Source organism: Antedon bifida, chromosome 3 (assembly GCF_963402885.1).
Source record: "Antedon bifida chromosome 3, ecAntBifi1.1, whole genome shotgun sequence".
Classification (NCBI taxonomy): Eukaryota; Metazoa; Echinodermata; class Crinoidea; order Comatulida; family Antedonidae; genus Antedon; species Antedon bifida.
Window position 1 is genome coordinate 23,192,782 of NC_136228.1, and position 144,179 is coordinate 23,336,960.

General features: G+C 34.0%; 4 protein-coding genes and 2 pseudogenes across 10 annotated transcripts; 4 read left to right on the forward strand and 2 right to left on the reverse strand.

Moving 5' to 3' along the window:
• Positions 1-41,311: 41,311 nt before the first annotated feature.
• On the reverse strand, positions 41,312-85,633 carry LOC144838024 (uncharacterized). Of its 5 annotated transcripts, XR_013611606.1 has the most exons (18): positions 85,495-85,633; positions 79,296-79,347; positions 78,839-79,162; positions 76,882-76,968; positions 75,916-76,170; positions 75,545-75,587; positions 75,027-75,180; positions 68,298-68,376; positions 67,914-67,932; positions 66,904-66,923; positions 65,113-65,241; positions 64,657-64,971; positions 62,378-62,698; positions 60,997-61,326; positions 53,891-54,220; positions 50,384-50,713; positions 47,810-49,607; positions 47,109-47,122 (listed from the first exon to the last, which is right to left on the reverse strand). XR_013611606.1 is itself a non-coding variant. In XM_078693366.1 (17 exons), the coding sequence occupies exons 1-17, from the start codon at positions 85,570-85,572 to the stop codon at positions 41,913-41,915; spliced, it is 2,904 nt and encodes a 967-aa protein (XP_078549492.1). In that variant the 5' UTR covers positions 85,573-85,633; the 3' UTR covers positions 41,312-41,912. The 5 variants fall into 5 exon arrangements, 4 of the variants coding, with proteins under 4 accessions (XP_078549492.1, XP_078549491.1, XP_078549490.1 ...); XM_078693366.1 differs by lacking the exons at positions 47,109-47,122; positions 47,810-49,607 and adding an exon at positions 41,312-41,950; XM_078693365.1 differs by lacking the exons at positions 47,109-47,122; positions 47,810-49,607 and adding an exon at positions 42,378-42,584.
• A 6,017-nt stretch (positions 85,634-91,650) lies between these two features.
• Positions 91,651-93,905, forward strand: LOC144838299 (uncharacterized). Its single transcript, XM_078693640.1, has 4 exons — positions 91,651-92,702; positions 92,807-93,081; positions 93,217-93,441; positions 93,661-93,905. Exons 2-4 carry the CDS (start codon positions 93,036-93,038, stop codon positions 93,903-93,905), a joined length of 516 nt encoding a protein of 171 aa, XP_078549766.1. The 5' UTR covers positions 91,651-92,702; positions 92,807-93,035.
• Positions 93,906-94,000: 95 nt separating this feature from the next.
• Positions 94,001-95,390, forward strand: LOC144838300 (uncharacterized; annotated as a pseudogene).
• Positions 95,391-98,639: 3,249 nt separating this feature from the next.
• On the reverse strand, positions 98,640-99,962 carry LOC144838301 (uncharacterized; annotated as a pseudogene). The gene is made up of 3 exons (XR_013611626.1): positions 99,793-99,962; positions 99,377-99,695; positions 98,640-99,262 (listed from the first exon to the last, which is right to left on the reverse strand). The product of XR_013611626.1 is annotated as an uncharacterized LOC144838301 (transcript).
• Positions 99,963-115,113: 15,151 nt separating this feature from the next.
• LOC144838513 (uncharacterized) lies at positions 115,114-117,621 on the forward strand. 2 transcript variants are annotated; one of them, XM_078693910.1, is made up of 6 exons: positions 115,114-115,391; positions 115,773-115,866; positions 116,327-116,441; positions 116,620-116,754; positions 117,202-117,355; positions 117,522-117,621. In XM_078693910.1, the coding sequence occupies exons 1-6, from the start codon at positions 115,366-115,368 to the stop codon at positions 117,550-117,552; spliced, it is 555 nt and encodes a 184-aa protein (XP_078550036.1). In that variant the 5' UTR covers positions 115,114-115,365; the 3' UTR covers positions 117,553-117,621. The 2 variants fall into 2 exon arrangements, with proteins under 2 accessions (XP_078550036.1, XP_078550037.1); XM_078693911.1 differs by lacking the exons at positions 117,202-117,355; positions 117,522-117,621 and adding an exon at positions 117,145-117,199.
• A 4,285-nt stretch (positions 117,622-121,906) lies between these two features.
• LOC144838302 (uncharacterized) lies at positions 121,907-122,883 on the forward strand. Its single transcript, XM_078693641.1, has 3 exons — positions 121,907-122,027; positions 122,176-122,381; positions 122,724-122,883. The coding sequence occupies exons 1-3, from the start codon at positions 121,941-121,943 to the stop codon at positions 122,881-122,883; spliced, it is 453 nt and encodes a 150-aa protein (XP_078549767.1). The 5' UTR covers positions 121,907-121,940.
• Positions 122,884-144,179: the final 21,296 nt, after the last annotated feature.

The following is a 144,179-nucleotide window of genomic DNA, read 5'->3' on the forward strand; positions in this document are numbered from 1 at the left end:
GCCTTCTCTCCTACGCTGACACAAAACCAAATTAGAAAGATAAAAGTTAAAACGATTCTGCAACTAAACAACTCCCACGCCTCTGCTCCCGTTCTGCTGGTATTATCAATTATAATTCTTCCTATTTTCTGACATATAAATAAATCAAATATAACGTTAAAATGTTTCTTGATGTCGTTCTGCACTGCAATCCGCTCCCCGACCAATTATTTCTTTCTCCTTTTCCACGTAAAATAATATCAGTATCAATCCAGTTACTCTTCAATATTTCCAAACAATTCTTTACATGCAACAACTTCTGCTGTTTCCAACAGTTATTTCTTCCGTCAATTTACATTCACAATTTCAATTAATCCTCAGTAATCTCAACAATTAACAGTTCTACATTTAAGTACAGCCTTATAGTATTACTTCCAACTCACAATTTATTAACTTCATGTATATCACTTTATGTCCTTTCTGCTTCAGCTCTATATCACCATAATTATCTCCAACTCACAATTTATTAACTTCATGTATATCTCTTTATTTCCTTTCTGCTTCAGCTCTATTTCACCATAATTCAATTACTTCTTCTCCTGCACGTCTTAGTTTCTCATATCAATATTCACCTATCCCGTTCTGGCTTAACATAACATAGCCCTCCTTCTCTGTCTCCTCTCAATTTCCATCTACCTCAAAATTCCCTCAATTTTCCACATATCACCACCTTATCCTTCTCCACCAATCAGCAACTCACACACTAACTTACTCTTATACCTCTCCTCCAATCAGCAAACACCACACAATCCTTCTCTGCAACACAAAAACTCTGCTCCACTGGCTTCACACAATAGCTTCCTAAAACAAAAGAAAGGTTCAAATAGTGAAAACAAAAGGAAAAGTAAGAATGACTTGCAAAATATATACACAACTTTATGTCACTTGTGACATTTACTCCCCTCTAAAAGAATAATGTATCAACATTTTCTCCATACCGTGACGGGTCCTATTTACACTCGACTTAAATAATCAGCTCCTACATTTTCACTGCCTTTAATCGCCTCTATTCGGAACTTGTACGGTTGTAGAGCCAGGGCCCATCTCATAATTCGCCCATTGGACAATTTCGCTCTGTGCATAAACACAAGCGGCTGGTGATCAGTTTCCAACGTGAAGTTTCGTCCATATAAATAAGACTCAAATTTTCGTACACTCCATACAATGGCTAAGCATTCTTTTTCCATCACTGAATATGCTTTTTCTCGAGGAAGCAGTTTCTTGCTAGCGTACGCCACGGGAAACTTCACGTCACCATACTGCTGCATTAGAACCGCTCCCACTCCATATTCGGACGCATCTGTTCTCAAAATAAAATCTTTGTTTAAATTAGGAAGGCATAAAATTGGAGTACTGTTTAATTTTTCCTTAAGTTTAACAAACGCACTTTCCTGGGCCTTCTCCCAACATATTCGGTTAGGTTCCCGATTCTTCGTTTTGTCGGTTAATGGACAAGCAATCACAGAGTAATTAGGAATGAACTTTCTATAGTAGTTGGTCATCCCAAGGAATGACCGGAGTTGTTTCTTTGTTTCTGGTTGTTTGGCTGACAAGATGCTTTGTATCTTCTCCACTCGAGGTTGAACATGTCCTTTCCCTACCACATGGCCAAGAAACTCGATTGTTTCATAACCAATGAAACATTTGCTTGGTCGAGCAGTTAGATTGGCCCTGCGGAGACGTCCAAACAATTCAGACAAACATTTCATATGTTGATCCCAAGAAGCTGTGTGAATTAGAATGTCATCAATATAATTAAGTGTATAATCCATTCCTTTGAGTAATTTTCTCATGATACGACTGAAAGTAGCCGGTGCATTGACTAAGCCGAACGGCATGACATTAAATTGAAACAAACCATCTGGTGTTAGAAAGGCTGTTAAAGGTTTTGACGCTTCATCCATGGGAACTTGCCAATACCCTTTACTTAAATCTATCTTAGTAAAATAATGATCATGGGCCAACTTTGTGAACAGTTCCTCTTGGTCCGGAATCGGTTCGGCGTCAAAAACTGTAACCTGATTAAGTTTTCGAAAGTCCACGCAGAATCGATTTGACCCATCCGGTTTCTTTACCAATACTATTGGAGAGGCAAACGGTGCCCCTGAAGGCTCCACTACACCCAGATTTAACATCATATTTACCTCATCCTTAATGGTACCTCGCAACGCATGTGGAAGTGGATAGGGCTTGGAACGGATTGTATCATCAGTTTCCAGCTTGATTTCATGCTGCCCAAGTGTAGTCTTACCCGGTAAATCCGTCAGTACATCTTTGTAGTTTCCGATAAGTCGGTGCACCTCATGCTTTAGTGTATCATCCAGGCTTTCGTTGATGTGGATGTCGGCTGTTGTTTCTTTTGCTAGTAGAGGGTAGAGCTGTAAAAGATTCTCATTAGATAGATGATAATTTTGGTTATTTGTAAATGTTTCATTAGGTTCGCATTCAATAACAGCGGTGCTAGCTTGAGACCGGGTAACAACAGAACATCCTTGAAGGTTTCGCTCTGTCCACGTGGGGTCTGGATTTCCTGGTGCTCGTACTCCTGCAATATTACCTAATATCAAGTCATAAATAGGGTTATTCATACATAGTGCATACGTCTTTCCTGAAAAAAATGGAGTATTAACATGTATTAATGCAACCGGTAAGTTGCGGACCGTGCCATCAATCAGCACACAGGTTTTCTCCTTACCAGTAAGTTGTTCGGCTGATACAAGATCTTTCTTCACAACCACCCCACTACAGCCACTGTCACGAAGAACAGAGACGCAGCGTGACCCAACACAACCTGTATAAACGGGCATTTTACTAATTGAACTATTTAGAGCCGCTGTCATAATTGGAAGACAGTGCCCACATTGAAGAGTGACCTTATCACCATCATTATTGATACAACATTGATTTAAAGACTCTGACATTTTCGTAACCATACTGGCACCCAAATCGGGAATTTCTTCTTTGGCTTTACATTCGTGTTGTTTTGTACATTTCTGGCAATCAGACTCTTTTTGTGGTGAAGTAGACAACCCAGCGCAACTGTTGGCGTCCTGTCTACAATTTCTGGCAATATGTCCTGTTTTTAAGCATCGGTAACATTTTGGAGGAGAGTTTGGCTTATGCATAGTTGAGGCTCTGCAATTTCTAGCTAGGTGACCTACACGATGACATATAAAACAAGTTGGACTACGGAAATTAGAAGGGCTTTGTGATGAGGATGTACTGGGAACATTATTAGAGGAGAGTTGAGGAGAATTTGGCTCTTTTTGTTTAAACTCTATTGGTTTACCAAATAATCCCCCACGAGCTTCCAAATATTGCTCCGCAATTTCAGCCATCGCTTGTATCGTTTTCGGTTGACGTTCCCTTAGGAACAGAGCTAGGTCCTTCCCACACCCATCGGTAAACTGCTCTCGCAGCAATAAATCTTTTAACCCCTGAAAGGTTTTTTCCCCCTCTGCTAGGTCAATCCACCTATCAAGATAATTGCTTATCCTCGCAGCAAATTGCGGGCCGCTTTCTCCGTATTCGGGCTTAGCTGTTCGTAACTTATGTCGAAATCCATCGGCGGTTAACTGAAACCGTTTTAGAAGAGCCAATTTCAACAGTTTGTAATCGTTAGCTTCAGCTGACGACAACCTGGAATAAACCTCGAGAGCCTTCCCAGTTAGTAGGGCACTTAAGTTAACCGGCCACTCAATTTCTTTCCACTCCTGACTAGTCGCATACCGTTCAAACCTTTTCAGATAGGCATCTAGGTCATCTGTTCGATCATGGAAAGGGGGTAATTTAGGTTTACTGGCCTTAACCCGTGACTCAGAATTGGGTAATACTCTACCACCCGGCCGTGCCCGATTCTTTTCTTGTTCTAATTGGATTTCTAACCTTCGCATTTCTATAAGATAGGCCTGATTCTCAGCTTCTTTCGCCCTTTCGTTTTCTCTCTCTTTTTCTTCACTCGCTCTTTTTCTCTCTGCTTCGTCCCTCTCTAGTACCTCTCTTCTCTCTCTCTCTTCCTTCTCTAGTGCCTCTCTTCTCTCTCTCTCTTCCTTCTCTAGTGCCTCTCTTCTCTCTCTCTCTTCCCTGTCTCTGTTTCGCTCCATTTCTTCTCTCTCCCTGTCCCTGTTTCGCTGTTTTTCTTCTCTCTCCTTGTTTCTCTCTTCTCTCTCTAGTGCTCTCTCTTCTCTCTCTCGTGCTCTCTCTTCTCTCTCTCTGGCAGCTTCCTCTCTCTTTTCCACAAACTCTCTTAATTCCACTCCATCTAACCCCAACGCTTTTCCTGCGTCAACAATTTTAGTGAGATCCATTTCTTAAGAAAAAAAAAAAAATATATATATATATATATAAGTATCCAATATAAGTATACAGTATGCCAATAATATGGCAAATCGACAATCCAAGAATCACGTACAATTGTTTCATCTACCAATGTTCACGCTAGGTTACAAAGTCTCCCGGACGAGCCCCCATAAATGTCACACAGCCGCAATTACGGCTCTTTCGGACATGTAATTGCTGGTAACCAACGATGAACAACGGTAAATAGCCACAACTGTACACATATAAATGTAAAAAGTAAAATTTAATAATAATCTTTGACAACCAATTCTTTCTTTTATAATTCAAACCCCCCAAAAAAAAAACCCACAAAAAAAAACCCAACCAATTCTCAAACAATGATACCGTATTCCTATTCCCCACAACCTTTATGCAATTCCCCAAATTTCCCAATCCTTCCAAACAAAATATCAACAATCTTCTTATTTTTTAAATAAATCCCCGAAACCCCCCTTTCACATACAATAATATCACAAGATGAATAATTAAACAATAATAAATGTCCACAATATCGTTCCTTCTTGCCTTCTCTCCTACGCTGACACAAAACCAAATTAGAAAGATAAAAGTTAAAACGATTCTGCAACTAAACAACTCCCACGCCTCTGCTCCCGTTCTGCTGGTATTATCAATTATAATTCTTCCTATTTTCTGACATATAAATAAATCAAATATAACGTTAAAATGTTTCTTGATGTCGTTCTGCACTGCAATCCGCTCCCCGACCAATTATTTCTTTCTCCTTTTCCACGTAAAATAATATCAGTATCAATCCAGTTACTCTTCAATATTTCCAAACAATTCTTTACATGCAACAACTTCTGCTGTTTCCAACAGTTATTTCTTCCGTCAATTTACATTCACAATTTCAATTAATCCTCAGTAATCTCAACAATTAACAGTTCTACATTTAAGTACAGCCTTATAGTATTACTTCCAACTCACAATTTATTAACTTCATGTATATCACTTTATGTCCTTTCTGCTTCAGCTCTATATCACCATAATTATCTCCAACTCACAATTTATTAACTTCATGTATATCTCTTTATTTCCTTTCTGCTTCAGCTCTATTTCACCATAATTCAATTACTTCTTCTCCTGCACGTCTTAGTTTCTCATATCAATATTCACCTATCCCGTTCTGGCTTAACATAACATAGCCCTCCTTCTCTGTCTCCTCTCAATTTCCATCTACCTCAAAATTCCCTCAATTTTCCACATATCACCACCTTATCCTTCTCCACCAATCAGCAACTCACACACTAACTTACTCTTATACCTCTCCTCCAATCAGCAAACACCACACAATCCTTCTCTGCAACACAAAAACTCTGCTCCACTGGCTTCACACAATAGCTTCCTAAAACAAAAGAAAGGTTCAAATAGTGAAAACAAAAGGAAAAGTAAGAATGACTTGCAAAATATATACACAACTTTATGTCACTTGTGACAAGGTGTACTTGCGTGTGTTAGTTTGACAGACACTACGCTTGCGTGTGTTAGTTTGACAGACGAAGCTGTGGGTGTGGGTGTGTGTGTTGTCTGGAAAACACTATTGTGCATGTAGTTTGAGAAAAAAAATGATAGAGTACACTTGAGGTGTGAAGGTTGGCTATTTATTAAAATTACCAATATTTTAAGGCAAAAAAACAATTTTGGAAAGTATTTAATAAAATCCAAATACCGTTATGTAATCTCCGACATACAGTAATTTTCACTTGGCAAATTCAACTATACAATACTTGCAGGTATGAAAACACAACTGAACATGTCAATAAATAAGAAGTTCATCAAAATGGTTTGAAATATTTAAATTGAAAATCAATCTGAAACAATTATCTTAATTGCCTAATTATTCTACAGTCAACATGAAAACGTGCATGATGCATAAATAGAATAATTATTGTGTTAATTGAGTTAAGTTAACAAATTTACAAGTTGGGAAATATTCCTTAAAATATGGTTTTCTACCACATCAGTAAATTCATCAAAATGGTGGCATTTTAGATTTCAAATTATCTTGCTTGCCTTATTCAAACTATCACATGTCAACATTACCATACATGTTCTATTTATTTTAACAAATTTAATACTGTAATTATGATAAATTTTAAACACACATTTAATTTTTATTTTTGTATACATACAATAATAAAATTAAAGACTTCATATTGAAAATGAATCCATTATTTTTTATTCAGATAACAAACAAACATGTCAATCCACAAAAACCTTTGTAATGCTTCGGCGGCATAGCTAGCGCGCGACCAATACACAATGCGCCAAGCCATCGCTCTACGCGCTACTGTGATGTGATTTCGACAGGTACCATTTTGACAGTCGTTCGTAACCAGATTAGTTACTTTCAAATAGTAAAATATTGACGAAGATCTTCGTGTTTGGCAGTCAAAGTGTTAAAAGAATTTTGTAACAAAAAAGTATTTTACAGTATGTATTGCAATGTTTGGCAAAATAAGTTTGCCAAAACACAAATACTGACAAAAAATACTCAATATATTTTATACTCCCTCTAGTCTGCCAAAAGTGTCTGCTTACAAGAGGTACCAAACACACTAATTAAATCGATAGGAAATACAAAAAGCTTTGTGTTAGTGTCCATTATGGGTGAAAAAAGGACAAAAAGGTGCAATTGTATCTAACACTTAAAGTTACGCCTGAAAACTTGGAAACTCTTGTCTACATCTGCTATATTGATAGTAAAAAGACCATGTCCATTTAGCGTCAAACGCTTGCCAAAGATCCAATAAGCTGAAACACATGCAATGTCATCTTTGTTTGGCCAGAAGTACGTCTTTGATAGTGCATCTTGCCGTAAGAATTTAATTTTGAAGTGGGGCCCAACTACAGCTTCACATGCACAATCACTCAAAATACGGCCGATGTAGTATTTTGGCGGATCCTCATAGAAGATGCTATGGTAATTGTCTTTTGAAATATGAGGTTGATCTGAAACAGGCAAATGCGTTAAACACCAATTCATGGATTGTTTGGCATTACAGTTTAATTTTTAATATACAAGTTTGAGTAAATAGTTACAAATATTTATTTTTCAAAATTGAAATAAATTTAAGTATATATATAGCAATTTAATAATAATAATAAGAAGAAGAATACTGTACATACAATAGAATAGAATGTGAATTAAACATAGGTAAGTAAATTTCATTTTTCTTTTACTAAATGGTTCTGTGTAAAAAAAGTTATTATTATTATTATTATTATATTATTATCATAATATTCAATGCATGTTAACATACTTTGAAGCTTTTTGAACAGGTCATCAATATCATCATCATCAGGTACATTGTCTTCAATGGAAAAAGCAGCACTTTCATCAGTGGCTGGCACATTGGCAGATAACGGTGATGGTACATCCACAGACTCCTCATTTGAAGACCCAGGTATATCTGAAGGCTCATTAGCCATCTTCATTTTCTGCCTTTGCCATGAACAGACGTATGTAGTATTAGCACAAAGGCATCTGTTCCAGCATGGTTGCCTATTTGACAGTCTTTCATATTGATTAAGGTCCACGTCTTCAGTAGGAGGAAGTCTTCTACTTCTGTCAGACGTTTTCTTAATAAAGTTATGCAGCACACATGTTGCTTTGATTACTTTATCAACGTTTTTCGGATGCATATTTATGACGCGAAAATAAATTCGGAACTTCGCAGCTAGTTGGCCAAAAACGTTTTCTGATATTCTGCAGCCTCTTGAAAGTCTGTAATTGAATACTCTCTTACTTTCGTTGAGTTCCTTTCCAGGATATGGCCTGAGGATGTTTGTTTAGGGGAATGCCTCATCCCCTAGAATTACATGTGGCACCTGGCAATTGTGTATCGTCTGGTACACCCAGGGTTTTATTTGACATCGCTTTGTTCAACTCTGATTTGGCGAAGATTCCACCGTCACTGTTTGAACCATAATTTCCGACGTCGATAAATAAAAAGCAGTAATCAGCATCGACTAGAGCCAGTAAAACCACAGAATGTGTTGATTTGTAGTTGTAAAATAGACCCTGCTTTATCTGGCGCCACAATCTGTACATGCTTTCCATCTATTGCCCCAATGCAATTCGGAAAATTCCATCGTTTGTAGAATTCCTCTGCAATTTTTTTCCACTCAGGTTGTGATGGTATAGCTATGTACTTGTTCTTCAAATTATCCCAGATCGCCTGGCAAACCTCTGGAATTATTTTGCATATTGTGAACTTTCCAACACGATATGCAAAGTACACAGTTGGATATGAATCCCCCGTAGCAAGATACCTAAAACAAAAAGTCATACAATTATTACTAGCCTTAAATTACACAAATTTATTAATGAATTTACTAATTAGGCCTATAAGATACTATTGCTATCAGCATCGACTAGCGCTAGTAATACCACATAGTGTGTTGACTTGTTTCACTAAGTTTATACATATTCATGAATTTTGAATTGGAGTTAAGATTACTAAAGCTAAATTAATTTATGTTTGTTAAAATGAATAACTTTATATTCATAGGCCCCATTCATATGCCTACTATAAAAGGTGGCCTATTTAGGTTTGAATAAATTATGCTTAGGGCGAATGTAATTTCAATACTGGCTAATAAAACTGAGCTTTACCGCCGTACCATAAACAGATGGAGAGACGTTCTTCCGGAGAGATACTCTCTCTGAATCTGGTATTACATTTTGTAATATCATCTTTTATCAAGTCGACCAGATAACCGTATTGGTGAGGCGTCATTCGAAATTAATTAAAGAACTCGTCTTCATTGGTCGCCAGATTATGTTTTACCAACGTTTCAAACTGACCCAATTTCTTTCTTTTGGAACAGACCTCGTTCATCCATTTTCTTTTCCTTCTTTTGGCTAAAATTATAGCGGAAAGAATAATTTCTTCCTCACTATCATCCGATGACCATCCAGAAACGACTGCCATTTTAACGTTTGCCCGTTGTCACGGAATACGAATACAGATGTGAATGTTTAAAACGGAACGGTGAACGGGCGCGTCACGTTGAAAGAAACGGCGCTGTCTTCCGTTCCGCGAAACGGAACAGGTGTGAATGCCCCTTAAATGTGTGGGGACAATGAAAACAATAATGCAATGGTAGCCACGGAATGCCCCTTAAATTAAATTAGAGTAGAATAATATGAAGAAGAAATGAGCAGGGAAGCATTAAGCCTACCTTTAACTGCATTATACTTTGTTGGTGTGAGAGCTGGTTTTGGCTCTCTTCCCTCCTTCTTCAACCGTGGACATGCCTTCCCTTCCACAGATTTGTTTTTTAAAACCTCTGTTCCCCACGTTGCTACCATTAAGGATTTAACAAACATGGAAGGCTTCTTTTGCCCACAGATATACTTCCACTTGTCTTGAGACAATTGAATACTAGCACCTAGGTTAATCTGAAAATAAGAGTTGAAATTGTAACACCTTGGCATGAGTCTTGGGTCATAGGATTGATACCATTAAATAAATTATAGAATAATATACATAATATGCATATGCCCATTCAGTTGGAGGCAAATTATTTACCCTTAACATTGTGTGATGCAACTGGTAAGTGAAATGTACAATGTGGGATCTTAAATGAGATGATAACTTTTTTTCCTATAAATTTATTTGAATATATACCATGTATAAAGTAAAATCTTTCAACATTCTGAATCATTATGCATGGTAATGGTATGTGCTATTAATGTTGTGACAGACCTGATGAAGCAAGATCAAATACAGTAATGTCATTTCAGGTCAAGATTTAGATATAAAATATCCTTACCTGTCCATCAACATCAGGTTCAGGGATGGAATAATTTTGTTGAACTGGTTTCATTTCCTCTGCTGTAGACACATGATTGGTCTCGGTTTCTTTTGCAATAATAGGCCTCTTTGCAGTACCTTAAATTTTAAAAACTATACTTTAGTCTTTATAGCAAATTTATAGCTTACAGAAAAAAAGCCATGGAGTTTATTACATATGCAACTACAGTAATACTGTATTTAAAAGTTGCACTGTAAATAATTTGCAATGTATTTAAAAAAACAAAATATGAAGATTCAATATTTACTTACCTAAGTTATGCAATTTCATTTGCAGCTCTCTATTTAACAGTCTATATTCTTTCACTTCCACTGCAAGAGAATCTTTTTCTTTTTTAAGTTTATCAGCTTCTTCTCTATATTTTGCTGCAAGTTTGATTGATTTCATGTACTCAACACTTTCGGTTTTTCTTTCAATGGTAGAGGAAAACAGCGGATGTGCGCTTTTCACCACCAGTTTCTCTTTCAAGATATCTTGCATCATTTTCTTGCTAGTGGCTGCCTTGGTTTGCTTTTGCTGTTTCTGTAAAAATTCATATTATACATAAAAAGATGATTATAGTATTTCTTAAAATGCCATGAATATTTGTTTGACACAATGTACTGCTAATGCACATATTAAATTACTTACTCGTTCATTCCGGATTGCTATTAAACTAGGTAGAGTACGCTCCTCATCCTTGGTTGGTTTGGTTTCCTCTACAAACTGTTTTAAAAAAGGAGACATGTTTGGTTCAGTTTTACCATACCAAATTCCTGCTAAAATTAAATTACTTTGTTGTCCATTTATTATCAGATAAATTGGCCAACGTATAAGAAAAATTATTTTTCTGGCTGAGACCTTTGTTTATATAATTCACCATCATATATGTCTTCTAAATTGGAAAGATTCTGCTTCTCTCTACTGAATTGATATCCAATATTATTAATAATTTCTGCTCTCTGAAAAAGTGATTGCACTTGTGGTATTAGCTCAGCAGTTACAAAATAGTTTCCAAAAGAAAAAGTTTTGATATCACAAAGTCTATCACAAGAAGGGCATGGAATAGGTTCAACAACATTTTTTTCAACCAATGGTCACGTCATACGCACAGAAAAACGATTATGCCATTGTGACCTGAAAAAAATAAAACAAGCGTTTGTCCAACTCTTCGCAAATGGGACCTGTTCTCTTAAAAAAAGTCGGAGTCGGTGGCGTGGCTTCAATGTGTTCATTCTACAAAATAATCATGAAATTCGCATAGTTTTCTCTTTCAATTTGCTTTGTTCAATAATAAAAACAATAAAATATTTCTACTTAGATGAGCATTTAATTCCTCCATTTTCTGATTATTCTGTGTAAAATCAGTTCTATTGTGCAATCATCATTTCCATGACCAAGTAAATTAAAAACATTAAAATAATCAGTCAAGTCGCTTATCTCCCATTCCAACTTTTCCTTTTCGTTTAAATTGTACCGCACACATTCATTATGTTCCACTACCTGAAAAATAGGGTTGAAAGGGTCATTTAAAGTAACATGGAATGCTCTGTATATACAGTATGTACCAACAAATGAATTTATAATGTACCTTAATGTACTCTTCACGAGCAATGTTTGCTTTGATGCCCTCAGCTTGTTAGGCCATCTTTGTATCAAGTTGGTGACATGCATCTAAACTTTGATAATGATATGCAGTCCAGGTGGACAAACCTAAATGTAATAAAACATTCTTTATTTAAAACTGATGATGGTATATTTATTCAAAAATTAATCATACAAGGCAGAAATTATATATATAATTTTTCAGATATAAAAACCTAAACTTTCAACTCTTATGAAATCAAACAAGGCTAAAATATTGATTAATAAGCTACAGTAATCTCAGTTTGATCAATCTATGAGCTTTACAGTACTTACATGATCAATGTCGAGTATTGGTGAATTTATTACATTTTGCATTCTTCATCATGCTTTCATTACTTGTAAAACTCTCTAAATCTTTCTTCATGGATTCTTGGGTTCTTTCTGTTGAATCAACTTTAGCCTTTGAACTCAGGCAATATAAGCAAAAGTGTCGTACTATAAAAAATATATTTTTTTAGTAAACTAGTGTGTTATTTATGAGATATTGCCTAATACTAGGTTCCAGTGTACGAATTACAGTACCTACCACTGCTTGCTCCGGATAATCCGTAAACACGGCATTCATATTCATAATCTCCGAAAGCAAACAATTCAATTTGTTTTCCACTTACTTACACACCAATGAGGTCTTCAACTTGGTTACTGATTCTCTCCATCCCTGTTTTTAAATTGTAGGTGCAATCGCCTGCTTCCCATATCAAGATTGTTACGGTATTTTTCAAGGAATTGGGCCGGTCAACATTGCCAATTCCCTGCATAAATTTGTAGGTTTCTCCTCCTTTATCGCCTCCTAGTTTGATCCATATTTTTATTTCTGTTAGTGCCAAGTAAGCATATCAAGACTAAAAGCAATAATAAAACAATATTGTGTTCATATTTTAAATGTTTTGGAAAAAAATCTAATGAAAAAAAGAAAGAAAATGAGATAAACATGTGTGTATTTATACCTTTGTAGCTCATCTAACAATTGTGTTACTTTCACTTTCAAGCTCTTTACTACAACCAATCTGCGAGCAACATCTCATCTGTCTTTGTATCTTTAACAAGCAATGGTACATACTCAGAGGTATTAATGATTTCTGACACTAAATATTGGTTAAATGTTGGATACAGTGCATGCATAAGATGTGTTTCAAATTGTTTTATTATTTTATTTCAATAGTTTTAGTGTCCAGTGTTCTGCTTGAACTTCATCTTGCTAGATACAAGCATAATTTTCAGCAAAATCCAGTATCATAGTTGCAATGCCATCTGATTGGTTGTCCAATAAGGACTGGTATTGTATGTGTTTCCTACTCCAATTAAACAAATGTTCTGAAAAAGGATGCAATTCATTCAACAGTTCACCAACCAGATCACACTCAACCAACATGATTTTTGACACTTTTCGTTCTCTCCAGATCTTTTTATAGTCAGATCTACTTTGACATACTTCCACTTTCTCCAGGAAACTGAAACTTCGCTAGTATCTGCCAATAGGCTTTTTGAGTGTGCACTTAACGGATGGATTCCACATTCTTTGCAGAGTCTTCGTACACAATTTATGTTATGGTATTTTAACCCCTCTAATTTGTCACATAATGGTAACTCATTGGCTTTGAAGCAGCTTTCAATCTTGCAGTCTTGACGAATTTATTGTGTACACTGCTTATTCAGTACCTCAAGCTTTAGAGTTATGTTTACACAGTACTCGCACAAACATCCCCGTAGCTTTTGTGCCCTCATCAGTATGATTGATATGCTTTGGTCGATGCTTAAAAATGAAGACTTGCAGAGATTAATATTTGGGTATTGGGACTTAAATTTTGTGTAGGCCGTAGAAATTGAAAAATTTAGGTTTGCAGTTTTTTTAAAGGTTTTCCTGCTAATTTTTGTCTTTTTCGTTTTAAAATCCATCATGATATCTTTCTACGAGAAAAATATGGAACAATTTTGTAAATGCTGAAATGTTGTAGAATATACCTATCGCGTTACACATGGAACAGCTAGGTTGAGTAACCGACACGGAGTTGGTGACACGCGTTTAACATTGTGTCTACCTATTCAAGAAATAAGCATAATTTATATATAGATACCGAAGTAACATTTGACTCGGGCTGAACTACCATTAAAATTTAATTTTAAATCTTACCGATCTGTCATTATTTCGAATTTCAATTGGAATTACCAGAAGGGAAGCTTATTATAATGTATAATATTTATAAAATAAATCATTTTAAATTGTGGGCTTTTAAAAACGGGAAATAAACCTAATGGCCTACCGATGTAACATTGGACACCAAAGAGGTTTGCCACCATTTGGTGTCTTGTTAATCCTATTGGCATTTTCGTTTATAGAGTCAACCACAAAACCTGAATTTCACTTTAAAAACACAAATATAGTAATTATAGATATTTTAATACTAATATTAAATAAATGTAATGTAAGAGTACCGTAAAATTAATTTTACTTACATGGACATGTTGAATGAACAAATTCACAGCTTCTGATTTGGTCCATACATAAGCTTGAAACATAATAGTCTATAGGCCTCATAAAATAGCATAACAAGACGACCTAGGCCTAGTGCACAAAATAAATTATAAAACATTAGCAGTTACCGCTTTTTCTGCCTTAAATGTGATTATTATACTAATTCGCATGGGATGAGTAAGTATAATAAAAGTGCACTCTTTCCTGATAAAAGTACTCTGACAAATTGTATTGAGCATAAAAGTCTGAACTATTTACAGACATTGATTTTGTTATACACGAAGTATTCCTTCACTTTGAAATATCTGTAAGCTAAAAAACTTAGACTTTATGAAAATAATAGACGCTAAAGACAAATTGTGAATATTTCTCATCTAATTTGCTCATCAGAAAATGTGCATGTACATAATTTTATCAATACATTTTTATTTAAATTGTATGAACGCCTAGATAGCAAATATAATTTTGCACTGACAGCTTTTGTTACAGTTGTAATATGGTGCTTCCAGGATAGCTTGTCATCAATTCCAAGTCTTATGTACCTGATATGTGAAACATTTTCAATACACTGGTTTCCTAAAAGAACTTTACAATATGGAATATTTTTATTTTTAATTAACATGTATTTAGTGTTATCTGTATCTATTTTAAATTTATTCTTTGTGTACCATATTTGAATTTCATCAACTGTCCTTTGTTGGTTATCATCCATTGTTTTTTCCGAAACATGTTTAACAACATCATCAGCATATATATATAGCAAGAAGCGTTTGTTACAGATTGTGATATGTCGTTAATGAAGATCAAAAAGAGAACTGTGTGGTATTCCGATTTCAATGTTTCTTTTTTCTGATATCTTATTATCATATTTAACTACCTGTTTTCTTTCACTGAGGTAATTTTCAAACCATTTAATCTCATTATTCATAATACCATAGTTACGTAATTTTTCCAATAGAAGAGCGTGATCAAACAGTATGGAAGCATTTGAAGATATCTAAAAAACATGTTCCGCCGCATTTCATGCTCATTTAAAGATTCAATCCATTCATCAATCACCCTATGCAAGCAAGTAATTGTTGAGTGATCTTTTCTAAATGCATATTGGTCTATATTTATTAAGTTGAATTTGTTTAAATAATCTGTTAATTGATTCTGTATGATTCTTTCCAGAATTCTGGAAACATGACAAACTACTGAAATTCGTCTATAGTTACTTAACATTTTTTGTCACCTTTTCCTTTATATATTGGGGTGGTTTTTGCAATTTACCAATCCTCTGGAATCTAACCTGACTGTAAGTAGTAGGCCACTAGGCCCCTAGTATCTTACTACGCCACATAAAATGCCTATTTTGGTTACTACCCTGCGCCACAGATGACTGACCCATATAGAAAGTGTGGACACAAAACAAATGCTAAGTTTGGTTATTACTTGTTGAAATGATGTACGATCTTGTATGCTTGGGTTTTTAGGATTTTCCTTGGCTTTAAACTATTGATTTTGCCCTAATATGAGTGGCTGACAAAAAACAGTTTTTTTATTGTTTATAATTTTTACTGTGGTCCATCAATGAATGTACTGTTTAGTGGGACGGTTGCCGATGCAGCTAAGCAAACGCTACAAAACATCATTTCCTTCTTATCTCCTTCTCGTACTTCCTCTGGGTTATCCAATCTTTTCACTTCCAACTGCTATTGGAGAAGGATCAACTTTTCATTGTTCTAATTTCTCTACTGCATTCAAGAATAGCTGATTGGTTTCAAGATGTATTTTCCTACTATACCTATACTAGTGCCCGGCAGCCTATTTGAAATTTGCTACCCTTGCTATCAGCTGATACTGTATCATTCATTGGCAGCCTTTCTTTGGTTAGAAATTCCTGCAAATAATATATAGCACCAGCTTTTGTATAAAGAATGTGAAATCTATTGCCAATCACCAGTGATAGTATCTTGCTAAGTTTGATTCTTGTCTTTGAGGTAACAATGTATTTCACTCGGCAAACCACTTCCATTGTTATCAGGGAAATTTTTACTTTAATTAACTCTCCCTCCACAAATGGTTTGCCTTTCTCTCTTTATTTTTCGTATCTGGCATTTTAAAGAATTGATTGTGTTCTTTTTTCTTTTGATAATTTGATTTAATCTTTGATGCTTCATTTTCTTCATTACTACTTAGCTTTTTTTCCAGTCTTCAGGCATTTTCTTCTGCTAATTTCTTGTTGACAAACTGTTGTGTCTTGTGCACACGAAGGGATGTTTAATCTTCGTTTGATTTCTTTCCTCGTTTGCGTAAATGGTTTTCACACAACCAAGGTCCCTGTCTGACTTCCCACGGCGGTTGCCTCTTTGTAGATTCTGTGGGTGTTTCCACTTCGGGAATCTTGATATGTTTACTTTGATGTCCTTTCGTAGACCGACACTGGATTTGTCCACCCAACTGGTTATAACCAGTCTATTTTAAATTAACTGACTGGTTTATGGCTTGAACTGTTGCCCTAAGCCAGCAACCAGATTTCCGACAATGTCTATTAAAAAAAATTCTTCATTTAGCATGTAATAAAATAATAAAAACCTGTTATTTAAAAAAAAAAAGATTATCACCCTCTCTTTTTGGTGGGTTCGGGTTTATTTCCCTGGCGGGGCGGGGACCACCGCTATCCCTGTTCTCTACAGGTTGGCACTGACTTCCTTTCTTTGATGATGATGATTTTGATCCTTGTGCATATGAGAAAAACTTTCGACTGCAAAAATGACACCAAAAAAATCTCTTTGGATGTCGTTCCTTCCAGTGCCATCTTAACAAAGTAGTGGTCCTGAACTGTTGATTACATTTGGTTGCACTTCAACATTTTCTGTAAATTGAAAGATAAGAAAGTATTATTTAATTAAGCTTGTCCTGTAACACCATGGATTTAGCCGTTCACGGCAGACAGAGATATCTGATTTCTGGTACAACTGGTTTGAATTGTTATTTTATTTTTGGTGTTGCACACCAAGGATAGCCCACAAAGTCTGTAGACTTGTTTCTGGTCTGGTGGTGAATTGGGCAGTACATCTGGAGACACTTCAACTTTAAGAAATCTTTCCATAATAAAATACCATCCTAACTTCATGGACATTCCCAGGTTTGTCAATTGGCAGGACACTTAAGTGAATGCTGCTTTATCCAATTTCCATTGTTCTATGATATTAATTGCAAATATAAACAATTATGTAAAGTATCAGTAGGTGGTTGGCTTTTCTTCTGAAATGATGAATAATAATAAAAAAAAATGAACATTTATAAACACTCTTTTTTTGAGTTTTCAGGAGTGATTTGAATTGAAAAGGGGTTGGAGTGTAATGGATGAAACAAGGAAGTTGGTTGCAGAGCTCTGGTGCCTGAGCAAAGAAGCCCTTTAAACCCGAGTGTGCTATTTCACATGTAAATGTACTATTATGTACGAAACTTCGGTGCTCACAATGAATTGTTCCTACGTCCACTGTTCCAGTGTTGCAATAATCACTATAAGAATTTATCTTCAACAAATAATTTTATACAAGATCAGCTCCTCCGACCATCTATAGTAACATAATAGAACATACATTTTCTAATATTTAAGCGGCGAGAGTAGGCCTACAGATTCAATAGGACGAACACAATTATACCTAATAAATTAACTGATATTATGACTACTCTTAGTAGTACTAGTAGTACTAATACTCGATAGTATTACTCACGGTCGTTATTTCCCCACTTGGGCTTATTTGAATGCACAACTTTAATACCTGTAGCATTAGCTACCGTTTATTTACGTACTGTACTCAGAGTAACAAGTGATACCGTGTGTGCAAGTGAGCATCCAATCAGAGACTGCCACTTGCTACATACATAAAGATAAAGAATGTTCTGCATTTCATCATACTAATTAACTTCTATTGTACTGAACATATTGTAACGTAAGTGATAACATAAATTTAACTTATCTCATGACATCGTCCTCATCTGTTTTGATGTACGGTCGTAGTTATTTGAATTTAATCAAATCAATCTTGCCTTGCCAAGGTTTTGAAACAACTTCCTTCATTCTGAAGTACTGTATGTTCTCCATTTAACTTATTGTAATCTGTGAATCCTGGTAGGTTATATTTTTCTTTGTTATGCTTTATAACATAATTGTGCAACATGGTTGAAGTGCCTTTATATGGCCTTCGGAATATGCATCATCCCGCAGCAAGTAGCGCAAATGCATTTTAGATCACCCTTCTGGCACGTGACAGTTGAATACTCGGTGCTGTATGCTCAGCCCAATTATGTTTTAAGTGCAAAAAAGTCACCGACGATAATGTAATAGTAGTGTGCTATTTCTGACTTTCGTTGGTGGAGGAAGAGGCAGTGTTTTCTTCCAAGTTATTGTTAATGGCTGTTCTCTAAATATCGCAGCATCATTCCATGTTCTTGAAGTTTTAGAACTTGAAGCCACAATTTAATGGGCATTCAATATTGACACCTACAGCACCAGTAACTGTGTAATATGGGACATGTTCCACTTTTCCTCAAATTATATTTGTGTATTCTGAACACAAAACTGTCCACAGGGCAGTGCATGTTTCTATAATAATCTTGCTAATGGTTGGATTGACCAACTAGATTTAATTTAAAAGACTGGGAAATTTGTGAATCGCCATTTAATATTGTAGGTATCGTAGAGTAATTATAAGCCTTTGTTCAGCAGAAGAAGAAGAAATTGTTAAAATGAGCAACAACCAATATGCAACACAAGGCTAGACTGTTTACTGGTTCGAAACTCCTCAAAATCTCTTTAATGTAGCATTGTTTTCCTTCTCTCACTCTGCTACGTCACCAGCCTGTCCTGCCTTGCAGACTGTAATCATTCTTAAATCTGTCCACCCATCACATCTTGATTTCTTCTTCATGACTCAATTCTCTAGAAAATTCTTTGGCCTTAGTGCAGTAAGTAGCAAATCTGCTATTCTTAAACTCGGCAAAGTTCAAATCTATGGTTGGTTCAACCAACTCTTTATTTTATTCTATATTTACTTTATTTTAGTCTTGTAACCAACAAGATGCTGGCTGGCTTGTTGATATCTACTGATGATATTCTGATCTGCTGGAGTCTTTCTCGTCAATAATTTTGTCCAAATCATATTCATCGATACATTTAAACCTAGGTTTTCTGTGAGTATTGATCAAATAAAAACTGTCTTTCGTCGCCATTTTATTATTAACAGTTGACTGTTTATGATCATAAAATCAACTGGAAAAACTCTGTGCACAATTATTTCACAGTTATCTCAAACTTTACATTTCATTCCGTCTACTATCATTGGTTGGAACAAACCAGTAGCAAACAACCAACCGGGTTATATATAGCAAAGAACTATACAAAAATATACTATAACAGGAAATATTTAATTTAATAATAAATTATTGGATTAAAAATTCAGAAAATTGTTTTTAAACAATTTTCAGAAATTTTTAATCCAGTAATTTAAAAATATATTTAAAAATATTTAATTCAACTGTTGATTGATTGATTTAATAAGTGAAATATTTTAAAAGAATATCAGGACACATTAAGTATGCATAACAGTGGCTGACCTATTTTCAATGAGGTCCATATATTAAATTATATCAGAAAGTAAAAAACTAGAAAAATGACTTACTTAAAGACTTATAGTATCTACCCAGTTCATAAATCCATCTTGCTCATTATTCTTATATGAATTCTATGGCTTATAATACCTCAATTATCTTCAGTGGCTAAGAGCACCCTTAATCCACTGAAAATTAAACTATCTATCTATTTTCAATACATTAACGATGGCCACTAGTTCCTGATTATTCGGTACCACCTGATCTACCTTAATACCAGATAAGAGAAGAGAAGGCACTGGCTTCTCATAAGGTCCGGGCAACTGTGAAAACAGACAATTCAAAACTACAACAGAATCACTTCACAAAGACCGAAGGACCCAACCACATACAGCACAAACTACTTTATAGGTATGCCAGAGAGTGTATTTGTGCAACTTCAGAAAATGGAATGTGGAGATGTGAAGGATATTCCACTGTCTATCAAAGCCATTAAAAGGGATAAACAAAAATGAAAGGAAGAAAGACTTAATTATTAAGAGACATAAGAGACAATAATATTTGAGAACAAATACATACCTCTGAAGAGTTATGATGGTCATGAAACCACATACGAGGAATCATTACCACAAAGGAAGCAAAGATGAGCCTTCAGTGTCTGCAAATGCTTACACAATCAATTCCACTGTAGTTATTTGAAAGTGGTGAAATATGGAGTGACATGTGTCATACATTTTTCATTTAGTGAGTGCAACACAACAATTATGCATTTTTGTTCACAACATTTCTCAATGTATTTCTGACCCAGAGAAGATCATTTGATACAGATGTAACTTTTTGTATGCTGTTTCTATGATAACCACTAATAACATGACCAATTTATAGAGAGATATAAGTTTGGCTGTTGATCTTAAGTTATGATAGAGTAGACAAGAATCTCCTTTCGTCTGGCTTCTCCAACATAACATATTAGGGTCACACTGAGGAGAGCAAATTATCAAGCGCTTATTGTGCTATGTCAGATCAGGTGGTAACAGATATTCAGCTACCAGATGGCTATGGTTGGTGTATTCAAACTGGAAACAGGAGATAATGGGATGATGAACAAGATGAATATTATGAACTGGGCAGACATATTTGACTTTGATGACTTTATATTATAACTAATAACAGTTACATTTTCTATAAATATTATTATTTATATAACTGGTTGCTTGCCCCTGCATTGTTTCAAACCATGATTAGTACACTACTAATATTACCAAATACTTAATGTAAATGCTGTTTCAATGAGAAATCTTCTATATATGTTTTTTTAAAATAACTTTCCAAACATAGATTTTACATTATGTAGGATTTGGAACTTTTAGGTTCAAAATTTGATTTTCAGCAGTATACATCTGTAATGGTATTGAGAAAAACACACCTAATGATTCTATTGCAGTTTGAAATCTGTATATCCTATCTCAGCCACATCGCTTGTTAATGTACTTGCATTGAATTTAAATAAACCTTGCCTCACCCCTCTACAAACTTTGAACTATTGTAATCAGTGTGATAAATGGATACAGTACATTTTGGTTTCACTTTATTCATTCTATCAATAAAGTACAACTATTGAGATTGTTTTAAGGAATATGTAGTCATCGTTATGAATGTTCCCTGCTCCAGGCAAGTATTTGTTGTAGTTTTTGTACTGTCATTGATGTTTACCATTTCAGAAGTTGTTCACGATTCAACCTTTCAAATGTTTTGAATCCTCCCCTACAGATTCAAAGATTCATTTTTGTTAAATCCAAGTCACGATGTTCAAAAGTGATTTATAGGTATATCAATGTATAAAATGATTTCGACCACTTTGTCCAAGTAAATGTTCTCTGCTTTTTGTTCCATGTTTTGATTGATTTATTTTCGAATTTATTATGCCAACTTTTGTCCTCACCCAAAACTGCTTTATCTTGAAAGATGAGGTAATTTGAGAACTCGTCAACATCCATCTAAAGTATAAAAATAAAAAAGTAATGCAAATAATATAGTAAAAATCACTATACAGCATCACCTCAGCACAATTTGCCAGTATATTCTTGTGAAAAGCGACTTCTTGATTGACAATTAAACTGCACATTGTTAGAAAAATTTGGAAGGAACTTGGTCCTGAACCATTGTTGTTTGATTCATTTAATTTTTCTGAGAGACGGAGATTCATTCTATATTTTTCTACGTTTTTTTTGGCCTTGTCAACATGTTTTATACTGGTTTTCGATTTGTGGCTAAAAACATACTCAATGTTTCTTTCTGCCAAACCTTCAGAATTTAAAACGGGAATTATTGTAAATTATTTAGTGCAAATTATGAGAGACGCCTTTCAAGAAATTTAATATATTTATATCTCCGTACCCTCCTACTAATCATAGGAGACATTAATATGTTAGGCTATACACTTGTTGTGCCGATGTTGCCAAGCTTAAGGCAATCAAGAAACACCCAGAAGGTAGGATGGTCAGCTCCAACACAAATTTGGAAGCGGTGGTGGTGTCGCTGTATGTAAATTCCATATTCTGGAATACACAAAACTTTTAGTCCTCCATGTAATGATTGTTGAGGCCTTCTTGCTTAACCTGAAAAGTTAAACATTAAATAAATAATTTACTAAAAATGCAAATCAATGTTGTCTGCTTTGTCACTATTTTTATTACTGCATATCATTTTTGGGAATAATTAGTTAACCTCCCCATCTTTCAACAATTTATCAGCAAGCTCTTTTCTTAGTTTCTCTTTGACTTGGCATTTAACTGCCACTGTGGTATATTGCTCTGTTTATTGTACACTGGACAGTAATAAGTTTGTTCTCTTCCTATTTGACCCTCATATCATGCATGGTCCTGAGCTGTGTCGATGCTTTGGTGCATATTTATATACTAGTGGGAGTAGAATAAATAAATGATTTAAGTTTGGTTTTTTTAATAGAAAATGGTATTACTGTGTCAGTCATACCTTTACAAAAATGCCAGCAATCAAGCTGTGATATTTTCAAGTATTCATCCCTCAAACGTTTTTGGATTGATGCTGATCTGTTGGTTGTAATGGTCTTGATAGTGATACCATGGCCCACCAAAAACTCCAAACTTCTAATGAACACGTCCTTTCCCAGAGCTGGAACATTCTCTTACCTGTATAAGTTGAGCATCTATAATTTTTTCGCTACAGTCTACAATGAAAGAATATGTGGAATATTGGCTGAATACCCTGGTGAGTCTGATCGTGCGTCTCTCAAAATTGAGATAGGCTCATTATTTAAACTTCTCAAAATTAGTTTTTTCAACTTGTTGGTACTTGTATGCTTCATTTACCACAGGCAGATCAAAAATGCATATCCAGATTTATGCAAAATCTGCAGCCACATAGTAGTCACTATCATCTTTGGCATATATTGCTTCTTTTAACAGTAATACTTCTTGAATATAATTTTCTGTTCATTATGTTCTTCATCATTAGTAAATGTAAATCATTAGTTTGTCATTTTCCTGATAGTTGACTTGACCATTCTCATAATTTTTAAACCAATAAAAATCATCTGTATTTGCATTTTATCAATAATGCTGAAGTCGGATTCATTATAATTAGCTTCACTGTAGAACCAGGTATAATGATTAATATCTTAATTTTTTTGGATTTGCTCTTTTTTTCTCTAATACTTTCTTATTCCTGTATAATGATCTCCTTTTACGGCCTCATTATCTGCACTTGACAACAGAGGGCTACTTTTCTAAAAATTATACATAAAACATTTTTTTTAAACAAAATTTCTCTCAAATATAGAATTCTCTTTTAGAAATAGATATCTTAAACCAAAAAATTATATTTCATTTCTTTTTAAAATTAGGTTTTTGTTAAAAAACTTAAATCATCTGAGATATCATTCCACAGCTTTGCACCGGAATGCCTGGTAGAAAGTTGTCCTATATTTTGGTATAGACAAATTTTCTCTTGTCTGTAACCTTTTTGAATAATAAAAATTAATGTATGAGAATTATTGAGAAGTTGTTTCCGGAAATTGAAATTGTCACGAACTCCTTACGTATGTTTCCGAGTGGTTAAAAATACTTTAGGACTCCCTTTTGAGATAAAAGTATACACACAAAATCCACAAAGTTGTAAAACAACTCTAAACTAGAATTTAATTTGTCACTTTGACAAATTATAGGTGATCTTTCTTCAGGTCATAATGGTATAATCTTTTCTGTGCGCAATATTCTAAAGTATGATGTGCAAGTATTTTTACATTTCTTAAGTATCGCATGCGCAACTATGTGTTTTTTCACAGTAATATTTTGAAGCTAGTAAATGACCTAAATCATGTTCTAAATTGATCAAAATAATGGGATTTTAAAAATATATAAAAATCATGTTTTTTATTTAAATAACAATATCATGATACCACAATGGTTTGTAGATCTTAATGATGTATGAAATCAGAACTATACTTTATACTCTACCCGATAATAAAAAAAAAGAATTGTTGTTTAATAGGCTCTTCGATAGTGAACACCCCCATAATTAATGTACTCTACCAAATTATTGTTGTTTCTACAAAACAACGAACGGACGCAACGCCGGCCGGATGGATCATCTGTGATGGTGGAGAGCATGGCACTGTTCCTAACAATGTAACATGCTTTTCAATATTTTTTGTATCATAGCGTCCGGGAAACGATGTCAAACGTTGGCTCAATTCTGCGAATGGTCTAAATCTAAAATAAACAAAAATGGCCGCAAACGTTGAAAAATAATGTGTTCAAACGTGTGTGAACATAACTTTAAATTCTTGCAACTGTATTTCTGTTAAAAGTCATAGTATTAATCTTCGATTTCATCATCTGAAATTGGCTCTTGGTTGATGTTTTCACAGTTATCATTTTAACAAGGTCCACAAGCGGTGGTGCATTCGAGTGCATTTTTTCTGCAGGTACACTTCAATGTGCTGCATCCTATAGAGCAGTTGCATCGAATAATCTTGAGCAGTGAGTCTGGTGCTGGATTAATGTCCATCATGAGTTGAACAGATCTCTCCTTCTTTCACTCCAACCCCATTCAGTTGGATCCATGAAGTGACCCTTGCCGATCCACTGCATAACTTGCAAGTAGGTCCTCCGAGAATGTTGATTTGTAGCAGAACTTGTAGGAGATAGTCTTTCAGATGTTACAAAAGTCTTTGATGAGGCCACCTTCTTACACAGATAACTGTACTGTAAAGATTCAAGCGACTAAACAAGGAGATCATTGCTTTAGACCCAGTTTCTTCTATAGTCACTGGATCTACTGAATACTGAATACTGAAATGCTTTATTTGTCCATCATCATCATAAAATAACAACAGAAATTCTTCTTGAAGATTGACAATTATTAGTAAAATAATAAATAGATATGCAATAAAATATATTATGTACACACACATAATTGAATAGGATTCAGGAGATTAAAATAGTTTAAAACAGCTTTAAAAGGATTAAAAACAGCTTTAAAAGGATTCAAACCATTAGAATGTTCCTAAAACCTTACAATTTATAAATTGCTAAAATTCAAATAGGCTAAAAATGTAAAAACGTTTAAAAATATTAAAAATATAAAAACATTTTATAAAGTTTCATTGTTTACATAGTCTTGTATTACATAACATTTTATCGATGGTGACGTGAATTAATTTTGTGAATAGCATTTGCAACAAAGGCATATCTCGATCTGTTTGTCTTAGTTATTGGAACATGTATTCTACCATTGCGTTTGATAATAAAGTATTTGCTAAGGGGATGATCAACATCCTTAATCATTTTATGAGCTGCCTTCACTATCTATCTTTGGTGTACAAAAAATGTTTGCACAAGCATGTAATGTAGAATCCCTTTGAGTACTTTTTGAATAAAGATCTCTTGCCAACCCCAAAGATTCTTGAAGTAGTGTCACAGCCTGAGAATGCATGGACAAACAGCAGATCAGAGCATACATCATCATCATTCTTTTTCAGAACTTTGATGTTGTAGACGTAAGATTTCTCTTTGTCAATCTTTTACTGCATGATGTAATAGCAAGACCAACAAATCTGTGTCCTCTCCAAAGTTGTTGACTTGTAAGATGACATGGTAATGGCTGCTCTCACTATATCTACATTTGCGTCACCTTCAGCATGGATGACTTGACAGCCTTGGTGACGCAAGCAGTTTGCAGTAAGGTAAATGAGAGCCTGCTTGTTAAAATCATTCCATAAGAAATCAAATGTGGTTGCATCTGATATGTTGACGTTACAAGCTGAGTTTTACGATGAAGGCGAGTGCTGTCCTTTGTGTTAGAAAACTACAACCACCTTTATTGTACCCATCAAAGACAACAGTGGCCCTGCCATATAGACGATATGTCAAAGATACATAGGTGTTGAGCTGTATGTATTTCCTTCCTTCCATTTCAATCGTTGTAAAAGTGATCATGTTGATCTGTCAATGAAGAACAGCAGAATGTGATGAAATAAAATGAAAAATTTGATTTATAAAAGCAGTCTTATTTACCAGGTGTGTAGAGCTCTAACTAGTTTTTACATTAACGTAAAAAAAAATTTAAAAAATTATTAGTCCATTTGCGGTGAAGCGACTACAGTCAACAGATATCAGATGATGAGAGTACAATCTGAACATGCTTTCGATACAACCAAATTCGTGCTTGAATACCAACTCAATTACTGCAACATAGCTGCTGCCCCATCATATCCCTGCACTTTTAAATTGGTAATTTGTTATCCTTCATCACATATGCAATTGGAGAAGGAAACAAATTAATCTTGCCGATATGTAGGCCTACTAAATACCAATAACTTTATTATATCATTAACATAGCATAACTATTACCGTATCTTCAAGAATTTGTCTGAATCCGTCAGTTCATTCTGTTACAAGGGCGACATGTATGTTGGTTATTAGGCTTATGGTTAGTGGTAGTTCTTAGGGGTAATTCTACATGGTACTTTAGCAGCGGTTCGTAAAAGGGACAATACATCTTTAATTATTGCATTTCAAATATTTGTTTTCAATCAATGCGAGTAATCTTTATTTTTTTTGATATGTCAATATATGTTTTACCTAACAAAATTTTCGCCAATCGAAACATTAGAATAGTAATGATACATGGTGAGTAATAACAACAATATAATAATAACATCAAGAGTGTTTTATTTATATTTTCTAAAAGCCACATAATAGATAATGTATAAATCACCCTAGCTAATCTATGCCTACCGTACCTGGCTAGGTTTTAGGCCTATATTCAGGGTTAGACACACAGTATGTGGTAGAAATAGCTATATTGAGATAAATATAACTAATTTATAAATTTTCTTTATTTACACTGTCATAAGCTAAGTCAGATTCTTCTGCATTCACTGCACATAGTGTGTAAAACTTAGACCACAAGTAAAGTGAAAAATCGTCTGGATGTGTTTTATAACAATTTGCCATTGCTATTTGTTTCAGAACTTGTCGGTCTTTATTGCTAAACGTACGATACCACTCTAGATAATATAATTGAAAAAAATACAGTATTTTATTTTTATTAATTTTATAGGCTAAACCAACTATACAATTTAACATATAATAAATGTTTGTGAATTTAATGTGGAGAATATATAAAATTAAAAGGAACAGATAGTCTTTTGTGAAAGTACTGAAGTTTACAATTAATTATCAACACTATGCTCCATGTGTAAAATATTCTAAAGCTAATACTGTACCTCAGTCTTGTTGGGAATATCAATAATTCTTTCTCAACCACTTCTATTCCTCCATTAAGGTGTGAATTAATATATATTTTGTTACGTTTCCGGCCTAAATCTGCCACAGCCTTCTTGAACAGAGCAGAATTCAATTAAACACTACTTATTCAATCAATTTATTCATTACATTTTTATACAGCAATTTGCAGCAATTGTTATTTACTGTAAACTACAGTCTGTACATTAGTATATTCCTATAATATTAATATATTTCAACTCCAATAATGAAATTTCATTATATGAATGTTGTGAAATATGCATACACTGCAGATAGACGTTACAACTTGTGAGGTATAGTTTCTTTACTTTTATACCGGCTTCAGATTGAGCTACATGCCACCCGGAAAACATTAATGACACAGAGTCCTTTCATGTGTATGATTTTTTTCATGTCATAATGGCATAATCTTTTCTGTGCGCAATATTCTAACGTATGACGTGCACGTGCGGATAACTAACGTCACAGTGACATGTTCAAATCTAGTACTTTACTTGCTGTTTTCATTATACGGTCAAGTTACTTTTTATTAGTATTTGGGCTATTGTACCAGACAACACAATTTAAAGTTAAAACACTAAGAATAACACTCATAATAATAATATTATAACAACAACTTTATTTCTATGCTCATCTTCACAGTTATGTGGAATTAAACCCGTAAAGGCCAGGTCATAGGAATAAAATAGATTCTAAATTTTTATTGCAGTTACCGCTCGTCAGTGTAAATCAGCTTTAACAACAGAATCATCTGCGTACTTAACTATACTAACGTTATTACTTTCAATTTTAAAGTCATTTGTGTACAGAGAGAAGAGAACAGGAAAAAGAACACAGCCTTGAGGAACGCCAGAGTTAGAGTACTAGAAGAACGTCTGCCTATCCTATCAAATATATTCTATATAAAGTCCTTTCATGAGTTACAGGTTCTCTTCCCTTGTTGCAGATCTACACACGTTTTTAATAATTTTGTCTTTTTACTATCAATACTACCAGCCTCGTGTTCCTCAAGAAACCTTTTAAGAAACCTTTTAAAACAAGGTGGATCAATATCTGATATTTCACCATTTGTGTCATCATCAATACAATTGTTACGTAATAAATTTGTTGCATAGAAATTTTTATTTTTAAGTAATTTACTTAAAATATTCATAATCAGATACAGCTTGCACTGTCTTTCATCATTGTTGCTGCACTCTTTATACGTTAAAGCTTATTAACTTTCTTCGGTACATTGTACAAATTTAATTCACTGGCAAAGTTGTTAAATTGACTTTTAAATCTGTAATAATTCTACGATAAATTAAACCAACTACGAATTAAATTGTCCGACAGTTATACCACCTCCTAGAAATGATCGCATACACATATTTTCTGAAAATGGTATACATTGCGGGGATAATTTCCACTAATATTACAGTAGAGTATTACGATAAACATGTGAACAGACCATTGTGATAATATCGGATAATTTATTTCCCCTGACAGAAACATTGAGATATTTTTTTTGTAACTTCCCTATTGTTTTTGACAAGCCACGCTGTTTTATTTAACTTTATTTCCGAGCACAATGGACTTGATCAGTGACTTTAATTATCCCTGAATTGACTGGGAGTCCCTTTACGCTAACCCAGAAGTTCTTATGTCCAAGATGGATACCTGTTGCAACATGTGAATTGTCCTACTTGTGGAAATAATATTTTGGATCTATTATTAACAAATGAAGAACACATGATTACAAATATGAAGTTATTACTATACTACTACTGTAGTGTAATGTGATTTTTGTATTGAGACATCAATTAAGGAAAGTTGTGAATATGTTCCTGATTACCGAAGAGCAAAATGGCACAAACTCTCTGTAAATTAACGTGCTGTTAATTGGCCAGATATAATGGAAACTTAATGGATTCAGTTTCAGAGGCTTGGGGATCAGGTTCAGTAATATAGTGGATAATGCCAAACGAATACAAAGGTGTCTGTTGGTCCATTGATTAATGAAGAAGAGTGATAAATGTATGGAACACACTTCCTGCCAACATTGTAGAAGCTCACAGTACTATTGAATTTCAAGAAATGTTTTAAGAAAAGGGTCTAAAGGGTCCGACGACCCCGCCAGCTACGATGAGTTATATGAACGCATGATGTGGTTCAAAGGTCAGAAATAGCATTTCCGTTCATTTTTAACGAAAATATCCCATTAGACTGAATATGAATGCTTGTTTTCTGAACAATTTGTGACCAAAATTACCTCTCTGTGACCATTGGTTGTCGAGATTCAGAGACCTGTATGAGTTTCTTCATATAACCTTTCACCCTGACCTTTGAACTTTCACAACATTTAAAAAAATGTTTAACCAACTATAATATATAAATAGCCATTTGCTAGAGTATTTAGGGTGTTTGACTGCCAAACCATCCAACCCAACAGCTTTCCCATTAGAGAGCAATCTGTTGTATCTTTAACTGTAATACAGTATCTATATATAAATTATGGTTAATTCTGACATAGGCGAGCACAATGGAAAAACTTTGGTATAAATCTCCGCCTTGGACACCTACCTTATCTATCTTAGATGTACCGCGAAACTAGTTTAGAAATTAGTTTTCAGTACTAAGCTAAGCTTTACAACGACAAAATTTAGCGTTACCTATCGAAATTTGTGGATATCACAGGGTTATTTTCACACACTCGCGCTGTGGTTCAACTGGCTTCCGGGTCCGTCACTTCCTGCATAATGGCCGTTGGTGGTGCCATTCAATATTAAATACAAATATTTTAGTGGTTCAACTGATCGTGAACTACTGCAATTACTTTGTTTTAGATATTCAACTAATCAATTATATTGATTAAAGGCATTTCTTTACGTGAACTACAATTTGTTAGTAATTTAACTATTATTGAAGGCCTTTACTTTTATGTGAACTAAAATGTGATTTTATTCAACTAATCAATTATGAAGGCCTTTACTTTACGTGTCAAATTTAGGTGTGATTCAATGTTACTATAGGAGGCTAATTGAACTAATTATTTATGCTATTTATTAATCATTTAATCAAATTTAGGTGCGATTCAATGTTACTATATGAGGCCTGGTAGGCCTACCAGGGAAACACCTTTACTGTTTATATTATCGATTATTTCTGTTGCTTGCTCTATTTATAATTATAAATGGTGTCTACTATGACCGATGTATAAATAGGCTACGAAAGTTGTTATTTGATCATTTTGTTCCAAAATTAACAAGATGCTGTTGTCATGATATATTGCGATACAAATGTTAAAGCCCCGCTCACTGTCACCCACTTTGATAAACTATGCTTTTGGTTTCTTGGTACGTGGTTATAGACTGTTTCAGTGATTGATTACCCCTATTAACGGTTTCCTCCTGTGTGTAACATTCAGATAATATATATAATAATTATGTATATTATACGTATACTGTTCTTTACAATTATATTATTTGCATCTTGCGTTCTTATGATTAATACAAATTGTTGTAATACCAATTTTTGTTAAGTTTTTACATCATTACAGGAGAGTTAATGTACATTTTGTTAAAAAATAATGAAATCTATTGAGACATTCATACTACCTCATCAGAACGTTAATGGCATTTCACAACAACAGTCCCACATAGAATACCCACGTTACCTTATAACTTGCCCTACCACAATATACTCTAATTTGCTATAATTACCCTGGAAGCTATATTTTTGGCGTACCTAATTTATGGACCACCATGAAACATCACAAAATAAACATGCATTACTCATCAGTCATGATTCAATTTCCAGAGGAGTTGGTCATGTTTTCGAGAACCATTCGGGTACACCCACTAGAGGGTGCGCGAGCGAACCCTCTAGTTATATATAACTTTACTATCGCTAACAAATTCTCAAAAAATAAAACAAAGCTATATTTATATTCATGTGGCATGATGATTTTTAGGAATTTAAAAAACTTATATACTGTACTATCTGGCATGTAAATAGAAATGTTACCAGGGTGATAATTTAATTTTTCTTTATTCCAATACCAGACCATTTACGTAGATCCATAATATTACTCTAATTTCCAAAACAATGCTTGTTTTGCCAAGAAACCTTGCCTGCCTCAGAACAAAAATACTTTGCAAACTTGTTGTGACCCACGGTAACCTAATTTATCCAAATTGGAGATTCCTTCACAATTGTCTGAAATTGATTGTGTGCTTTCAATGTGGGAGTTACAAGTAGGCATCCCATCCTTGTCTTCTTTATGAAAGGACACATGTTGCCTTTATAACATGATCAACGTTATTTGGAGACAAATTGATGACGCGGAAACAAATCCTGAATCGTGCACACAGTTGACCAAAAGCATTTTCTGATGTTCTTCTTCCTCGAGAATGCCTGTAATTGTAAATTCTCTTTTTGTCGGTTAAGTGCTTACCGGGAAAGGGCCTCATCATGTTTGACTTCAATGGGAATGCCTCGTCTCCGAGTATTAAATGTGGCATTGCACCCAATTCAGGAGCATCCGGTAAAGATGTAGGCCCTGGAAATTGAATTCTGCCATTATCGATTGCCTCTGCCAAGGAACTTCTGGAGTATATCCCTCCATCACTCGCTGATCCAAAATTGCCTACATCAACATATGTAAAGCAATAATCAGCATCTACCAATGCCAAAAGTACGATGGAAAAATGGCCCTTGTAACAGACATATTGAGACCCGCTGTTGTTCGGAGCTGTAACATGAACATGCTTTCCATCAATTGCGCCCAATGCATTAGGGTAGTTCCATCGTATGTAGAAGTCCCTAGCCAAAGGCTCCCAATCGTCAGATGATGATGGTATTGCCATATATGTCCCACTGAGTCTATTCCAGATGGCTATGCACACTTCCACCACTATCATAGAGACAGTTGATACGCCCATTCTATAGTTATAATGAAATGATCCATATGAGTCGCCTGTAGCCAAAAACCTGTACAGAAAGACAAATAATAAGATTTATTATTATATCCAATGATCAATTTATGCAATGGTTGTATATGGATAGCATTCCAGTAAAAACAAATATTTTTCTTCATTCTCATTATTGTTAGTAATTGTCGGTTAATTAAATAAAACTTGGTTATTTGTTTTACCTTGAACAAACAGATAGACGTTCTCTGGGTGTAATTGCTTTTCTAAAACGAGTGTCTTGTTTTTTTATGTCGGCACTGATTAGGTCTAAAATGGTTTCAAACTGTTCCTCTGTCATTCTGTAATATTTGTAATATTCGTCTTCCATAGATTGCAAATCATTATTTATAAGACACATATACTGGCCCATGTTTGCTCTTTTTTTTGTTAATTTCGTTGACCCAAACAGATCTATTTGTACGTTTCTTTCTTCTTCTGTTTAAAATCAAGCTTACAATAATTTCATCTTCACTGCTACTATCCATTATTGTGATACTGAATATGATACCAAAAGAAAATAATTAATAAGAGAACAAAAACATACATGTATTTTAAAATAGTCATACTAGGCCTAGGCCCTACTAACAATCAAGCATGTTCCATTAACATCACAGGTTGCCTTGCATCTTTCTTGCATTGCTTCGGTCTTTTGTGATTCGTCAGAAGACCATATCAATTTGTTTCCATCATTAGTCTTCTTATACCAACTAACATCAATTTTTTCATCCTTAGTTTCATAAAAAGATAAGATAGATATTGACAATGTTCATTAAGTTTTATTATTCAATAATCTGCAGTAGATAGGCCTACACACAATTGTGCTGAGATTCACTATTTCAAAATGAATTATGCATAAATGCAATACAAAGATTAAAATTTTATTCTCATGCATTTCTGGAATTCCATTGCTTGCAAAATAACAATTGAAACTACATTACTATAAACATATTTGATATATATATATAAATAATAAAAAGCACTATTTACAGTATATTTCACTATAATTTTCATTGTTTGTAATTTTTGTTATTTTTGTTTTTGTTCAATACATGCAATTAGTAAATTTAATAATAAAAGTTATTATTTAGAATTTAGAATATTTTTATAAAAAATATAATTAAATATTTATAATACTAGCCTACACTAGGCTAACTAATTAGTTGCTACTAATAATATTACACCTGGTATTGCTCTGTTGCGCCCAATATGGTTTTTATAAAAAAAATTATAGATTAATGATATTAATTTTTACAGGGAGGAGCAGTTTCATGAGAGGGCTATAGACACTATCTGTCATTGCTGTGGTAAAAAATGAAAATATGAAAATTCAACCACAAACTAGAATTTAATTCGTCACTTTGACGAATTATAGGTGATCATTTGTATAATTTTATTGACATTAATATTTTTCAAACATGCACGTATGTTAACATACAATCAGAAAATGTTGATGTATGCCATCCTATACGCTTATAGTGCTGAATTGTGCCATATATATTATGTACAGTATATACTGTATATCTATATACAGTGTAGCATTGGTGAAATTACGGACACACATCATGTTCTAATTTTTCGGCACTGATGACATTATCAAAATAAACTTGTGGATAACAATATCGAAAGATAATGAATTGAGCAATAAAATATAAAAATTGGAAGAAAATTTGGCACTTAGAAGGGCGGTGCACGCTCTTTAAAAATTGACAAAAAGAGATGAAAAAACTACTTTTTAACTTCAACTGGCCATATGATAATGTCAACTTTAATTCAGAAGAGCTGTAAGGTATTCAAATATACCTTGTAGTTGAAATTACGTAACCACCGTTATTTAAATTTTAAGACGTGATGACATCATCCAAATGAAAATATTAGCAACTCATAAGTAACATAATTGGTTGAGGTATAATTATTATTAAAAATTTAAAGAAAATCGATCACAGATAAGCGAGTTGCGCTTTGTTGAATATGGTGGTCTATGACAAAAGGGGAAAAACCCTATTTTAAAAATTCATGTGGCCAAATGATGACGTCATACCATTTTGTACGTCTAATGTGTATATACATTTATATCTACAACTCATTGTCTTCCATAATAAGTTAAAAAAATGGGGGTCACCTTCCATTCTGAAGAGTTATATTGATTTTAAAAAGGCCTTATTTTTTACCATTTTTAGCACTTTTGTACAATTAATGTGCGCATTTTGTCATTTTTAATGTGCTCGTATAGCACTATTTTAAGTCGAAATGGACTCAAATTTGGTGAATGTACCAAGGAAGATGAGTAGAATGCAATTTGTACAAAAAATTTGTATTTTTTACGCTTTCTATGAACGCACGCGCAAAAACGTGTTTTTGCGCAGTAATTTTTTAAAACATGCAAATGGCCTAATTCATGCTCTAAATTGATCAAAACGTAATTTTGAGCTTTTTAAATTTTTAACACACGATTTCGCATGACCTTACGTGCGCGTGCGTTTTTATTTGCTAATATTTTTACCCTTGACCTGAAGTTTACGTGTAGTGAATTTCATTAATTATGGATATGATTCATAATGTGATTTCACAAAATGGCGTATAAATGACGTCACGGATGACTGATCACGCTGAAAAGCTTATTAGGACTAAGTTAAAGTATTTGAAAGACATTGTGAAATTCTTGTGATCATTGCCATTTAACTTTAACAATAGGTGACACCTAATAAATACATACAAACAACATTTTGCAGCAAGTGGGACAAGGATGACGGTTGAAACAATACAACTTTCCAGATTCCCGCAATATCAGGGGAAATTTTGTTTTGCAACAAATCGAAATGGCTTTAAATCGCCAATATCGCATTTTTGATAACGTTGATAAAATATATGAACGCAATGTTTGTGGCAATCTTCTTTCTGTTGTAAGTATACAGCCACCGTGCCAACATTTTTATTGCAATTTCTGCATACAGAAAGTCTTTAAGGCAGTTGGAAGGGGAGAAATTGAATGCTTGAGCTGTGACAACGTATTGACCCCTCACAACATTCAATCAATCCCTCTGATTGTGGAACATTCCATATTAAAGGTGCCTTTAAAATGCACTAACTGCAATCTGAAGCTGGTGTTGGCTGAAACAGAAAACCACTTTTGCAAATCAATAAGGGAACAAAGCATTTGCAACGATTGTGAATGCTGTTAAGTGCGACAACAAATCAAGTACTGTACATGTATATCCAGCAGAACTAAAGAACATGGCACATGGCCTTGTGAGAAAAGAAATAGTTGATGGGAAAATGTCCCTCACAACTCAAGGACGAGTAAGTTTTACAGCCAACTTGATATAAATAAACACAAAGATGTACATTAAAAAACAATTCATAAATTTATTTTAATCAATGTACATATAAAAATATAACATACGTCAGTACTGTAAATGGAAAAAAAAACTCTTTATATACAGTACTATACAAAAATACAACATTAAAAAAAAACAATAACAATCACCTATGGACCACAGGCTGGCAAATACAGTATAAATAAAAATATTATATATAATAAAGCCCACCCAACTATCAAATTTACAGCTACCAAATCCACTAGTAGCATAGTGACCATAGAAAATGGTACACTCAAAACTGACCTATTCCGTAAACCCACGGATAAAAATATGTACCTGCTCCCTAGCAGTTGTCATCCCCCGACACTGTACTAAAAACATACCGTACAGTCAAGCATTACGTATCAGACGTATCTGTTCTTCAGATTTTCAGAATCGTACCGAAGAACTAACCGGACATCTCCGGAATAGAAATTAAAAGAAGGAATACATCGAAACTGCTATAAAGAAAGCAAAAGATATTCCTCGATGTCGAACACTGACGTACAAACCACGTCAGCCAAATTCGACTAGAGTGCCATTGGTCACAACCTATCACCCTAGGTTGCCTCCATTACGGGCTATTATTGAGAAACATATGCCCATTCTACAGTCCACAGAACGTCTCAGGACTGTTTTTTCAGAACCACCCATTATTGCATTTCGTAGACCTCCCAACCTTCGTGATATATTAGTCGGATCCAAATTTAAGAGTGAAATTAACTCTCATGACAGCCAAAATTTGGGCAGTCACCTTGGCAAATCTTTCAAAACTTGCAAAACTTGTTCATTGGTTGATTCTACTAAAAAATTTAAGAGTAACCAAACTGGCCGTATTTTTCGGATAAGACAATCAATTAATTGTCTAACCAAAAACGTCATTTATATCATATACTGTAATATTTGTGGCAAACAGTACGTCGGGGAAACAAAAAACACTCTCCGTATGAGAATGACACAACACAGATCAGCTATCAAAACATTAAAGCTTGATCAGCCTGTAGCCGAACATTTTAATTCAGCTGGTCACTCGATTGCAAATTTCAGAGTTATTGCAATAGACCAAGATGTCAAATGAAGCGACAAAACTCGCAAAGACAAAGAAAACCACTGGGAATTACAACTTAAAACCACAAAACCTTTTGGACTTAACATTAGGAACATACTCCCAGATCGGTAAAATTATTCCATTATCTACCAAAATTTAAGTTTCAATATTAACCACCATTTAAGCTGTTTTTTATTTCTTCTATTCCTGTCCACCCAGGCAGCACTTGCCAGTTTTTATACTATGACGTTATCCAAATTCCTTAACTTGCACTGATGAAGGGCTAGTGTTGCCCGAAAGCTCTGCTAACTTTTCTGGCTGTTTTACTTTATCGTTTTGATTTAGCTTTTCGCTTTTTTTTTTGTTGTATCTCCATTGAGATCCAGCCACTGATACCCACAGCATTGTCATTTTTTCAGTAATTTTCCTTTGGATTAATATTTCAATTTCAATATATCATTTTATATTATAATTAATAGCAATGATTATTATATTTATGTTTTTCAAATTCAGCCACTAAAACTTGTCACCGAGACAAAAGACTCACCACCAGCCATTCCAATCAATTTCGTTATAAATGGATGGCAATGTCTTGCTGAGTTATAATAATTGTTATCCAAACTAATGATATCACAGTCAGTAAGTAAATGCAGTATTTTTTTTTTTTTTCAGATTCTGTCCAGGTTTATTCGCTTCAGAGCACAAGATGCGAATATGCCAAGACAAGATTGTAGGCGATTACCTAATAAAATCCTTAGAATACATGCTTCTAAAGAGAGACTGTGCTACCTCTATCAGAGGGCTGGTGTTAGAAGAAGTAGCAGTCATGTGACTAACAAAGATTAAAGAACTTGTATAATTTTTCAATTGTATTTGTTTAAATCCATAAAATAAAAAACACATCTAGTTTTTAAAGGATAAAATACCGAAATTACAAACATTTCCTATTTATTTTCAATAGGCCTGATGATGAAAGGGCCAAATTTGAACTTTTTAACTCTGAGCAAATGAATTTCTCCTTTGGAGATCAATAAAATTATTCTGATTCTGATCTGCAAATTTGTGGTTTGGAAAAGCTGAACAACAAGCCCTGCACAACATCGTTCTGATATGTCAAGCCCCAGACCTCATCATTAACATAGAAAAGGGTTTAAACCTAGTGATTGATGAGGTCATGCAATTGGATGGGAGGCAGTGGGTCTCACCAAAAACAAAGAGGTAATGTATAACCGAACAATTAATTCATATTGATATGAAGGTGATGGTATAATCTTATAAAACCTAGTGTATGTTATTGTTATAATTTAAATTTACTCATTGCAGAACTCATAACATTAGGCTATTTTGTTTTGGGGACTATGATTTTTTATCGCGAATAAATTGCAATTTCCTTAGACAATTTTTTGTTATGAGATTTCCATGTACTGTATAATTTGGAATTTTAAAAACTACTTAAATCCCTGCTAAACATATTAAGTATTGCCTTTTTATTTTTGATTAAAATCAGTGCAGCAGATCCTGAAATCATAAACCGCGATTTTAAGTCATTTTTAGACCATGGCCAAGACATAAAGAAAAGCAAGCTGCTGTCAAAGAGTGTAATTAAACCTCACATGGTCAACGTTGAGTTAAACAGGGTGAGCGACACAACATGTATAATAAATCCATTTGTTTTTTGTTTTTTTAGCTGGTTGAAGTGTCAACTTTTTTGATGCATGTTGGACATGCAAATCGTTTAAAAATTTAAAAAAACAATACCAATCATAATATAGCATGCATACCTTTATTTGTCAGTGTAATTAAAGTATTAAAATTATATTTTCCAGGTATCCATTCCAGCTTTGCACATATTGCTTGGTCTATTAAAAAAAATGTATGATATGCTGGAAAAGGACGCATATAACTGTTTTCAAACGTACAAACTGCGTCATAGCTTGATCGTTTGTCGCATGCAACGATCGTAAAAGAGCTAATTAAATTATGCATTTCGTATTGTACCGCCCACCGTAATTGTTTAGTCGTTAGACGCATGTTAGCGTTAAAAGTCGCTTGTTTTATTATGCCTACGTACTGCTGCTGTAGACCATGTAAACGATGTATAGGCCTAGCTGCCTTTCGTCAACAAGAACCGTAGAAAATTATATGAAACACAGAATTTTTTAATAAATATTATTACAGTATAGATTGACTAATCACTCACACATTCTATAAAGTGCACTACGTACAGTAACAGTTATAATAAATAAATGCCGATTCAAAATAATCGGGCCTTCGAGTTGTTAATGAAGGCTTGTCTGTCCATTCCAACATTATCGAGAACTTGTTTGAATAACATGTTTGTATTTCTACCACGCTTCGAGCATTTGTCATCTTGGAAGAATGTTCACTAGGCTAGATCAACTCAAGTGTGTGCCAGCCCCATATATGCAGGGATGATGATGTCACCAGCTTTTTGCTAAGTGCTGGTCGGCATTTTTTTCTTCGCCGCTGTTGTCGGAGGTGTATGTAACATTTTTAGGTTAATTAAATGCATTTAATTTAATATTTGTTTTGATTGTGTGTCGAGGTAGTCTATGAATATAATAATTCAAATTTTAAAATATTTTAACTGTGTTATTGCAATCCGAGTATAATCCCTCACCCATAATTTTCACCAAATTTCATATTCTCGGTCATACAGTTTTATTCTATTAACTGTTAAACAGATTATTTTGGAAAGTCCTTCAAGTTTAATGCATTGCTAATTTACCACAGAAGATAATAATAATAATAATTCAGAAACAAAAAAAATAAATAAATTAAAAAATCGATATTTATATTTGTTCCGATTTATATATTAAAGAATATTGAGTGAACTTGAGTATTCTCTACGTACAATCGTAAGTCATGCATTGCTAATTTATCTACCGTACTACATTACAATATTCATTGTCCTGGGTGGTACTTTCTGCGATGATTAGCGACGTCAGAATTGTTGAATAGCGTAAACACAGGACAAATCAAACAAACATCGGTTGTGTCCCAAGATTCAAATTGTAAAACATGATGTAAACTGTAGAAATGGTCCCCATTTTCTTCGAGCATTGGCGATGGAAATCCTCCATTAACTCGTATTTGTCCATAGCTTCTTTCGCAATTACTGGGTACGTGGTAAAATGGCTACAATCTTCTTCACTACATTTATAAAATTCCGTAAATCCCTTTTGTCTGTGAATATATTTTAACATGAAGTTAATTACCTCATCAACAATGTCACTTTTTGCCACTGTTAGATGACATTATCTCATAGCAGTGTTTAAAGTCACTATATGGAGTTTCTTCTTGACCGGAAGCAATGAATGAAGTTTGAATTTGATTACCAACAAACCTTAAACCACCCCAGTAATTACGTAATCGCGACATAGCAGCGTCATACACGAGATGTATTTTATTCTGTTGTTCATTGTCTGCAAGGTCCGGTTGCTTGTCTTTGAAGAGTCTACAATAGTACAATAAATTTGTGTTATGTCCAGTATTAAAATCACATCCCCATCTGTAATTATTGTCACAATAGACTCTCCGTTTTGCGTGTCCTCTTTAATTATTGGTAGGTCATTTACATGAGATGCAACATCACATTTGGTTTTGGGACCCCTTTGCGCGTTGGTCCATTTCACTGAACACCGAGTTTAAATCTCCCATGCTTATTTGAAGACGCTTGAGGTGGGTCATGAAGTGTAAATTTTAAATAGCAACACGGTGTGAGTAGACTTCCATTTCGCGAAGGAAAGTTGTGGTCTAAGTAGTTGGGTATGTCGTTTGTCGGAAAGAAGTGGCAAATCTTTGTCCTTCTGTCGACGGCAAGTACATCTGTTCCTGTAAGAGAAGAAAACAAAATGTCCAGTATAGGTTTTCTAAACATGATTTCACTAGCAGTAAAAAGTTTGGAAAGGCCTATATTAGCTAACTATTTAATTGCGAATAAGTCATCTTTTCTTTGGTAATTTAATGTTATTTTAATTGTATATTATATTATGATAAACAAAACATGCCAAAGGTACATAATTTGAGAAGATGACCCAAAAAAAAAGAAGAGAAGAAAGTTAAGGTCATACAGAGTCTGGCCACTAAAAAAAAAGGATATTTGAGCAGGACAAGACGAAAAAAGCAGTAAGAAAAAAATGCATACCGATCTTGATTTTGTTCTTCTTGTCAATTGAATAAAGAAGACTATTTCTCGGGTATAATGTGTTAAATTGAAAGGCATATTTAACTCTTGCATTGTAAAAATGACCATTGTCGTTGGGTTTCATACGGTTTTCTTTTCTGGGTACTTTGGCATCAATATGGCCTTTATATCGCGATGCATTTTTTCTTCCCTCGTGCCGGCACTTAAGCATCCAGTGAACAGTGTTTATAAAATGTTTTTTTTTAAAATAAACGATTATACAGAAAAATGTATGTTATTTCCAAGCACATTATAGAAATTCAACACAATAAAACACATGTCTGTCCTAGTTTTATGACACATTATTTTAAACTAGATTTGCAGTGTTTTCCGTATGATACATCCTCATCCTGAACCTCACCATTTTTAATATGAGACAGGATGCATCCATTCAAATAGTTGAGGGTGAATTGCTTTTTTTTAAACCACAAATTGAAATATGTTTTACTGTTGCCATCTGCCTTTGTAAAATTGTGTACATGCTTGACTTAATAAATTATCCATTATTCCAGGTGAATTTTTAAAAAGTAGCTGAAGCCACATCCAATCGAAACTCTTGTGCAGAAAAAATTAAGTCTTTGGATGCAGACATTGATGCTCAACCAACTGTCGTCACTTGTTCAACATGACATTTTCACAGCTTGGACACCAGATAAATCTAAAAGATCAAGAAGTTAAAGGCTTGGTAAATATAAATAAAATGTAGTTAAATTAAAATGAATTCAATTAAACGATTTTACTACACATTTTATATTTCCTAATAGCGTACTACAAAATTTGGAACTGGACCTCTTGCTACTCAAATGGATGAAATACTAAGGAAAAGCAAAATTCCTCACCAACAATATCATGGAAAGAGTTTTGTTGGAAACCATGTATACAGAGCATGTAAAGTAAGTGTTTTACATTGTCTTAGAAAATTGATTAATAATAATAATTTCAAAATACAATGTGCCTTTGATCGTTATTTGGAATTAGTCAAGTTTGATTATTATATAAATGATATTAAAAGAATGTGAATATGCAAGTGATGTTTATCTTTCCTGATGTGCTTGTGTTTTTAAGTTTCATTTACGTACCACTACACTGCCAGTGGCAAAAGGCTTCCTACTTTCTAGGAGTTTTATCAGATAATCTATATTGTTTTGACAACTCTTGCTGATTTTGTCATTTTTCCTCCAACTGTTACCATGTTGTTGTTGTTTCAGTTTAATGTAATAGACAAACTTGTGGATGGAGTTGAAATCACACTAAAGCAACGACTACATCACTACCCTGAACACTGTAAGAATCTGTTGGAGATCAAGTTACAAAAAATACCTGAATCGTTTACACAAGTTCTCCAAAGAATACAGAAGGATAGCACAAGGGGTCATACAACCAAAGCTCCACATGCTGGAAAACCATGCCATTCCATTTATGAGGGAGTGGAAAGTAGGCATTGGTCTGTTAGCAGAACAGGGAGGTGAACTTATCCATGCTGAATTTAATCGCCGTAAAAGGGCTGCCTATGGTATCACAAGCAATCTGGATCAATTGATGTCAATGATGAAGTCACATTTGGTATTTACATCACCCGAGATTCAGTATGAAGTAACACAACCCAAGAAGTGCAGGAAAGGTGAAGAATGATATGGGTCTTTCCATGAACTTGGGTACACAATTTGTGAGTCATGAGAGTCAAAATTTCAATTTGTAGGTAGTAAAACATTAAAACCTATAAGGACACACCTTTTGCAATATTCATACCAAAATGCCATTTGTATACTTAGAACAGACCGTGTTTCATGTGTAACATGGACACCAAAGTTAAAACTTTAACATTCCCAATGAGAATATTGATTTTTTTAATTTATATAACATAATTAAATATGCACAGTGTAGGCTTCTGCTACACTAGAACATAAGGTTACAGAACTTTCTTTTAACAAACCATTTTATTTAGACAGTAGATGGCTGCAAACATTGCCGATTTTTTAAGTATTTGGGCAGGAACAAGATTCTATATCATTTTAGTAACAAAATCATTCAATTTATTTAAAATATACTGTAAATGCATGCAGAATATTATATGTGTAAATATTCTTCACTACAACATCCTCAGTTAAACATCAGGTTATTTGAATAAAATTGTTTGTTAATTGTAAATGAAGAATAATGAGCATCGAACAGGTTTATTTCTGAAACACTTGGTTCTTAAATGCATCACTGCTTTGGACATAAATTTGTGGACAGCATGGTGGTCATGTTTCTTGTCATTTGAAATAAAAACCAGCGACTCATTGATGATGTCATTATCATCACACTCTGTACATGGGTAGAATGGAACCAATGGGCAGATTGAATTTCATCTTGATGCTGACAGAAAAAGTTTTCTGCAAAATTCAAAACCATAGCAACGCATCCCTTGGGAAGGTTCTTTGTAAGGTATGAAACTGTTGGTTCTGCCAAGCTGCATTGTGGAGGTGCGCACTAATGCTTTGACTTTCCTGAGCCAATTCTTTAATGCATTCTGCAATTGTAGTTTGTTCTTTATCATATACTTTAATCGCTTTTCCATTTTCTTCTAGTGTTACACGTTCCCATTTTTTCCATTTCATTGATTTAGTACATTCAGTCAACTTTTCCATATGCATTTTCAGCATTTCTGTTCCACATGTGGTACACTTGCGTTCTATGCATTTGCGCTGGTAATAGGTGCTTCCTGGTGGCTTTGGACACAGTGACCCTATTCCCTCTCCTCCAACCCTTTCTAATACACCTTAAAACTACTGTTTCACCCCAGTGTAATCGTCCATTAAAAAAAAGCTCAAGCAAGCAGGTAAAGTTTTTTAACCTTCCAAAAAGCTGTTGCAAGAATACAGATTCCTTCCATGCAGTCGCAAATACCCAACAGAAAGTTTGTTTCTGCACGGTTTCCCCTGGGTTAAATTTGGACAGCTTTCCTCCAAGTTGCCTTTAGGACAGATCTAATCGTTGTATGATATGGGAGCAATAGCTAGAGAAACAGTATAGAATGACAGTTATCCCTACACAATTTACAGGTTTCTAGATTTGTGTAAGCCATTAACCCGTCGACAAATAATATGAGTGCAAACTTTACATTTTGTGTTTTGACAAATGGTAAAAAGTGATTGGTGTCCATCCAGCCTCTCAGACCTGGGAACATCATCATCGGGGAACATATAGTCCCGCCGCATTACAGAATGCTAATACAGTAATTTGAGCACGAGACGAATTACCTAAATGGTATACCTCTTTACAGCCAAGTTCAGCAATCACTCTATCTGACTAAACAGCCAGAGGAAATCCAGATTCATCCTTGTCGGATCTTTCATGGCTTGAACGAGATTTTCTTCGTCTGCATATCGCCAAAAGTTTGTGAAGCAGGCCTCTATTTTTGCAAAGTCGACGATTGCCTTTTCCTTTCCAAGGTGCTCGGGCGTCTCGTCAAATTTGGATGCCGTTTACAAAATAAATTGAGCCATTTCCTTCCCGGTTGGTTGTCTGTGAAGGGATTTGGACGTCTGTCCTTATATATAATCCTTTTCACCGTATCCCGGAGTTGCCAGTGTGTGAGGGTGTATCTGATCCTCGACATCTCCAGGACGCAGTTCACAATTTTCTAAAACAGAGTATAGTACAAAAAATTGACTGAGAATGTGTTTGTTTTTTTGTTGTTTTATTATATTACCGATGTACCGTAAGTATGTACTAACAACACTAATATTAATTTGACCTCACCTTCTTTTCTGCTGTTAAAACAGTACTTGGACCTGGCTTGCATATTATAGGGTTCTTCTGTGGTGTTTATCCCACAGGGTTGAACGTGGGATGCCATACAAAGACGATGCCTTATTTTCTGAAATTTCCCCTTTCTCTATTTGTTCTAATATCGTCTGGTCTGTATACCTTGTATAAGGATGGCTTTTTTTGGTCTTAACTTTCCTTGCAATAGGTGCCATATCTAAGACTACAGCAAAAAAATTAAGCTATTGATTTTTTAATACAGTAATTGTTTATTTCCCATGTTCTGTAGGCCTACTACTTTATCAATTTATATAATATAGGCAACAGTGCCTGTATTCACCAATCATAAGTGATATATATTTCGTTTGTCTTAAATACCAAGTAATTTAACTTTGTTAATGCTAATGATAGTGTAGTAATACGGGATATTACAGAGCATGGTCGGATGTCACAAAAAGAAATATTTTCAGGTTTTTCTTTTTGCTATATTTCTTGGTATTCAAATAAAATCATAATACATTGTATTAAACTCCATGCAAAAATATGTAATTAAGAATATATATATAATAAACTTAATAAACTAAATTAAATTTGAGCAGCAACGCATAATGTCAACTATTTATTATCAAAATACAATTATTTGTGAAAATAAAGGATTTCCAATTCTCTTTAGAAAACGACCACATTACACTTATATAACTTGTAATTAACAATTATATCTTAATGTCTTACCAGCTCAGTGGCTCTCTTGGCACTGGCCTCATACGAAGTCTTATTTCATGTTCGTATATACCACATACAGCCTAAAATAAATCAAGTGAATATTTGATAGGACTGACAAACTCATTTTTGTCATTATAACAAAAAGTTATAGATTCGGCCTCTTTACACTATGCAAGTTAATTAAAGAGTGCCTTTAAATGTATAGATTAAAAATAAATACATTTGAGCAATGAAGTCTCAAAAGTATACTTAACGAAGAATAACACGATAAAAAGTCTTAACTAAAAATACAAAGGCTCAAAATCAATTGATATTTGATAAACCTGCACTACACTACCCCTTTCTTGGCAGTAAATATATAATTTAACTGGCGTGTGCCTATCAATAATTATTGTGCATGACGGTTCAAATTCTTTTTTAAATCTATAATCATAATCCATCATATTGATGGCAGGTAATTTTCAAATGTAGCTTACGTGTTCAAAATCTTTTTTAAATCTATAATCATAATCCATCATATTGATGGCAGGTAATTTTCAAATGTAGCTTACGTGTTCAAATTCTTTTTTAAATCAATAATCATAATCCATCATATTGATGGCAGGTAATTTCTAAATGTAGCTGACATGTTCACATTTTAAAAAATCTTTAATCATACTCCATCATATTGATGGCAGGTAATTTCAAATTTCAAATTTCAACAAATGTAACTTGCGTGTTCAAATTTTTTTTTTAATCTATATAAATCATAACACATCATATTTGATGGCAGTGAATTTTATAATTTTACTAATTATTATTGTGTATAAATAATTTCATAGTTATGCAATTATATTATATTCAGTATACAGTAGGCCTACAGTATGCTGTAGTTTAAAGGTCAATAACCATACTATCGGCCATTCTTGTACAAAATGTGCCATTAGACTGGATAGAAACACACATGTTTTAAACAATTTAAAAAGAAAAAAAAATTCATAAGACCACAATTTTCAAAGTTATATTATTATTATATTATTATATTTGACTAATAGTTCAAAGGTCAATAGTTGTAGAATCGGCCATTTTTTGTAAAAACATTTCATTATAATAAATATGAATGTATAGTTTCTGAACAATTTGAGCCCTATTTCGTGTCTCTCCTATTATTGGTTACTGAGATACGATAAATCAAGGTCAAAGGTCAAAATGTCAGAAATAAGACTTGCATCCATTTTTTGAGAAAATGTGTTATTAAAGTGAATATAAATCTTTATCTTGTTTTTTAATCTGTTATAATACTGCACGTTTTAAATTGTTGCAATATTGTTGTTTTAATCTGTCCATATGGACAAATAAAATTTCTTGAATCTTGAATCTTGAATTATTTAAATAATTATCACTTAATTATTTAAATAATTATAACTAATATAAATAAAAACTGCCCAGGTTTGGGACATTGCCGAAGACTGGTATATCTACCCTAGGCCTACGTGCCGAGTAAAATAGGCCTAGGTTACTAGTCAATATATTTAATTGATATGGGTATAATTTACTTTAAAAAAAAACAGTAAAGAATAAAAAATATTGATTTATTATATAGTAACAATTGCTACCTCATAAAATTTACTTACCATTCATCCAAGAGCTGGCTGATTTACACAGGGTTTTTCTAGTGTCTGGGATCTATCCACACACTTCTACCATGTGATTACAATTTACAAAATGCAAAAACTATGATCGACGAAAAATTCACACCGTAACAAAATATAATCGCAAAATATATATTTATTGATGAATTAAGGATTACAACATTTTTAATAGGATTTTTATCAACTATTAATTAACAAATTCGAACTTTTTAACTCTGAGCAAATGAATTTCTCCTTTGGAGATCAATAAAATTATTCTGATTCTGATCTGCAAATTTGTGGTTTGGAAAAGCTGAACGCCCAGCACAACATCATTCTGACATTTCAAGCCCCAGACCTCACCATTAACATAGAAAAGGGATTAAACCTAGTGATTGAGGTCATGCAATTGGATGGAAGTCAGTGGGTCTCACCAAAAACAAAGAGGTAATGTATAGCCGAACAATTAATCCATAATATGAAGGTGATGGTATAATCTTATAAAACTGCCCACCGTAATTGTTTAGTTGTTAGACGCGCGCAATGGTGACCCCCAATTTTTTTAATTTAATAAGTAAGCAGATATGTTGTAGATATGAATTCATGCAGAATCTTTACCTCTCGGATGTTGTGAAGTCATTGTATGGCCACACGAATGTAAAATATGGGATTTTTATCTCTTTCGTTATTGCTCATCACATTCAATAGAGCACATCCCGCTTATCCGTATTGCATTTCCCCCGATATTTTAATACTGTCTAGGTCAATCAACTATTTTTCGCATGAGTAAAAAATATTTTAATTTTTATGACGTCATCATGCATAAAAATTTAAATTACGTGGGTCATTAATTTCATCTTTACAGTAATTTTTAATCTGTTCTAGCATTTAAAAGAGCGCGCATCAATATTTCACGTAATCAAATTTCAAATCTTCTACACGTTAATATGTTGTTGTTGAGATAATATCCTTCCGAAATTGCTACCTTCGTGTTTCATTTTGAAACCGTCAACATGTTAAAAATTGGAATAAATAGCGGGTCCCGTAATTTCACCTAATCTACACTGTATGTGATTTGTATACATATTATACTGTGTATACTATATGACACAAAATTCAGGTCATAATGCCATAATCTTTTTCTGTGTGCAATATTCCAACGTATGACGTTTTTTAACCTTCCAAAAGTACTGTATTACTAATATTTTTAAATAATAATAATAATATTTAAAAATATTATAAGAATCTCATATTATATTATTTATTTTTCACAGTACCCCATTTAAGAATGGAATAATCCAAATTTGTGTCTTGTTATGATGTTTGTAATAACAATAAACAATACATCGAACTAATGCTATTTTTATTGTCTTTATGTATAATATGTTTATTTTCGATCACTTCTAAATCACCTTTAAACGGTAAAAAATTGAGGTAACAAGGACGCTACAATGTTATCAGGAGGATAGGGTAGACCAGTCGTCGGCAGGTCAAGCAGAAATACGTTAATATTCATACTATCGAAGATTTCCGTAGGTGTTATAAATAAATAAAACGGGTTGATAACCTAATTGTATTTTGACCTCTTATGATAAAGCATGTAATCGAAATTAAGTAGGCCTAGGCCTAATAATAATAATATTAAAAAGTTTTATCTTAATTTAAAAAAGAATAAATTATAATTATGCAATTTATTATACTGTACAGTAAAATCGCATACGTTTATAATTTTCAAATAGAACTGTACAGCTCAGAGTTAAAACTGAGATATTATTAAGCACAAACATTACATTCCCAATCCAGGGAATCAATTTCTTCTGGCGTCAAATTATCAGCCCCGTCTATTCCAGAGCACTTGGCATTACAATGAGAGGAAATATTCTGATATTGCGTCGGACTTCAGCTCCTTCCACTTAGTGTACTCGGCATCATCACAATCATAGGCGTTGTCATATCGCCGGTTGTAGAGCTTTAATTTCTCTGTCCCCAGCAATGCTTCTACTATTGCCAGTCGTTCAGAGGCTGTAGGTGATGTATATGATGGTGCAAGATTAGATGAAGCAGGAGTTGCTTCTGCTGGTTGCTGGTTTAGCGGCACTGTTTCAGATATTTTCCCTAAACACTCTCGATGGTGCCACCTTGTTTCTGTCAATAGCTGCCACCAACTAACACCAATTTCTTCATCCTTAGTTTCATACTTGCAAGTTAAAACCGTCTTTTCTCCACGTGTGTCTAAAAAACATAATAAAAAGATAAGATAGATTAGGCCAATATTGACAATGTTCAATATTCAATAATCTGCAGTAGATAGGCCTACACACAATTGTGCTGAGATTCACTATTTCAATGAATGTTTCAATAATTTTTATTGTATCGTAAAGAACCTTGTATTAGAAGTTTTTTTTTCACCATGTGCTGTATTTCTCCTATTCACCATGCTTTTTAAAGCAAATATAAATATGAGTCAGACAGACTGCTAGTCTCTGTGACCAATAGTTACGAATATATGAACGCATGTCTCTTGATGTGGTTCAAAGGTCAGAAATAGCATTTTCATTCATTTTTAACTAAAATATCCTGTTAGACTGAATGAATGCTTGTTTTCTGAACAATTTGTGACCAAAATTACCTCTCTGTGACCATTGGTTGTCGAGATTGAGAGACCTGTATGCATTTGTTCATATAACCTTTCACCTGACCTTTTGACCTTTCACAACATTTAAAAAAATGTTTAACCAACTATAATATATAAATAGCCATTTGCTAGAGTATTTAAGGTGTTTGACTGCCAAACATTTATTCAGTTATTCATCATTATTTACAGTTTAAAAGAGCTTGGTATAGTGTTGAGCCCATAGATCACAAACATTTAAATCTCCTCAAAAACATCAGAGTGTTTGGCAGACACAGTGGCGAACACAGTGTTTAAAAAAATTAATGATTAATCGCATTTTCATTAAAATTTGTGAAATTTTCAGAAAGAAAAAGCTTAATAAAAATGTACTTACATTGTACACATAGGTTTGCTGTTATTGTGTTTGCTATTTTGCTATTCGTACCATCTTCAGAAATCACATTCTTACTAAGTTTACACATGTACTCTCCAGCATCAGTTAAAGCTACTTTCTCAAACTCTAAGCATGTTCCATTAACATCACAGGTTGCCTTGCATCTTTCTTGCATTGCTTCTGTCTTTTGTGATTCGTCAGAAGACCATATCAATTTGTTTCCATCATTAGTCTTCTTATACCAACTAACACAAATTTTTTCATCCTTAGTTTCATACTTACAAGTTAAAATTGCTTTTTCTCCATGTGTTGCAAAAGAATTATCCATGTCTATAAAACATAATAAAGAGATAGTGAGTGACCGAGCGGTTAAGACAGTGGAACCGTAATTACGTAGCCATAACATCGGCAGGGGTTCGAGGCTCACTCACTCCATGGTTCTGGTGGTAGAACGAGACTTCTCGGATAAGGACTATAAACCGTAGGTCCAGTGTACACATCTAGCTCGTGTGCACTTTAAAGAACCTAGTAGATCTTTCGAGACGAGTAGGGGGTTACCCCGGTGTATTAGTACATCACCATGTGCTGTTGATTGTAACACTTCATTGCACATAACTTTACACCAATTACCTGTCTACATGACATACTTAACAAAATAGTGCTTTGGACTGAGTAATAGTAGGCTAATACTATTTTAAACACTTTTGGACATACTTTCTCATTAAAGCAAATATAAATATGAGTCAGACCGACTGCTAGTCTTTGACATGACCAATAGTTACGGATATATGAATGCATGTCTGTTGATGTGGTTCAAAGGTCAGAAATAGCATTTCCTTTCATTTTTAACTAAAACATCCCGTTAGACTGAATATGAATGCTTGTTTTCTGAACAATTTGTGACCAAAATTACCTCTCTGTGACCATTGGTTGTCGAGATTGAGAGACCTGTATGCGTTTGTTCATATAACCTTTCACCTGACCTTTTGACCTTTGACAACATTTATATTTCAAACAATTACTTAAAACAAACAGCCGTTTGCTAGTGTATTTAAGGTGTTTGACTGCCAAACCATCCAACCCAGCAGCTTTACCATTAGAAAGCTTATTTATACAGTCTGTTGTATCTTTTACTGTAATACAGTATTATATATAACTTTACTACTTTACTTTAGTGAATGGCTTTCAAAGAGTCTGCCCACCAAACCATGTAGACATATCCTCAGATGAAGAAACAGATGAAAACTATATAGACTGGCGTTACGTAATTGATAATGACGATCTCTACAAAATTACTGGCTGTCAACCGCTAGAAGAATATGTCTACAAGCAACAATCCAACTGGATCGGACATGTAATTAGAAAAGAAAATGAAGATCCTACAAAAATTCTTATTTTTTACACAACACAAAATAAACGAAGAGATGTCGGTAGATACCATCAGTACTTGATAGAGTTGTACAACAAAGTCAACTTACTAGATGCAACTTCATTGGAGCCTGCTTCAACAGAAATTTATAATTCCCAGCAATGTTTTAACTGTATATATGAACTATTTTATAAGTTGTTTTGTGACTGTGCAATTTGGTAGTAGTCACTCTCGTACTGTAATGTACATTTAGGCCCTGTTCAGACCCATGGCGTTAGACCGTTTTAGCGTACGACGCTAAAAGAATGTGTGTCTGAACAGTTGGGGATTAGCGTACAACGCGTTGTACAACGGTTGTAGCGTTGTAGTGGAAAACGGTTGATAGTACCGTTTTAGCGTACGACGCTACTGTAAGTCAACGTTGTATCCAATCAGAACGTTTCCTGTTATGACGCGAAACAAGGTTTGACCTAGGCTTTTTAGATTTACCATTATATTTTCTAACAAATGACATAAATAAATGCACCTTGTATTTAAACATAGTGACTACGATCCATTCACGAATTTCATTCAAGCTAAAAACTAGCGTGGTGGGACATCAAGTCACTCATTCATATATACAAGGCAGACTAGACTGGACAAGTTTAATGCTGAAAAACCCCCTAACCCCTAAAAAAATCAGTAAACAAACGAGGGGAGCTGTGTCATTTTTATTAGCAAGTTCAGGGTTTTTTTAACTGACTGAGGTCTGGACTAATCACAATCAATTTTTTCCACCCATGTGGTTAACACAATCTCCATCATTAGGAGGCTTGCTTTATTTTCGTAACAACACGAGGCCTGGGGAAAATGTTTTTTACTACAAAATAAAACAATAGAAACAGAAATTTGGCTTTACTATATTTTTCTTAAATAAATGCTGAGGTATGTTTTATTTACGGCAAATTTTGTCATAATTGTAGGGCTGAGATCTAGGCCTATATACAGTGGAAATAATGATGAAAACACGTGGGTAAGAGTACATGAATATGCAACTAGAACCAACCTGAATGACGCACTTCCGTTGTAACGATAATCGTACGCTATGGGTCTGAACACCTCATTTTTTCCTCTGCGGTTTGTAATGTGACCTTGCTAGTAACGTTGTACGCTAAAACGGTCTAACGCCATGGGTCTGAACATAGCCTTAAAAGTAACACATCCAAATGCCAACTTTAAGTCAATGGCTACCAGATGTCTCTATAAGATGGTTATTTGAACCAGTACCAGTACCAGTACTACCAATATACAATTATTCATACACATTTATTTACCTCCGCCAAGGAGGTATATGTAATCGATCGCGTGTGTTTGTTTGTTTGTCTGTTTGTTTGTTTGTTAGCAAGATTACTCAAAAAGTAATTACAAGATCTTTACCAACATAAATATACAGATAGATATGTGGTCAAGGTCCATTCCATTTTGGGACAATGGTCCCAATTCTGGACCACTTTTTAGTATACTTTTCAGACCTGCTAGTGTTAAAAGACAGGACAGAATTTTTCAAAAGCCAGCGAGCAGTCTTAAAGTAACAAGTAAACTGAAATAGCATTTTCTCAAGAACTACTTGTCCAAAAAACTTCATTTTTGTACAAGAGGCAAGAATTATAATTTGTGATTTGTAATTTTAAAACATAATTTGATTTAATGTGCTTTTTTTATGATGCGAGTAGTTCTTTTCGCATTGCTGTTCTATTGTTAGTCAACTGAAGCTATTGTTAATTGAAAGGCTTGTTACATAACCATTACTCCAAACTCGCATACACATGCTTGTAGTGAAATTAGCCTAAATCACAAACAGCATTAAGACACACACAAATATAAATTAAATCTTATGTAGGAGAATTTTACAGTAGGCGGAGGTATGCACTCTTGGAGTGGCTTTTTTAGTTCAGTTATTTGACATCATTATTTACAGTTTAAAAGAGCTTGGTAGTGTTGAGCCCATAGATCACAAACATTCAAATCTCCTCAATAACATCAGAGGGTTTGGCAGACACAGTGGCGGACACAGTGTTTAAAAAAATTAATGATTAATTGCATTTTCATTAAAATTTGTGAAATTTTCAGAAAGAAAAGCTTAATAAAAATGTACTTACATTGTACACATAGGTTTGCTGTTATTGTGTTTGCTATTTTGCTATTCGTACCATCTTCAGAAATCACATTCTTACTAAGTTTACACATGTACTCTCCAGCATCAGTTAAAGCTACTTTCTCAAACTCTAAGCATGTTCCATTAACATCACAGGTTGCCTTGCATCTTTCTTGCATTGCTTCTGTCTTTTGTGATTCGTCAGAAGACCATATCAATTTGTTTCCATCATTAGTCTTCTTATACCAACTAACACCAATTTTTTCATCCTTAGTTTCATACTTGCAAGTTAAAACTGCTTTTTCTCCACGTGTTGCAAAAGAATCATCCATGTCTAAAAAACATAATAAAGAGATAAGATAGATTAGGCCAATATTGACAATGTTCATTAAGTTTTATTATTCAATAATCTACAGTAGATAGGCCTACACACTATTGTGCTGAAATTCACTATTTCAAAATGAATTATGCATAAACACAATACATGCAATTAGTAAATGGGTCTGAAAGTATATCTTGTCTACCTTTCTTGAAAATTGGAATAACTTTTGCTAACTTTAAATAATTGGGAAAACTGCCTGAAGAAAAAGATGAATTAATACAGAACGTAAGGTGATTAATAATGAATGGAGAAATCAATTTAATTTATTTAATTTATTTTTATTTCAACAATATTTTATGAGGGTGATCCATCCAGCATAAGTTGATCATTAGGGACCCTCAAACAATACAAACAGAAAATACAAAATAAACTATAAAAATACAAAATTAACAAAGATATAAAAAATAATAAATATAAAATATAAATATATATAAATATAAATATACAGTAGGCCTACAATGAAAGAAGGATAAAAAGAAATAATATCAGAGAGAGAAAAACAGGTGTTATTTCAAAATAGATTTAAAGGAGAAGAAATTGTAAGAGTTACGAATGCTTAAAGGTAAAGAATTAAAGAAAGAAGGAGCATTGAAACTAAAAGAAAGTTTAAAAATTTCAAGGTAAGGATGAGGGATAAGAAGATCTCCTTTAGTAACTTGCCTAGTGTTCATACGGCCGTTTGAAGTGACTTTAGTTAAAAGCTGACAGATAGTAAGTGGAGCCTTGAAAGATAGACATGCAAGCTGAAAGAGGTATCGTTCATGGAAGTGGAGAGTCTTAGCACTGGAAAAGTGATGAGGAGAGAGATGTGTAGTGGGAGATAGATCGAGTAGTAGACGGATAGCTTTATTCTGGATTTTTTAAAGTTTAGTGGTAGAAGAAGGTTTAGAACCCCAGACAGAGCAGCAGTAGTCAAGTCTAGAAAGGAAAAGTGAATTGTACAGAAGATGAAGAGAAGATTTGTTGGTAAATTTAGAGGTACGTTTGAGTAGATAATAGAATTGTGTTTTTTACAAAGGGAAGATATGTGGGATTTCCAGGTTAGAGTATTGTCAATAATGATTCAAAGGTGTTTGTGAGAAGTAACAGATTGAATAGGAGAATCATTAAGAGTAAGGGTATAGATTTAAGTTTTTGAGAAGAGCCAATGAGCATAGATTTAGTTTTTGCAATATTGAGTGTTAGATTTTAGCCAGGTAGAGAGATGAATTAGAGCATTATTAAGATTCTGTTCAATTAGTTTAGAAGAGGAGTTAGAATAATAGATGATGGTATCGTCAGCATACTTTAAACCAAGCTGTAAGTGGCAGATTTGTTTCTGCTGTTGTTTCTGGTTTAAAAAAAAAAAAAAAAAAAAAGATACATGTCAACATGTAGATTAGAGTTATTAGACATTAGAGAAGATGAAAGGTCAAAGAAAGAAAACCAGATAGACTAGGCTATGAATGAGGTAGGTGCCACCCGGAGAGGTAGAAATTCTCATAGGACTTTTCTAGACCAGTTTTTTCTGGGGAATCCAAATATATTGGGTAAACGGGCTGTAACCTGAGAACTTTCGCGTGAGGGCGCTTTTTTCAAAATGGCTGCCAGTTACAGTAGACTATGATATCTTGGCAACCACTGGTCATAGAGAGTTGATTTTGGTGTCAAATTGTTCGGAATGTACACGTTCCTATTTGATGTAATAGAACATTTTGTCCGAAAATGGCCGGAAATACCTCTTTTGACCTTTGACCCAATATCTAACAGATATCATATCTCCGTCACTACTCGACACAGAAAGTTGTAATTGGTGTCAAACTGTCCAGAATATAGATGTTTATATTCAAACTAATAGAACATTATCTGTAAAAATGACTGGACATAACGTTACTGACCTTTGACCCAAAATACAAGACATTTCTCCTATCTGATAACGTTTAGTAATATCTTGTCAATTAATTCATTTTGTGCCAATTGGAGGTTGACATTCTCATATTATTTTCTGGACCAGTTTTTCATGTGCAATCCGAATATATGAGATAAATAAGCCATAACAAGGCCAAGAATTTAATTGTTTTACTACATACATGCTTCCCTTTAGTGTTTCAGTCTGTATGTCGTGTATTAATCTTCAAGCTCGCTCACATCACTGCAATCTGAAAAGTCTTCATATTCATTATGTGTAAACAGTTCCTGGACATCCGCGGGCATCACGTCTCAATCCAATTAGGCTCCATTTGTTCATTCCATCCATTGTGTGTACTGTTGTTGACAAAATCATTGACGTCTGCTGATTGCCATTCTTTAGCATTGAAGTTTGCTCTAAGTATATGAAACTCAAGGGTCTGCTGACATGGTGGCAGTAATGATATATCTGTAATCTTGTGTCTGGAAAACTTTCTGTTGAAGATATCATATCTTGCTTGATTTACACTTTTCCCCTTCACTCCATACAATAGTGAAACATACTCTTCAAGTTCCTCATACAACTCTTTTGATGGAACATCTGACACTCCAAGGTTGCAGAATGTGTCAACAAATTTTGCTTTTGATTCCAGAAGCTTCCAACAGGTACGTTTTCCTTTCCGAAAGAAAGCGGAGTTATAATCGTTACCTTGAAAGCATGGAATCCAATAAGGGATGATTTCTGCGCTTTTGTTAAATCAATGTCACTCAATTTCAGTACCTTTCGGTATTTCCCAGTGTTTGTATCAATAATTACCCTCTGCTCATCATCTATGAAATGGAATGGGAACGAATTATTGCTACGCCTTGATTGCTATTTGTTAAAGCATGCTTTGCATGCAGGATGACTTTCGTGTCGGCTTCTTCTTGGCTACTATTAAGCTCCGGAACCAATACAACATCTCTGTTAGTAACGTAGATGCATTCTTTGTACGATGAAAAGTAGATAACATCACTCCTCATATCTGTTAGAATGCTTTCTTTCTTTGACACTAGTACACAGCGAATAAGCTCAATCAATCTGGTCTTGTTCTCGCCGTTGGCAAGGAAATTGTTGAAATCACAGGGCAACTTTGATATTGTTGAGCTTACAATTACTTTTGGTGCAATACCGCGTCTGTTTCTCTCAACAGACTTAACGCTTGTATCCTTTAGGGATGCTATTGAAAACCTTTGCTGCAAGATCCTCGTACGTATCAGGGTAAGATGTAAATGTTCTGATTAATGCCATCAAGTCAACAACATAGGCAATGACAGTAGCCTTTGCTGGCAGTGCTCGACCAGGATCCATAACATCTGTTGAACTTTTTTTCGATGAGAATTTCCATTAGGACACTTTTCTGAGTTGTTCGTCTTGTCCCATCTGCATTAGCCAGGCTTAGCGGGACAGGGGTAAGTGGATACTCAAAGGCTTTCTTAGAGTCAATTATTCTACCAATCCATGCTTTGTTGAGGTGGCAAGAAGCTTTCCTAAAACATCTCGATTAGCTTCTATTACTTTTACTTTCCCATTTGCCTTGATTTCGGGTTTCTTCCCACTATTCGAAATTAAAGTGAGCTTGTTACGCTTAATAGGGTCATGGAATTTCACTTTAGTTGACTCAAGCCTTTCCTTTACAAAGCTTTCATGGACTGACTTGCCATTTGACAGGACTTTAAATATTCCGTCCGCAATATTTTTGTTCACCGGCGCTCCAGAACTAAGATTGTACAATTCATCCTCTATTTAAAATGGGGTCAAATGGGTTGACATATTCTGTTGTCAAAACATGAATCAATTTCTGCACCTTGTCTTCAGATGAGATGATACGTGAAGATCGTACTTGCTTGTATACATATCCATCAGGCTCACTATTGGAGTAGGTACGTAAATAAGCAGTATTTTCTGCTTGATGTGCACAGTTAAGTGTCCATTTCAGAATTGACTTGTCGTCTGAAGAGAAAGATTTTATACCACCTGCAACTTTAGAATCTCTGTTAATCGTCTGTTCTCCACGTTGGTCTACTGCAGATATTACTAAATGTGATCAGATGATAGAAGAAACTCTTGCATTTTGGGTCAAAGGTCAGTAACGTTATTTCCGGTCATTTTTACAGATAATGTTCTATTAGTTTGAATATAAACATCTATATTCTGGAGAGTTTGACACCAATTACAACTTTCTGTGTTGAGTAGTTACGGAGATATGATATCTGTTGGATATTGGGTCAAAGGTCAATAGAGGTATTTCCGGCCATTTTCGGACAAAATGTGCTATTACATCAAATAGGAACATGTACATTCCGAACACTTTGACACCATAATTAACTCTCTGTGACCAGTGGTTCCCAAGATATCATAGTCTACTGTAACTGGCGGCCATTTTGAAAAAAGCGCCCTCACGCGAAAGTTCTCAGGTTACAGCCCGTTTACCCAATATATTTGGATTCCCCAGAAAAAACTGGTCTAGAAAAGTCATATGAGAATTTCTACCTCTCCGGGTGGCACCTACCTCATTCATAGCCTAGTCTAAGAGGAAGAAAGAGTTTTTTCAAAAAGAACTTGTTGAGAGCGATTAGAAAGATAAGATCAGAGCCAAGAGATAGTTGAAGGAGAAAATCCATAGTAGGGTAATTTAGCTAGAAGAATATTATGGTCAATAGTGTCAAAAGCTTTTTTGAGATCGATAAAGATAGTGTCAGTAAGTTTCTTGTTATTGATATTGTGAAGCCAGTTATCATATGTGTTGGTGAGAGCAGTAAGAGTAGAATGATGGGGACGAAATCCAGATTGGGAGGTAGATATTAAGTTATTAGAGTCAAGGTATGAATAGATTTGTTGGGAAATAGATTTTTCAATAATTTTAGAGCAAAGGGGAAGGATAGAGATAGGCCGGTAGTTGTTAAGGTCATTTCTTTTGCTTGATTTAAAGATAGGAATAACTTTAGATGTTTTCCAGGCAGAGGGAAAGCAATTAGAATTGATAGAGAGATTAAAGATAACAGTAAGATGAGGAACAATAATAGCAGAAGCAGCTTTAAGAAAATTACCATCAATTAAATCTGGTCCGGTAGAAGTATTGGGATTGATGGAAGTTAATTCAGTTTGGACAAAGTCTTCATCGAGAGAAAAGAAAGAGTTACAAGATGACAGATAAGGAGACGGGTCAGGACAATTAGAGGCGTCAATAAGAGAAGAAATAAATAATAACGTATGGTGTAACTCTATCATCGCCACCTCCATTATTTAGATCAAGATCATTTATAATTATCATCACTTCATGTTCAGTTACAGGATTTATAAAGAAAGAATGGAGAAGGGGATCAGGAAGATATGATTTAGGATTAATTAAGGAATCTGGCATTAAATTTGAAGTGAAGTGCCAATTTGAGAAAAATATTTATTAAATTGATTACAAATATCTATTTCAGATGTAATGCTATTGTCATTTATTGTAAGTTGTTTGGGATAGTTTCGACTTGACTTATTATTAGGGGATAAAACAGAATTAATAATGGACCAGGTTTTTTTAAGATTGCCTTTGACCGTGTCAAATTGTAAAGAAAAATAATTCCTTTTTGCAGTGCGGCAAAGCTTATTGAACATATTGTTATATTTTGTGTATGTTAGTTTGCGATTAGGATCTTGTGATAAAATAAATTGTTTGTATAATTTTTGCTTTTTTTAACTACATTTTCTAAGACCAGACGACTTCCATGGTTGTTGAGGCATTTTAGTTTTGGGTACAGATTTATAGGTGGTATGTTTATCATGTATATTATAGAATTTTAATAAAAATGTGTTAAAAGCGAAATTAGGTGTGGCGTTATAAACTTCAGACCAATCTTCGCTTATGATGTCATTACAAAAGGCATTAACATCCTGTATGTGGGGAGACTGTCTATCAGTAGGCTTGTTATAATGGCATAACAAGCCTACTTGTTCAGATTGGTAATGTTTCAATAAGTAATTGCTTTCGTTTTTTTTTATTGTATCGTATCTCTTTTTAAGTTTAAAAAACCAATTGTATTAAAAGTTTTTTTTTTTCACCATGTGCTGTATTTCTCCTATTCACCATGCTTTTTAAAGCAAATATAAATATTAGTCAGACCGACTGCTAGTCTCTGACATGACCAATAGTTACGGATATATGAACGCATGTCTCTTGATGTGGTTCAAAGGTCAGAAATAGCATTCCCATTAATTTTTAACTAAAATATCCCGTTAGACTGAATATGCTTGTTTTCTGAACAATTTGTGACCAAAATTACCTCTCTGTGACCATTGGTTGTCGGGATTGAGAGACCTGTATGCGTTTGTTCATATAACCTTTCACCTGACCTTTTGACCTTTCACAACATTAAAAAAATGTTTAACCAACTATAATATTTATATTTCAAACAATTACTTAAAACAAACAGCCGTTTGCTAGCGTATTTATGCTGTTTGACTGCCAAACCATCCAACCCAGCAGCTTTACCATTAAAAAGCTTATTTATACAGTCTGTTGTATCTTTTAATACAGTATTATATATAACTTTACTATCAATATACAATTATTCATTCATTCATTCATACACATTTATTCAGTTATTTGACATCATTATTTACAGTTTAAAAGAGCTTGGTAGTGTGGAGCCCATAGATCACAAACATTCAAATCTCCTCAATAACATCAGAGTGTTTGGCAGACACAGTGGCGAACACAGTGTTTAAAATGTGTGTGTTTAATGATTAATTGCATTTTCATTAAAATTTGTGAAACTTTCAGAAAGAAAAAGCTTAATAAAAATGTACTTACATTGTACACATAGGTTTGCTGTTATTGTGTTTGCTATTTTGCTATTCGTACCATCTTCAGAAATCACATTCTTACTAAGTTTACACATGTACTCTCCAGCATCAGTTAAAGCTACTTTCTCAAACTCTAAGCATGTTCCATTAACATCACAGGTTGCCTTGCATCTTTCTTGCATTGCTTCTGTCTTTTGTGATTCGTCAGAAGACCATATCAATTTGTTTCCATCATTAGTCTTCTTATACCAACTAACACCAATTTTTTCATCCCTAGTTTCATACTTGCAAGTTAAAATTGCTTTTTCTCCACGTGTTGCAAAAGAATCATCCATGTCTAAAAAACATAATAAAGAGATAAGATAGATTAGGCCAATATTGACAATGTTCATTAAGTTTTATTATTCAATAATCTGCAGTAGATAGGCCTACACACTATTGTGCTGAAATTCACTATTTCAAAATGAATTATGCATAAAAGCAATATGTGCAATTAGTAAATTTCTACAACATCCGAATCATACCCTTTATCTATAATTGTTGGTAATGTTTCAATAAATAATTGTTTTCTGTTTTTTTTTAATTGTATCATATGTTTAAGTTTAATTATTAGTATATTAATTATTATTAAGTTTTTTTTTTCAATATTTTTCAAAAATAATGTTTATTTACAATTATTTCATGAATGAATTTTATGAAATAATTGTAGCTTGTGATGTCAATGACTTCATCAACTAACAAATGAAACATTCTAATAATCAATTTCCAACATGAACTAATTAACATTGAAAATGCAGCATGCCATACTGATGCATAATAACTCCAGTTGTAAAAGAAACAGTAGTAAAGTAGAACAAAAGTGGTGCAGTAGACCTACATGACTTTTTATTATTTAAATGCTGAAAGATAGGTTTCACTGAATTTTGAGATTTTGAAAAATTGGGATAGAATCAAAGGGCATAATTCTGTGTTCATGCTTGTAAACCCAAGTTGTATAATTGTTAGTAATATCTCAAGATTAAACACAGTTCATGGGTTGCTCAAATATTAAGTAAATTGCAAAAAGGCAACAGGACACTAATAGTTAAGTCTAATGTTGAAAGATCCGAAGATTTTACTAATTTTAATTGATATATGCAAAATTTCTGTCAAAACAGTTTTAAGAGTAAATATACTTGTACATCATTAGTTTGTTATGTTGTTTTTTTTCGTTTCAATGTTCTCTTTGTTTAATATGATTTCTTTTAATGTCTTGATATTCTCTGGCCAGTGTATTTTTAGTTCAAGTTTTGTGTTGTTAAAAATATTAGGCACTACCAATTGATTTGTGTTACTGCAAAAGTGTTATTCCAATTAAAATTATCATTATAGTTATCTACTATACTTACAGCCTAGTTGTACTACTTCTAATTTACATATTTCTGAGTAAATATAATTTCCCCCTGTCAAACAATGGCACCGATATTCACCAGCATCAGTTGTTTGAACGTCAACAATGTTCAGAAAGCCTTTCAAGTTGTTTTCCATTGTTATACAATATTTGCCAGTACGTGTTGAATTATCAGCAACTGTCTTCCATGTATTTGATTCGAGTTTTTGAAAAACAACTTGTTTGATTTGGTAACTTATTGGTAATATAATGTAATGAATTTTGGCCTCTTCTCCTGCCAAAGACTTGACAACAGTGTGTATCATCACCAATGATGTAGCTGTAATAGACACAACAATTAATAATTTAATACAGATAAAAACAAATTTAGAAATGAAAGCAACTGAAATGAAATAAAAAATTAAGTTTTCAATTCAATTCAATTCAATAAACTTTATTGTCAAACTCATGAATGGCTTGAAACTTTGGCTGAAAGTACACACATTAAAATTGTCTAAAAACATTGTCGCACAAACAGTAAAAAAGAATAAAATCACATAAAACAGAGAACAAGATGTAATATAAAAAATTTAAAAGAGGACACAAAAAGTACAAATTGAGTTAAAAATACAGTTAAGATACTTATTGCAGTTATCGTTGTCCACATTAAATTAAAATGCCTCATAGCAGATGGGAGAAAGGATCTACGTAGGCGTTCAGTGTTCCAGCGAGGATATGTAATGCGCCCAGATCGGCTTACGTAATGTACTGGTTAAGGGGGTGGCTAACATCTGACATAATAACTTTAAGTTTATTTGTAAGTGCGTTGTTAACATCTGATTTCTTAATATCAATTCCTATTATCTTTTTGGCAGATTTACTTATTCTTTGTACTTTTTTCATGCATTGCTGGTTTAAATTGTTGAACTAAACTATTGCATTAAAAGTTAAAACAGATAAAATAACAGATTCATAAAATAAAGTCAAGATCCTATTGCACACATGAAATTTCTTCAATCTTCTCAAAAAGTACAGTCGTTTATAACAATTTGTGGTAACTAACTTAGTGTTTTCCTTCCAATTAAGTTAATTATCGATTACTGTGCCTAGATACTTAAAGTTACTAACAACTTCCACTTCATCGTTTAATATACATAGCTTATCATGTGTTTTGTTACCTTTTCTAAAATCAATGATCATTTCTTTAGTCTTGTTAACATTTAATTTTAGATAGTTATTAGAACACCAAGTAGAAAAATAACTGACGTTATCAAAATATGACTTTAGGGTCATCATGTTTTATCAGGCCAACTAGACCGGTGTCATCAGCGTATTTCACAGTAAAGCATTTGGTTAAAACTAGATCATCTGAACATTTAAAATCATTAGTATATAAAGAAAATAAAATAGGAGATAAAACACAACCTTGTGGTGCACCAGTATTGCACATAAGTTTTTCTGAAATATTATCATTAAAACAGACGAATTGTTCCCTATCTTTTAAAAAATCATTGATTCATAAAATAGTAGCTGGATTTATACCCAAGACATTCATTTTCTCCATTAAAATATGAGGTTGCAAAGTGTTAAAAGCGGACGAAAAATCTAAGAATAAAACTCTGGCATACGAATTTGGCCTGTCAACATGACCAAGTATTTTATGTAATAAAGTTGTAACTGCATCTTCTACCCCCCTTTTGGAATGGTAGGCAAATTGACAGGGATCCAAGACTCTCAGTCTCACTTAAAATCTCATTCTTAATTAATTTTTCGAAACATTTCATAGGTACAGCGGGCCTATAGTCATTGAGAGCTTCAGGTTTATTATTCTTTGACAGGGGGTGAATTAAGGATTTTTTTTTAAAGTTATAATAATAACAGCAGCAACAACAACAACAACATTAATAACAACAATATTAATAATAATAATAGGAAAGATGATAAGAAAATAATTAAAAAAACAAAAACACTTCTGAACTGATCAAATCCTTTTAATGCCAATGGTTTTACTGACAATACTGCATTTGAATGCTAAAACAATTATCAATAATGATGTGCCTGCTTTATACATTAATTAATGTATAGTGTTATAGTGGTGGTGATGGTGATAATACTATAGCCACTATATAGTTTTTGCATTTCTTCTTTATTTTCCTAATAAATTTATAATCCACAAAGTATCAACCTTAAAATTGTTTTATTAATATTTAAAGTTATCAAAATTAGCCAAATCTAGAAATTTCTCTGACAGTCAACAGTTTTACAAACAGCATTGAATAAATATACGATACAAATTACCTTTCCTAACTGTTAGATGTGTAGTATCTTCCAGCTTCTTCTTTCCATCAACTGGCTTCACTTCACATTTATAATTGCCAGCATCACCAAGTATAACATTCTTTATCTTTAAAGACAGAATGCTATTTTGGTAACTTGTTACTACAAATCTATAATCTTCTTTACAATTCCCAATCTCTGTTGTGCCATCTTCCTTAATCTTCTTCCACTTGTAACATGCTACTGGCATATATTCTGCTGGTCCATATCTGCACTTCATTTCAAAATTACTGACACCTTGTTCTGCTGAGTACTTTTGATTTACAACCTCAATCCCTTAAACATACAATTATAGATACAAATATTATGCAATTGATTTTTACAAATGTTTAATTTTTGTTTAAATTGGTAACTAATTTTATGCTGCGATACATTGTTTCTGTAGTATTTCAGATTGATTCAAATTGATAAACTCACAATAAAAAGATAAATTGGATACTCCTGGATACTGATGTCTTCCCTCAATGTTGCAGTTGTACTCCCCTGAATCAGATCTCACAGAATTTGGAAATGCCAGGCTGATGCTTCCTCTACCATTTGTAAACACTAAAAACATTATTTCATGTATTTTTATACTTAAATTTCAAAGTATAATCAATCAATTTGTTTTTTGTTGTTTTTTTTTTGGCTATCCAACAACAGAAAGAAATAATATTTTCTAGTGTATTACTATGACTTGTATAAGTCCCTTATATTTTTTAACCAAGATCATTTAACCTATCAAAATTGTAATGAGGTATTTACACAAAGTCTGTGTTCAAACTCAATTACATGTGTTTTTTTCAGTTACGTTTACCAAAAAAAGCAGGTGCTTGTCAGTTTGGTAACCATTTAAATGTAAAGTACAAACATGGCAGACAACAATCATACACAAAAAAATGTGTTGCCCACGATCGGTCAGGACAAAAACAGGATGGTGTTTGTCCTTGGAGACCTCTAGAACGATCATGATATGAGCGACTCAGTATAATAGGCCTTTTTGTTCCCCCCTTCGTCTTTTTTAGTAAGTACTCAAGATAATTTCTTTTTAACGGAGTATTGAGATTTTAAATTATTGGTTTTATAGAGTGTGTTCTAAGTATTTGGTCTGTGATGAATATGGATCTATGACATATTGCAAGTCTGTAGAATGGTATGCACATTTTCGTTGAATTTCTAAGGGTTTTTGTGCTTTCCCTTTTTTTAGTTGCCTGCACTATGGCTATTGGTTGGTCGGCCAATCGGTAAACACTAATAATAATAATAATAAGATTTATACAGCGCACATATCCACTAAAGTGCTCAAATTTGTGCACGCGACTGCAGCTTTCACACAAGGGAGGGGGTAATTGTCAAAGATGATATTGAGTCATAAAACATATTGCCTGTAACTTATTTAAATCAAAATTGTGATTAGGTTAAATTGTTTAAATAAAGGACGTGATCTAGTATCTCTCTTTGAGTTCGTTATTATTTTTGTAACTTATGTAGTTTTCCCGTATGTGTTGGATAATCATTTCCCCATACAATGTTTCCATATGGAAGATGTGGTAAGATACATTTCAATATGTGTACAGGAAATATATTTTTATTCGTTTTCTCATGATTTAATATTATCTATGCATACAAATTGTTTTCTACCTTTCAGGTAATTTTTTAACCATTCATGTACCTCTAATACAGTAACTATGAATTTTTTTATCAAAATGTCATGAAGGATGAGAGAATACCTTGAATTAGTTCAAGCGCGATGTGCGAGTGTATAGCACGAAACCATACTTGTGGGGGCTTACAATTTTAAATTTGGTTAGATAGTCATAGACTCTATTATGCATTGCTATTTCAAAGATTTTGAAAAAAACAGATAAAACTGATATCGGGTGGTAACTTGTAATTTCATCAATGCTTTCTTTTTTCTAGGTGGCCTCTACCACTGGACACCTGTGCAAGGAGTGCGGCTGCAGCTGCAAAAAGGTCCACTTTTTTTTAGCCTAGGCCTGACATTTTCCAAGTATAAGTGCAATTTATGAGGAGCTAGCACCTCTATTTTTTCGCATTTTTTTAGTTCAGCCCCAACCATTGTAGGCAGGAAATGACTAAACATTTATCTAATGGACTTGTACATTTAACTTCAGCAACTAATTCACTTTTCTAAATAAATCGCCTAAAATAACATAATGTGTGTCTAAATTTCATAGTAATATAAAATATAATATAGTAATTACTTACTTGAGTAAGAAGTTTGAGATCTAAAAAAATGAAAACAATTATTAGTACTGTATGGAGAAATATTTACGATTTTAAAAATGTGCTCAAATGGTTGGAGTATAGGGAGTTTAAATCTATATCTAAAAAGTCTCTAAACAAGCATGTATACTGTACTGTACCTTGTAATGGAAACAAAAATACATTGTAAATATTCGCAGGGATTTATAAAATAAAATCATCTTAAAGATTTATCTACAGAAAATACATCTATGTTTTGCATGCTACTATCACAACTGAAGTAGAAATGGTATACACAAAATATCAACATTATGTAATGACTTCTTAGGCATATTAATATTAATATTACCTCCGCCCATGAGGTTATTAATTTTAAAGAAAAATATAAATATCTATCTTGCGTTTACATGCAATTATTAATTAACCAAGGAGTATGAAAAAATAGAGCTCAATGCAGTATAATCAATTATAAAATAAACTGATAACAAAACATAAAAATGTCAAGCAAATTAGTAAAAAAAAAGCATTTAGCCAAAAGTAAAATATACACAAAGACACTATTTTTAAATGTTATAGAACACAGAAAGTGTAATCAAATATTTAGAACAAATCTTCTTCGAGTGAGTGAATTCAATGGGAGGTGCTTTTTTTAGAGTGACAGTGTACTGACTAATTTCACTTCTGTCTGTTTTGATAATTTCTTGTATTGAAACAATGTAAATACAGTATAGGTAAGAGTGAAAAGCATATCAAATTAGGATTCTATTTGGTATAGCTTTGCTGTACTGTTCTCACATGGTATTTTGGTACAGACATAAAAGCAAAAAGAAATAAACATGTAAAATATATGTGTAGGTTATTAAATTTCAGAACTGCAGCATCTTTACTGACATAAAATGTATTTTAAATTCTTCCTAGAAATTCTTTTTATAAGTAATTAGAGCAAGCAATTTAAACAAATTAAGATTTGCTATACTATTTCAAAAATCATATCAAATACTACAAACCATTACCTTCCATTTGAGTCTGTTGCTAGAACAATAAACATAAAAATAATACAATCTTATCAAATGTTATGGTTAGATGTGGTGAGCGCAGGGCCAGGTTTTCAATTAACTGGAGGAAAATTTTAAATTTGGCACTATATAAAATAGTGTTTGAAACCACTTAAGTATAACATTATTATCCATATTTCAATCAATCAATACCATCAACCAATTAATCATACAGCTTTGGAATAGGCCTAGATAGAACAATAAAATTTAATTTATCACTTTGACGAATTATAGGTGATCATTTTTATAATTTTACTGACATTTGATTGATGGATTGGTTTGATGATCTGAGGTTAAATGCAAGAATTAATTAATTAATAAGACAATAATGGCAACGTTTACCTCCTTTAGCTGTGTTTTTATCATTTCCATCTGATGTTTCTGATAAAAGATTACTATATTCAGTATCATCAGGACTTTTCTTTGAAAAAAAAAAATTTTATATTAAAGAATGATTTAAATAATTTATACATTTTTCAAAAACTATTCAAAAATACCTATGAAAATTTCATTATTTCATATAGTTGATTTATTAGCACTGGTATTTAATCTTTTACTACATTGTATAAGTATATGTTGGGTTTTCATTACCAACACATTTAATATGGTCAAATTTAAAAATGTATAAAACCACTGTTAAGTTTTAAATTTAAAAAGTTGCTAGTGTAAGCTGTTGATTGCAATAGTACAACTGTGAGTGATTTTGGTGAATAATTAATTGCTTAAGCCTGTTTTCCAGTTGACGTTGGAAAAAAATCAATGCTAAAAAAATCAAATAAAAATCATTAATCGCGAAAAAATGTCGTAGGCTGGGTATAAAAATCATTAATCGGGAAAAAATGTCCTAGGCTGGGTTGAAAGATCAAAACCTTTAACTTTTGTCAATTTCAAATGAGTATATGTTGGTTTTTTTTTCAATTTCAAATAAGTATATGTTGGGTTTTCATTACCAACACATTTAATATGGTCGAATTTAAAAAGGTATAAAACCACTGTTAAGTTTTAAATTTAAAAAGTTGCTAGTGTAAGCTGTTGATTGCAATAGTACAACTGTGAGTGATTTTTGTGAATAATTAATTGCTTAAGCCTGTTTTCCAGTTGACGTTGGAAAAAAATCAATGCTAAAAAAATCAAATAAAAATCATTAATCGCGAAAAAATGTCATAGGCTGGGTATAAAAATCATTAATCGCGAAAAAATGTCCTAGGCTGGGTTGAAAGATCAAAACCTTTAACTTTTGTCAATTTCAAATGAGTATATGTTGGTTTTTTTTTCAATTTCAAATAAGTATATGTTGGGTTTTCATTACCAACACATTTAATATGGTCGAATTTAAAAAGGTATAAAACCACTGTTAAGTTTTAAATTTAAAAAGTTGCTAGTGTAAGCTGTTGATTGCAATAGTACAACTGTGAGTGATTTTGGTGAATAATTAATTGCTTAAGCCTGTTTTCCAGTTGACGTTGGAAAAAAATCAATGCTAAAAAAATCAAATAAAAATCATTAATCGCGAAAAAATGTCGTAGGCTGGGTATAAAAATCATTAATCGCGAAAAAATGTCCTAGGCTGGGTTGAAAGATCAATTTCAAATGGTCCTTGGTTTTGGAACACTTCACGTCTGTGTCCCAGCAATGCTTGCAAAGGACCAAGAAACCATGAACGATCGCATAGAAATGTGCAAATATTAGCGGTCTGGCTCACAACTTTACATTTACAAAAATTAGACGCAACTCGATACAACGTTACGCCGATTGGAAAACAGGCTTAAGCAAACAAAATAGTATACAAAACTAGATTTAATTCTATGACGAATTATAGGTTATATGTATTGATTTAAATAAAGATAATTGATTTTTAAAAGATATATTGATTGAATGATTTTGTCAAAATCTTTAATTATTTATAACATATGAAGATACGATCTTGCCAACGTAAATAAAATAGCCTGTATCACAATCCGATAAAAGCTACCCTAGTTACATAATAATAAAGACATCATGCGTATACTATATAAACTAAAAAATAAAAAAAACTGATTTCGTTTCGTTGCCAAAGGTGAGGCTCAATCTTGGTACCTTGAATGCTATGACGCGAGCACAGACTACCGAGCCATACATAACTGACTGAAAGTTAAAGAAAGATTCCTGCGTGTATTTACTATGCAGTAACCACTTTGGTGCAGATAGATTATTACATACCACAATGAATTATAATTTTTTACTATGATGACATCTTTAAAAAAATGATGCACTGTCAAACTATATACTTTTAACTTTAATATATGAACATTTTAAGGAAGAAAGTTAATGTTAAGTTTGTTATTTCGGCCTAAGAAAATGTCATAATTTGTTTGATTGTCGAAATTAATTTTAATTAATGATGACTTAACCGACTTTTGTTCTCTCTTAATTTCACAATAAATCATACATATGATACATACACTTCAAGAAAATGAAATGAAAAATAGGTGTTAATTTTAATATTTAGCATATTTTCCACATTTTGTTAACTTACATGTGCGTAGCCTGTCACTTTTGACGTGCTCGTATAACGCAATTTCGAGTTGAAAAGTGAATCAAATATGAAAATCGGGCAAAAAGAGTGCATATTAGCAAACGATTAAAATTGCCAGAAACGTACTCCAATTTAGTCGAAAATAAATTTTGCAAATTTTAAGCGCGCGTACGCATGCATTATATGCGCTACGCACGTAATTACCAAATTCATGTGATTCACATGCTTGTGAAGATATGATTACAAACGTGATTTCGTTATAAATCATGCGTAGACTGTGTAATTTTGTTTGCGCACTGTGAAAACATACCCACATCAATTCCTGGCCATAAGGAATATACTCTTAAAAACTGATATAGCTAGATGAAACTGATATTACGATAATTGACAGACAAAATAGTGCTAAGGAAAGAATAAATAAATAAAGATTCTGACAGAATCAATAAGGTTATATGCATTGTAGGATTTATAGCAAGTCTGAGTTGTACGCGCGTGTATAATGTAGCAGTTTGGAAAGGACTGGAAAGAAAATCAAGGTGTAACGAATGCTAACCAGTAATGATTGAAACCAATGTTTAATTAATGCTAACCAGTAAAGAAGAAACCAAGGTGTAATGATTAATTTAGTAGCAGTATAATATATGTTAAGGTACGTAGAGGTAGAGCCATATTTAAGGTGGAATCTAATATAAATATTTAGGCTAGTTCAAATGAGGGACAATCTCACGTTCACGTTGGTTGGTGAATTGCCGTTTCTAGGTCTAGAACTGTTGTTGAGCCTAATTAATATGTTGATATAATTGTTGTTCAGAAAAGCAAAGTTTGTCTGTAGTTGCCTTATTGTTGTTTATTCCATGTTGGAGATGTATATGCACAGAATCCAAAAGGGATATAAGTGATGCGGTTTATTTATTTATTTATTTATTTGGAATTACACCTTTAGATCGGTGGCACACTTAGCACAAAGGTGCATCCTTCACAATATGAAATATAACAATTAACAGAAAAGTAAAAAAAGGCAAAAGCAACTATCAACCCCTATCCTACTCCTATCCTTAATTCAATTCTCCATTCATCTATCATTATAGAGTTAAGTTTTCTTAAGATTTCAGAAATTGGAAAGTAGACTTCTTTATAATTTGAGAGAGTGGTGAAAATATTTTTGGATTAACAATTACACTTCAAGAGAATATCGTTTATACAAGATAGAAACTTAAGTCTTAAGTTGTAGCATTCCAATAAACATAATTTTTGGCCATCGATAGTTTTCCATCTTTATAATTCTATTGAAGTATTTCATACGAAGAGCGTTATGAATCTCGTTAATTGGAGACCAACCAAGCTCTCCATATAAGGCGACACAAGGTGTATTTCGAGGTGCTTTTAAGATATAATGCGCCATTTGGAGCTGGAGACGCTCTAGTTTATCTATATCTATTCTACTTAAAGAGCACCATACTGAACAACCATAGTTGATAGATGGGAGAACTATCGATCTCCACAGAGTATCCTAATAATATACTCTGTTAAAGTTATCAAAGCTACTGATAATTGATTTAACGTACGCTATTAATCTTTGACCTTTTTTTATAACATTCTCAATTTGTATATGGTCATTTAATTTACGAGAAATATGTACACCGAGATATTTATATGATTCAGTTTCAGATATAAAGCCATTACCTAATTTCCATTGTCTTACTTTATCAACACGTTTACCAGTTACCAGTATATTTGACTTTTCAAAATTAAAGCATAATTTCCATTCCTTAGCAAAATTTCCTGCAAGGTCTAACATTCTTTTCATTTCCAGTTCATTGTTAGCTAATAATACAATATCATCAGCCCAAAAAAGGCTACCCATCCATGTATCATTTACTCTAATACCTATATCCTTGGATCTTAACATTTTGGTAAACTCATTTATGTAGATGCTAAATAGAACAGGTGATAAAACGCACCCTTGTTTTACTCCTTGATCAATATCAAAAATATCTGTATCAATTATACCAGAGGAGACTTTACCTTTAACATTAGCATAAAGCTTATCAATCATCCTCCATACCTTTCCTCTTATTCCTGTATTCCAAATTGATTTCATTAAGCCGTCTCTCCATACACTATCAAATGCTTTTCGGAAGTCCAAGAAGGCCATGTATGTATGCTTACCCTGTTGTAAGCGACAAGTTGCTATACTCTTTAAAACAAAGATATGATCTTCGCATCTATATGAAGGTCGAAAGCCTCCCTGGACTTCCGAAAGAATAGAATTGTCTTCAAGATAGAGAGAGATATTTTTGGCAACTATCCTATTAAAAATTTTGGATATACAAGAGGTTAACGATATCCCTCGATAATTATTGAGATCATTGCGATCCCCTTTTTTGTAAATAGGAACAATTACACTCGCTTGGTATTTGTTCTAGTTTTAAAATTTGTAAAAATAGGTCTAATATAGATCTGATTAATTTGTCGCCACCATTCTTAATTAATTCATTTGTTATATTATCTAGACCTGGTGACTTATTATTCTTTGCCATTAGGATAGCCTCTTTTACAATATCATAATCTATCTTAACATCATACAAACAATTTTCGTCAACATCTTTATCATATGTACAATTTGTTTTTGTTTGATTACTAATATTATTAACAAAACGACTTGTAAGGTAAGTACCGCAATCATTAAGATTCATATTGGCTTTGCCAAGATTTTCCCAGTAATCTTTTACAACCTCATTCATTTTCCCTTTTTCGACAATGTTTTCACCAGAGTCTCTTGATTTAATACATTGAATATTTTTACTGTTATTTGTATTGCCTTTTAGCACTTTCCAAAAGTCTTTACAAGATTTACCACCTTTGTTTGCAATTTCAATAGATTTGCTAACACGTTTTTCTGTGATTTTCTGAGCAACAAGTTGCTTAACATGTTTCTGTGTCTCTTTATAATGCTCCCACAGTGTAACACCATTATCATAATTCATAGTATTATTTGTGTTATTATTATCAGTACAGTTCCTATTAGTAATTTTATTATTTTTAACCCATGTTCTGTGTTCTCGCGACGCAATTTTCCTTTTTTCGATGGCGGTATGTTGTGTATTTACCCTAGTTACGATTGTTAATTAGAACATACAATGTCTGTGTGTGTTGCTCTCGCTGGGTGATTGTAGCGGATTAAGTTGTTTATGTAAAGGTTTATACAATTTGGGATCAGAAGGTTATAATGGATTATCATGGATTAATAATATTTTGTTTCAGTTACTAATGAGTGTATTTTGACGGGTCGAAAGTATGACAGTAGGTTTATGCTAGGGATTTGCCTGACAAACAGAAATAATGTTATAATAGCTATTCAATCATACGTCAGTTCTAATTGTTTCTAACATGTAAGTTATGACTTATATTTCATGCTTTCAGATTTGAATGAAATCTTGTTTCTGCTGAATAAATCATCTCAAAAACACAGGCATATCTCAGTCGTGCTTATTGTTCATTATAAAGTACTTTCCTTTACATGCATGATAATGCATATAACCTAACAATATATAAACAGTCAACTCTCCCAATATTGACCGGTTTTCTGGACGGTATGATTTATAGAGAGTGTTTGTTTACATACTTTATACCGCTCACATTGGGTTGAGATTTAGGTTAGGCACCCCTCTAACAAGGCCTAGCTAGAAAGTATTCAGTATGTGGTGTATGTTGACTCAACAAGGCTCTTATTATCAATACATTACATTTTAGCATTTTAACTCAAAATGTATCATCTCATAGTTTTTAATGAATAATATCTGTAATTAGTACGTTGTTCAATGTTTAATTCCATTCGCTGTTATTCTCCATCGACGATACCCATGACTGTTTTAGGTAGCACATGGTTGATTGGGGTCACACAACCAATTATTTACGTCATCTACCACACACACGTCATTCTGGGTAGATGCATAGGCCACGCCTCCCTAAAGGTTATCAGCCAATAAGGAAAAAAAATAGAAAAGCTTTCGGCACTTTCAGCGTGTCACACACGATCTAGGGTGGAAGGTCAGATCCGACATGCGGTAACAGACTAAATGGCTGTATTTTCTGATTGATAGGTGTCATCGATGTTGTTATTTTCAGTAAACTTAAGTTCAATACATCATTGATTTTTAACTGGGCGTTTGGTTACATTCGGAATTGGGGGAGTCGGTTTTCAGAATGGATTTTTCTACAGTAAGAATAGGACATTTTTGGGGACTTTAAAAAACGGCAGGTTTAGCATGAAAACCAACACAAAAAATAACAAAATCATTTGCCTAAACTTGGTTTTAAATTCATGTCTCAGAAATTGGTTACATAAATAGTGTTATGTAGAGCAGAGTGAAATGCTTGAAAAAATAATTTATCCAATTTCCAAGATTGCTGATAATATTTTAAATCAGTGAAATCTATTATATGAAACCAAACTCAAAGACAACTGATTTGGTCTTGTTTAAAATGTCTTTATCCTTTGTAATTTGAATCAGAAAAACTAATAAAAGAAACCAGAAATTCTCATCATAGCAAACCTTGACTTCAAATTTATCAGGAACTGTTTTTGGTTGTTGTGCAGCTGTAGCTTCAGTTGCTTCAGCTGTGTTAGTTGAACTTGATTTAATTATAACAGGACCCTCTGCAGGAATTTCTCTTTCAATGACCATCATTTGGTGCTCTTCAACATTGCTGTTAACACAATAGAAACCATGTATTAATTACACTTTTAAAGTATTGCTAATATATGGTCACAGTGCATTTAGGCCGGTTATGGAACACCCACATTCATGAAACGGCACAAATGACTTAAATATTAGTAAAAATATAAACATTTTGGCACACATGGCGTTTCAAACATATTCAACAATATTTACAATTTTGCGGGCCGAAATAAACAATACATATTTTGTCCTTGGGGACGTGCCATGAATTTGCCTATACGATAACCGGCAGCCGAAATGAACAGACACCTCCCACCTGTAACACCAATTTAATTAATAATTAATATTTATCATGTATTTTAAAAAAAGAAAAACGTTTGTAATAAACTCACCTGCAGCTTTCATGTTTCTTTTTACCTTTACTTTTGTAAACAACTGCTTAAAAAATGAAAAAAATTGTGACTGAATCTTACATTGATTGACATACAAAGCCGCCGTGTTCTTCATTCAAAATTCACAATGTGAAGTAAAAAAGTGCAATACATAGCATTGAACAAATTGTAACATAAACAATGAGGACCCTTGAAAAGAAGCTTTTAGGCTTATTTCTTAATAAAAAAATGTTTATTGACAAATTTTTGAATTATTGTATTTTATTTACTGAATGTGAGCAGTAAATATTAATCAAATAGACACAACTTAATAAATGGGCAGACCAGTACTGATCTACACAATAAATGAAAAAAAAATAATAATATCTCACATGAATTGTTATAGTATTCAATACAACAAAATCCACAAAAGTAAAGACAGCAATAACAGACAAACTGACAGACCATTTTACAACTACTGAATTGTTTTTTACTTGAACCAAGCACCTTGTCTTCTGTCTTTATTTCAAAAGTCTTGAACCTTGCAATACTTGGACGGTATGTCCAACTCATCATAAATGGTTCATCACTTTCAACTGTAGTAATATCTTTATTGCTCAACTCAATTTTCTTGTAATACATAAAATCTATAAAAAAAAAAATGTGTATAACAATTCCTTACAGTTACAGACACCTATTTTTATATTTTCGCATAAAAACTTCAGAACAGGACCAACATTATAAAAAAAGGACAAATAAGATATATTAAAATTTAAAATTTATACTTTAAAGACGTTTAATTTTTTGTAAAAATAATGCATACTAATATTACTTTAAAAAAAACATTAAATGTACGTTTTATGGTTAATTATGATTAAAAGAGAGAAACAATGCACTACCTAGGTAGCTCGCGTCGAATGTCCTCTCGTAATCGGTTTTAGGCCTAGCCTAGCTAGGCTTAGTATTGCTGGCATAGCTGGGTAAGAGCGGTAACATACGAAAATCGTACGCTAGCTATATGCCTTCCAGAATCTGTTAATACAAATTGGGTAAGACCTGGTATTTTCGCTGAACAGTTACGGTTCTATTATATGTTTACCCTTTCACGCGATCGATTGAATTTGAAGTGGGTGTATCACATCACAATGTGAAAATATCAATCCGTGCGGGATGCATGTTGGGATTTATAGCGGGCCGCTGAAATTATTATGTATTATTATAGTATTCATTTTTACATAAAATCTACAGTAGTATGTGACCTTAAATTAGGTAAAAAAATCATAGGTCTAGTGTCTTTAAAAATGAAAAATAAATTACAGTAAATTAATGTAGAATAATAATTATAAATTTTTACTTACAAACAAGAAGCAGTAACCATAGCATCAAAGCAACACAAATCAAAACAATGAGGGTGATGAGGAATGATCCTAAACCTTCTGAAATACCTAGATAAAAATATTATTTACATTTCCATTATCATATTCATTATCTATAATGCTACGATTGGCTGACTTTCTTCAATTTTAATGATAAACACTAAAAAAAAGGCAAAAAATAACAGTAATTATAACAGGCCATGTTTCGCGAGTTGTTTCGTACGTCACATATCAACTAAGCAACCTCCTCTGTTGTGTACCGCAATGGCCATATATACAAACACCATGCCGGGCCGCAGAATTCAAACAATTAATTAATTATTACTGGAACATAATGAATTTCGTAAATCACAGTTAGCTCAGTGAGTAAAACGCTGTGGCCATTGAGCTCAGTACAGTCAGTCACCTTCGAATCCGTGAAATGTGTAAATAATAAATATCATCGCTTAAAGTAACAAATCAAAACTATACTCTGACCACAATACAAAAGTAGCAAATAGGTAACAAAGCTCTCAAAAAAAAATTGCAAAATATCAAAACCATTGAAAAAAAAAGACAAACGCAAACAAACAAAACGAATCCAAATGGTTTGATGATAATGGAACAACCACAAGTACGGAAATTAATTCTGCATAATTTTAGTGTTTCTAGGATGTACTGTACTGTTTACGAGTTCTGAGGGAGCGGTCATTATCTGATGTCACATTTTAAATAGCCTCTAATCTTAAAAGTTGCTAATTTTTGATACGAGCATTTGAAGTATCAACGCTTTTTTAGAGCTTATGGGTTTGCTCGCTCACCCTCTAGTGAGTGCATGTGAATGGTTCTCGATAACATGATCACGCCCCTGGAACCAGAGACCCGGGCAAGACCTACGCATATGACTTTTTTTTGGACAGTGACCACGTTTCCACGTCTTGTAGAGTTGTTCCCATTAATTATTCAAAATCATACAAACTATCTAAAGCAAATTTAAATGCATCTTCTACAGTATAATTAATATAAATTAATTTTATTTTGTCGTTTTAAGAGGGAAACATAGTTTTGTTTTTATCAAATCTACAGTACCTGTCACATTCACATCTGGGACAGCTGCACACGTCTATACAATACATAGTAACCACCGCCACTGACGGCCACAGCCGGGAAATCGCAAAGTGAACCAGAGTCTAACTTTACGGCCAAAGTTTAAAAATCTACCAATTTTACTTTAAAACCTTTGATAATATCTTCCTAAGACATAAATATGGAACAATATCGTAAATGCCTTCTAAAAAGTTGTAGGTACACACAAAACAGCTAGGGTGAGAAACCGACACAGAGTTGGTGACATGTGTTTTATATTGTGTCTACCTATTTCAGAATTAAGCATAATATATTATATAAATATTTAATTTAATCTTAATTTGCAGTATAATTTTTATTTTGCTAACTAAAAAAAAGCCAAAATAAATATTGTCACCAACGGCCAAATACTTAGTTGAAACCAGGAAGTTGCAAAGTGATGACTCACTGACATTATTATTATTATTACGAAATTATTTCTACCACGTACGGTTAAAAATCTACCGATGAAATCAGAAATTTTGTTTTAAAACCCTCTATAATATCTTCCTATAGAGAGAAATGGAACACTATCGAACACTAATGTTACTCAATCTACATTTCGCGGTACATCTGAGATAGATACCATATGAGCACTGTTTCTATAATTTGACAGTATGATTTAGATACTGTAAGGTGGAGATCATTACAAAAGTTTTTCCATTGTGCTCACCTATTTCAAGCATAAACTTATATATAGTGATTTTAGAATGCTTTATTTATGACTAAAAATGATGCCTTTCTAGTTTGAATTTTAAAAATTAATTAAATCCCATTACCATAGTAGACAATTTCGACTGATATTTAGTCTATTAAATTATGATATTATACTTACTATATACAGTTAGAATAGATGGATTTGAGCTTATAATATCTCCATCTGGTGTTCGTATCTCACACTGAAATCTTCGTTGAGAATCAGATCTCATTGGCTGTGAGATCACCAAGTCAGCTTTCACTGGTGATATGTTTAATGTAAAACGACCATTTTCTAACTTCTTATCATTTACAAGGTTAATGGTATTTCCATTTTCATATACTTCATCCCATTGTATTTCACCAGGTGCAGAAATAACTTTTAAAAAATCACAAGTCATCACCACTTCGACATCACCTTCCTTAGCTGTCTGGTCAGATGTTGTCACCAACTGACAATGTGCTTTGAAAAAAGAAAAACAACACCAAATATAACTATTAAAATGAAATTTTATTGATAGAAAACAGGATAAAAAAATCCAATAATTTGTTAGAACTATATTAAAATATAATAAGTTACATGAAAAACAGCTCACCTGGACTAATGATATCGAGCAATATTACTATAAAATACACAGCTACTAAAGACTGAAAAAACAAAAACAGAAAACCCTATTAGTTTTAATTGTATGCCCACTTTACATGTCATGTTTCAAAATAAATGTTAAGGCATTATTGGACGTAGACATTTACCATTTTCCAAAAGGAGATAACTACCTACATGATGATATTGTTTCTTATTAATTGTTCCAAGTGACAAAGCATCCTTTTAAAGATGTATTGTTTCCCAAAAACATGAAAAATGAAGATAATTAAAATCATTTTCAAGTTTCAATCAAGTTAATCACTACTTCTTCTTCAATTTTCACTTATAAAATGACAAAATAAACAGTTAAATTTAACCATTAAGACTATAAAAGCAGTAAACGAGACAAAATATGGCATCATTACTGAGAGGTGAGTCGATAGGGTAGGCACAATTTTTAGGTAAAAGAAAAGCCATGTGTTCGTGGATTACTTCAGTTCACTTCCATTTGTAATAATAAACATTTATAGGATTTATGTAGGCTATATAACAATATTGTTATATCTTTCTGAAATTTGAAGTGTTGCTCTACGTTAATTCGTTTTATTTCATTCTTAGTGTGCAAAATCGTACATTTGCTATGCCACCTGTATGTATAGGGTTTTCTTTTGTTAAAGGAAAGGGACACCCTAATATTTTACTTAAGGGCAATTCCATGCAAACCTGACATGACACCAACATTTTCATATTCATTCTATCTTCACAATTTTGGTGTCTAATTAAAGCTGAAAATCTATATTTTCAAGATCTAAATTCAGATTTTAAAATTTCAAATAATATCCTCAATAAATATTGATTAAAATCATAAATATATTTTTTCACAGAATTTGATAAAAATTTACAATTAAGAATCACAAAAATAAAATAGCCATAAGCTTGTAATTATAATAAAATCTAGTTTAATATGGTCACATGGGTTACTATGAACATATATTTACCATTCAACTTTTCTTTTGCCTCATTTCATATTCATTAATATGCGAAAATATGAATGCTAATATTACATCAATTAGTTACCGGAAAACATAAAAAAGTTAGGTTTTCAGAAAAAATTGAGATGTTTAAAAAACAAAACTTTACATTTCTAGCAAGTTTTAGTAGGGGTAGCTAGTGAGGTTATTTTAATTTTTTTATTTACGTTTATTAATAAGTTATTGCCATATTAAATATATCAATTAGTTACCCAACCAGTAACTAATTGACAGTAACATGTTGACAAGTGTTAATTTGTATATGTTCAACACTAGTAAGTTGTAATAAACTATTTATTGAAAGAATGTTTTAGATAATACACTCTCAAAGTTGTTTATATAATTCTATGCCTTTTCATTGCATGTGCTATTATTATGCAAATGATCAGTTTCTTATTTGGCACTCATTACCCATCCCGTTATCGGGATTTTCATCGGGATTCACGAAAAATCAGGATTTTTGGTTGGGAATTTCGGTTGAAAATATTGGGATCCCGGACGTCCCAATCTTTTGAAAATCCTGATTACCCATCCCGTAACGTGATTTTCATCGGGATTCACAAAAATTCGGTATTCCCGGGATAATGCTAAATAATGATACAAAACGAACAGGATTTTTAACCGGGATATCGATCGAGATCCCGCCAAGAATCCCGATCGATATCCCAGCCGTCAACATCCACACCTTCATTTGAACTGAAACATCCTCCCAAGTGTGATGACTTTATCCTAATCGAGTACGAGACAGATAGCAATAGAATTTTAAAATATGTTGCGCTGATAACTGAGATGCACAATCATGAGATATATGTTACACATCTGCGCAAAAGCGATCGTGCAGGGAAAGTATTTATTGCTAAAGATGTAACAGACAAATTTGGCGTCATTTACAAAAAAACAAATATTTGCAACATTTACCAGCACCATTTATGGATAACAGAGAAAAATACCACTTTGACAATGCTATCCCTGAAGCAAACTAAGCAAAAACAATAACAATCCATTGACAATTGAGATTACGTAAAGATGGACTTTTAAATTTTGCTGTCATGTTTTATGCTATAGTGTACTCGCTTGTTAGGTAACATTGAGTCTGACATGACAAAATTGAGTATAACTATAATGTAAACTTAATTTGTTTGTATACCTACAGTACTCTTTAATGGTGCATATACAAATAAAATATAATTAAATATTTTCTCATAATTACAGATAAATATACTTCTTTTCTCGAAAAAATATTTGTCAATTAATTACCGTCAATTAGTTACCATAATATTTTGTCATAATATCATCATATTTTTTTTAATTAAATTAATTATTTTGAAAGAAAACATATCTAATGAATTGTTAACACTAAGATTTAATGTGATACCATAAAACCATTGGTTAAACTTAAAATTTTCAGACTTTCAGATTTTTTACGAATTTATAATATTGTCTTATATGAAATTGGTAAAATTTAATATCATTTTAGACGTGTTTCAGTTCATTTACTATATATTGTTGTATGTTATAGTTTGATATACTTTTGTTTTGATATATTTTTAAAGTTATCTTTAAAATATGTATTTAGACATTAAAAAAATGCCTAAATCAGTTACACATTACTTCAACTTTTCCAGTCTCAATTAGTTACCATCAATTAGTTACCGGAATCATGTCTATAAATATCATCATATTTTTATGATAACTCAATTTTTTTCCAAATCAAAGGTATTGCATTCATTGTTATACCCTATGGATTCAAATCAATACCATATTAATAACATTAGGCCTCTAAATTCACAGAGTTTTTATAAAATGTACAATAGCTACAAATGCAATGTCGGATTTGCCTCAATTAGTTACCGCACATATTAATATCATTTTTTTAATAATAGAAATTGTTAAAAAAGAAAAAAAGTCACTCTGTATACTTTATAATGCTATTTGTTATCACAATATTATATTTGTTTGAGGATATTTATAAAAGTACTGATGGTACATGTGTTTGAAAATTCAAATTTGTGTCAGAATATCAATTAGTTACCGTGGAATTGCCCTTAAACTATTATAAAAGTAACCCTACCAACTTAATATTCAGAACAATTTATGTTTAAATCGGATTTGTAGTATTCTAGTAAACAGGATTTTAAAGTTGTTTTCAAGACTTTTGAAAATCGCCATCTTGTGCTCATGGCAGCCTATTTGTGACGTCAAATACGGCCGACGAAAATCTAAAGATTCGCGGTTGCATTCGGCGCTTCTATTGGCTAAGCGAATCCGTTAATTTGATTGGCTAATAACGCGACATGCGGCCATGCAGGACGGCGATGACTTGGTATGAGCATGCGCTGGCTTGGTAAACAAACCTTCGATCGATCTTTTCTTCTGCAAGCCAATTCGTAAATCTCTCAGCTATTGTTAATCTATTGTTACTTTTATTGCTAAAATAATCCTTTTGGTCTTTTGTACAGCGTTTGGCTGCACAAATAAGACGGATTCTACAAAGAATGTCAGCTTTCATAGGCTACCTTTGAACCGAACTGTCCTGTTGAAGAAATGACTAGTGAACATTAAAGATGTATTGTCCCCCAAAAACATAAAAAAATAAAGATTAATAAAATCAGATTTTGAATAGGCAATTTCACAGTTTTAACAAAGTTATTCACTTCTGTAGAAAAAAAATCATCAAAAATAATTATTTCATCTATAAAAAGACAAAAGAAATGGTTAATTTTAACCAAAAACCATTGTCTTCCAGACAATTTAGGTATATTTTGCTTTAAATTACATTTTTTTGGTGGAAAATGTTTTTTTTTTGGTTCAAGTTTTTGGTCATAGTGAATAACTATTATGTGATATTAAAATGGCATATTCAACAACAAAAATTTTCAAAATTATTTTTTAGGGGGACAATACATCTTTAAGCGAGACAATCCGGTTGTAACGAAGCATGTTGCGGTATGTTCGGACAATTTTGAGCCTAGCTGTTTCAAACTGGAAATTAATTGTCTGGCATATACATATTTCCTCGTCTTTGTCTTTCTCCATTCTTTTTTCAAGTTCATTACAACAAAACATTCTTCAGCTAAAGGCATACAGATACACTGGCCGCAAGTACACCATTCTTCGACTGCTTGTTTTGCTCGAGAATGTTCTTCTTCTCTTCTTTTTTCCTCATCAGCACGACACAAAACTAACCCTCTTTCTGTATATTCTGGTTCCAAATTTTCTGCATTATAAAAACTCCAAGCCATATTCCGAAAATATTAGGTATGTTAAGCTATTTAATTGATTTTATTTATGGTTATCCCGCACTTCCGTATTGAAATACTGTACTAAAGACGATGGACGCCTGGATTTGCTTGAATGCATCCACCTAATCTGACGTCACATAATTGCTCTTAACCTGTAAAAATGGCGCTGTTCAATTTCCGATATGTTGTCGTTTAAAAGTCTATTTTTTAACTAAATTGCTTACTATTGTACCTTGAACCATTGTAATCATGTTTTTATTACATTTATGTATAAGCACAGTGGCACATTTAGCTCAGGGTGTTCCTTTTCTTTAATTCGCTAAATATTTGTATGGCAATTTTCTTGAACAGTGGTCACATAATTTAACTACTGTCCGAACACACTGCTCAGACTGAGGTCTGCGTGTAAGCCTCGACTCGAAATCCTGTGGTGATACAGAGAGATTTAGATCTTCACCAGTCCCTTTTTTAGTCTGACTCATTAATGATGATGTTTCAATGAATATTGAATAGGCTGGCACTATTTAATGTGTTAATTTTTTTTTTGTTAAACTAGTTTTACTATTTATACATATTTATATATTCTTTTATCAAATATTGTAAAATACTACTTTTCAGCCTTTTAGCTGCCGTTGTATAATTGATTTCTTTTTTTTATGAATAAATATACCTAAATATAATATAATTAATTGATGCAAAGTACTGTAGGAAGGGCAGAACGTAACCACCCCGTTCCCGCGCCTTTGTCTAGCTAGCTAGACTAGAAGATTATTTATTTATTTAAATAATAATAATTAGTTAATTTTTTTTTTTTTTAAACTAGTTTTACTATTTATACATATTTATATATTCTTTCTATTAAATATTGTAAAATACTACTTTTCAGCCTTTTAGCTGCCGTTGTATAATTGATTTCTTTTTTATGAATAAATATACTATAATATAATTAATTGATGCAAAGTACTGTAGGAAGGGCAGAACGTAACCACCCCGTTCTCGCGCCTTTGTCTAGCTAGCTAGACTAGAAGATTAGAGATAATTAGGGCCTTGTTGAACTCACAAATGTGACAACGGCCACAAATGTGAAAACAACCACAAATGTGAAAACGCATCACCCACAAAAGTAATAAACAGCGACCACAAATGTGAAAACGACCATCGGCCACAAATGTGATAACGCCCACAAATGTAAAAAAAATAGAGAATTTTTCGCCCACAAATGTAAAAAAAAAAAATCAAATCAAATTTTGTGCTAGACTCAAACAATTTGACACACTACAAGCAACAATGACATAACATGGCCTTGACCTTGAAGTATCGTGCATGCTCACAGCAAATAATAAATATCGTCCTGAACTATACGTACATTAAACCAATGAGTTAACATGCAAATATCGCGCGCACAAGCAGCAAATGGTAATAATCCAACGCGTTAACGACGATCCTAACAGACGTATCGTGAACACACAATTATTGAAACAACTTATTAATACAATGTATATATTTATACATTAACATTAACTCGATCAAAATTGTTTGGGCCTAGCACTAAATTTGATTTGGATTTTTTTTTACATTTGTGGGCGCAAAGGTCTCTATTTTTTTCACATTTGTGGTCGCTGTTTTCACATTTGTTTTGTGGTTGTTTTCACATTTGTGGATGATATGTTTTCACATTTTTGTGGTTGTTTTCACATTTGTGGTTGTTTTCACATTTGTGAGCGTTTTCACATTTGTGGGCGTTTTCACATTTGTGGGTTTAACAGGCCTACTACTAGGCTAGGCCTACCTACCCAGACTACTACTAGGCCTAATAGGACTAGGCTAGGATAGCCTATAGGCCTAGCTAGGCTTGGTTAGGCTAGGCCTAGGCCTAAATATGAAAAAGAAAGCGCCGAAGCGGCAAATCGAACCAAATTAAAACCTGCTTACTTACTTTGTGTCTAGTCTTAGCAGGCATACTACCACTACTAGGAATAGGCCTAGTAGTGGGCCTACTGTTTATTCCAATCATCCTCTAGCTATGCTAGGCTAGGCCTAACTAACTTGAAAATCAATAGACCCACCATTTCACGAAACCGAAGTCATCTTCGATCGATGACGACAAACAATGCTGTGCAGGGAAGCGTAACCAACTGAAATAACATAGCGTTTTTCAGGGGATTCGATTTCTACGAAGCCCCATTGGGGACATCTGAAAAAAACCTCCGCAACACTAGGCTAGTAATCTAACATTTTGAGCGAAACAAATTGCAAACAGAGATTTTTCTTTTTTTAAATGGTCACATGATGAGGTGATCAAAACTTCTGTCATTCATCCCGATGATATGCAAATTAGCTGAAAATTATGGTGAAATTAGGTTTATAGGATTATTATATTAGATTTATTTAGAATGTATATATATTTGCATAATTGAAACATTTTTCGAAAAAATTACCGGCAGTACAACATTTGACCCTCGACCCTATTTCTCAATGTTTGCATTATACATAATGTGACTAAACTGTCTGCAGAGACTTGTTTTGCCAATGGCCTCAAATGACCCATATTAGTACTGACCCAGATATAGGTTCCTAATAGCCAGCGTAGGACCATTTTGTAATTCCCAAAATCACACATTTGTCAGACACCTAGAAAGTATGCAAATTAGTAGTACAAATTAAATAAAATATGCAAATAAGGGGGTGAAATTACAGTCGTCCCGTATCTCGGAAACCACTAATGCTAGAGAGTTGATTTTTTCACAGCCGTATTCAGAATGTACATATTTTTATTTGCTCTAATGGAACATTTTACAAGAAAAAGACAGGAAGTATGACAATTGACCCTCGACCCCATTTCTACGAAAGCCCATTAATGCCATTATAAGTATATGTTTTTCAAACGTAATCCGTTCTAACGAATTAGTAATTCGTTTCAACAGATTAATAATCTGTTCAAACGAATTAGTAATCCGTTCAAACGAATTGCAACATATATAGCTAACTTCCATTTTTTATGAAGATTGTGCATTTTGTGACAAAAGCATCAAATTTTGCACAAACCTTCTTTAGGGTATATCTAACAATCCTAGAAGGGGTGCCCAAAAATCGGAACAATTTAACGACGTCATTTGGACCACGCCCTTTTTTTAGTATTACGTAATTTATGTGAAAATAAAGCTTTCATATAGACATGTCATGTATCTAAAGGTTAATAAAGGTAATTTCCCTTCACATGGACAGGTTTATCTCTGCAAATTATCATAAATATTGTGAGAATAAAAAAACTATTCTGCTGTCTAATTATAAAAATGATCCTTACTTAAAAAATATAAGCAGCCAATGTATGTGCAAGTGTATTATTAACTACAGTAGGCCTATTTCAATACATAGTGTAGGCTAGTTTTAAAACTTTTAGCCAACCAAGAGCTAGCTTTTATTTACCTTGTTACGCATCACTGCATCCAGCAAGAAAATGGCAGCATCTTTTGAAATAAAGGATCTATCAATTATTTGATTGAAGATATTGCTTACTTATTACTGAATGGTACATACATTTAAGCTTAATACCTAAAATATTTCTGCCACCTAATACATTTTCATCAATAAATAATGTGTAGGATATAAGACTAGGATGAAACAATCTAGGCCTAGGCCTAGCATACGCGGCTAGGCTTGGTTTACGATGAAATCGGTCGCGTCTGAAATCGGTCGCGTTTGAAATCGGTCGCGATAAAATCAACTTCCGGTATTTTGTATGGCGCGCCGCTAGAGCTATACTTTTGATGAAATCGGTTGCGTTTGAAATCGGTCGCGCTATTTTGTATGGATCGAGCGGGATGCATGCTAGAGCGGGATATACATTTTTCGTTTATATAGATTTAATTGATATTTTTTAGGAACTAGATTATTTATGTGGATATTTTTACTTGGTTAATAAATATTTATTATCAATCATTAAATTAATTTTTTTTTTTGTATTTCACAGGTCTCGGAGAAGGACTGTGTCTGTTCAAAATGGCCATTTCTAAACACGTTTAAATATTATATTAGGCATAATGTTATATTAGGCATATAATAATTTACCTCTATTTATATGTACTGTAATTAATATATTATATAGAGAATATACGTCTGTCGTGTCTTTTATTATGCAAACAATTACGTAAAAGAGAACAATTTATTTAAAAACAATAATTTTTACAATATAGCCCGTAAAGCCAGCGTATCCATTTTTATACTTGCATACTGTGACAGATTATATCATATCCATGTCGTTAACAACATACTATTCGATCACCTTATTTTTATTTCTATTTTATTTCTCCGTTATGTAGGATAAGTGTATAATGATTATTGTTGAGGCAAATCACGTGTATATTTTTATTTCTAATGTTTAAAATAGATTTTAGTAAAATGTGATCGTGCAGTACAGCTGTTTCCTCTAACAATACGTTATTTTGCTGACAGGGTTTCCCCTTTTTAAAAAACACGCACTTGTTAGTGTGTCAAATCATGGACAAAACACGTACGATCGTTGTCCATGGCGAGGTAAAGATGACGTCTATTACTAATAACCATCCATACATTTGAAACGTCTATAGGCCTCCTGCACGTGTTTTTGTGAAACGATCCAATGAGCTATAGATGCTCGACGCGAGTATGAGATCATGTTCATTCATTCATTCATTCTTTATTTAGCCTTTAAAATCGAAATACATTTAAAACATAGGTAACCAAATCAAGACACGTGGAAATCTAAGGAGGCAAGGATAAGCAAAAGCAATTAAAATCGCTGTAGCTCACAGGCTTGCTTATCCATAATAATTCCGAATAAAGCACTTTTTCTATAATTTGACAGTATGATTTATATATAATTTACGTATATACGTCGGCGATACTACAGATTTTAATTTGAATATCTTTTATTTCTTCATTTATAATAATCATTTAATGTGAATAATTAAGTAAGTGCAACTCAGTGTCTCACATTCATACCCGTTCGTAAATATAAATGTTTAAATATCAGTGCAGATTACCTCTTTGAGAATCGTGTCCACCTTTATTATCCATACACTATTATTCTCACATCTATCATTGTACATCATAGTCCTACTGTAGGCCGGTAGATTGATTTATAACGGCATATTATCTATATATTTTATTAATATCCTAAAACCATACGTAATTGTTTGCATAATAAAAGACACGACAGACGTATATTCTCTATATAATATATTATTTACAGTACATATAAATAGAGGTAAATTATTATATGCCTAATATAATATTTAAACGTGTTTAGAAATGGCCATTTTGAACAGACACAGTCCTTCTCCGAGACCTGTGAAATACAAGAAAAAAAATTAATTTAATGATTGACAATAAATATTTATTAACCAAATAAAAAATATCCACAAAAATAATCTAGTTCCTAAAAAATAGCAATTAAATCTATATAAACGAAAAATGTATATCCCGCTCTAGAATGCATCCCGCTCGATCCATACAAAATAGCGCGACCGATTTCAAACGCGACCGATTTCAAACGCGACCGATATAATCAAAAGTATAGCTCTAGCGGCGCGCCATACAAAATACCGGAAGTTGATTTTATCGCGACCGATTTCAAACGCGACCGATTTCAAGCGCGACCGATTTCATCTGACACCCTAGGCTTGGCCTAGCATGTCTAGGCAATCAGCCTAGCATGTCTAGGCAATCAGCCTAGCATGTCTAGGCAATCAGCCTATGCACTATATAATTACAGTCATCATAAGTGTAGCGCTCTGTATAGTTCAGAATATTGTTGCACAGAATATTGTTGTACATATACTATAATAATGATGTACATTTGTTACGACTGCTAATTAGAACTAGACTTTCTACCTAAATAGAAATGGACTGGGAATCATGTGTGATTTGTCAAGAAGGCACAGGCCCTTTGAAGTGCCCTGCAGAAAGCCATCAAAATAATGGACTACAGATCTATGCAACATTTTTACAGTTTGAACAATTCAGGGAGATTGAAGCTCTTCCCGTAGAAATTGATTTTAAGGGCGAAGGAACAGCTGAAAATTTTCTTTTTTCTTAATAACGCCAAGTGGCATAAGGCATGTCATCTCAAATTTTCCCTTTCAAAGCTGCAAAGAGCTCAAGACAGGATAACAAAAAGAAGTCGAGAAGATAATGATAAAAAAGATGAACGGAAACCTAAACGAAAATCAATAGAGAATAGTCAACACTTGTGTATTTTCTGCCAAGGTATAACAGGTAAATTACATGAATGTGCTACAATGAACATGGACTACAATTTGAGAAAGATGGCAAGAGAACTCGACGATACAGCACTATTGAACAGGATTTCAGAAGGCGATGTGGTTGCGATTGAAGCCAAGTATCATCTTGAATGTCTAACTGTTTACAGAAATCGCTACAGATGTTTACAGTTAGCTAATACAAAAGGATACCTACAATGAGCAAGATTTACTTGAAGCTCAAGCATTCACAGAATTAGTATTTCATATTGAAAATTGCGTAGAGGAAGACAGTAGCTTCATATTTAAACTTTCGGAACTGCATCAGCTATATGTAAGACGTCTAGCATATTTAGGTGTGGATAAAGACATTCATAAACCAAGACTGAAAACTCGTCTGTTAGACCACTTTTCAGGTGATTGCCAAGAGCAATCTGATGGAAAGAATGTGCTACTTGTGTTTAGCAAAGGAATGAAGAAGCTCCTGAAGGAAACCATAAAAGTCCGCGACCTTCAAGCAGATTCTTTATCAATGGCTAAAACTGCAAAAAAGATTAGAAAAGAGTGCGCTCAATGGAAATCTTTTGATTTTACGTGTAGTTTTCCAAGTGATTGTCAGAGAAATTCTGTACCCACAAGCCTTAAATGCCTAGTTTCTATGCTGCTTTATGGAATTGATATGAAAAAACAAGATGCTGACGAGATACAAGTCTGCCTAACTATCTCTCAGCTAATTTTCTTTAATATTAAATGCAAGACGTCATCCTTTAGCAACATACGACATTCTAAGAATCAAGAGCCCCCTCTACTCCTTTATGTATACACTTACTAGAAGCAAGAAAATGGTTAATACATTATACAGACAGGGTCTTAGTGTTAACTATAAAAGGGTGGCTGAAATAGAAAGTCAGCTTGCAAGTGCAGTTTGCAAGCGTTCTATGGAAGAGAGATTGGTATGCCCTCCCATTCTATGAAAAGGCATCTTCACAGTTGGAGCACTCGACAATATTGATTATAATCCATCATCAACCACTGCACAGGGATCTTTCCATGGTACAGGTATTAGCATTTTTCAGTTTCCCACTAAGTCAAATCCTGGTGCTTTTAGGGACCCAATAGTAATAGACCCAGACAATAGTACCAACGACATGACACTACCAGATAATTATACAGTAGTTCGTGATGTAGCCTGCAAGCTTGGTGAAATTGCTGTACCACATACCAGCCCAGTTGATACTGAAGGTCGATTAAATCAAGCAAAAACGGAGGAGATGAACTGGTTAGAGCACGCACTACCGCTTTTGATCAAAACCAAACTTGATAAAGCGGATTTTATATCATGGGCTGCTTATCATGCATCATTACAATCTGTACCACTGGACCCACCAGCTATCAGTGTCCTCCTACCACTATTCTATGAAAAGGCTGCAACAATTAAAATGGTTAAGCATGGAATGGAAATGCAAAAGCATCTAACTCATCATCTCAATCCAGGCCAGACCCCTGTGACTGCCTTTGACCAACCACTTTTTGCCCTTGCAAAATTCATTCAATGGAAATGGCCTGATGACCTTGGTGAGAATAATTATGTAGTGATGTTTGGTGGTCTTCACATCGAAATGGGGTTATGGACTACAATAGGAAGTTTTCTGGATGGATCTGGTTGGACAAATACATTATGCGAGGCTGGTATAGCTAGCTCTGGAACTGCTGATTCCTTCCTCAAATCTTCACATCTCACAAGAACTAGACACAGTCACCAGGTAACAGCATTTACCTTGGCAAAGCTGCAACAAAATGCTTGGCACTTCAATGAATCTCAAAGTTTTGATGTGTGCAGACAGGAAATGATTAAAGAAAGTCCAACCGTTCAGTACTGGGATATTATTCTAGAATTTGAATTAACTGTTCTGATGTTCGTTCGTGCCCACCGCACAAGGGACTTCACGCTATATGTAGAGTCACTGGAAGCTCTGGTACCCTGGTTTTTTGCTATGGATCGTCCCAACTATGCCCGATGGATTCCCATCCACATTAGAGACATGAAAACACTACCTGTAAACATCAAAGAAGATTTTAAGAAGTTCTGGGTTATTCCAAAAACAACAAAAGTTCTCCTGTATGCCCATTGACCAATCTCATGAGCAGAACAACGAATTAGTAAAAGGAACTGGGGGTGCAGTCGGACTTACTGAAAATCCAACAGCGTTTAGGAGGTGGATGGTGGCGGGGCTGAGACTGATTACAGAGTTCGAGAGTCAGTTCATGATGATGATCTGAATGACTTTCAGCAACGAGAACAAGAACTCTCTACCCAAGAAACATTTAAAGTTCAGGTCAACAGGCTACACGAAACAATTTCAAATGCAGGCAACCCATTCCTCGATAATTGTTCAGAACTTCTGGTCTTGGATGCTCGAGATTGTGCCAATGAAAGTGCAGTAGTGACAGTTCGTACAATTCAGGATGTAGGTACTACCCAGTACCAACAATATTTCAAGGAAGTTATTCTCGACAGAAGTGTTGCAATTCAACAAGCCATCAAACAGAATAAGCTGCCGTTGTTCAACACACCACGGTCAAAATCAGTTTCCAAAACAAAGCAACAAGTTAAGAGTTTAAAAAGTGACTGCAGCCTATTCAGTCGACTGTATATTGCAAGTCAATCTCGTGATGAGATTTGGAAGACTTCTTCATGCATGAAAACCAGCCATGGCCACCCTCTTTGGCAGTAAATGGAAAGCTTCGACTACCAACTAAGAAGTCTGAGTTGCTACAGCATTTGGAGACTGAAGGCCAGCCTGAACCTCCTACATATTTTGACGTAAAGGTGTTTGACGGAGCTGCTATTGTCCATGCTCTTTCCAGCAACCATGCATTTACATTTGATGACTACGGTGATAAGGTGAGTACATTTCTTTGCATTCAGGATTGTATCTATTGTTTAACCACCACATAATTGGTCACTTCTATATGCGGATCGTTATTCTTGTATCATTTGTATGACAGGTCTTTCTACCGTGGACCAGACAGCAGCTGCAGAATAGTAACAGAATTGATATAGTGTGGGACACTTACAGAACAGATAGTCTTAAGCAGTCTACAAGAGAAAAAAGAGGAAAAGGGGTCAGGAGGAAAGTTGAGGGATAAACAAAGATTCCAGGGAATTTTCCAGACTTTCTGAAAGATCAAGTAAATAAAGAGGAGTTATTTAACTTTTTAACTACAAAGGTGTCTCATGACCCATGATTACTCTGACTGCAAAGAAGTTTACATTACATCAGGTAAGTTTTATTATGATACATACTAATTTATTTTTTTTGTAACCAAACGATTCATTTACTTATACAGTTTCGTACCAATAATTAATTAAAAAGGCATATTAAATTAGTAAGTAATTCTTGATATATGTCCTGTAGGCGAGTCTGTTGTATCCCGGACATCTACTCAATCTATGTCAATCTGCGACCATGAAGAGGCCGACTCCAGGATGTGCATTCACATTGATGATGCCTTAAAGAAAGGTAGCAGGGTTATTTTGGTGCGTACAGTTGATACTGATGTCATTGTTATCCTGGTTGGTATTTTCTGCAATCTAATAGCCTGTTATCCTGGTACATGTATCTGGGTCGCATTTGGCATGGGTAAGCACTTCCAATATTTTAATATAAATACCATCTGCCATAACCTAGGAGAGGATCATAAGTCAAGAGGGCTGCCAGTTTTTCATGCATTTACTGGGTCCGATACTACATCCCAGTTCTTCGGAAAAGCAAAACACTCCGCATGGGAGACGTGGAACTCATTTCCAGCAGTCACAGAAGCCTTTCTTTTCATGACACATCACCCTTTCAAATCTCTAGGAGTCAACTCATCTCAATTCCAGTTGCTAGAGGAGTTTACATGTCATCTATACGACAAGACAAGTACTTTAAGAAGTGTTACTAAGCTAAGACAAGATCTTTTTTCAAGAAAGGCACGGACAATGGACAACATTCCTCCTACACAAGTAAGGGGAGCTTCCAGCAGGTCTTTCTTGCACTGGTCTTTGTTACCCATGAAGTCCACTACGCAAAAGACCTATTTTTTAAAGATGGTATTTCATTAAAGGGGCCATTAGATGCATTTGAATGTGAAATTTGTGATTTTCGACATTTGAAATTAGATCAGTGTACAGTTGGTCAACTCTATGTGGAATCAAATATGGCTACCTTAAGATTCTATCTTAAAACATCTCTTAAAACGAAAACCAATGAAAATGGCAGTGCAAGCAATGAATATGATGATCAGGAATCAGAATTCGATGATGATTTTGCTATTCCATTTGCTGGACTTGAACATTCAACAGCCAACCTTTCAAAGAATAGTCTTTACTATCACTCAGATAATATTGACTTTCCATTTATTGATATTGCCACTAACGTTGAAATTCCACAATCTCCACAGTCTCCTCTTCAGCAACCAGACACCCCAACTATTGTATTTGGCCCAACACTTGAAGATGATAACACAATTCACTTAGATGATACAATTCCTAATGAAGTTGTTGAAGTATTTCTTATCCGGAGAAGCTTCGTTATAGAAGACATGATAAATGTTTTCACAAATGAAAACATTATGAACATGCACTTGGCCTTTCACATGATTTTACCAAACGGATATATCGAGGCAGGTTCTGGGAGTGGTGTATTTAAAGATGCTCTTACACAGTTCTGGCAAGATTTTTTTCAGCGACTGACAATTGCCGACACATTTAAAGTCCCGGTAATCAGGCATGATTATTCTGAAACTGAATGGAGAGCGGTAGGGCGAATAATCACAAAAGGTTGGTTGGAAAAGCACTTTTTTCCAATTTCTTTTGCCCCTCCCTTCATTGCGACAGCCATATTTGGCTCGTGTATTGACATAGATACAAGCAGCTCATTTTTTGAGTTTGTACTGGAGTCGAAAAGAGAGGTGATACAAACAGCGATGAAAGAGTTTCCAGACGATACCAGTAAACTAATAGACATACTAGGAAGCTACGATTGCAGAAAGATGGTGTCAAAAGAAAACATATTTTGAATAGTAAACGAGTTGGGCCACAAAGAGATAATACAGAAACCAATGTTTATAGCTGATGCTATGCGTCCCGCTCTTTCTCCTTTAAAGGATAACTTCACAAAGGAATCTTTCTTCAAAATGTATGAAGACCTTCGGCCAAACACCCAAAAAGTTGTTTCATTGATGAAATTCCCAGATCTGATGTCGGTAAATCAGAGTTCAATGGCCACATACTTGCGATGTTTTGTACGCTCTCTAGATGATAAATTACTTAAAAACTTTTTAAGATTTTGTACCGGATCTGATGTGATTACAGAAACTATTAATGTGTCATTCAGTGAGTTGGATGGTTTTGAAAGAAGACCAATTGCACATACTTGCGGTAATGAACTTCAGGTACCGAAAAACTATGAGAATTTTCTGGATTTGAAGAAAGAATTTGAGCAAATACTTTCAAGTTCAGTATGGGTAATGGACATGGCTTAACACTATATCTGCTTTAATTGTATCAGATCAACAATTTATAGATACAGAACTTGTTTTAACTACCGTTTTTTGTTATGTAATTTTACCGGGATAACTGTAATGTTGATGCTACTGGAACTATTTAACCAAATAATTATACATAATCATTTTTACCCTTTTCATTGATATGTAAGCAACAATGTGCTTTATTCAGTAACTGCCATTTCTTTTATCAATTATTTATACTGGTAATTTTGCGCTGTTGTAGAACAAGAAATGCTGCAGAAAAAAAAAAAACCAATGAGAAAATATTCAACCCTAAGCTGGAACATTATAACTTGAGGTTTGGGGCATCCCTTAATCATTTACTAAACATTCACTTGAACAAATTAAAACACTATTAAACTCCCGATTTTAAACTACTTGATGTTGGGATTGAAACTGCTCAAAGAGCATCAAAGAATTCGCACATACACTTTATTGTCAAGTTCCTCTATCTATGCCATGATAAATTCAGCATCATACTGTGTTTTTTTTTTTCTTCCATTATTTTATAACTATGTACACTGCATGTTGGTTGCAGAAATGTTAAATTTGTCTTCCTTGTTTTTAGATTTTAACTTTGCACCTTAATTAAGGTGGCTGATGATTTGTTGTGCTTATTCAACACTACATTTACATTTGTATTTTTAAATGAATGAATCATCAGATCTAAAGCCTGTTTAAACTCTAATAGGCTTAACAATTTGGTTTTAATCCTTATATTTAGAAACTAGTAAACATTTAAATGCTATTGGTCCAGATAGATGTTTTTTCATGATCTTAAATTTTCAAAATATTATTTACCTACCAATTTTTCAGAAGTATATAATTCAATGTGTGGGAAAAGTTTTTCTCGTAATCATTTTAATGCAAGGAGTATTCTTATACATTTGATTCAATACCAGCTTGCAAATCCCTTAATTTTGATTTAATATCGGTATCTGAAACATGCCTTAAATCACAAAGGCAACTTATTCATATTCCAAATGTTTTGCTTTTTGTATTTTAATAAAAGTTTGAACGTTATTGAAAATATATTATTTGTTTTTTTTTTTAACCATAGACACGCTTCTGTAGGGTTGGAATCCGTTATCCTCTTGAATTACTAAATTATGATTCAATCTCACAAAAGCGCTGTTGAAAATAATAGTAACAACAACAACCTCACAAGCACAAAACATGCAAACATCTTGTCATATTCATAAGAAACCAAAGAAAGTTCAAAGTCTCTCTAAAATCTGTGAATAAACTCCCTCTCCCTTCTAGATGTGATTAAAAAAAAAGAATTGATTGATCATGATCTGAAAGCAAATTGGGCCTAATTTGGTCCCTGTGGAACCCCAGCTTTTAAATAAGCATAATTATATAAAATACCAAAAAACAGAAAATCACACAACCAAGGCACTATCGAACCCCTGTTACCAACATCAATGATCTTTTTAACAAGAATGGTATGGTCGATAAGATCAAAGGCCTTGGAAAAATCAGTAAGAATAATAGTACCAACATTGTGCTTGTTATCAGCCCCTTGATAAAGATAATGCACCAGATGAGTCCGGCAGTGGGAATGGACATTTCCAAACTGGTTAATCAATTTTTACACTAATATCCTGTAAAATCCAATCAGTAATAAACTGAAAAGGTAAGAATGAAGGGAGTAGAATTTTATTTAAGATCGGGATGTGGGAGCTAATGTTGGTAAACAAGTCACTAATGGCATCGGCAATGGATTTATGATCAGATGGGGGAATGCTAGGAACAGGAATATTAAGATCAGATTTTTAGTATTGGTTGTAATTTTAATCTGTTGGTCCCATTTGCCAGGATCAATATTCTGCAGATGTCTTACTCTATCAACATTAAATTTAACCTTGGCTTTGGCAATTTCCCTTTTAACTAAATTTCTGCAAACTTTCCGATGTGATAAATCATGGGATTTGAATGCTTTTTGGCGATCAGAAATAAATTGTCTGATATGCTGGACTAACCATGGTCTGTCAGTGTTGTGGATTTTAATATTTTTTAAAGGGAAAAACACATCGATAGGAGAGTTCAATTTGGAATAAAAAACGTCAATTTTACTCTGTGTAGAGATGTACCAATAAATATCATTCCAATTCTGAGATTGAAGCCAGGTGGCAAACATTCGTATTATGATGTCATAGAGGGGGCGAACACTAGTAGATTTTGTTTTTATTTATTTTTTATTTCTGGTAACTTGAGCTTTAGGTTTCTATAAACTACAAACATGGTCGCTATAACCAATAGAAGACATTGCTTTGGGTGAGTCAAGATGAGGTCCAACGTAGCAAGTTCACGAGTGGGAAAGTTGAAGCATTAAAAACGCATTTAAAAAGTATTAGCTTTGGTAAAAAGATTATATTATAGATTATACGATAGACGGTAGAAATGATGATTTTTGAGATGTTCTGATCCATGACAGAATCGTTGAGAATTGATGTTATTCTCGTGGATAGATCTTTGACATACCGTTTGTTTTAAAACTTGTTCTGGTGGCCATCCTAACATTCTCCATAGAAGTCCTAGTACTACTTTTCTTAATTTGAAATAATTTATATATACAGTAAAAACAAAATTAAAATGTGGTTTTAAGTTTATGGGCAATGTATAAACACAATTTATACAATTGATTCGTCGAAAAGACGTAGATTTGGTCGTATATTTTTCTTTCTATATGTGTCAATTCCACGTTTCTGTGTATTGTTTCCATTGTTTTTCTTGAAAGTTTCTCATTCCAGTATGAGTAGAATATCGAACTTTTTACTTTCCAAACTCTAGAATCGTTTCATTAGCTGTTTTATATTGCTAATGCTGAACCACTTTCATTGTTTTTTTAATTTAGTAGTCAAACAAGTACCATTACTTTTGGTGTCATCAGTTTTTATTTTATATGATTCTACCGTTATCATTTCTTGTGTACATTGGTATGAATTTATTGCATTTTTACAGTTTTATATCTTTACATTGTTGACAGATAGTTTTGAACAATCAAAATGATAATGATAATGATGCTGAGGGCAGAAACCAATAGATTCCTAACCCCATAAAATGTATAGGCGTCATAATCACAACATCGTGATTCTCTAATTACGGCTTTATGATGTTCGGAGTACCTTTGTTATACCCCAATTAGAGCGTTTAAACGCCCTCATATTTGTTTTGTTGGGAGAAATAAGTCACACATACAGTAATATAATAGACAGTTACATTTTATTATTGAATAGATGCAACATTACAGTTTTAAAAATATATATTTAATAATATACCGAGAACCACTACAGAAATTAAATTCATACTAATGAATACAATTTACCGTACACATTAGGATGCTGAGAAAGAAATAGTCCAATATTCATTTTAAATTTGCCTGCTTTTTTTAAAAATAAAAATATAAACTGATTGCTTTACTGTTTTTTTTTTGTCATTACAACTTAATGATTTTACAATAAAACAGAATAAACAGGAACGTTGTTTACAATTGTGTTGGCCAAAAATATAATTGCATGGGCCAAAAGGTAGGCCTTCTTAAGAAACAGATTCTATGAAAGTATAGTGTTTAAACACAACGATCAAACAATTTCTAAAAGTAAGTTTCTTAAACTGTTGTACAGTTGCAATCCTTCGTCACAACTTGTTGGTACTGTTAATTGCCTTTCTTCCATCAGAATTGAAGACAGGTCAAAAACATCTTTATCACAAGGAATTCGACATTTAAAAGTACATTCAGTACCACATACATCAATTTCATCGGCTTCAACACCTACAATGAATTCTTCTCCTCCATAGATGGGGCATGGTATACATCATTTCGGGCCTTCCAAAAGGCCCGTGACAGTTTCTTGATTTTGCAATACGGTGGGCATTCCATTCGTTTACAATTATGTCCAGTTCTTTCTGAGAAGAATAATAAACCAAATATTCACTTGAATAGTTTATGTTAATTATCTGCTAGTTAGTTTTTAAAAATCATGAATGAACAATTGTTTGTTTCGAATTGTATTCATTTACCTGAATAAGTTTCATGAAGCAAAACTGTATCAACGACTGGTCGATGTGGCCACCATCAAACCTTCCATCATTTTTTAATTGTTTAAATACATCCATCCAGAGCTGTGCACAGTGTTTTCGAAGAATACTCCACCAACTCTCTATTCTTTGATTATGCTGACTTGTACCACAGATGAAACTGCTATTTTCTTTCGATAGAAACTGTTGCATCGAACCGACAACTGAATTTTCTGTTCCAAAGTTGGTTCGTACAAATTTGGGACAACCCATATAATTTCTAACTGCTTGTATATAATATCCGGCTATTACCTTAGAATCCCTTAATAGTTGAGTTAGCCTCTAACTATATTACACGTCTAGAAAAACCATCAATACATCCATTGATGCATATACCATAAGGTTTCAGTTTATCATACGAGTCTATATGCCACATGAAGTTCGAGCCTGGTACCAAATAACGTCGCCTCTGTAGTCGTTTTCTTTTCCTTAGAGCAACTTCATCCGGATCTAAAACACCACATCGCATGTGCATCCATCTGTACCCATGTAATTGACCTGATGCATTTATTTGATCCTCAATAAACATCGCAACATCTAGTATATCAGAATGATATTTTCTCCAAAAAAAAGACTCATTTCTTTAAGTCTTCACTTAAGAGTTCGCACACTCAACAGGACGTCATGTTCCATAAACATGCGTTCAATTATCTCTTCATAATTTAAACCAAATAGAAATATAATCGAATAAGATTTCAATTTTCCATACTTGTGTCCTTGAACGCATACGAATTAATCAAGATTCTATCAAATAAACAAACAAAATGGTTAGCAATTACGGTTATTTTCAACACACCTTCATATGCCATACCTACTGTACAGCTTCTGGTTAAAAAGATATTGCATTTTTTAAATAATGTTTAGCTATAGATTATGAATTATGTATTTATGATTATCATTTTCTACATTTATGCAGGATGATCTTGATAGAACAGCGGAGTTATGGGACACTCATTTGATAAGAAGGTCTAAGCAAGACCATGTTACCAATGGACGCCCTCTAGTGATGTTTCAGCTGCCACTGGTTTATCAAAGCAGGGATCACATCAAGTAGGTAGATCAGAGGAGAATAGATCTTTGTAAAGAATCAAGTAAAGACCAATACCCATGTGATCGTGGTCTGTTTGAATACTGTTTGAATAAAATCATATCCAACGAATGGGAGATCCCAACTACTCCAGAAGGTTCTATCCGCCTTTACATCAACCTAAGGGGTTGTGTTTCAGGGATTTTTTAGCAACAAGAAATATTCTTGTATTATCCAGTATTATACAATACAATATTCGCAAATGAGGCTACATTAGGTACTGTACATTGTATGTTTCCTTTATGCATAGCTGCCTTGATTTAAATTACATTTTAACATAATACAAAGAAAATGATTATAGATTATAGAGGTTAGATAAAGAGCTTTAATAAGTTGAAAGGGCATATTTTGTATATATCATATTTTATAGTTTATGTAGAAATGTATTGAATGCGTTTGGCAAGCCTAGAAGACACCGACACCAATTTAGAAATGCTGCTGTTCGTAGAGTACCAATAGCAATTAGGAAAATAATCTTACTTACAAAAAAGGGAATCCACTTTCCTGGGAATAGTTTTAATGTGTATCTTATTTAAATCATGAAGAATACCACCAAACTTACGAGTTAAAATGACTATAGCGAGGCATTTAATAATAAAGGCAAACTGCCTTAAATGTGACATGTTTCGAGAAACTCTTCTCATCATCAGAACAGTAAACAACGCCTAGAGTGCTTATATACCAATAGGACAAGTTGTATGTAAATAAGTAAGTAATTAGCATAATAGCGTATATTTGGGTCTCCCTTTTCGTATATTTAGTCTCCCTTTTCGTATAGTTGGGTCTCCCTTTTCGTATAGTTGGGTCTCCCTTTTCGTATATTTGGGGTCTCCCTTTTCGTAGAGTGGGGTCTCCCTTTTCGTATATTTGGGTCTCCCTTTTCGTATATTTGGGGTCTCCCTTTTCGTAGAGTGGGGTCTCCCTTTTCGTATAGTGGGGTCTCCCTTTTTGTATAGTGGTGTCTCCCTTTTCGTATTGGGTCTCGGGTCTTTGGTCTCGGGTCTCTAGTTTCGAAACACCCAGTAATTTAGGTCTGTTCTGTTTTCAGCACAGCCTTTAAATAATGAAAAACAGGATTGTGTCCGTGAATTATTCAAGCTTATAATTACTATTTTAGGCTAGGCCTGTTAATAGGCCTAAATCTCGATCACAATTTTCTTTTCCTCTATGAGTATCTATAGATTGGATGTCAAAAAAAAGGTTTTGCTGGCAGCTGAAAGATGTGTTAAAAGATGACAATTTGCCTGCTATTCATCTTGGCAGAAAGCAATATTCATGTCATCAAGGGAAAGACAGACACCAAAAAATAAAATTAAACTGGAAGAGACAGCAGGAAAACAAAAAGGTCATGTATGGTATTTTTATGATTGATAGGTCTTCAGTAATCTGGGGCCGATAGACCTATGGTATATAATATAACATTTCTCAAAGATGTCGGTAGGAAAGGGGAAGGTTTTTCTTTTTAATATATAAAGCCGTATTTATTTTGGTGGGAATATATTGACACAACCCAACACCTTTCAAACACCCGAACATGATACAACAGAAAAAATAATTATTGGTAAGAACCTTTATTAATTGTAGTGTAATATTACTATTGATCTATTTATTACATTCGTCTGGTCCAACATATTTTAGTAGCAGCGCTCATTTCAGCAAACCAATGATAGAGAAAGTTGGTCATCAGATTGTCAGGTAATTCATTCATTGTAAAATTAAATAATATAACAGCCAAACAAACTTTCGGATCACTACCTAATAATCTTAAATCATTTTAAAACATTTTTTTTATACAGCATCATGACTCAATCTTCAAAAAAAGTAAATTACCCAGCTACTATTTCAGTAAAGAAAGTTGCATTTTTTCCTGATTACAAGGCATTAACAATAATATTGTTTCTTTTAATTTACTTTTCCAATACACTATTTCTTTGATTGTGTTACTTTATACTAGGCTCATCTGTACATTTGTACAAAAAAAAGGCTTATAGACCGAGTGTGTAATTTAGAAAAAAATATTGTACTCCTAACCAAATTTAGTCAATCGTTGTTCAAAGCAAAAAAATAAACAATTCTTGATTAATTGTTAAAAAAAATGAGTGTGCTAGATTATTATTTATTTTAAATTTATTTCAGGCTACATAATCACAAAGAAAGACAATTTCTCAACAATTCCAAGAAGAAAAAAATGAAAAAAAAATTAATGTACAAATTAAATTTTTCATAACACTTCCCGATGTGGCAGATCATTGTAATCACTTGGTAGGCGAGGTATGTATAACATGGCAAAAGGCACTTAAAATGTGGGTCAAGCTGTCAACTACAGTAACTATGTTTCCTTTGTAATAAAATGGAAGGAGATAGGTAAGTCTCGTCATTGTCATCATCAGTATCATCGGTATTATTATTATTACATTATGATGATAATAATTGTTATTAAAGACACTATCCATGTATTTAAAAAAATCTAATTTAAGGTCACAAACTGCATTTTAAGTAAAAATAAATATTTTTTGTCAAATAAAATTGTGAAAAATAAGTTGATTCTAATAATTTAAGTGACCCTTTATAAATGCATGCATGCACCGCGCGCGGATTCATAATAATTCTTGTTATTAGGCTGCAGGGGAAAAACCCATTCCAAAGGTTATTAAAGAAATCGAGGCATTGACTGAGCGGAAGATCAGAAGAGTATCCAAGGTGATACAATATTTAAATGTTTTTGTGGAAGAAACGCTCTTCAAAGATCAGAAGCCACCACCCAGGACACGAAGAGCATATTTTCCACATCCAAGAGTTGGGCAAATTTAATTTATAGATTCAAATGTAAAAAAAGAACATCTCCTATGGATCAGGAAAACCTTCAGTCAAAAATTGAAAATTGGAGAAGCAAGGACAAATCAGAAAATTTCTACTTTAGAAAGTCTGATGATCAAAACAAATTGCTTCACAACAGCAACGTCTTTTGGAACTCTATGGTGAGATGGTTCTTGACGATGCTACCTACAAAACAACTAAGCATGCACTCCCTTTATTTTTTCTTTGTGTTGCAACTAATGTTGCCTACCAAATAGTTGGCACATTTGTAATCCAAGAAGAAAAAAACGATATACATCGAAGAAGCACTACGTATCTTTAAAAATTGGAATATTAAATGGTCTGCTAAGTACTTCATGTTAGACTTCTGCCAGGAGGAACACACTGCTCTACAAAATGTGTTTCCAGGTAAATTAATTTTCTTTTTTAACAAAGTTTCCATTGGGAGTACATTCAGTGGCAGATCCAGGATTTTGAAACAATGCATTGAATATTTATATGACATTAGTCTGATATGATTATGAAGTGTTATTACACACCTGATTGTATTCATGCAATTTGATTGGTTCATTACGCTTCACATTGGAATTAGCCCTACTTCATGGACAAGTTGGCGATAATTAAAACGCAATGCATGTTCAGCTTTCTGTAAACATTTTGAGAATTTTTATAAAATTAATGGTAGACCACAATGGGTGGCTAGTATACAAGAAAATAATGAATGTTAATGAAATTATATGTTCCATTGCACGGATAAAACATTAATTATTTGTTTTATAATAACACATCTATATTTAATAAGGCCTAAACCATTCAAAAAGGTAGCACTCTCAATTATGTAATTAAATTAAATCAACAAAATTTGAAGAAGTGTTTTTAACTAAATTTAATTTGAAAGAAATATAATTAAAAACATTTATTCAAATTTTCCATTTTTTGTGAAAGAAATGTCAAAAATTTGTAATAATCAAGAGTGCAATAGAACATTCATTTATTATGTGACCCACAATCCTCCTAACAATGACAAGGTGTCTGTGATTTTCACAGAGAACAAAGTTGGGAACGATGGTGCAATACCTATTCCAATGGCAACCGAAAAGCAAAAAAGAAAGAAGTAGTTAAGTCAACATTAAAACAAATAGCTAATTCTTGTACAGTTGACGATCATAAAATAGCTGTGCAAGAGCTAGAAAAAAGTAGCATTTGGAAGACATCTCAAAAGCTGCAAAACTGGATGACAAAACAGTGGTTGCCTGTTTCAGAGGTAATGTTGTATTGCCATTCATTACAATTTTAAGTAATTTTTAAGTAATTGGTAGTGTTGCAACCAAATGTCGATAACCTAAACATAATTTTTGTTATACTTGACTAACTGTATAGATCTACAAATTATAGTACTGTAACATTTCATTTCAATTGCTAGGGTAAGTAATGTTCCCATATTATGTCAATTGATAGTAACATGATAACTATCACATCAAGTAATAATAAAAAGATTTTCTAATGGAGTCAATATATTGTTTCATAGTTAAGAAGTTAAAGAATTAATGTACAGGGATCTTAATTGAAAAATGCAAAAGAAACATAACAGCAACTTAAGAAATCTTTGAAGAGGACTCCATGCATAGTACTATTGAAAGGGCAATACAGACAACAGACAATGATTACCATTAAATATTCACATACTGAGCCATGGTAATAAATTCTCGGCAATCTAATAATAATGCTGATAATGTACTTTTAAAAATTCAATTATTATGCAATAATATTGCTATATGTGCATTCAATGCATCATCTTATGGTGTCACAATAACACTTTAAAACAAAATTCAATGTACTATTGACAAAAATGTGTACAATCTGAACTTTTTAAAATTCAATTATGTGATAATATTTTCATATACTGTAGTAAATTAAATGTAAAAAAAAAATATAATAGCAACTTAAGATGCATGGTCTCAAGAACCTTTTACACGAATCAGGTGTGTTTGCTAAATGCAGCGTAGAGCAAATGCTGACTGGCAGAGACTTTGATAGAGCTCTTTATGCTCTGGAAATCCTTGATGAGACACTAAATTCTGTTTTCTACTCACAGTTTACGAACTGGTGTATTGAGAATTCTAAACAAATTCCTGATGCAGTTGTTGCGAACACCTAATTGGAAATCAGAAAGGTGAACGAAAAAGCCTATATGATGTTACTCAAGATCCAAAATTAAAACTATGGCAGATATGCGAAAGAAGGTTAAAATCTCTGAAAGAACCGTGTCAATGGATGGCGAGATTATGTATCTTCGGTTGATGGCAGTTAACTCAAGAAAGCAAGTGCCACTTGAGCAAGTAATGATGTTTGAATGGAATAGAAGCATTTTTACTGAGGAAGGAACAATTGTGTCATGTCTCAAATCAGACTCCATACACAAATTAGAGGAATTGGTAGCAGACACATCTACAGAAGTAATTTCATCTGATGCAATCATCTTTGATGGCCACGCTGTAGTACAATCACTCCCACCTTCGTTTCCAGCAAATACATCATTTCATCACATGGCTGACACCTTTTTGAGATACATCATTAGGCAATCCAAGTATGCTACACAAATACATGTTACATTCGATCAGTATCTTTTTTTTTTTTTTATTCAGTATAAATATGCAAAAGAAAAACAAAACCGACACAGCGGCGACATGAGGCAGTAAAAATATTAAAACACAAAATTAATTAATTAATTAAAAATAAAAAATAAAAAAAAACACAAAGGCGAAAGCAAAAGGCAAACATAATATGTAAAAGGTATATCTTCTAAGTTCTCCATTTATACAAGGCAATAAAGATCGCCTTGGTTTATCAAAATAAAATCTTATAAAATCAAAAGTTTAACGAGTTTCCATTCCTCATTAAACTCTATTTTGTCATTTATCGAATCTAAATACTCTTCTATTTTTATAATTCGGCTTATAAAATTAACCAGTCCTGAATTTGGAACATCTAGATATGTAAATAAAAAATTTTACCAAAATGACAAGATTATTTACAGCATTGTAAGCATTACCAAATAAAAATGGGAATTATACAAGGGTCTTACCTGATGTATAATTGAGATTATATTAGCTTTCCTGGAGGCGAGATTCATTTTGACAAAGGAGCTTATCTTCATTGTTATTAACATAATTTCTTTTTTCCAAATTAAAAAAAAATTGTGTAGGCTTTTCACCTTGCTCAATCCATAATGCCTTTGATCTTACAAAAGCTCCAGACAATTTTTTTTCTCTGAGTTTTTGTAACTCCTCATGTGCAAGATCATATTCATTTGTTAATATTTGAGCATCATCATTTAATTTTAAAAATAATAGTTCCTTAATCAATTGTTCCAAAGACCTTATTTTTTCCCATAGTTTAGCTTTCTGTTGCTTATCTTTTTTAATTTCTCATTCGATCAGTATCTTGATAGCAGCATTAAGAACCAGACACGTGGAAAGAGAGGTAACAACTTTGGAGCTGCATACCATATTAAGTTGGACATTGCAATTCTTGATAGCAGCATTAAGAACCAGACACGTGGAAAGAGAGGTAACAACTTTGGAGCTGCATACCATATTAAGTTGGACATTGCAATTCCAAACTGGAAGCGCTTTCTTAGCAACAGCTAGAACAAGGCAAGTTTAGCATACATGTACACAAATTATATGGCTGACAATGCACCTGCCATACTTAGTCAGGTGGCTTAGCGACTAAAACGTTACACGGCGGACAAAAGCACCAAATTTGGCATGGGGCTTCTTTTAGGCGTACTAATTGATTTTTGCCTAGGAGCCACCCGATCAGCTTCCGATTTTCCAAGATGGCGGCCAAAATCCAAAATGGCTGCCAGTAAATTGGTATATCATATATCTCTGGCTGTAAAAGTTACAAATAGACAAATAATGTACTGAATCGAGAATTTCTGAGGTCAGTAAAACCAATTCAGGAAATATTATATAAAGTGAGTTCCAAGATGGCGCCCAAAAATAAAAATGGTAGCCATTGAAATTGAAATACATATAATCGTATACAAAGTCACAAATAGCCCATTCCTAATGTATTTTAGTCTGCAAATCAGAAGGAAAGTGCAAGCATTGCATTTTATGAATTTTTTAACCATGCTAGTTATAAAAACCCACGTTATCAAATTTCTAAAGTTTTTCCTTGACCTTTGACCTCAATTTGAATATTTTAATCCAATTGAAAACAAAATAACCATATCTCCGCAACGCTTACATTAAATTAAATAATTTTAGTGTCAAATTATTTGGAAGATGCATATTAATATTCGTCCTAATGGAAACATTTGTCAAAAAATGACCAGAAGTATGATTTTTGGTATTTTTGACCTTTGACCTACATGTCATATAACTTGGTAACTAACAGTTGGACAAACTTTAAATAGGTCTCAAATTAATCAGAAGATGGATGTTTCTATTCAGTCTAATACAAACTTTTCCAAGAAAATGACCCAGATTCTTGTTATTGACCTTTGACCTGTACTGGTAGTACACATTTCTATATCTCGAAAACTAGTGGTCGTAAAAGTTTTTTTATGAGAAATTGTTAGAAAAATATATATTTATATGTTTTATAATAAAACAGTTTCTATGAAAATGTAAAAGAATCCTATTTATGATAACTAAATTTGTAATTTGTTAACATCCAATAGTATTTGTTATGTATTAAAATGTGTTATATTTGCTGATTTTAGGCACTTAACGTAAATTTATCTGAACTATGGATATTTAATGTAAAATTTGTTTTCTTTAATATAAAGAAAATGTAATTATCTATCAAATAAGACCATTTAAAAAATATTCTGACAAAAACTTAGTTAGTTACAGGTAAAAAAGTGTACTTTTACTTATGTGAACAGCGCCCTCAATCTTTATTTTCCCAAAAATACCACATTTTCAGAAACTGAACTGGTTATAACTTTTTTTTATAGATTTTTTTTACAGTTACTTGTAATTTACATACCACCTCTACCATTTACTACAGCTACTTCATTTACATATTACGTCTGCCGTCCACAGATACTGTATGTGATTTCCTAGTTTACTGGCAGCCATTTTGGATTTTTCCACCATCTTTGCAACGAGTGACCTATAGGCCTATTATGTACCATGTCTAAAATATGTTTCAATGACCATGATTAGGCCTACTCCATGTTTTCCAACTTCGTTTGATACCTATATGCGATTTCTGCAACCAGAATGATATTCCAGTTTAGGCTACTGGCAGCCATGTTTGATTTTGGCCACCATCTTAACAACAAATGACCCATGTCATGCAAAATGTCTAAAATATGTTTCAATGACCATGAATACTTATGTTTTGATAGTTCATTTGCCTATATGTGACTTCTGCAACAAATGAAATGAGATTTTCCAATTTATTGGCGGCCATTTTGGATTTTGGCCGCCATCTTGAAAAATAAATTACGACTAGAGTGGCTCCTAGGCAAAAATCAATTGGTAGGTCCCAACGAAGCTCCATGCCAAATTTGGCGCTTTTGTCCACCGTGTAACGATTTCCTCATTTTTTGTTGTTAAGCCACCTGACTATAACCAGTTGATGTATGTAAGTGGTGGAGATGAACAAAATGCCATCAGAATTTCATCTGGAATTCCAACTGTGTCTAACGAACAAATCTTCAAATCAAACCATGAAGAGGCTGATACCAGGATGATATTTCATGCCGTTACTGCTGCTAACAGAGGAGCAGACAGCATCATTGTATGTAGTCCAAACACTGATGTGCTTGTGTTGTTAGTACACCATCGACCAGCAATTCATGCCTCAAAGATATACCTACTTACTGGTAGAGTCGGGAAAACAACAAGATATATTCCAGTACATGAAATATACAACAAACTGAACACAATCCAACACAGTATTTTGCTTTCCGTGTATTGCCTTACTGGTTGTGACACAGTTAGCACATTCTATGGGCACGGCAAGAAAACTGCCTTCCGTATAATGATGCAAAAAGCCAACTGTTTCACTGGAATCGCCACATTAGGTAAGCAGCCAACAATGACAAATGAACAAAAGCAAACAGCAATGTCATTTGTGTGTGCACTGTACGGAACACTGTTTTTCCCTAAACGCTCTTAGGTCTGAAAGAGTAGCAAAATAGAAGAATGTGAATGGAAAGAATTACCACCCACAGAGAATAGCTTCTTTCTACATCTACGACGATGTCTTTATCAGTTAATGATTTGGCATGAAGCAATAATTTCCATACAAGAAGAACATAGTCCATTGGACTTTAGATTCGAGATAGCAGATGACTCTTTATTGCAACCGAAGATGATGAGTCAGTCACCAGCAACACCAGAACTATTAAACTACATAGTTTGTGATTGCGTGGCCAACTCCTGCGATGTAGATTGTACCTGTCCTAAAAATCAGCAACCATGTACTGCAAGTTGTAACTGTAAGGCAAGTTCATTTAATGACTGTTCTGAAGATTTTCCTCTATGTTCAAATCCTCTGACATATTCAGCAACGAATGCTGATTCTGATAGTGAATCAGAAGGTGATGCTATCGAAGAATAATAGCTTTGTAAATGTCTTTCAGACCTAAGAGCAAAACAGTAGTAAAGTTAACACTTTAGAACAGAACATGGTTGCTGATTTTGTAATGCAATGGGGAAACAAGAAAATTGTAATCAAAACAGTGTTAAATTAAATCCGGATGATTTTAAAACTAAAGACAAAACAGATATATTCAAGTTTAATTAAAAGCATGTTTATTTCCCCTATTACCATAACTTATTGAGGACTACATATGTATTTAAATAGGAAAATATATATATAAAGATGAGAGTTACTAAAGACAACAAAACTAATGTTTAAAAAAAAAAACTAAAAAGTGTACCTACTGATCTTTCATTTAAAAAAAAATATTTTAGTGATGAATTGTATAACTTATTGAGGACTACATATGTATTTACAAATAATAATAATAATAATAATAATGTTTTTGTATATAATTTACACATATTTCCTTAGTATTTCTATACTCATCTTTATCGTTTCAAATTAATTAATTAAATTTCAGTATATCACCGGGCGGTTTAGAATTAATGTTCTTTGCCTGTTCTGTTTATATATATAAAAGTATCTCTTCGGAGATCCCGCCTCGTGAATAAAAATACTGAAAGATGAGGGCGTATCAATTTGATCTCTGTTGCGCGTGCGTACAACTGAGGACTAGTGCTGTTCCGCCGTACCACACCGAGAGTGTTAAAGAGTCGCTATCCAATCGAGTTCGAACAATACCATGAAAGCCCCAGTGGTCTAATGGTTAGGACATCTGCATATCAAGCAGGCGGTCCGAGTTTGAGTCTCGGTTGGGGCGACTTTTTCTCATTCTCACAGATTTCCTCATCTTTATCGTTTCAAATTAATTAATTAAATTTCAGTATATCACCGGGCGGTTTAGAATTAATGTTTACAGTTTACAGTATGATTTATATATATATATATATATATATATATAAATCATACTGTAAATTATAGAAACAGTGGTGAAACAGTGATATACTGAAATTTAATTAATTAATTTGAAACGATAAAGATGAGGAAATCTGTGAGAATGAGAAAAAGTCGCCCCAACCGAGACTCGAATTATATATATATATATATATATATAAGAGAAACAAAAAACTTTGATTACAAAGGAATGTATTTATTTGAAATGGAAATAAAGGCGAGTGATTCTCACAAAAGACAAAAAAAAATTCATTTTATGACATGAAAATAATTACTACTATGGCAATTCCTATTACCATAGGTTGGCAATATCTCAATTTAATCTTAAAATGACCTCAATTATCTAGAAAATTTTGCATAATTAATTTTTACATTTATTTATTTTTTTGTTTTAATGACATGTCAGGGCAGTTTTTGAAAATAAATGTCATTGAGTTAACAGGATTTTTTTCCATTTATTTTGAAAAATATTTTGAATACATGCAATTTTTGAGTTAAAAAAACAATCAAAACTAGATTTGAACTCGTCACTTTGACGAGTTCGGGTTATCCGCGTAAACGCAGCATGCACATACTTTAAACTATATGAACCTCGACAAGAGACTATATTAGATTCAAAATTGGCATTATTTTGACAATATTTTATAACTTTTTCAACTAAAACGCGTGCAAATGGTCTAAATCAACGTGTTCGTATGATGTCATTTTAATTTGAAATGATGTCAATCTTTTTTAAAATGACTAAGAAAGAGAAAAACACATGATTTTCATGCTCCGTGCGCACCTTACGCGTAAAATTGTTCGTGCACGTGGGAATTTTTGACATGCTCAAAATGTCATGATCAGCGTAGAAAGTTGATTAGATATTAATTTGAAATTTTAAATGCGCATGTACACGTAACTTCTTGTGAAACATGCCATTTTTAATCCATAGAAATTTGGCCCTTGATATGACTTAAATTTTCACCAAGTGTCAATACAACGATATGACTCTAACGTCATATAACGAAATTTCTTGCACATCTACACCTACAGGTCAATCTTATGACAAAGTTTAAATATAATCTCATATTGACAAGTATTAGAGATATGCTGCGGACAAAATTCTGGGAAAGAAAGAAGAATAAGATAGAAAAAAAAAAGATCCTGACAATAACAAGGGGTTATCCGCCAAGTGCGGATAACCAATTACAGTGTTTTCCCTACATTTGTACCAAAACGATATCAAACCCACTAAAATTTAGTATCAGTTTAATGAAAAAAAAAAAAAATTTTATTTTATAACAGTAATAAGATAGACCTAAAGATAGGAGTGTATATCACATTTGACCTCAATTGACCTTTGATAACCTGTAAAATAAGTTGCCATGGCAACCAAAAATTAAATCATCCATTTTTATGACCCCAATATGTCATAGAACATATTTTATACATGTTTCAGCTTGTTAATTTGCCGGTTGTGGTTAATTTTTTTTTTTGCTCCAATTTTCCTCTACTATAAATAAACAAATGAACATTTTTCCTGCGGTTCAAATGTATATCACATCAAAGGTAATATAAGTCTGTAGACCATTAACAACTGTTTTTCATTTCAGGACCTCAAGTAACCTCAATAGTCTAAGTGAACTATCAAGTAAAATCAATATTAGTGATGAGGACATTCCAGACTTGCCACACACATCTACACAAAAACGCACACCAAAAAGAAAGTTACCAGATGACAGTGACAGTGTTGACATTGACAAATCAATTTTGAAGTATCTCGAAGATCAGAAAGAAAACAAGAAAGACAACATTCATTGTTTTTTTTTGTCAATGGCAGAAATTTTAAGAAAACTGCCTGAAAGGACCAGGGCTGACATCCGGGGTGTGTAGAAAGCGACGACCTCGAATTGGACGACCCCAACGACCCGGGCGACCTCGAATTGGACGACCTAGAATTGGACGACCCATTAACACGAAACCGACGACCCCTATAGCCTAGCCTAGCCTAGGCCTAAGTGTGGTATAACATCCCGAAGCCGAACATAGCCAAAGATCTTTAAACCATCTTATATAATACTCGCAAGCAAGCAATTGATTGAAAAAATACAGAAATATCGCCATTTGATACTGAATGTGTCGACACGAACAAACGAACAGATATGGAACGCCAGGAGTGCATCATTAAAACTGCATTCGACATAAATATAAATTAAAAAGAAATAAATATTATACATTACATGGTTAAACCATGGACGTATAATTACATCTCGTCTTCTTATAACGAACACTATAGGCCTACCAAGCAGCGTGTTGCGAACATGTGCATGGGGAGGGCCATAAGAAAGCTTTACAATACATTTCACATATGCATTGTATACGGTCAAAACTTACCCGCCGCTGAAAAAGGTTTACCATGTTTATGATATTTCGTGTGCTAATCGAGTCGAATGCAGTTTTAATGATGCACTCCTGGCGTTCCATATCTGTTCGTTTGTTCGTGTCGACACATTCAGTATCAAATGGCGATATTTCTGTTTTGATTTTTCTTTTTTCAATCAATTGCAATTGCTTGCGAGTATTATATAAGGTATGGTTTAAAGATCTTTGGCTATGTTCGCCTTCGGGATGTTATACCACACTTAGGCCTAGGCTAGGCTAGGCTATAGGGGTCGTCGGTTTCGTGTTATGGGTCGTCCAATTCTAGGTCGTCCAATTCGAGGTCGCCCGGGTCGTTGGGGTCGTCCAATTCGAGGTCGTCGCTTTCTACACACCCCTGACATCCGATTTAAAATTCACAAATTGGTCCATGAGGCTGAGATAGAGTATTTGTTTTAGGTTTTGAATTTTATTGTTAAATTTGACTTTATTTTATAAAAATAATTGTATATAAATTGATTATTATTATTGTTCCACACACACTTTCGATTATTATTAAAATAAACATAACAAAATAATCTGACAGCAATATTATTGCCGAAAATGTGGGGTTACTGATCAGTAGTAGTCTAGGCCTAGATCTATAATAATTAGTTGTAACTCACCCTAGTCTTGTAGTAGTAGGCCTACTGCTACTGGTAGGCCTAGGCTGTTACTAAATTAGGCCTTACCCTAGGTGGTAGAAAGGCCTGCTCTAGCTAGGGGCCTGTAGTACTAACTAATTATGATTGGTGCACAATTAATTTATATTTAAGAATTATATACTTACCTAAAGACATATTGCTAGCCTTTCCTTTGCACTTACACTCTTTCTAAAAAAGGTGTCTCCCTTTTGTATTTTACCTCGTACCAAGTCTAAAATAGTATAGAACTGAAGTATTCATAAAATTTGTCTTCATGAGAAGACAATTCTCTGAACAATGTATGGAATTCCCCATACATTGGCCTAGATTCATTGATTGGGTGTACCCACAATCTACGTCTTTTTTGTCGACGTTTTTGTCTTCTTAATAACAAATACATCAGAAGTACTTCTTCCCTTACAAAAGGGATCTTATAGGTGACAATAGACAGCCTATAGGATCCTATAGGCTAGCTATGGCCACCTATAGGATTGTATAGGCAACTTATAGTTCCTATAGGCAGCCTATAGGATTGTATAGGTTGCCTTTAGGATCCTATAGGCAGGTTATAGTCACCTATAGGATTGTATAGGCAGGTTGTAGTTCCTATAGGCAGCTTATAGGATTGTATAGATTGCCTATAGGATCCTATAGGTTGGTAATAGTCATCTATAGGCGGTGTATGGGCCACCTACAGGTTTGTATAAGCAGCTTATATTTCCTATAGGCAGCCTATAGGATTTTATAGGATCCTATAGCCAGCTTGGTTCCACATAGGCTGCCATGTACTAGACTGCCTATAGAATCTTATAGGCTGCCTATATGATCATATGGCTATAGGCTACCAAAGCAGCCTATCTCTAGGCAGCCTGTACGATCCTATAACATCTTAAAGGCCCTTTAAGATGTTATAGGAAGGCTATAAGATCCTGGGCTGATGTTTTTACTAAACATTCCAAATATATTTACAAAATTAGTTTTTAATAATTCTTATATACAATCAATAAAAATCCAAATACTGCATACAATATGTTTTAAACGAAGAAGTTGTTTGCAATTGGCACGAAAAGAAACTCGGCCAGGACAAGACGTCACGATGTGTTGGTAGAATGCTATGCTTTAGTGGTAATAAAATGGTCAATTAGGCCTAGCCTAGGCTAATATTGAATTTTCATATTTTATTGATTATTAAGATAATATTATAATAGTTTTAAACTAGGCCTAGGCCTCCTCTTAATAATATTTATATAGCCTACAAACAGTACTCCAAAACACTTGAATTTTTTAAATTAAAACATTGCTCATATTTATTATATGCTATTTTCTAGGCCTAGATGACAGAAAGAAGTTAATAGAGAAGAGGGACATGTTTATAAAAACGGGCTCAATAACACGGACTACACCTACCCTTGGTAAGGGCAATCGAGCAAAAAATCCCACAAGAAGATTTGAATTTGATGATGATGATGAGATCAATGATGAGGTAAAATATAATAATTTGAATTTAGATATGATAAAAGATGAAGAAATCTGAGAATGAGAAAGGCCGCCCCAACCAAGATTCGAGTTCGGAACATTCTGATTGATTTGCTCTCTAGGGCTTTTCATGAATCATGGTATTGTTCAAATTCTATTGGATAGCAACTCCTCAATATTATTGGCATGGTATGGCAAACAGCATTAGTTCTCAATTTATAATCTTATTATTTAATACTATTTTTAAACTGCATAGGCCTACTCTGTATATAATTTTTCTTTAAAATTTATATTTTGTTACAAATCTGGACCCCATAGGAGACAAGTACCATCCATGTAGAATTAGTTTTCCAGAATAAAATAAAAGTATGTTTTTTACATATTGTAGGAAGATTCAAGATTACGGAAAGAAACGGGCAAATTCTAATCTGAAAACCATGGAGAAAATAAAGAACACACTACATGCAAAGGCTAGTAGCAAGGTATTTATAACATTGAATCACTATTTACCTAGTCATTTTTTTTCTGTATAGTGTCCTAAAAACTAAATTTAGCATAATTCATTTTCTGTTTGTTGGAATTCACTTTGGCCTCGCCATGATTGGCGTTACCTTTGCTCATTGTCGTTCCATGTTGGAATGTGATAGGTTGGCATATTGGTCGCACTACTGTTTTAAATAAAAAACACACCGGAGCATTTACTGCAACATTCGCAGAAGGGCTTGTGTTTTTATGGAGGTTTGCAGTTTCTAATTTACAAAGACTTGTTGGAACGCATCTTTCAACACCTTACATTCCACTGTTAAATATGCTTCACCTGTATGTTATAGTTGATGTCTTAAAGGAACAACTCTGGTGGATAACCTTCCTATCTGGCATTGAGAATACCTTGACTTTTGCATGAATGATTGTTTAACTTATCAGATATCTTTATCATTTCAGGTCAGCAATGCAGAATTGCAGTCACGAAAGGATGAGAACTCTGCTCTGAGAAAAAAAACACAAGAGCTGGAGAAGCAGGTTCTTAGTCTGAATCTGGCAATATCATGCTTAGAGTGTAAGTTTATTAGCAATACCAATAATTAGCATCCAATTTTGTTTTTATTTTGCAGTTGATGAAAAATAATAAATCTTGTACGCATCTAATTGTATACACATGTTTTTGTATAGCTTTGAAAAATAATGTTTAACATTTAAAGAGTTTTCAACTAAGCTTGTTTGTTATTTTCTATTAGATTTGCCAACACTTATTGAAGACGTTAAGAATACATTTAAATGCCAGATGACTTTGACACAAGGCCAAGAAAAAAACAGTTTTCCACTGAGGCTAGTGGTTCCTCAACCTCTGAGGAAAGTGCAGATGAAAACAGGTATGTTTATTGCTCATCGTTTCTATTATTTAGCAAAGTTTACAAAATGTAAAATAAATCAATTGTAACCAACATTTTTTATTTAACAAAATAAAATGTAAGTTGATACTTTTTATAATATTTAAAAAAATATCCAATAAATTAGTATTTATTTAACTAGTGTTGGTGTTGATGGCACTATTGAAAAGTGTTTAATTGGTGAATTGAATAATTAGTGCATAACAACACTAGAAACCCAGCGCATTATTTGTTTTGTTTTTACAATTTTGTATTAGGATACAAGGTATAGCCATATATACATTAGTATTGTTTGGATTATTTTGTAATAGATTTTGTAAACTATAATATTCAATGTTCCTAAATGTTTGAGTATTGTTCTGTATGAATTAGATAACACTTTCCGATAACTTAAAAGCCCCACTAACTGTAGTCAATTTATGGACGAAGGGCAACTTGAACAAGTATACAGCGGACGCAATGCTGTTCTTCTTCGACAGACAGACTATGGCAACACATTCTTTATAGGGTTCCTCCTGCAATGCCCACAAAGGAAAAGAGACGAAAGCGGCATTGCAGGCAACAATCACTTCTCCTTTGAGGGGTAAGTCTTAAAATGTAGTGGTTATATTACTGTGTTATATATATATTAAGATGTATTGTCCCTGCTCATTTTGAAGTATTAACATAAAAATCAACAACTTATCACAATATGATGATTTTTTATAGTCATCATTTTAAAATGAACAACTTTTTTTGTTCTCTTGCAGACCATCTGAAAAAAAAATTTATGGTGGATGATAAAGCAGTTCGTGGGTTCATTAGGGCAAAACTCAACACTGAGAGTAAACAATGGAACAGACAAAGTAGACTCTGACTTTGTTTAAGTCAAAAATTTGATATGTATTAAAAGAAACAAAAAATTTGAAAAATGTCAATTTGGTTTTTTTATTCGTAAGTATGTGAGTTACAGTGATCGACCTCAACGAGCCTGCATCCGACTTCAACAGTTTTCAAAGCATTTTAATCTGCAGGTTCCAGATTTTTTCTGCAATTTAGGTGCCTATAGGATCTTATAGGTCTTTCAGAAACAGGCACATGTATCGACAATAGGCAACAGCATATACTGTAGTATCTTATAGGCTATAGGTGCCTTTAGTTTTTCAGCAACAGGCGCCTATAGGCTATGGGCACCTATAGCCTTTTGGCAATATGATCTTATAGGCACTTATAGGATCCTATAAGCTTTTTAGGCTATAGGAACCTATTAGCGAAAAACCTTTAAAGCCTATAGGATTTTGTACTATAGGATCCTATAGGCTTAGATTCTATAGGGTCGCTGTCGTCTGCCATCATGTAATTTTAACTTTAATTACTAGGTACATACAACAACAACTTTTTCTAACCGTCATCACGACGAAACGATTTCGGTTGAAGTGTGAACGCGATTGAGAACGATAATTATAATAATTATAATTACGTTCGATTCACTTCTTCTCTGGTTCCATGATCCAGATTTAAAATATGACTGGTTACTGTCCATGCGCTGGTTCGTGATCTCAGTTTACACCTCACTCACCATATTCATAAAATAGTGATCAAACTTCAACTTACAGGTAAGTCTCGTTTAATCTTTCTATCAAATCAACAAAGTTCTATTGATATGTGACAAAGCCCAAAGAGTGTGTTAATATTGTCTGGTTAAGTAGTTTATGATTATACAGTATAGGTGTTATATATTGGTTTTGTTATGTACATATATAAATTATAACCATTACTACAGATGATTCGGAACAGGAGGCATCAATGGCGTTAATGCTATTAAATAGCATTACAGATGGACCAGCAACTTCCCACGAGTATCATGATGAAGTAGCTGGTTTGTTATAGATAGATAGATAGATAGAAATCTTTCTTTATTCTGGATATTCATTCAATATTTGTACATTGTTCTTCCTTGAAGTCCAGTTAACACTTACAAATTACAAATATAAACAATAAAAATGGAAAATAATGAAAACGTTTTTAAAGACTACAATATCACAAGAAGCAAGAGAAAAATACAGTTAGATCAAATTTTTAAACGATTGCAAAGTTAATGAATTTATAGAGCTGCGAATATCTGGTGAAAGATTATTCCAGAGTTTGACTGAGCGGTATTGAAATGTTCTTTTACCAGAATCATTATGCCATTTTGGTAAGACTAAAGTGTTTTTCGATTTGCTTCTTGTATTTAAATTGTGATAATTATCAATAAAATCATAAAAATCAATTAGGTAATCGGGAACAGTACCTGTTAAACATTTAAAGGTCATTATAAGAATATTATGGTCCCATCGTTGATTTATATGTTTCCAATTGAGTGATGTCATGAGATCATCAACAGGTGTTCTAATATCAGCATATAGGATAATTCTGGCAAGTCTATTTAACAATATTTGGAGTGAGTTAAGGTGCGCTGATGAACAGTTGGACCAAATGGGACTACAATAATCAAAAAATGGTAAAACTAAGGCATTTGCTAAGAGCAAAAATTTGGAATGAAACTTCTTAATCTACGTATAACACCAATACCAATTCTCAATATGTTTTCCCCACGTAAAAATGTATCAAACGTGATTCCTAAATACTTAAAACTATCGACCCTATCTACAATGTTATCATTAATTAAACAAGAAATATTACAAAAGTTTGGAAAATTATGTTTGGAACTAAATAGCATGAATTTGGTTTTCTTAATAATTGTTAATTATTATCATTGTATAATAAGTGAGCACCAAAGTATGTTTAAACTCAATACAACACAGCATATATTATAAAAAGGAATTACATTACATTAAATAAATAATCTGATGATAAAAAAATATATTACAATTAAATAATTAAGTAATATAGTGTTTATAAACACTACAGTATGCCTACATTATTCAATTAGTTCTATTTATACAGTAGAATCATTTCAACAATCGAATTAAAAAAAACTTATTACCCATTTTTTAATTAACAACAACTTAGTAATTGACTGTACTTTCTGTTTCATTTTTATTACAAGGTGAAATTAGTGTGGTGATTGCAGATTTTGCTACTGCAGCCACTCCTAAAAAAATGAAATACACTGTGGACAAAAAAAGTTGTATCAAAGGTCAGTACAGTATATTTGTTTGTGATTGCTTATCTTTTATTATAAAATAAAAATCTAAATGAAAAATACTAAACGAAACAATGTACTGTAATATTTCAATATATCAGGCGGTGACGTATAATTTCAGGTTAAAAATTAAAAAAGCTTACCTTCTAATAGATGATTTTTCCTGACAGTGAAATAAACACATGTATACACTATCGTGTCTATGGTTTGGCTGTACCTAATACCATTCAAACGCATTGGTGGCACTGAACATTTTTGTTTAATCAAGTACAAGATTGTTATCAAATCTTACAATATGTTTTTCAGTATAAGGCTAAAAAAAAAAATAGTTTGTTTGCCCTGCGTGCCCGCCCCTAAATTGCCAAAATCTAGGGGCGGAGTTTTTAAAAAAGTTTTTTTTTTTAAATTTTTTTTTAATGAATTTCAATATAGGCTTAGTTTTAGAGCTAAAGCTAAAGAGGCCGTATGTGCCAGGCCTAAGCCTAGGTACTAGTAGTTAGTACTAGGCCTATTAGTAGGCCGAATACCCAGTAGGCCTATACTATTGTTACTAAGAAAATATACACATTATTCATCGTTTAAATATCCACAAACAAAGCATAACACATTAATATAACAATTTCTGTTTTGCATTCCAATGTCTTATTTACCTACGAACGACGTTGCGCCTACTTTGCATTGCCAATTGATTGTATTGAGCGAACATAGAGAAAAGCGCTGTGTCTTTTTAACGAAAATAGTCGAGTCAACTATGCCCTCGATGTGGTGAGTAAGTTCCACCTTGTGGTAAATTTTTCAAGATGTCTATCGTCCCAATTGTTACAATTTTCAAAGACGGCCTAAAGCGTCGTTCGTGCGTCAAACGGTTGTTGTTAATCAATAGTTTTTTAGATGCATTTGACAAAACAAAATGGGAAGGAGATGGAAGTCTTTCAAAGGTGCAACTTTCTAAAAAAGAGGATGGCCCCTGGCTTGACATTGAGATGCATGAGCTGGTGGAGGTGTTGCCTGAGTTAGATATGCGGCATGTTAACTTTTTATGCATTGAGCCTAGCCATACACCTAGTCCCAGCACAAACAAAAGCGCTTTTGATGTTCTGTTTTAAGTTTCAAGACGCAGATATTTTCCACCAAGAAAGGACCACAATAGTAAGTTTATTAAATTGTTTGCCGATTGTTTTTGTTTTACTGTAAACTTTTATTTTATTGGGGCCTAGAATACCTTCAGTTACCAGTGTCAATGAACAACGAAATCATGATTCTGAACATCAAAATAAATATATCTCATCTTTATGTGTAAAACAGGTGTCATGATATTTACATGCCTAGGCCCTACAGTTACTACTCAGCTACTGTAATATTTATTTTTTTATTTTTAAAGATCTTAACAATAAAGATAGTCTATACTGTTATTGATGACATGGAGAAAAGAGGTATATCCTTTCCAACTTCTGAGAACGCTGAAAAAGATGGATCATATATTGTAATGGTTGGTATTCACTGTATTTAGTTTGAATAAAACAAGACTTTTATTAAATCAATGCTTAACAAACAGGCCTAAACTACAAACATGTTTTTGTTCTATGCTTTTAAAAAGAGTAACTTCATATTCAATGATAACACTCATTTTTGTTTCTTCAGACTCTTACAAATGCACTCTGGCATATAACACTTCACCATGAAGTAATAAATGAAAGAGCAGCTCACAGAGCAACAGTTGAACGAGTTCCAGAGGCATGGGTCAATTTCAAAGGATTCCTTGATCCTTCCAAAGAGTTAGATTGACAGATAAGCCGGTAATATTTTTATTAATAATATTTTAAAAAGCAACAAATCTAACCTACTTGCCTACTTGGACTAAAGTCACAAGTTGTACTTGATCAATATTTTGTTTAGTATTACAGATGAGGATATACTTGCAATTGATCCAACCATCGATACCAGCAAGTTGCAAAAGAAACATCTTGCCAAAGAGGTGCAAGGAATGCAATAAACCAAGAGTGATCTATGCATTAGAACCAAAGAGAACAAGCATTAGGAGATGATTGATCTGGAATCATGCGTGGACCAGTATGATTATACGTGCGGATCTCAACTCATACCAGCTGCACATCCTCTTTTCAAGAAGGTAAATTACATTATATTTTATTTTAATATTTTGAATTAAACAATATAACTTGTACAATATTTAGTTCCTACTGGCAAACTTCACTTAATGTCAATATATTTTGTGTCACTATACTTGACCTGTAAAATTTTAAAAATTCTCTTTACAGGTGTTTGTGAGAATGGGTGTGACATCTTCAAATCATGTAGAATTTGCATACTACTCTGGTGGTATAGGACCATATGATGTGTGCTGTTTTTGTGGAGAAAGTGATGCAACCCGCCCACAGAACCTACTAGTTGACTACAAAGTAGTTTTGCGTGTTTGTGCTGCATGTGCTCATGATGGAAAAGAAAATCCAAAGTCGCACAAAAGGCACAAAGATTAAAATAGTTTTGTACTGCACTGTGAAAAATAAATACTTTAATATATTCTAAAAATGATGTGTAGTAGTTTTATTCTGTATCTTGTTACTAAACCCTAAGAATTCGGATAAATACACAGAAAAAACTTCAAAGGTATTTAAACACATGCCTTTATTGCATCAATGTTTTAATCTATTACACCATTATATTCAAAAAGTCTTTTTAATAGACTAAAGAATAAATTTATATACCATTGTGTAAATTAAGCCAAAATATTTTATAGATTGTTTAGGTAAATAATATAGTGACAAAGATGTTCCCATTACCAAAATATTATATTGTTTCATTGAAGGATACTGCAAGTCACATGGCTTATGACAGCATATGAGCAAGCCATTGTTGACAGAATTGCCAAATTCTATAGGTGGCTGGAAGAGGAATTAAGAGAAAAGGAAGAAGCACGACAAAAAACTGTGATGAAGGACATTACTGAATTAATTTTTGAGGAATAACTTTTTTGAAAAAGAGTCATTCCATGCCTACAAAACAATTACATGTCACCAATGGTTATGAATATTTTGGACATAAAAACAATAATGTGCTATGATTTATAATAACTGATGATCAGCCGCCCACTAAGGTATTAAACGGACTAAGCTCTGTCTTAAACAACGTTACTACTGGTTTGGGATGGCCAGGGATATTGAACAATATGTAATAGGCTGCGACATATGTAACAGCCAGAAGAGGGGGAACAAGAAAGGCCGCTCAAAACAAATTTTAATTTGTTTTGAGCGGCCTTTCTTGTTTCTTGTTGTTAATAGTTAAAACTATCACTCGGGGGGCCCCAATGGAAAGGGTTCACATAGACTTTGCAGGAACATTTCCTCAGTCCAGTAGTGGAAATCTGTATGTACTAATGGTAGTGGATCAATTTACAAAATAGGTAGAGGCCTACCCGGTACCCCGACAGACTGCAAAATTGACTGCCGAGGTACTGGTAAGAGAATTCTTCTCTAGATTTGGTATGCCGTTGCAATTGCACTCGGACCAGGGTCAGAACTTTGAAAGTGACCTCTTTGGGGAGCTCTGCAAAATTCTCTGAATTATAAGACCCACACCACGCCCTACCGTCCTTCAGCTAATGGTCAGGTGGAACGTTATAACCTGACTGTGATGAATGCGGTCCGGTGTTTTTGTGGGAAAACAACAAAAAGACTGGGATAAATATCTGCCTCAGATAACGAGTGCAATTAGGGCCACGGTATGCCGAAGTACCCAATCTACACCAAACCTGATGATGCTGGGCAGGGAGGTACCGACACCACCCGACCTCATGTTCGGTTCTTCAGGGGGCACAAAAACTAATGATCCCCACTCATACACCACTATCCTAGTAGAAAATATGAAGGTAGCGCACGATATTGCAAGAACACATCTAAAATCAATGTAGAAGCGCAATAAATACCAATACGACCTCTAACTACTAGAGCGTACAAACGCATTTGGGGACAAGGTCTTGTGTTCGACTAGACCAAAATAAAGGGGAAAACAAAAAATTGAATGCGCCATGGAAGGGTCTGGGGGTAGTCACTGAGGTACTGGCCCTGTATGCTTTCCGTGTGCAACTACGTAACAAAGTATTTGTAATCCACCACAAAACTGAAGCTCTGTCGGGGTCGGGAATTGCCAAATTGGATTACAAACCTTGATCTGGCAAATTCCGACCACGATGGGGATGCAGAAGATGACAGCCTTTACTGTACTTGTAGGAAGCCATGGGAGGGGCGTTTCATGATCGAATGGGATCTATGTGGTGAATGGTACCATGGAGCATGCGTCAACATTACTCCAGCAGAAGCTATCGACATTGATCGATTTAAGTGTACCAAGTGTGCCATATAGATACAAATAGTATAATTGTATACACGCAAACAGTCAGCCCTATATACTAGAATTCCAGAACAAAATGTTACTGTTGTGTGCTAAATTTTTGCCATTACCCATAGGCTTGTGCCTTCTTTTCTCAATTCTGTACTTCAGTACCCCTAGAACGGTGTTCCCAAATTTTTTCTCTTCCGGGGGGCCGACAGGTGCCAGTGTTTCCTGGGAACGCGGTGCCTGGCTGCAACCTGGTGGATACCCTATGCCGCATGGCTTGTAGAAACCCCCCGTTGTGTTTACATGTTCCAAAAAAAAAAAAAAAAAAAAAAGAGTACACGATGAGTGTATAGATAGAAATATATCGAAGAGACTAAATCGTCCTCTAGGTACGAATATAAATAGATAGTCTCTTTACTGGTTACGCCTACTGTTTGTGATACAGTTTAGCCTGTGGTTACGCCTACTGGTTGTGATACTGTTTAGCCAGTGGTTACGTCTACTGTTTGTGATACAGTTTAGCCGATGGTTACGCCTACCGGTTGTGATACTGTTTAGGTGGTTACGCTGTTGCTGGTGGTTACGCCATTATTGGTGGTTACGCTGTTGCTGGTGGTTACGCCATTATTGGTGGTTACGCTGTTGCTGGTGGTTATGCTGTTGCTGATGGTTACGCTGTTGCTGGTGGGTATGCAGTATGGTTAATTTAGCGGATTAAGATCAACACTAATTCTAATTTATAATTCTAATCGGCTGTTACTTTTAATTACAAATCAAGAAAAGAATAAAGGAGGCCACTCCAAAGGTTGTAATTGTCGTTTGATTTATTTCTTTCTTTCGAGTGTGCAAGAGTAGCCGCAGACTTCCCAGCAGGGGACGAACTCAGAACGCAATTACATTACATTGGTGGCAGCGGTGGGATTGGTCGTGTTGCAGAAGAAATCACGCACACGATGGAACAATTACAAGAGTCATTAGATACTATCCAGAGGGAGATAAACCGACTGGAGAATGCGAGGTAATAGACATGGACTCGGTCACATAGAAGTACTGGTAGTATCGGACGTACACCTTTAGAGAGAGATAGTTCGAAACAGAGGGCTGAGGAAACCGATAGTTTGGAGATATTAGGGTCCCCTGTTGGACAGTCAATAGGAAGGAGAGGGTCACAGCCGACCGAAGTTGACGCCTTTATGCCACCCTGGCCGTTGACCCGGGAACCAAAGATAATCGGAGTGGAAGCGATGCAGAAGAGGTTTGGAAAGAACCTCTGATGCCAGAAACCAGTCATACACCCCGATAGGTTTGAAGGAAAGGTGCCTTGGAGAGATTGTCTCCAACACTTTCGGGCCTGTGTGGTGGCGAACGGATGGACGGAGGAACAAGTTGGGCTGGGACATCCCCCCCCCACCCCCGGAGAAGAGATTCCGTTGGCTCAGATGGCGAGGGAAACCGTAGTCGAGATTAGTGAGACACCAAAAGCCCTGGAGGAAGTTGACGGGGAAATCCAACGGCACGAAACGCCTGAAGAAGACCTGTTGTTCACTGCCCCAGAGGAGCTCTGTGATTGGGAAAATATGCCTATACCTCCACAGAGCCCCCCCCCCCCCCCCCGTTACAGTTTATGTTTTTCCTGACTTGATGTTTTTTTCTTTTTTTTATATATATATAAAGGATGCGAGGAGGAGGTGACTATGAGTGCGACCGATGCCCGAGGACATACGCCCATTCGAGCGCCATACGGCAGCATCGGAAGAAGAAGGGACCACATCTGTGATCGTTGCCCTGCGACATTTTCCAGGAGGGACGTCCAGGTCCGTCACTGCAACCGGGCACACCGAAGGAGGGACACGACATTACCAAGCCGGACGAGAATGGAGACTCGGGTGGTAGCCGTTACGTCACCCAGTGCCCAAGCGGGGGCAAGCGACGTTTTGCAGGTGTCGCCGGGATCGACCTCTTCGGTGGAAGTGCCGAGTGTGGCGAGAGAAGAAACCGTTGTGACCAACGACCAACGGGAAAACCCCGGAACATTTTACAGATGTGTTTTCTTTTTTTTTCCTGGTTTTTATTTTGCCGTCTAGCTTCCATTAATATGTTGGATCGCTTATCCACTGCAGGCGCCATGTCGAATTGTGTTTGTAAACAAATGCACGTCGTGTCATGTCATAAGATGTCACAAACAAACTTTTCAACTTTAACGATTACTCTTGATTGTTATAATTTTCAACTTTAACGATTTTAAACTCAACGCAACTTAAGCCTGTTTTCCTGTCGACTTTATCGTATCGTTAATCGGCGATCTCCTACGTAAACATTGAAATGTTAACGATTTACAGGAAAAGGTACTTTTTTAACTAACGACGATTTACAGGAAAACGTGTAATAATCAACGGTAATCGACGCTACAATTTGCAATTGTTGACAATCGCAAGAGTTGAATCCAGTCCAGCTAAAACGTAAGAACTGACCAATCATCTTGGCGATACAGCAAATGACGTCACGTAATTGATGGAAAATTCTGCTTACTACATTTATTTTTGTTGCATCGCGGCGCGGTCAAAGCTAGGCCTAGCCTTGCCAAAGTGACTATAAAATGATGTTCTGGAAAGTAGGCGTGGGGATATTAGGTAGGTCTAAGTATTCTGCCTAGTCCAAAATGCTATTTGGGCTAGGATAGGCCTACTGAAAACGAAGAACCATCAGTATAAAGATATTAGTATGCCTAGGCCCACGTCTCCTACACTGTGAGTCTACTAGTAGAGGCAGCAGAATCCTCTATTCATTTCGTCGAGAGAGAAGACATGAGTTTTCAACTCTAACGTTCAACGCTAGAAATCAAATGTTCGCGCTATCGTTAACATTTCAACTTGATCGTTTTTAAATGATCATCAGGAAAACAGGCTTTAGCGCAACTCAACGATCGACAGGAAAACATGCTTCAAGGGCCTTTCACATTTGTTCCGGCACGGTTCCAGTCCGGCGGAAAAAAAATCATGTCTCTATGTTGTCAATGCTGTAGATGTGTCCTGTTCACATCTGTTCCGGTCCGGTATCCAGTCTTGCTTCTAGCGACCGGATGAGAACCAGTTGAGAAGCGGTTAACTTTTCTGCCGGATGAAAACCTGTTCATTATGACCAATCACAAGGCAGGTATTTATTTGTCATCAATGACGTCGACGCTGTGTAGGCAAAAAAAGTTTCTGGTGGGTATCATCCATCATGTCGTCTGATGATGTGGTTGAGCAAATGTTGCTCCTAATTTCAGAAAACTCCATTTTGTTTGACAAAAGTCACGCAGAGTACAAAAACGATTTTAAAAGAAGTGTTATTTATAGGCAGATTGGAGAAATGTTAGAGCTGACGGGTATGTAGGCCTATTCAATGTTACCTTATTTAGTTATGATGGGCGGCGCGCCTGGCCGGCCTCTCTCTAGGGGTATTTATTTTTACAATAAATGTAGTTTGTGACCTTAAAGATGTATTGTTTCTTTGACTAATTCCAAAAAAAATTTTTTTTTTATATTTAAAAAAAAAGTGGGTCATTTTGAAGTATCATAATAGTTATTAACTTTCACCAAAAATTAGTTTTAAAAAAAATAATTTAACCGAAATACGGACGTTTTTTTGTTTAAAAAATAACTTTGACTTCCAGTCAAAGTTTTCGATCAAAACATATCTCATAATGCAACGCGCTTGTTTGGCTACTCTGTATGCATAATCATAAAACTTCCTCGCGATCTGTGTGAAAACACCTTCTCAACCGCGACGAGTTGTAAACAATCCTAATTAGCATCATGCATAATGATAATAATAATAATAGTGGTTTGAAATCTTTGTTTACTTTCGCTCGTGACGATTTTCCAGACGAAATGTAATCAAATTAATTTACCTGTTAATTACGTAAACTTGTTGTTTTTGCCTCAAATTTTCGACTTTAAGTGAATAATAAATTCATTAACTTTGCAATCGTTTAAAAATTTGATCTAACTGTATTTTTCTCTTGCTTCTTGTGATATTGTAGTCTTTAAAAACGTTTTCATAATTTTCCATTTTTATTGTTTATATTTGTAATTTGTAAGTGTTAACTGGACTTCAAAGAAGAACAATGTACAAATATTGAATGAATATCCAGAATAAAGAAAGATTTCTATCTATCTATCTATTACTTTGATATGGCCAATTTAAATTTAGAATATTTTTTTTTCATTCTTTTTTTTTCAAGGGACAATACATCTTTAAATTAGATCTAAAAAACGTAGGTAAACACACACTACACACTGTTGATTTTAGTACTTTGTAATGTATTCTGTGTATTTCTTTATTTAAGAATCAAGTGTTTTTATATGCGACTCTACTGCACCTTTTCACTTGTAATAAAAATGAACAGTTTAATTTTACATTCTTAGTTTGTTTTCTATTTTATCATTGAGTTGAACAACAACTAAATATCCACAAAAGCCTAATCATGCCACATGAATATAACTATTTCGACATAGCAACAACAAAAAATAAAACAAAAAGTATATATGTCAACATTTTGACATAGCTATATTTATTTTCATGTGGCATGATGATTTTTAGGAATTTAAAAAACTTATATACTGTACTATCTGTACAAACGAAAGGACAGCTCCTTTCAAGAGGTTCAAGAAAGAAAAAAGGATAAAAAAACATTGACGTCAAGTGTCCCACAGTGGGGAGTTGAATGCTATTTATCCCAAAGACCAGCATCGGAAGATGACAATTCTATAAGTAAACACAAAGAATTCCTTAAAAAAGAAAAATCAAAGCGGCAACCAGACTATGGCCAAGTGAAATTGTTCATGGACAAGACATTTGCCACGCAACCTAGACCAAACCTGACTGAGGTAAAGACCAGTAACCATGGCTATTTGACCAAGTAATTATTTTCAAATTTATTTCCTATTTTATTTCCTTTCAGTCGAAATTCCAACTGATGAAATTCGGATTAGGCCTTATGGTTTTGGATTGCCGCATTGCTCTATCTGACTGTTGAGTTTACGGATTCCTTGTATAAAGTATATTACTGCCTTCATATCTATCCATCTACTGTTCACCGCAGGGTTTTTTTTCGAATGTACATATCTGTCTCCAGATCTTGTTTATTTGTGTTTGTTACATTCAAAATGGAAGAATTGGTTGGATTATAAGTTATTATTATAAGTATAATGCAACATATGTCTAATTTTGTTATAGCTGTCTGCAGAGATGTTGCGTCTACAGAATACAAACACTACACTGATGACATCATTATAAAGGGGTCTGTCCAAGTACTCTGATTAGTACTCTGACCGAATGCTTGTATGATGTAATATTTACTATACGACTGAATGAAAGTGGTTTGTATATATTTTTTAATTGGTGACTGCACGTGCAGAACCATCTATGTCTTTTATAATACTTTTAATTTTATGTAAACAGAATGATGACTTTGAAATAATAATTAGAATATTATATTGCCATATTATTAGCCATGGTAACCCAAAGGATATAAATCCAGAATAAATACGAATGCGTATTCATGTTTCCATCTTCAAAATCCCTTTCTACACATGCATATAAGCTGACGCTTGCAATGCTGTTGCAGACTGCTTTGGTTGGCGGACAAAGGAAGAACACACTTTCTCTCCCCACATCTGTTCCTCCCACCCAACCGATTTCCACCCGGTGTTTTAGAGACGAAGACAGGTAAATTGCCATATTATTAGCCATGGTGACCCAATGTTTTTTACAGTGTATATTCCGTTTTTCCATCATTAAAGTCTTCAAAATTGACTAGCATGAAGTTGGTCCTATAGACTTGACTAGTTTGAACAAGCCAGTTAAACTAATGGTATATTAGTCCAGCTGAGATGACTATAAATGTTATTGACTTGAAATTAGTCAATAACTAGTCGAGTGACTAACTAAAGCCTAGTCCAGCATGCACGACTAAAACTAAGTTAGTCCATCATGTTAGTACAACAGTAATGACTAACCTAAAGCTAGTCCAGATGGATGACCAGTTTTGGTTTTCAGTGAACATTTTTCAAAATGTGCGGAGCAACTTGTGCACGATGTCTACAATTATTTTAAAAACTCTTCAAAGAGGTACGTCTACTAACATAATGTAGTTTTATGTGTAGCTTATGTGTAGTCCTTGATTTATCTTGTGTGAAAGTGTATACTAATGTGAATTTAAAATAATTTGAACATACATTACGCCTTCTAAATATTACAATTTGCTTCAAATCAGTAATATGAATTCTATTTATGTGTTTTTATGGAAACTGAGATTTGAAGAGTTGCAGCGAGAGTTTAGTGTTCAACCTCATAAACTTCTAAAGCCTTGTCAAACAAGGTGGCTTTCACTCGCAACTTGTGTACATAGAGTCCTTGAGCAGTGGATGAATTTTTTGATGCAGAAGCCCATCAACCAATATCGAAGCGCAACCCAAGTGCAGTGAAGATCTACCAAGTGATGAAAGAAAAACATGTGAAAGCTACCTTAGAGTTTCTAGATTATGTTCTTCCAGACTTCACCATATTAAATAAAATGTTACAATCGGATGAATTTAAACTGCACAAGTAAGTATTGGTAATTTGCCGATTAACAGAATGGGGTTGCCAGATACTTTTTTTTTGCTTAATTTGTTTGTTTACAGTATAAACTATATTATGGATGCTGAACTTATGCACATAAAATGTCACACCTGTTTTTCTAATAAATTCCAAGATAAATTTAAGCGATATATGTTCATAAAACGAACAAAATCAGTTCATTTTTCATTTTACAGACTACTTCCTGAGAATTGTCTCTATGTGCAAATTTTATGCAAGAAGCATATGTTGACGAAACAATTAACAAACTTTCCGATGTCACCAATGAAGCCAAGTGGAAGCATGTCAGTGAAGTATATGCAGGGGAGGAAGCTGCCATCATCTCCAGGTCTATGGTACCGCATGAAAGGGAGTCTTTCCTCAAACGATGTCGGCAGTGGTACATAGAAGCTTTAAATCAGATAGGGAAAAGATTTTGATGACCAGATTCTACGTAACCTGGTTTCCCTTGACCCTCGGAAGTTAAAGAACAACCAGTCTACTATTTCTGCTGGTAATGCACTGGCTCACAGATTCAGCTACATGGTAACCAGCAAAAGCATGATAGATAGGCAGTGGCGTTCTTTGTACTTTAACAGAGAATTCCTGAAAAAGCTCTTGGTTTTGGTTACATGTTTCTGAGGAAGACAGTTACAAGAGCTTAGGGGAATTTGCATGAATACTAGCACTACCCCATAGTACAGCAACTGTAGAACGAGTATTTTCAAAGGTTAGCCTTAACAAGACAAAATGTCAGAACCGACTTGGGCTGGTAACCCTGGAAGCAGTCCTGACAACATCCCAACGTTTCAAAGGCAATTTCGTATCTGACCCTACACTGTTTGAATTGTACAGCAAAGCATTTTCTTCGTACAAGGCAAGGTTTCCCGATATGAGAACAAAGACCAAGAACAACCACTTTTAGAAGTGTAAAGTAATATGTAAATGTTGGTATATTTCTCTGTACTATTAACCGACTGCGACATTAATCACTTGGAAACAGAAAGTTAGAAAATTTGAATAAAACTAATACTAGGCCCTATCCCAATAGGTAACATTTTATTTTGAATAAAAGCTTTGGAGAGGTTTTGATGGGGCGGCATTGAATTTATTATTTATTATAAGTGTTTCATCATTCTCATTAACATCTGATGTTGTTGCTATGAATGGAGATTCCAGTGCTTCACATGGCTCAGTGGTTACAGAATCTACGCCATCAGCATTCAATATGTCATCATTCTCACAAATGTCTGGTGTTGTTGCTATGAATGGAGATTCCATTGCTTCACATGGCTCAGTGGTTACAGAAGCTACACCATCAGCATCCAATATGTCATCATTCTCACAAATGTCTGGTGTTGTTGCTATGAATGGAGATTCCATTGCTTCACCTGGCTCAGTAGTTACAGAAGCTACGCCATCAGCATCTATGTTTATTTCCACACTTGGGATATTGTACCAACAAATTTGTACTGTGAGATCAAAACTGGATGTATATGGTGTTATTGCAGGTGATAAACGAGGTGGGTGCCAACATCCTGATAAAGATATGAGATGTTGAGAGAGGACATTGGAGCGCATATTAACAAATATCCAAGAATGGAATAGAGCTAGTACTAAATGTCAATACCTATGCTCCGATCTTAATATCAGTATTATATCATGTATAGAATGTATAAGTCATTTTATATGAAAGTGTTTAAGTCTCTAAATCTAAAATTTCACCACCCAAAAAAGGACACCTGTGGGTTGTGTGAAGTATGTCATCGTTCTAATGATACACAGAAAACTGCTTTGCAGGAAGAATTCGAGTGCCATACAAATGAGAAAAATGAAGCGAAAACCAGAGCTTCTCATGAACGCAAGTATGCTGCTGCTGTTTTTGATTTGCAACAATTCATATACCTACCAAAATCCGATCGGTCTGAGTTGTTCTATAAGCGATGCTTATCTTACTATAATTTCACTGTTTATGATCTTGCAAACTAGGATGGAATTTGTTACTTTTCTCATGAAGGGCAGACACGCCGAGGTTCATGCGAGATAGCATCTTACCTTTATCACTATCTTCAACATGTTGACAAGGTGTCGAAGAAATTGAGTTATTTTGCGATGGATGTCCAGGTCAAAATAAAAATTCCATTATTCCAGCAATGTTGTTATATTACCTTGAAAATTCCAAATCCATTCAAGATATTACCATCAAATATTTTCACACTGGGACATGTTGAGAGTTGATTGCCACCTCCAAGACCAAAGCCTGTCTAAATAGTGTAAATGAAAAGTAGCTAATTCCATATTGTGGTAATGGGAACAAGAGTAGGCGTTGAGGGCAGGAGAGGTGGGAGCACGGAGACAATGTAGAAAGAATAAAGAGAGATAACGTGTTTACACATATCCAGATTTATATTATTATTATAGTGTGTAACATCAATCCTGATGTGCACTGACCTAGATGCTAATGTACAATAATTATGTAGTAGATCTATGAGTTATGGATAAATGGAGTTTTGTTTTATCAGCAGTTGGTGTGGCAGCCAATTCAGCATTCGGTGTGGCAGCCAATTCAGCAGTCGGTGTGGCAGCCAATTCAGCAGTCGGTGTGGCAGTCAATTCAGCAGTCGGTGTGGCAGTCAATCCAGCAGTCGGTGTGGCAGACAATTCAGCAGTCGGTGTGGCAGTCAATCCAGCATTCGGTGTGGCAGCCAATTCAGCAGTCGGTGTGGCAGCCAATTCAGCAGTCGGTGTGGCAGTCAATCCAGCAGTCGGTGTGGCAGACAATTGTAATGATGAACTGGCTTTTAGTTGGTCCAGGTATTTTATTAAATTATATCAGTAAAAAAAATAAACTTTTTTGTTTTTCCAAATTGTTTTTACATACAGAAGGTTGTTCACTGATGGTTTCAAAGACAAATACTGGTTGTAAAAGGGAGCCCGTAACATATGATTTCACCCCATTCCACCCAGAAGATTTGACCCCTTAATGTTGTTAATACTATCAAAGACATTTACAAAAAGTTTGTCAGCCTGACCCCCAAAAACGATTTATTTCACCCCATCTAACTCATGGACCAAAATTGGTAAAAACATAGAAGTGTGGGAGGTGTGAATAAAAAAACAAAAACGGACAAAATATCAGGTCGGAAAAGGTAATGTCATCCCCTTTAAAGTTACCCCCTCCCAAACCCTTAATTTCACCCCATCTCACCCATGAACCAAAATTTGAACAAACATTGTAGTGTGTCAATACATAACAACAACAAAAACTGACAAAATATCAGGTCAGAAAGTGCTGCACTTAAAATAGCCCTCTTCACGTTAATTTCAACCCACGTCATCCATAACAAAATTAGTAAAAACATATTATGTCATCATATATCAAAAAGTCAGAAACTGACAAAATACCAGGTTGTAAAAGGTCATGTCAGAGCCTCTTACAGTTCCATTCCCTTCTACCCCGGCACACCTCCTCCACCCCACATGCCTTATTCAATTTCAATAATACGGTATTTTGTCAGTGTCTGATTTTTTGGTATGTGATACATACTATACTACTATGTTTTTACCAATTTGGTATGGATGATGTGGGTTGAAATTGACATGAAGGGGGTCACTTTAAGGGGGTCTGACAAGACCTTTCCAACCTTATATTTTGTCATTTTTCATTTTTTCGTATGTACTCACATATAATACCATTATGTTTTGACAAAATTTAGTTCATAGGTGAGATGGGGTATATTCATAGATAATTCTTTATTTACTTATGTATTTGAAATGTTATAAATATTGGCTTATCCTATATATGAACAGTATTTTTTTGTTTTTAACAGGAGTTGATGTAAGAGAGACAACATATACAGTATGGTCAAATGAGGCCATTCAATTACTTATTGCATTATATCATGAAAAGAATGACATCTGGATCCAAGACAGAAGAAGAAGGATGTGTGGAAAGTGATAACAGAGGAAATGAATGCCAAAGGCTACCTTTACTCCCAGAATAAAATTGAAAGCAAATGGCTTAGCCTCATGAAGTCTCACAAAGACATCAGAGACAACAACAAGAAGACTGGCACCAAGCGCAAATCATTTCAATACTATGAAGAAGTAGATTGTGGCCAAAAGGCACAACATAAATCCACTCACTGGAGGTTCAGGATGCCCTTTGCCAAATGTACTAGTGGAAGAATGCTATAAACTTCAATAAAGTGCAATTCTTAACAGCTGCCAGTATCAACAAATGTTTTAAATGTGATTCATTAATTTAATATATTTGTGTGTTTGATTCAGGTATATTAAACTTTGGTATGCCTCATTTTACACAAAAATCAACATTCTGAACTACAAATTAACAAATAAATCTGAATTCTAGTGTACTGTAAATTAACTTCATAACTTTTATTCAACCTTTCTTCTACAGTATCTGACAGTATTGTGTTAATCATTCTGTAACAAATTTCTAGCTATTTTCAATCTCTTGACAGCTGCTTTATCAAATCCTTCTGCCATTTAAGGACATTCTGGCACCACATGTTCACCTTCTAGAACCTCTTGAAAGTCATCATTGTTCAAGATACTCCTGATAATATAGCATGAGTATTTTAGTGAGTTGTGAATTACCCACTATTACTGTGTTGTGGGAGCGTGTATTGGGTCCAAATCTCATCAATATCTTCTGATTTGGCTCCGCAACTATATATATATATATATATTTCACTATTATTCTTTCTTCAATGTACAACATGTACAGAATACGCAAACTTTCTTGTTAAGTTAAACAAACACGTAGTATATGATACAGTAACAGTACATCCTGCTTGTTCGACAGTCTGTTGTAGAGAGAGAGAGACAAAGAAAAAAGGTTTTCTAAGAATGGTGAACGTAACACTTGCTAATTGCCTCTACAGCCTTATTATATCTTCTTTGAGCTGGGGTTAAATGCCTATCACCCCGAAAAGGAACAAGACACCAAGCAAGGTTTGGGTAAGCAGAGTCACCTAAAATATGTCTGTTTCCATCGTAGAGATGGGGACCAATTTCAAAGAGAGGCGAATTTCTGAAAACTCTTGAATCGTGAACCTTTGCAGGCCACCCTGTTTCTAGTTGCATATTCATGCGCTCTTACCCACATGTTTTCATCATTATTTCCACTGTATATAGGCCTAGATCTCAGGCCTACAAAATTAGGACAACATTTGCCGTAAATAAAATTACATACCTTACAGCATTTACTTTTTTAAAATATAGTACAGCCAAATTTATGTTTCTATAAAACACTTCCCGGCTCTTGTGTTGTTACGAAAATAAAGCAGGCCTCCTGATGGAGATGCAGGCATTGTATTGTTAACCACATAAAGGAAAAAATTGATTGTGATTAGTAATAGTCAGTTAAAAATAACCCTAACTTCTAGTATATATTATGAAAGAGTGACTTGATGTCCCACGCTAGTTTTTAGCTTGAATGAATGCATGAATGGCTCTAAGGAGACAGGATTGTAGTCCCTATGTTTATATACAAGGTGCATTTATTTTTTTCATTTGTTAGAAAACAATAATGGTAATCAGTTGATACATGTAGTTTGTAGCCTAGTTTGGCCTATTTATTCTGGCCCTTTTTGTTGTTGAAATCCATCTCGGACATTGATGATCGAGTGTCAGCCTATGCTAGGCCAAACCTTGTTTTGCGTCATAACAGGAAACGTTCTGATTGGATACAACGTTGAATTACAGTAGCGTTGTACGCTAAAATGGTACTATCAACCGTTTTCCACTAAGGCCCTGTTCAGACCCATGGCGTTAGACCGTCTTAGTGTACGACACGTACGATAATCCCCAACTGTTCAGACACGCATTATTTTAGCATCGTAACGCCATGGGTCTGAACAGGGCCTAAAGGGACTTCAAGAGACACTGCGAACCAGCAATCCATACATAGCAAGTATGAAATCTGTGATTGAATTGCCAGACCTTATGTCAACCGTATTACAGCTCAAAGAATCATGACGACACAAAGCTACAGAATGACGAACGGATGTCGCCTACCAACTATTACTGCTACCGGCTGCAGACACGTAAAGATCAATTTAATACCATTTCAAAATGCTGCCTACAAAAATATGCTGTTGATGCCTTCACAAAGGCACTGCGTCAAAGACTTTGGTGGGCTTGCAACAACCAGAAGGTTCTCTGGGCTGAAAAATATAAATGCCTTATTGACCCAGTAAACAGGCACACATCAACATCGAAATAGTCACAACAATCAAGGCAGTAAAGTACATATACAAACACATCACCAAGGGAAACAATAGAATTATGGTTCAGTTACCGAAAGGATGCACATGATGAAATAGAACATTTGCAAATGCCTGTTATATTAGTGCGTCTGAAGCTATATGGCGGCTGCACGAGTTTCCACTCCTCAGACGACATCCTGCCGTTAAGAAACTATCCATCCTAACTAACCATTTAGAACACATCCAAATGGGATATTTCAACCCGGTTGATGGATTGCAGAATGCTATCAACAAGTCTGAAAAACCATGCTGACTGCGTTCTTTTGACAAGAAATGACCACTTATATGCGATACTATCGGCAGGTTACCAGACATAAATTTAAATGCTCACCAGAAAGAACTATATTTCCTTCGCATATTATTGTTACACATTTCAAATCCTAACAGCTTCATTGATCTTCGCACTGTCAATGGAATTACACATGACACTATAAGCATGCTGCCTGTGTTGCTTTAAGATTATATGAAGATGACAGTGAAATTGATAAAGCCATGGAAGAAGCAGCTTCTATCCATTGACAGGTATTCGCTACAGTCTTTCTTTACATTGTCTCCTGTAATCTCACATTCTCACAGAGGACATTCAACGTCGCGACCACACTACTACACCCACCCAATCACATATCCAATGAGGCCTTAGCACTCAAAACCTTCAAAGAGGTGGAAAATCGTTAAAACACTTTGATCCACCAACCCCAGACCCTCAAACAAATGCTGTATCCCAAGTCATATGTGAGGAAACAACGTATGACAACAGTCAACTGCAAATTCTCTTAGACTCCAATATACCACTACTAAACAAACCACAACGTGATGTATACACTTCTGTCGTGGACTCTACTGTCAACTGAAAGGGTACACTCTTCCACTTAGATGCACCTGGTGATACTGGCAAAACATTCACCATTAACCTCATCTTAGCCGAAATACGACGTCCTGGTCTCATTACACTTGCTGTAGCTACAAGTGGTATCGCTGCAACACTCTTACAAAATGGTCGCACTATTCATTCTTGATTTAAAGTCTGTTTAAAGTCAACCTGCAATATTTCAATAGTCACCTTTGGCATGCTTAATTAAAGACACATCACTTACTGTTATTGGTGAAGTCACTATGGCCAATAAGCACATATTTGAAACAGTTGACCATACAGTACGCGACATACGGAGCAATGATAAACCATTCAGTAGGATAACTTTCCTTCTAGCAGGTGATTGGCGGCGACAGATCCTGCCAGTGATTCCCAAAGGCGGCAAAGCTGAAATACTACAAGCAACACTGAAGACTTCATACCTTTGGAAGAGTATCCAAATCATTTAAATTGACAGACAACTTACGTGTTATCCATTCACATGGCAACGTAGATCTACTTTGCCAATTTTCACATCTTCTTTCAATAGGAGAAGGTACAAAGGAGGAAATTGACAAAGATACCATTGCTCTACCAGATCATTTTTTTTTCAACTGGTACTTCAATGCCGCAATTTTGTCAAGAAGTATTTCCCGGAATTACCAAAAACATTTCCCATACTACACTTTGCTCTAACGCAATCATATGCCCAACAAACGAAAATGTAACAAAGGTCAATGACTGCCTAATCAATATATTTCCCGGACCAGTTACAACATATCTCAGCTATAAGAGAAGACAGAATACCAATATCCAACAGAATTCAAATGTCACTTTGTAATTTATGTAAACAGATGCCAGAATCGTGCATCATTCATATAGTAGGAACACTAGTATAACTTCATTATTATACTTTTTTGTACCAATTGAACCGATGTAACTTCTATGAGTCTAGGAAATGGTCGTCTTAATTGTTATAACATTTCATATTACTTTTGTAAATTTTTGTGGGTTCTTCTATCTTTTATGATATCATTATTTGTATTCTTATGCTAAAACTGTATACAGTACCATATACTCAGATATACCAGAGTTTAAATAAATACAACGTTCCTTAAGGAGGCAATACACGCATACATTTTGCCTATATGCGTTTATTTTGTGCTCAACAACTTTGTGTGTTCAGTTACCATCAATATGCCTCTGAGCTACATGTCATTTAACATTCATACTTCATCAGGACATTAATGGGATTTCACAACAACAGTCCCACATAGAATAGCAACGTCACCTTATAACTCGCCCTACCATAATAATCAAATTTTCTATATTACCCTGGAAGCGAAACATCACAAAATAAACATGCATTACTCATCAGACATATGCATAGGTGTCACACAGGCCTCATTTTCCAGAGGCGTTAGCCATGTTTCTGAGAACCCTTCGGGTACACCCACTATAGGGTTTGCTCGCTTCACTCGCGCACCCTCTAGTGCAGCAATAATAATGGTATGTGTTGAAGGTAACCTTTTAATTTGTCTCTACAATACAAAGGGTAAGTCACAGTACTGTAGAAATGTTTAAAAATAAAAATGAATAAAATATATAAAAAAGGACAAGAAAAAAATGGGAGAATAAATATAAAGATAAAGTAAGAAAATATATTTTAATTTATATGCTGTGATGGCTTTTTAAATTACAAATTGATACACTGTAACTATAGGAAACAATGTATGAACTATGATTATATGTTTTAAAATATACATGGATTTATAAACAATATCAATTATCTCTCAATTAATAACATTTTGCAATTTATTTATATACTTTTATAATACTTCCTTTTCCTCTCTTTCTTTCCAGTAATTTAAAAACAACAACAAAATGTTTATTGTGAGGTGTTTATTTATCTCATTGGATTAATACAAATAAAGAAGTATGAAAGAAAAGCAATTTTTTTCTTAGATAAAAATTATAATACATTTTGTGCATTAATACAGTAATTGATACTATTGTAAGGGGTGTATTACTGATATGATTGTTGATATTGTTGTCATTAGATTTTTGCAGTTTATTGTTTTGTTTATGTTAATGTTAACATTGCTTTCAAAGTTGCTTTTGTCATTGATACTGATTTAACAATATTACCAATAATAAGGTTTTTTTAAAAGTAAGCTTTCTAGAAGAAAAATTGGGGAAATATTGGGGAAGACATATAGGGTACATACATTTGCCAACAATTACACATTTCTAAAGTCAACAGGGAGTTGATGTCAGAAAAGTACCTTCTAAAGAATCAAAATCTATTATATACTGTTTAAAAAAATAACTTTGGTGTATGTAGAAGGATGAGTGTTCAAGTTCAAATGATGTGGAGCTGGAAGGATTTCGTAGAACTCAAAACAAAATTGGAGGGAAATGGACATGTAAGCAAAGAATTGTATCACATAGGCACATTGGTGTTGCTGCTTATTTACGCAAACAAGCCAACATAATTCATTATTTTGATGCATGGCACATTGCTAAAGGTTTGTAGATTCAAATATAGATCATTTTATTTTATTTTTACTAGTGTATAGAATATCCGATGTACTGAAGCTTTTGTCCACCACTACATTTCTCTCATTAATTGTGATTGAGAAAAAATTAGAAATGTGACTTTATCTCTAATTTTACTTAAAGAACTACTGGCTGCCAGCCAAAAAAGTGGCTGTGAAATGATCAAAAGGTGGATCAGCCCTATTATCACAATGGTGTACTGGCTGGCCACCACAAGCTCAGAGACCAATAACATAGATGATTATCAACATCTTAGAAGAGCAAAATTCAATTCCATCATCAACCACTAAGGGGCATTCATGAACATGTCAAATGGCCAACATGTGCACATGGTCTGCTTGAACCAAGAGAATACATTACACCATGTAAGTATAACACTACAACAAACTTGAAAGCATAAACATATTTTTTTTCTTTATTTTTTTTTGTACAATTGTATAATTTATTTCATGTACAGGTTCAAAAGCAGATGAAAGTGTTGGAAAAGATTTTATAATCAAGCCTATTAGTAAGGTATATAGCACAAATCTCACCAACTATTTAAATATACAGTAACGAAACATACAATGGAATTATACACCATTTTGCACCAATATTGTACTCGTACAGCTACAAAGACAATGCTTGCAAGTTAATAAATATATTACATAGCATATTATTTTGTTTAAAATCCCTAATATATGAGGTTCAAGATCATTATCTAATTTTAATAGTTTCATAAAGAAGTTGTCTTGTAAAATTCAAAGGGCAAAGATTATAATTGTGTTTTATAATTTATCTATTATCTTATCTAATCAATGTCCATGCAATTGCAATGAGGTCTTGACAAATCACAATTACAACAACTACTATAACAAGCCTATAAGGTACTGTTGTACTATGTACTACTACGCTACTACCACCACCATTGCACCATCACGAAACTGCAGGGCTGACTGAATTTGTTTGTGCAGATAGTCACGAGTACCTGCTATTTTACTTTTAAGGGTAAGAACACTTAAAGGTAAGCACTGATGCCCAGAGCACTACCACTCTATATCCTAGTTAACTACTCTAACTGTACTGTGTCCTGTATTATTGCATTTACTATCTAGGTTTGAGCATCAAATAGAGTCAGATGAGGACCCAATAACATCTACACCTATTATAAAAGGAGTTTACCAATTGATCTGCTCCCAAAGTTCAATATCATCACTTGGTGAAATGCCAATGGAAAGGTACTAGTTTTGTAAATCAGCATAAACAGTATCAAGAAGAGATTGTATAATAGGTAAAGAGTTCCAAGGGAACAATTCCTATCTCTAAATGTTTTTATTTGTAGATACAAAATATATTCATTTTTTAGTGATGAAGAAGTAGTTTGTGATAATAATATATATGAGGTTGGTGCTCCGATCAGGCTGACTTTGATGCAACATGGTTTCTGCAGACAGATGAGTTTGATGATTTTAACATTGATATGTCTGTGAAGTAAGTTGTTTTTAAAAATTATTGAACGACAAACGAAAAATCCAAGTATTGATATTATAGCTTTTCTTTTATTAATCCTTTTCCTTCATTATATCATACATACAGTAAAACTTGTTAACTTGTAAAATGAGACGATACTTGGTTTTGACTCAGGATTGCATGCTTTCAAAAGCAATCCACTTGTATTTTGAAGATACTTTTAGTCAACCTGTTTTGACTTTAGATAGCCTTATCATTTTGCAGTTTCTTTGGTTTAATAGTATCTACATAAAAAGAGATGATATCCCAAATTTCTTTAATTACACAGTCAAACTTGTTTAAGCTGACGGTGCCTAAGTAGATACTCTTTTAAATGCCAAATTGAATTTTGAATTACATTGCATACATGTTGTACATAGCACTTCTGGACCAGTTGACATCACCAAACTTTTCATGCTGCATGAGCTGAAGATTCAAAATATTGAGAACCAACAAGAGGAGGAGCAATTGGAAGACGACAGTAGTAACACTTGTAGGCGTGACTTAGAAAGTCTTGATGGGACACAAAAACAGATAGGTGGGATTGCGTATGCATCCTGCTTAATGGACCAACACGACAATTCCCACAATGTGCCCAACTTGTGGAGAGCAAGAAAGTTGAAAGTGTTGCAACATCAATTAATTTAAAGTGGGTACGTACTGTATTTAATTCAAACATGTATTATCACTCACTATAATCCAAGAAATGAAATGCAAATATATCTAAATTAATCCTAAATAATACAGTACTAGTGAGGATGATTTAATTTAATTTAAACATCAGATGAATACAATTTTAATAAAAAGCAATCAAATACTTAACTCGGGCCTAATATACAACTCTTTATTTATGTTCCATGTAATTTGATTTATTTTACTTTTGACGCCGACAGGTCTGTGTACAAAACCATCTCGTACAGCTGGTATTCACAAACAAAGTTCAAGAATATGCATTTTACTGAGTGGTTATAACTTCAGTAAGGGTACAACGGTTATTTTCTTTTTGTAAATAGGGTTTCGTTTCATTATCAACCTATCACAGAATCCAATCACTATATACATGTCCATCAATTGAAGCATTTTGGAACAAGACCATGGACTCATCGTATTATTTTATAGCTAGGCAACCTAACCACCAACTAGCGCAAGCACCTACTGATTGATATCGTCGCCGTCAAGGATCGGTCATTGGCATACAAAACAAAGCAGCCTACACAATTACTACAGTAGTACTTTTTGGCGCCTACAAAAAGCGCGAGATTGTCACCCTCCTAGTATGCAGACGACAATATTATTTCCCTTTAATTTTATTGAATATAAACAAAAATATACTTATCTTAGAGAACTGTGTACATAATTTGAAGAATTATAGCATAATTCGAGTAATAATAGGCTTTTTATTAGGAAACAAAAAAAAGATGCTAAAAGCTGAACCACGGCAGCCGGTTTGTTTACATTTAAAATTAGATGTTAACTGTTTTATGCTATACAGTTCATATCTTGCCCCATAAAAAAATGTTTCACTTTAAGAGTCTTAAAAGACAGCTATTTTGACTGTGTGAAAGAGCATGTTCCCAAAGAATATCATTACATAGGAATAATATTGGGTAGGTTTTCAGTGTCTACTTATTATTTTATTACAAAACATTAATTAGCTAGCTTTTTTTTCTCAGAATGTCAAATCAACACCAAACACCTTCACAAGAAGTAAATATCAAGAGGATATACAAAATTGTGTTCGGTTTTACATAATTTAAAACATCCAATAAATCACCAAAACTCTGCAAGGAACCCTTACAATTAATTCATCCTCTCAATTTCAATAAAGACATTAAAAACATTGAGAGAGAGATGTCAGTGGGGGACCCTGAAAGGTTCTAAAAATATACCAGGCAATGTTTTAATCGAAAAAGAAAATAAAGTAATACCTTGTTTATGTCAATGAAATGGAGAAATTGATGGAGTTGAAGAGTGGAAAAAAGTCATACTAACTAATGTAATTGTGAAAAACGGAGCAATCAGATTATTGGGAAAATCAAAGGTTACTGCTATTGGATGATGATTTTACTGTGGTAGTTTAAAGTTAGATGTATTGGTGAAATAAATGTTTTTATTTATTGTTATTTAATAATGT

Coding starts and splice junctions, on each gene's coding strand:
- LOC144838302 (XM_078693641.1), top strand. CDS start 121,941: ATGATTGATCTGGAATCATGCGTGGACCAGTATGATTATACGTGCGGA. Junction 122,028..122,175: donor CACATCCTCTTTTCAAGAAG/GTAAATTACATT, acceptor TTCTCTTTACAG/GTGTTTGTGAGAATGGGTGT. Junction 122,382..122,723: donor AATCCAAAGTCGCACAAAAG/GCACAAAGATTA, acceptor GTTTCATTGAAG/GATACTGCAAGTCACATGGC.
- LOC144838299 (XM_078693640.1), top strand. CDS start 93,036: ATGACCCATGATTACTCTGACTGCAAAGAAGTTTACATTACATCAG. Junction 93,082..93,216: donor AGAAGTTTACATTACATCAG/GTAAGTTTTATT, acceptor TATGTCCTGTAG/GCGAGTCTGTTGTATCCCGG. Junction 93,442..93,660: donor CTGGGTCGCATTTGGCATGG/GTAAGCACTTCC, acceptor TCAAATCTCTAG/GAGTCAACTCATCTCAATTC.
- LOC144838024 (XM_078693364.1), bottom strand. CDS start 85,572: ATGATTGGAATAAACAGTAGGCCCACTACTAGGCCTATTCCTAGTAGT. Junction 76,171..76,881: donor ATGGTTACTGCTTCTTGTTT/GTAAGTAAAAAT, acceptor TTTTTTTTATAG/ATTTTATGTATTACAAGAAA. Junction 75,588..75,915: donor TGAATACTATAACAATTCAT/GTGAGATATTAT, acceptor TTTTTTAAGCAG/TTGTTTACAAAAGTAAAGGT.
- LOC144838513 (XM_078693910.1), top strand. CDS start 115,366: ATGATGATGATGAGATCAATGATGAG. Junction 115,392..115,772: donor ATGATGAGATCAATGATGAG/GTAAAATATAAT, acceptor TACATATTGTAG/GAAGATTCAAGATTACGGAA. Junction 117,356..117,521: donor AATCACTTCTCCTTTGAGGG/GTAAGTCTTAAA, acceptor GTTCTCTTGCAG/ACCATCTGAAAAAAAAATTT.